The 128804-nt window shown below is 46.3% G+C and overlaps 3 protein-coding genes across 5 annotated transcripts; 2 read left to right on the forward strand and 1 right to left on the reverse strand.

Moving 5' to 3' along the window:
* Nucleotides 1–6169: 6169 nt before the first annotated feature.
* LOC119393192 (chromatin target of PRMT1 protein) lies at nt 6170–37527 on the forward strand. 2 transcript variants are annotated; one of them, XM_037660038.2, is made up of 7 exons: nt 6170–6369; nt 13605–13671; nt 19013–19181; nt 22757–23009; nt 26149–26218; nt 27581–27778; nt 35610–37527. In XM_037660038.2, exons 2-6 carry the CDS (start codon nt 13619–13621, stop codon nt 27771–27773), a joined length of 738 nt encoding a protein of 245 aa, XP_037515966.1. In that variant the 5' UTR covers nt 6170–6369; nt 13605–13618; the 3' UTR covers nt 27774–27778; nt 35610–37527. The 2 variants fall into 2 exon arrangements, with proteins under 2 accessions (XP_037515966.1, XP_037515967.1); XM_037660039.2 differs by having other exon boundaries at nt 35615–37527.
* Nucleotides 35580–52686, reverse strand: LOC119393191 (probable methyltransferase-like protein 25). Its single transcript, XM_037660036.2, has 10 exons — nt 52514–52686; nt 50069–50134; nt 49296–49529; nt 48706–48808; nt 46590–46742; nt 43803–43940; nt 42082–42255; nt 39507–39614; nt 38639–38724; nt 35580–35777 (listed from the first exon to the last, which is right to left on the reverse strand). Exons 1-10 carry the CDS (start codon nt 52631–52633, stop codon nt 35604–35606), a joined length of 1356 nt encoding a protein of 451 aa, XP_037515964.1. The 5' UTR covers nt 52634–52686; the 3' UTR covers nt 35580–35603.
* Nucleotides 52687–52892: 206 nt separating this feature from the next.
* Nucleotides 52893–98375, forward strand: LOC119393190 (protein ERGIC-53). 2 transcript variants are annotated; one of them, XM_037660034.2, is made up of 12 exons: nt 52893–53146; nt 57737–57793; nt 58084–58181; nt 62498–62605; nt 63328–63389; nt 64914–65013; nt 69365–69488; nt 72025–72402; nt 83537–83666; nt 91072–91243; nt 91981–92084; nt 97124–98375. In XM_037660034.2, exons 1-12 carry the CDS (start codon nt 52981–52983, stop codon nt 97158–97160), a joined length of 1536 nt encoding a protein of 511 aa, XP_037515962.1. In that variant the 5' UTR covers nt 52893–52980; the 3' UTR covers nt 97161–98375. The 2 variants fall into 2 exon arrangements, with proteins under 2 accessions (XP_037515962.1, XP_037515963.1); XM_037660035.2 differs by having other exon boundaries at nt 83540–83666.
* Nucleotides 98376–128804: the final 30429 nt, after the last annotated feature.

Consider the following 128804-nt stretch of genomic DNA (forward strand, 5'->3'; position numbering starts at 1 on the left):
GCGTTTTCTGACCATGCTGAAAAAGTGTTGCAGGGCCCCTTTAAGTTTCTGCACACTTCACGTGCGATATTAGAACACAAAAACGGTAACAGGGTAAAATAACTACAAGAATGGTTTGTGAATACCGGCATACTTTGTTTATCTAACGCACTAAAGGCACAAAACCGATAAGTAAAACGCGAGATAAGGATAAGTTTGGTTTATGAATAAGGGCCTTAGAAACCTTCACTTAAAGGGGCCTTTAACTTTTTCAGCATGGTCAGAAAGCGCTGCCGATCGGTAGTCGAGTCTCCCGAGAACACGCGGGCCAAACATTATAGCGCAGCACGCGGCCTGGGATTTACAATAAATTCGCAAAGTCAGCTAAAAAGCGCTTCCTCTTCTCTCGACAAAAAATGATGCTTACGGCGTCAATGGCAGGTTCCACGCCTGTGGCTGATTTGAACATGGCGCGCTCGGTAGTTACTGCGGCCGCTGCGAGAGGCCGCCACTTGCCCGTGCGCGCTAAAGCCCCTATATCCGAAGGTATGGGAGACCAGCGCTGGATAGGTGGCGCGCCGAAAAAGGGCGCCTGGCGGGGAGTCGCGACATAACTCAGCCGCTCGCATGGCCTCCGCCTCGACGGCTAATCTCGGAGGCCATGTCGCTCGCGCTCAGACGAGCGGCCGCGCTGTACCGCGGTGAGCGCACGCGCGTGCGCTGTTCCCATGCTTCATTTTGGCGCGAACAGCTCGAGCAGCCATTGCGCCAGTAATACTGCTCTATGGTTTAGAAAAAAATAACTTTGTCTGAAGGCTACTTTCTCAGGAAAGCACTGGAAAACGGAGAGAAGCTCTGCAAAGCAGACTACGTCTGCGCCGTGCTGTGCCGTTTTCTGTTTGCGTCCTGAGATTTGTGTCAAGTTAGTGCAGGCTCACAAGCCTCGATTGATAAGTACGTGCTGCGTCGATACCAGCAGCACACTACTGCAGTAAAAAAAAAAAAGTAAGAGGCAAGGGGTAGCTTCGTCAACGTTTTTCTGCCATAGTATGTATGCCCAGCCCGCGGTATGTATGCACGCGGACGTTGATCAAGCAAACCACCGTGCTAGCATAGCATGTATGGTGTCGCGCTGTTATGCTCGAGGGCGCGGGATAGATTCCCGGCCACGGTGGCCGCATTTCGATGGGGTTGAAATACAAAGAACACCCGCGTACTGAGAATTATATGTGCACATTAAAGAACCCCAAGCGGTCAAAATTAATCCGGATTCCCACAATACGGCGTGCCTCATAATCATACCTTGTTTGGCACGTAAAAAGCCAGCAATTGTCGATGTCGATCAAACCCGTTTATTCTAAGCAGACACAGGCATGCGAAAAAACTAACACAGTACGTTAGGCGAATTAAACGGCGAGTAAAAATCCAAGACATTTGACCCTTTTCTAGCGAGGCATAAATTGCGATGTCTCTTCGCCGCGGCCGCCAATGCACAAAGACGCTTTACCGCATCGGCTGACTCCAGAAAGCTAAGCTTCGAGTAGTCCGCTGCTTTGTTCGTGACAACAACTCTGTCTGTAGCACAAGTGAAGTTCAACGGAGGCATCCATCGGTATACGTATTTCTCATAACAGTCCAGCGGCTTCGGCGAACCTGCCCCCGTAAGTATCTCGTAGACAGACAGCTTTCCTTCTGCGTAACTGTTTGCAAATAATGTAGACTACTTGCCTATCGTATCATATTCACTGCACGTGGTGGCATCAGAAGGAGCTTGGTGGTGGTCAGATGAAAAGATTGTTACATATGCCGCATGCTGCATAATATGTATGTTTTATTTACGACAAAACACCAAATGAATTCTGCTCGTTGGCCCTGGTTTCCACTGGTGGCCCTCACTATCGAATAAATCTAGGAGACACGCGCAATTCGGTTTAGAAACCAGCCCGACGCCACAAGGCAAGAGAGCAAGAGCAGAACATACTGTGCTCGCCTGACTGCCGGGATGCAACGCCGCATCCGTTCCTATTCATGTTTTAGAAGGAAAAACATAGAAGGATACGTCGTCCCTCATTTCTACGTATTGTGGTACTTGAACGCGCAACAGCACCGCCAGCAGTTTTGTTTTGTTTCGGCGATACGCGCCCGCATCGCCTCAACCACTCGCCACTCTCGTCCGCGGGAGCGGCTGGAGTATGCGCGCTTTGACCGCCAGGGCGGCACTGCCCACACCGCGGAAACTCCAGCGCTGCGCGCGCGATCGCTCTGAAAGTTTGCCACGCGTTCGAAGAAAAAAAAAAATGTGCTCAAGGTCGAGAGGCGCGCTTGACGTACCTTCTTCCCCCATGCCATCACCCCTCCCCCCCCCCTCCGCTTAGCTTCCAGCACTTTCGTCGGGGCGAGAGAAGAGAGAAAGCAGTTACAGCGTGCCAGAAATCTGTGTAACTCCGTTCGTGCTGGACGGATTCTAAAAATTTTTGTGGCGTTCGATTCGTGAGGCAATAAGTATCCTTTGGTGAAGCCATTCCATGACTACTTGGAAAAGTGCTGCAGGACCCCTTTGGTACCACAAGCATATGCTACGATAAAGTTTTGCCATGTGCGTGAGCAATTATTGTAGAGTATTGTAAAATAAGTATACATCCACTTTATAACGAGTAATAATAAAATACAATAAAGAAACGTAAAGGAACCATGTTATATACATTAGCCGTAAAAAATTTATGCATATCCTCCGCGATGTGGGAATCTATGCTGCTAATGCGAAGAATGTACGGCACAACGCGAACGATAATTGTTTTAGCATTTCAGTTTGCGTTTACTGTTGAGATTCCTTCAGGGGTCATCAAAAGCAGACTGGTGCATACACGTTCTAATTATAACATTTTAAGGCGAAGTTTTCATTACACGAGATCGTTGGGCCCTGGCTCGATCGGTCGCTAGTGGCGTTCTCGCGGAGAGAACTTCAGCACGGTCGATCCTCTGCCCACTACGCCACAGCCGGAGGCACTGAATACATTCAATGCACGTGGTGTTATCTTCGTAAGTTGATCAAATACTTTAACTTTACGCGCACGGAATCAAGGATGACGTCAGTGACAGATTTCGAAGTCTTATGCATCCCTGCTTAACGTTTGGAGAAAATAAGCACTATAGTCTATAGACATTAGTTTTCGGTGAGCAGCGGGTGCAGAATCTCCTTTTGGAGTTGTCTAAGGGATGCGTAAGCAGGCCTGTAGCCAGAATTTTCCTGATGTGGGCAATTATCCACGTCGGCTTTACACGTTGTGTTGCAGAAGGTTTTTGTTCCACCGCCAGCACACCGCCGTATAATAGCGGGCAGCAGCCGCGACAGGCGCGCCGCCACAGCTGCCAGTAATGAGACGGCAACCGCTGTTGTTGTTGTTTTTTTTTTCACAGCGGGGTTGTTATGAGGGGTCTCAAACTCACCTCAGCCAGCGGGCCGCAGTCACAAAATTTAGTGCCCGCAAGGACCGGGGCAGTGAAGAAGGTTGGGGGGAGGGGTTGAACAAAATGTCCCCTAACGCTGCTATTTGAAAGAACGCATTTCTCTATCGAAACATATCGATACTGATGTTCAGAACGACACAAACCTGGACGCCGATTGTGAAATACAGAGGTTTTGTTCCGCAGTTATGTTTCAACACACTTTAAAAAAAAAAGAAAGTGCTTGAGACCAGTTCCGTGTATAGCGTTACATAGCTCGTTTCGCACAAATTCCGGCGATGGCGTCGTTGGTTGTGAGTGAAAGATCAGCGTCGTTCGTGATCGAAAATTTGAAATAGATGCAAATAAATAGCAAAAATCTTCGGTTGGAGTGGGACCTAGGAATTATGCGTGGCAGGCGGGTGTTTTGGCGCAGCTAGAGCCACGCCAGTGCTTGAAACCGTTTCGGGAAAAAGCCCTACGAATGTCATATAGTGCTTGAGGAGGCTCCTTAACGCATGCGTGGCAGAAGTTGGGCAGAAGCGTAGAATCGCACCAGGCGTCAAAACATGTGAATGGCGCAACGAGTAGTTGCTTTAAAGGCCCACCAATTACAAAGCGCACTGCAAGAATAATCAATCATCATGATCAGCAACCGCATCAACAAAGTGCGCGTGTTGCCTTACGGACGCGCAGTGCGTGCTTCGCCAGTTCGCAAAAGGAAGAATTATGGCGGGCCCTTCGCAGCTGTACTTGCAGTAGGCATTCTAGGATAGTTTGGAACGGCCAATTAACACGCGCACAGACGTTCCTTTCTTTGCGGCACGGTGTCCACCGAGAAGCGAAAACTGAAAAGGCGATGCGAACGGGGCCCAATTACGCTATCGCATTCTACTCTTGAAGGCGAAACTCAAGGGTCCTCAAGTTTTTAATTGCAATAAGCGAGTAAATAAAGCGAGCACCCTTTAGCAAAGCCACGAACATTTTAAGGCCTGCAACACACGTACGCGTTGCAGCGTGTCAGCGCGTGTAGAAGCGGCGCCGCGCCCTTTAATGAAGAGAGAGGGCGCGCCGCTACACGCCACGCGCCGACGCGCTGCAACGCGTACGTGTGGTCAGGCCTTCCTCCTTGTGAAGCCGCGGGCCGCTGCGTGCACAGACCGAGCGCGTGGACCAACAACAATTGCGGTTGCCATCGCACCATTGGCCGCCATGGGGGAGCGGCGCGCCTGTCGCAGCTGCTGCCCGTTGTTATACGGTGGTGTACTGGTGGTGGAAAAAAACCCTCTGCAGGACAACATGTAAAGCCGACATGGAGTACTGGACACAAAAGGTAAATTATGGCTTTTCGAAAATTTGACGCCAAACATGTGTTTCGTCATGCGCTCTTTAAGGGCCGCTTACGATGCTGACGAACACTGGAAAGGCGTAATGCCGATGCCGCCCGAAAACCGAATTCTAGGGAAGGCCACAATTTATAATAACACGCTTACGCTTCCCTTAAACTCCAACTGTTTGAGGGGAGTATGGCACGAGGCGTAAGACAGCGAAATTAATCGGGGCGTTCTGTGTTCTTCAGGTTTTCACGATCCTCCAGGGCGTCCTCATGGCAGCCCTGTGCTTTACGTGAAAAATATGCTCCATCCTCGCTGCAACGACGTGCTTCACGTGCGCAAGGTAGTCCACATCTCTCGCCAAGGCGTTGTCTTCATGTGAACTGAGCGCTTATAAGCAGTTAGTGAATAAACAATAAAATGGCTGCGAAAACCTTGGGGAGATCTCTGTTTCTACGTGCTTCAAAGTTTGTTGACGCAGAAGCTGCCGCATGTCAGATGTCCAGTCGAGCTTGATCATAGAAATCCCGTGGGAGCAATTACGAGCCATCCACCCCACCCCCTCCTACGCCAGTGATAATAATTCAGAGGTGGGAAACGCAGCCGAGGACGGGAGCGAGTTATACCGGTGCCACATGGTGCTCTGCTGATCGAAATTAAGCCCTATGAGCTATCGGACTCAAATTTCTCAACGGTAATCGACTCCCTTATGCAGCTTGCGTAAAGGAGCCAATCACGATGAAGAAATTCGATGTCTGACTTTGCTCAAGCGCGATCGTGATCAAAAGTGCCCGTGTGGCACCGGTTTTAGGTGGTGTGACGAAATAAAGAAGTTTGCGGGAACAAACTGAATTGGCTAGGTATTCGTGATGATCCGGGTTTTTTGCGGTCTTTTCAGATAAAGGTGCGCTGCCACAATGATTGCACTGCAAAGGAAGAAAAGCGCGCTTTCAAAGCAAAGTCCAAAAATTTGGTTAACAGCTCTCGGCACAATAATCGGCAGGGCGCATGGCGTTCCCATTTCCTGTGGGTGAATGTACGTGGGGCACACAGATATATATCTGAATTATACTACCTCGAATATACTGACCAGTACATTCTAGGCACTATTTCTGAATCATGAGAGCGATCGCGATTGCTGAATTGCGAAAAAAGGTGAGCGGCACGAATTTCAAATGCAGCGCGCAAAGCCACGCACCACGTAGCGGCCGTGCCATGTTATTCACTAAAATATTAAAAAATCGAAAGACAGCACCTTAAAATAAAATTTTCTAAATGTCAGCTGAAAGTTATAAAACTATAGAGCCCTATTGTTGTTGGAAGATTTTTGGGGACCAAAATTAAAAGACATTCAAATTAAGGAAGACGTACAATAATCCAAGCCCGAGGGCCAAGCAAGAAAGCAAGACAATCCAGAATTAGCGGATTGTTTGCGAGTGTTGTATATAGTTGTGTGGTTGCATGAAGGGGCTTTGCTGTCAGTTATAATTTTAGACTGTTTCGTAGTAAACGGTAGTACCTAGAAAGCATAAAGGCCCTTAGTTATTGGCCCTGTTCACAGTGTCTGAACTGAAAAACTGCGAGTCTCCAACGATACGCTTCGCCAGCGCTGGTGAGTTCCTACAATTCAATCCTCCCGGCGTGTCGGGTTGCGCGTAAGTGAAGGTAATGGTAACGGAGACATTTATAACGCCTTTACCTATGCCTGTGGCCGACTTCACTAGTGTACTTACGCTTTTGCTTTTGACACAGAGGTTATTCGCAGACTTTCACAACGTCGCTACGCAACGCAATGGGTCGAGTGAGCCGTATTTCGTTGCTCCTCGCATGTAGTCTGACAGTGCTACGCAAATGATGCAGGCATGCGGGTTCCGCTAGCCGCTCTGCAAGTGCTAAATGCGCGCCTATGTGCGGTGAGATCTACAGAGAGTCGTGCGTCATGATGCTTCTTGCGTACCGGCTTACAGTCAACTGCGTGAGAACGGTCGGTCTGTAGACAAGTTCGGTTGGCTTATATACGTGTAAAACGCACGCTTTCTGTATCTACATTGCAGAGGGTGTTGTTTTGTCGTGGAATACAGTGTGAAAATGGTTTTGACCTTGTTAACCACATTTCATTAGGCAGATCGGTGGAAAAGCAAGAAGATGAGTTGTATGAATGTTGTACAATTTGCGCTGCAAGATAAACCGTTTATGGCCTTCAGCAATTTGCTCTCTATATTGAAGGCCTCAAATTTAATATATATTATGAATGTAGCAACTCGGTTTGTTTGGTTTTTAACGTCTTCTATAGTTACCGAATCTCGGCCCATGCAGTGTCGTATTATTTTAAAGTGACCATATTCCGCAGAATCCAAAGAGGGACGGGAAGGGAGGAGGGGGGGGGGGGATTGCGGAATGACAGAAGGAAGGACAGCGAAGCTGTTTTACGCTGGGAGTAAGTCCGCTATACGCAAAAACTCAGCCGTGTATGCACCACAGGAATTGGGCAAGCCCCACTACCGAGTACAGCAGGTGCGAGGGAAAGAGAAGACATTAGAGAAGAGAGTGGAGCGAACAGTGATGGAGAGCGGTGGGGAAGGAGGTTGAAGCCAGGGGTGGGAGAGAGTAAAGCCTAGTAAAACTAGTAGTTTTGAGACATGACCGCGGGAAGGAGGGAGGCGAGCATTAAGTGAAAACTCTGTTCGGCGAAGTGGGGAGGAGGAGGAAAATTAAATAGAACGCAATAAAATTTCGAGGCGGGATTCGAACCCGGGTACCCACGGTCCGAAGGCGAGTGTCGCAACCACTTGACTATCCAGGCGCGTTAGCTAAAAAGCTTTTATGTGAACCGTATGATAGTGTTGCTATGGGCGAGAGAACTCGAAAAAGATTGAAAGAGGAAGAAAGAAATAATGAAAGACAGAAAGAAAGAGAAAGAATGCAGATCACAGCCACGTACAGTATAGTATAGCAAAGGGGTGCGGTGGTCTGGTCAGGCTAGCTGACCACGACAGCAAGCCGGCTTTCGGCTGAAAGCAGGACAAAACACTGTCCCGCAAGCAGGTTGGCGGGACAGCGGGACACCAGCTGCAAAACGGGCATGTCCTGCCTGAATTGAGACGTCTGGTCACTTTATACTAGTTACACTACTTGAAAATGCACAAATTGTATTCACAAGACCATAAATTAGTTGTAAATAAACAAAAAAACTGACTTTGTACCTAAAGGACAAATTTGTAGTGCCAATGCATGCAAAAAATTAACTTACATTAATTTACAAGAACTACACATTATGCACTCTATTATCTTTTTTAGTTCTGTCGAAAAGTTCTTAGTGCAGCATTATTCCACCAAGCAAGCTGGTGAGGCGATTCATTCCATCTTTTCGTACATCCAAAAAAATGAACGAGTATGCATTTGCACCAATTCTTGGATGTGGTGTGCATGGCTTTCTGAGGAGCATCTCTAACCCGACAGAACCAGGTACAAATTACTCCGAATAGACATTCTAGGAATTTTATCTTGTTTAAGAGAAAGTTTTGGTTTGGGAGCTTTCTTATAAATATATGGGAAGAGAAATTGTTTCGTTCTGCAACCACTGATTTTAAATGCGAAGCATTTCTTTGGGAACCAAGGTTACTTTGACAGTTTCTATCCATCTATCTAGCCATCTACATCTGAGCGTTCTGGTGGTCATCTCCTTAAATTGGTATTGACCAAAATTGGCAAAGAAGGGCATGAGTATATGATGAACACCATTCAGAGGTCATGACATGAATGATGGGACATGCACATTGTGTACGTCGTGAAACCTTTTCCCCCAGCCACGTGTGGCTCATACCCACATACCACGACCCATGGTATGCGGGTATGCACCACAGGTAATCCACAGTCTACATCAACCCAGGAACAGCGAAAACAGGCATTGGAAACCTTACAAGACACATTGCATGGGTTAAATAAGAGAAAGACATACCGTTTGCTATAGTCGTCTATTTCAATGTAGCAGACAAACGGTGCAAAATGTGCTGCAACGACCCATAGTACAGATTGTGAATAAGTGGTTGGGTACACCAATGGTTGCCTATCAGTTGCGGTAGTGGTGCTTGTCTAACGTGAACTGTGCAAAACTGCTAGCCGGCCTAGTTGGAATGAATTCATTGTGGTACTTGCGCGTAAACAAACGGGGGACGAAGAAAGGAGTGCACACAGACAAGCGCAATCTAACAACTGATTTGTTTTTTAAAAAGTGTTTGCTTAAAGGCTCAACGGGATCTGCGCTTTTCCGCTAGAACTGTGAACTGTGGTTCCATGAACTGTGGTTGCAGTGTTGGCTCTCCGCCTTATAGTAATGTAATGAACTTTACATATGTACTCTTATGACTCAGCAAACTATAATTGAGTGTTGCTCATCACCAGAGGAATATGCCAATGATCGCTGCTAACACTTCGTTCGGATGGAAGTTACGTTTCTGCTGTGATGTGACTGCTGACGTTAGGTCGGACAGCAAGCTACCCTTTATATGCCAGTGCAGTCGACATGCCTGGTAATCTCACAATATGCTCGCAACTACTCAATATTAGACAAAGACGTCGATCCACCTCATAAGACTTTGCTCAAAGCTAAAAAATGTGGCATAAGCAGCTACTCACCGAATACTTCGCATGAAATTGATTTCCACATTGAGTGGGATTTGCCATAAATTTTTGTTGTGTTTGTTGCATAAAAAAAAAAGGATCTGTTGAGTGTAAATAGCCAATTTTTAAAATTTAAGCTGTCAGTTGTTTCTGTGTGTGTTTGTTTGAAAATCCCCTGTTTTTACTAAGCTTACCTATCTAGTTTGAAACTATAAAACATACTATGCATTATTACGGAAATCATCATTCATGCTTATTTTAGAAGAAGCAGAAAATTTAAGGCATACTGGGTTCATTTTTTAATTTCTGATCGGAAGTCTTAGTTTTCTTTTGCTGGCCTCACAGACAGGATTAATTTGTGTTCTTCTGTTAGGTGTTTTGAAATTGTTGCCCCCAACTATCGTAACTGTGTGAGGTAAGGGCAGTGTTGTAGAGTTCAGTATGAAATTGCAGTCCACAATATTATTAACTTTTCTGATAGCCTGTGTGGCTACACTGTCTTTGGCTGATGCCACATTTTTGTCACTTCTGTGCCACTGAGACCAAGCTCTTCTTTTGTTAGTGATCATGTAGCATTGTTCACGCTTCATTTTCAAATCCTACAAATAAAATTCTAAAACTATCTTTAAAACATTGTGTCATTAAGAATTAATTTTTCCCACCATGTAGCCCCATACTTATTCCTCTCTGTGGTTGTATCCTGTCATCATGTTGGCCTATCTTTTGAAACATGAAGCAAAAGAAGCTTAAATTCAGCATCATAAAGGGACATGCAACAAGATGCTTACCGATCAAAGTATGCAGTCAGAGTATGTAGCAGTGGCAATGTGGAGAACATTGCAGAACATTTTTTTATCACAATTTTTCTGGGTGAATCCACGGTCGTGTTTACACATTTCTGTGCTGGAAGCAGTGTGAGACAACCATAATAGAGATTTGTATGCCAGCACTAGTGGAAAGCAGACAAGCGCAGCCGTGGTTGTAGGAATGGACCTCTAATTGATTGAGCTGCTTATGGCACTTCGTGAGCTGTCCGTTTATGTCTGCAATAATAGCTGTGTGCTTTGATGGTTGCCTTGAAATGCGGAAAGGAACTTACAGCTGGGCATGCTCATCAGCATTGTCAATATCATCATCATTAGCCTCTTTTATGTCCACTTCAGGATGAAGGCCTCTCCTAGCGTTCTCCAATTTGTCCTGTCCTGTGTATGCAGCTTCCATTCTATGAATTAATAATAGGGGTGTGCGAATTGTGAATTTTAGAACAGAATCGAATACGAATCAAATATTGATGACATCGAATTGAATACAAATACAAGTTGAATACTGTTCGAATAGTTTTCGAATAGTAAGTCAACCATTTTCAAAACAGCCGTACTCTGGTAAGGTAACAATTTTCAAAAAAGCCCAAGAATTCCACAGCATTTTATTTGAAACATCTAGTCACAGCTTTAACAAAGGAACATTATGATGACTTTCCACGATTATTAAACTGAAGCAAGCTCGTATAAAGCAGCAACTAGAGCCTTCGAAATATTTTGTGACTGCAGGATGAAATATAGCAGTGACTACAGTGTTCAAGGTGGTCAAAAGTTTTTAAATAAAACTGATCCATGAATACTAAGCAATTTTCAAGAGCTAACATCATCATGAATGTCATGGTGAAGATAGCGAATTTATGACACTGTCGCTTCTGCGACACTAGAGTTTTCGGCAAAAGTGCCTTCATCCTGTGATCAATATACCGTTGATAGTCCCGTAAGTACATGGGCTGCATGCATCTGGGTAACTCGATGATGAAAACAAGAAAAGTTACCCCTTGCTGTTCCAACGAAGAGCATTTCTCTTCATTGCCGATTATTAGAAAAATATTCAGTATTACAAATATGCACTATTTGATTTGAGTACTGAATCGAATATAGCTCTTTTCGATTTGCTATTTGAAAGTTTCGAATATTCGCACAGCCCTAGTTAATAACAATTCATATTTGATGTGCATAAGACCACGAACATCACTGATGCTGTCTGTTTCCTTCCTTTTGCACATGCAGTACGAAATGTACAAGCTTCTCACTTTTCCTGCTGTACTGTGTTTAACAGGTATCTTCTGTGAGACAGTTGTACTATACTTTGTGACTGTAATGTATGAAGTCAACCATGTGCCAATTATGTATCACACTTCAACTTAATGAGCACTAACAGACAATAATGCCAAGGAAAGTATAGGGGATGTTATTAGTAGTAAATGTAAGGTAAATGTGAAGAAAGAAAAGTGGACGAAAAGATAACTTGCCGCGGGCAGGGACCGAACCTGCGACCTTCGAATAACGCGTCTGATGCTCTACCAACTGAGCTACCGCGGCGGCCATCCTCCCGTCCACTTTGTAGGATATATATGTACATTTAAACGTGGGAGCGTCAGTCAGCGCCGCCAGTAGTCATGACGGCGAGTGTGGAACATTCTTTTTCTGCCTGTTGGCGTCACATAGCACGTGAACTTATTACGAGCTGGCAGCTGACCAATAATCCCTCGCATACTACCTGACAGCATCAAGTCTGCCAGAACGAGATCCTCGCTATGAATGAAGGAAAGAAGTGTTAATTTTAAGGGCTCGTTTTTCTTTCTTATACACAGTAGTAAATGTAAGGCCCTGAAAACGAGCCCTTAAAATTAACACTTCTTTCCTTCATTCATAGCGAGGGTCTCGTTCTGGCAGACTTGATGCTTTCAGGTAGTATGCGAGGGATTATTGGTCAGCTGCCAGCTCTTAATAAGTTCAGGTGCTACGTGACACCAACAGGCAGAAAAAGTGTTTTACACTCGCCGTCATGGTTACTGGCAGCTCTGACTGACGCTCCCACGCTTAAATGTACGTGCAGTACATTTAAGCGTAACCAGCACCTCCACCACTTGTACCTCCACCACTGCCAGTAACCCAGCACCTCCACCACTTGTGAGGCAACGTTTAGGACTGTCAAGACTCTTCTTTATTGTCCCGAGTATGAGCCCCACAACACAAACACAGTTGGTGATGATGAGTATGTACATATGAGAACATGAAGGGCATAAACAATGCTCACAGTACATATATATCCTATAAAGTGGACGGGGGGATGGATGGCCGCCGCGGTAGCTCAGTTGGTAGAGCATCGGACGCGTTATTCGAAGGTCACAGGTTCGGTCCCTGCCCGCAGCAAGTTATCTTTTCGTCCACTTATCTTTCTTCACATTTACCTTACATTTACTACTAATAACATCCCCTATACTTTCCTTGGCATTATTGTCTGTTAGTGCTCATTAATATTGTGTACAACAAAAAAAAACAAGCCCTTAAAATTAACACTTCTTTCCTACACTTCAACTTAGTGTTATATCCTGTGTATGAAACAAAGTATTGTAGAAATGATTGTACAAATGTGAGAAAAAACAGAACTGATGAAGAAATTGGGTGCATAGAGCATTGCTGTATCAAATAACTGAAAGCTGCTACAATGTTTGCTCTCAACAGGGCTTGCTGCTGAGCTAGTCTGTTCGTTACTCGAGAAATATAGGTATGGCGCAAGAAGGACGGGGACAAAGTGGCGACACAAACTGACAAACACGGGTGCTAGCTTCCAACTGTTTATTGTTTTTGTTAGTTCATCTATGTTACTATATCTGTAATGAGATTACCTTGTTCAGCAGCACGTATATATCAGCGTGGTTTCTGGCATTAAACAGTTGGAAGTTGGCGCCCGTGTTTGTCAGTTTGTGTCTCCACTTCGTCATCGTCCTTTCTGTGCCATGCCTATTTTTCTCCAAAATGTCTGCTCTGCTGCTTGCATACACTGAAAACAGCTTTGTTTTCATTTCTTGTGACTAAGCCTTTGCTGACAGTGAGATCATTTTAAGTGAACGCAATTGTATTACAAGCTGCCATGATGTGTACTGCTTGTGAAGGGAGCTGTACATAGCATCTTGAGATATTAAAAAATCACAAGGGCACCAGTTCTCAATGAATCAGTGATCCGTTCTGGTGTGACCCAGAGTGTGAAGTAAATGCAGATATAGGAAAAAACTAGTGCTTTCTACACATAAAAATTTCATTTTCTGTTTGCATCTTGTTCATGCTATGCTTCGCAAGAGTTAGGATGAGTAAAAAAAAAAAAGAACTAAAAGCCTTAATTAAAGCTGATGCATTCATACATGGGAAAGATGTTCGTACACTTAGCTGCTTTTCTGTGCAGCTGGACAAGGCGCCATGGCCAGCAAAGTAATCCTCAAGAACACAACCAAGCTCAGCCTCAATGAACGGTGAGCCTTTACACAACATGTTTTGTCCAACACGTAGCATGGTAGACCATTTACAGTGGTTAGTTTGCTGATAGCAAAGGAGATGGTGCTACTAGTTCTGATGCGATATGACGCTTTCTTGATGCAACCATATGCCTTCTATTCTGAATCATCGGAAAAAGAAAATTGGCTTGTGCTGAGTTATTGACCTTATATGATGACATACCACACAAATAAAGAAAATTGTGGCATTCTACATAAAAACAAGTATCCTCCAATGCTGTATGATAGCTGGATATTGTTCAGTACCAATAGGAAGAAGCACATGTTCATGTGCTCTGTGGAATGCCTTTCAGCAAATGAATAATGATGAATGGTTGTTTATCATAATTGAATGAGTATATTTTGAACAGTGGCCATTCAGTTTTCATAAAGCGTCTTAACTCAAACATGAATACATTAAAAGCAGCTACAACATGAGTATGCTAGGGACCTTCGAGTTTCCTATTGTTCACTTTTGACGTTGCTGAACATATATGTTTTGTAAAATTATAGCATTTAATAATGTGTATTTTATTAACAAAAGAGGACAACGAGTCAGGGCTCATATGCACATTGCTCATAGATTGAAATGCAATGTCAAAACTTTCAGTATAACGACTGGTGTGTGCAATTGCTCGAGATAACCATGTCACGTCACTACGAATCTGGCCACTAAAGGTAATGTTGACTCTGATGTAAGCTTCAAATCGAAATTACACCAATACGACATGAACTGAAGACGGTAGAAACAAAAGTAGGTGCATTGCTTTGCCCTAAATTGACGGGGTTCAATCTGTGAGTACTGTGCATGTAATAACAGTGGACTGTGCATTATAATAAACCATAAACATCTCTTTGGTCATTTGTACATAAGCTCGGGTCAATCTGCAGGAGCCCCAATGATCCGCTGCTATTACCAAATGGGCATGTTCCTGTTTGAATAAATGTTGTTTTTTAAGCCAAGTTTCCGGGTGAGAATATTATGCAAACAGTTAGGTGGGTTTCCAGTGAACCCACTGCAATAAAGTGTAATTAGTGGTAAATGTGGGCAACACTGCTGAGTGCACCATAAAATCACTGCAGCTGTATTTTAATGCTTAGCATCATTTGGTGAGTTGATCAAAAATTTCGGTGTGTCCATCTGCGGCTAAAAAAAATGTGGGCCAGTCCTGGAGATTGTAGTGACCCCGGCTTGGTAGTGACCCCTTTTCCAATACAGGAGTAGAATGCACTGTTCAAGCCCATTGTATGCATGCTTGACAGTGGCCAGAAGGCATGGTGCGACAACAGCGCATAATTATTTTTCATACTTTAACACCCACAGACCCGTACTCAATGCACTAAACTCGCACAAGAGCAAACACGAAGTGCTAGGCGCACAGAAAAGGGTAAAAGAACACTACGTGTATGGGGAGAATGTGTGGTGTCAAATACAAGACTATGTGTGTGTAGATATGGTGTCTCGTAATACTGTATGCATACGTAAACATCACTCTGCCCACTGCATATGTACAAAATACTAGTAGCTGCAACAGCAGCAGAGGCATGCCGAATTCCTATTCAATGAGGTTCATAAAATTTTTATATTTTGTACAAGAAACATTTTTCTCTTGGCATTTAAAGGCCGCAAGTATGAAAAGTATCGGGACCTGTATTTTTACAGTTAGAAGCTAGAAAAAATAATAAACTTTTAATTGAAAACGTAATGTGAACTTTGGTTACTCGAAGGGAGATGAAAATCTACGCTCACAAAGAAGGAATATTGGTTTTTTGGGCCTAGGTGACTAAACATGTATGTGCCATAGTGGCATACGTGTTTTACATGTTTTACATGTTCACCCACGATCATCGTCAATCATATTCATCATCATAGTGGGCACCCGTATCTGAGAGGTAGAGATAGACTATGTGAACAAGATTGGTCTCTAGACACCTCAGAATAACAGAGAGCTGAGCTAGTTGGTAAGTACTGATGTTAAAGAGACAGGGCGTGCAAACACTGACGCAAGCGAGAGGTCAGCGTTTATGGTGTCTTGACTTCTTTCTTGTGTCCGTGTTTGCACACCCTGTCCCTGGACACCGTTTCAGTGAAGGTACCGTTTACTTCTGGACTTCTCTCGCCTTCCCTTTCACGATAGTATTGTCTAGAATTTTTTTTCTTATTTTCATAAAATGCCATCGCTGGTGGTTTTTGTACAGTGGTGACATGTATGCAGTAAACCATGAGTGCATGTCTTTCCATGTGTCTGTTCAGGGCACATCATGCCACTGACTGGGCCCCTGCCTGCGACATGCCTACATTGCATCAAACCTACTCAGATGCTGGCCATAGTGACCCAGCCATGCTGTGCCTCGAATAGGCTGATGTTTTTGATGGTGCATTTGAGGACAGTGTGATCAGTGGGTTTCAGTAAAGTGCAGGTTTTCTGTGCCTAGAGGGGGCAGGAAAGGAATTCTGGATGAAGTTTCTGCTAGAATTTGTGGCTCCTCAGAGCTTTCTTCATAGAAAAATGTTGTTTTATGCCCTGGAATGGTTAAAGTAACAGTGAACAAAAATATGAAATAAGGAGGAAAGTGTGAGCATTGCACTCAGATGACACAATTATTCCAATATGCAGTGTTTATTTCACATAGTTTTGAACGGATAAGTGTAACTTATGAAGTGTATGAGCATGCACTGGCTGCATGCCAGCCCGCACGGGGCTGTACGTCAGCGAGCATGATGGTCACGCCTACCTGATTCAGTAAAGGTGCGGAGGCAGGGCTCGTCTAAGTGTTTTGAACGAATAAGTCACGAATTCAAGGCACACTTTTGGTCGCAATGGTTGTGCGACGCAATTGCCTCTCTCAGGAATTTATGATGCAGGGTGTCTGTCCCGGCTGTGCCCACACCCTTATTTCACATAGCAATCCCTGGGTTCATTACTGTGCCAAGTGCTTCACAAGTTACATTCCAAAGCCACAGAGCTTGTGTGGGCACAATACAGCTTGTGAATTTACGCGTGGGCAGATGATGACACCTGTATCGGACAGCATACATGTGCAATAATTTCCCAATAAGAGTTGTTGGAAGCTCAGCACTCGTCCACTTCTCCTTGTTCCATCTGTGTGTCTTTTGTAGCGTTAGCTACACTTGCCTAGCTGGAGCCGATTTCGCGTGGATCCTCATGAGCCATGCTGCACATGCGCAAGGATCAGTGATGTCACACAGCTGGCTCACCGCTCTCTTCGCCACTGCCGCGCGCGTTCGGGAGGAGTGGCGTCGTAGCTGTGGCAGACACATTGGCGCCAGCGCGCGCAGACTCTGCCACTGCCGCACGCGACTCGCCACTGTTGGTCTGCGCATTTGAGAGGAGTGACGTCGTAGCCATGGTACACACACTGGCGCCGGCGCGCGCGCAGCTATTCGCCTTCGCTGTGCAGTCGCCGTCTGACACTGCGCTAGAGCCGTGTGATAGCGCCTCTGACTGGCGTTTGCAGGTGGGTAACGCCATGGAGAAGGAGAGCGCAAATGCTGCTCAGCGGTGCAGAAGAGGCTAGAAGCTTATCTCATCGGATCCCGAAGTAGTTGCCTGTCAATTAGCGGTTCAGCGTACAAAGAATGAACAGAAGAGGACTAATAATTCTAGACAATCTGGAGAGCTAAGAATAATCAGCTGAACCTTTGCTAACGCTACGTATATCCTGGCATAGCCGAGCTAAGCCACTGCAAATTTTTTGCACTGTAGATTTTTGCAGTTATCTACCAACACACCCAACTCACCACTTTAAACATACCGGTGAAAAGGAGATTACAGCTCAAAGCAACTGTGCAGTAAGCATTTGTGTGACGCATTGTGCTCGGCTAATTACACGAATGCCAACTGCACAGTTGCTTTGAGCTGTAATCCTCTTTTCACCGATATCTATATTTAAAAGTGATTTATTAAGTGCAAGTACTGTTCAGCACCACCGTTTCATCCACCTTTTCTTCTTCATATACTACAAGGGGTGTTCAAATGAAAGGTTACGAAATATCGTAACAACATGACCGTTTACATGGATGCCTATGCCGCTATGGGAGAATGTAGCGAGACATCTAGGGATGCGATTGGAGTCTCTGCTGTGGATCGGAGCATGTGGGGGCGCCCACATGCGCACTGGCGAGCATACCCTCTTATAAAGAGTGCCGTCCAATTGACGTGGCAGTGCGTGTGAGGACAGGATGGCGTTCAAATTGCAAAATTCGGCGATTGAATAGTAGCGGGGCGTTATCTGATTTCTGACAGCGGAAGGTGTTAAACCGGCCACCATTCATCGCCTGGGATTCCCGCGTGTTTGGTCGCCTGAAAAAACAACTGAAAGGGAAGCGCTTAAACTAGGTCAATAGACTCAAGGACGCTATGAAGGACTGGGCCTTGTCAAGGCCACAGGAATTCTGGGAACAAGGAATCCTTCGGCTCGTTCATCAATGGGATTGTTGCGATCAGGCACATAGTGTATACTTTGAATAATATCCTCATTTATACCCACAGTGTCATTTCGTACCTTTTCATTTGAACATCCCTTGTATATTTGCGCCAAAGAAATGTAGTATCCGGTGTGATCAATGTCACATCCTTCGTTAAGCATGTTATACGGTTGCACTCATATCCTTGGCAAGCTTGAAGTGCTTCTCTGCATTGCATTTCCATTGTAAAGACTTGTTTAAAATGTACTGGTGAGCTAGTAGATGATCGTTATATCGTATGGCAGCTTACACCAGATGAAAGGACGAACACGAAACAAAAGGACATGCACAAGCGCTTGTGTTTGTCCTTTTATTTCGTGTTTGTCCTTTCACCCGGTGTGTGCTGGCATGAGATATAATGACTTCTTGTCATTGTCTTGCAACTTACTGACCTACTTTCAGGGTGCATACAAGTATTTGAAACCTTTGAAAACCATTAAAATTTAAAATTGTGTTTTTGAGGTCCTTGAAGGTCCTGAAATTATTATTCCACTTTGGAAACCCTGGAATTTCATGAAAGGTATTTCAAGATTATCTCACAAACTTGAAGAATTGTTAATCGGCCAGGGCAACAAAATTAAGGAAAGATGAAATTAAAATCTGGTACCAGCATAATAGTAGCACTGGAGTTTTCATACAAATTTTTAAATGGTGCTTTGACGTTGTAGTGTGCAATCCCCACAACGTTTACTTTGTGTTCTAATAATGAAGCTCGTGCTATGAAGCTAATCAAGATAGTGATGTCATTAGAGAATACCTCTTCAGTCTAAACTGTCCCTGAAAGGCATTGCTATGCTTCTCTGGTTCAAAACCCTGTGGTTTCTGTTGCAGCTTCACAGCATACCGTCAGCAGGCCGAGGCAGAGGCGCTACGGGCTGCGGCAGCAGCGGCTGCAGTGCCCCAGATTCCTCCAGTGCCACAAGCATCGATGCGCAATGTGCGCCTGGCACAGCAGATGGCTAATCGGCCCAGCGTGCTTGCTGCCCTGCGCCTTCGGAAAGTATGTTAGCTCAGTCAGCTCCCTCTCAGCCTCGTGAGTGCTGTGGCTTCATGTGGAAACATAATTTTGAGACAAAATTGAATACGAATTGAAGAGTATCAGAAACTAATTGAACATTGAAAGCTATTCGAATAATTTTTGACTATTTCACAGCCATTTTTAGAATTGATATAAAATCATTTTAATGTGTTAGTAGCATAATTCAAGCATAAAGAGCACAAATGGAACTGCAGGAACCAAGTTCTATTCAATTTGAAAACTGGATCGAGCAGGACACTATATTTGATTCAATATTTAAAATTATCAAATATACGCACACCCTTGGGAAATATACACTGACGTACAAGCGCATCAGCCCTGCATCTGTTCTGGCTCAGCATACATAACGTGGCCAGTGCAGCAGTTCTGCAGTAGCCTTTTCTGATGTGATGGTCCTCACGTGGAGAATCTTCATGATGGCCACATAGTCAGATACTGCACAGGTTGTCTAGCAAAAAACTTCAGGCGTGCTATGCAAATGGTACGTCTTCATTACAATGTATCACATTTGTCTAGTGTGGTCAAGCGTGTGACTGTAGACACTGGCGCTGTCCACAGCTGCTACCTTGGATTAGCTACAGGCCGTTCACGCTTGAATTAGAGCACAAGGGCATGCGTTGTGGCTATCAATATGGCATCGGTCCCTGCATACTTTTGCAAAAAACGGTGGCTGAAGCGGCTGCCTGGCCGCTTTAGACAAGCGTGATTCAAACTGTACACACAGTCAAGCATTTTAGGACAAACTATGGTTGGGTACAACTCAAAAAGGCAGGAGAGGCCCCGCCTAGATTACCGAAGCATGGCAGCCGATTGCCGCCACAACTAAAGAAATAATCCAGCTCGTGTAGTCGGCAATGTCAATCTAGAGAATGCGCTCATTGGTACAGGCTTGTGTGCGTCTGTCTGAGGTGGAAATGCCACCGACTTCTATAATTGTGCCCAACTATAATGAATATAACAAAATACAATTGCAATTTCTCTGGAAATTTCTTTAAAATTGTGTAAGATCTTGTTCTCACGAGGCAAAACTTTTCTAAGTGGATATCGTCTTTCTTTTTTAGTTCAAAATTAAGATGGTCACCCTATCATTCTCAATCTATCATTTATCAGTTTCTCAGCCTGTTCTTTGTCCACTACAAAGCAAAAGCCTCTTCCAGTGATCTCCATTTCACCCTATCTTGAGCAAGGTGATTCCATTTCATGCCTGCGAACTTAATTTCATCACTTCGCCTAACTCTCTGCTGTCCTTGGCAGCGTTTACTATCTCTTGGTATCTTTTCATCACATTAAGGGGGGACCCTGCTTCGGAGATATATTTCTTTGTTTTTGAGTACATTTTTACGAAACTTTCGCAGCTTATGTATTTTTATGTCCTGATTTCAAATATGCAATTATTTTTCTAGTACACTATGCTGTTTTCAAAATATCAAATATTTCGTGTATACTGTTGGGAGCAAGATTTATTTATAAATTGTAAGAGTTATAAAGCAAATCAGCGTATCACAATAAGCTGGAATGAATACTGTTTGCAATAAAACAAGAATAGATGTTCTAGGCCCAATTGAACAAAAGTTATAGTACGTTGAACACTCGGCAAGTCAGTGATTTTGAGCTTGGTCAAACTGGGATCAAGCTGGGAATGTTCAACATACCATAACTTTTGTTCAAATGGGCCTAGAACATCCATTCTTGTCTTATTGCATACAGCATTGATTCCAGGTTATTGTGATAGGCTGATTTGCTTGATAACTCTCACAGTTTAGAAATAAAGCCTGCTCCTAACAATACAAAAACTATTCAATAGTTTCAAAACTACATATTGTATTAGAACAATAATTGCATGTTTGAAATCAGCACATAAAAATACATAAGCTGTGAAAGTTTCATAATGATACGCTCAAAAACAAGAAACATGTTTCAGAAGCAGGGTCTCCCCTTAACTGACTACCAGTTGTCCGTCCTATGCATTACATGGCCAACTCAGGTCAATTATTTTGCTTAATGTCGACTACAATATCAGCTACCCCTGTTTGTTATTTCACCCATTTCGCTGTCTTACATGTTAATGTTGTGCCTATCTTTTTACATTCCATGGCATGCTGCATGGTTCTTAACTTCTTCTCGAGGTTCTTATTCTCAGTTTCTGCCCCATATGTTAGTACTGGCAGTACGCAATTATTGTACAATTTTCACTTTAGGGACAGTGGTGGATTGCCTGTCATTTGGGAACATTTGCCGTATGCACTCTAGCCCATCTTTATTCTTCTACAAATTCCCTTTCCTGAGTAGGCTCCCCTGTTAGCAGTTGACCTAGACATATATACCTTTACACATATTCTAGGGGCTAGTTGCTAATTGCAAACTCTTATTCTTTTGCCAGGCTATTTTAGCATTACCTTTGTCTTCAACATAGTATTCATTTGTATCTCTACCTGAATACTTTCTCAGTTTAGGTTTTCAATCATTTCTTGCTGTTCGTCACCATCATTGCTGAACAGCCCAGCACCATCTGCAAACCGTAGGTCGCCCAGACATATTTCCTTTAATATGTAGTCTTATTTCTACCCAATCTAGTCATTTGAATATCTTCTAAGCATGCAGTGAACATTGAAAATATCGAATCTCCTTGCCTGACCCTTTTCTTGATCATAGTTTTTTTGCTTTCCTTCAGGTAGCTATTGTGTCCTTGTAGATGATGCCCAAGGTATTTGCATTTGTTTGAAGCACTTCTTAGTAACATAATGCTTCCAAGGCTGCTGGTATCTCTACAGAGTCGAATGGGTTTTCTTAGTCCATGAAAGCTATATAAAGTTGTTTTTTATACTCAGCAGATTTCGCAGCTGCCTGGTTCATCACATGGCTGTGATCCATTGCAGAATACCCCTCCCAGAAGCCAGTGTAGCACGAGAGACATGATGGCGGCCGACTTGGCCATGCCGTTCTCGCCACTTTATTTGGAAAGACAGAAACTGAAGCGGAGTGGCAGCGGCTGCCATGATCGTGAGCACGTTCTCGTTCTAGCTCGCGCCTTGAGCTCTCGTCAGGAGCTTTTCTGTCAGGTCCCTTTTCTGTCACGGTCCCTTTTCTGTCAGGAGACAGAAAAGGGACCGTGGGCAGTCCAGTTCGTCAACATGAAAGGACCATTGGGGAGCACTATATCTCTGGAAGGCAGCTCTGGGAGCTGCCTAGCAGGCGAGGGTTCTGACAAATGGATGCTGTTGAGAGGAGGGATTGCAGCCTAGGAAATTTCGTAAACGTTCAGATGCGTGGCATTAATAGTTTTTGACACTGGTTCGAGCAGCATAACTGAAAACGGGGTACGAAAGGAGGACATACAAGGACATCGCTGTGATGTCTTTGTCCGTCCTCAGTTGTCCCTCGTTTTCAGTTCCACTGCTCGAAGCAGTGTTGGCTATGAACCAACTAGCTTCATTGAATACCGTATTATAATAGTTTTTGATTGTGCATCCTGTTCTCCTGTGTTGTGCTTGGTGCCACCACAATGAGTCTGAGCTCCTGGGTTTGGTGATGCACAGGCACCCCCTGTGCTGAGTGGTGGCTACATGGTACCCTCTCCCTCCATCGGGGCCATGGAACGCGGGGTGTCCCCCCTCGGGGGTGGCTGGGTCCTGCAGCGTAGCCTGCGCCAACGTCTTGGCCCGCTGTCTGGTGGAGTGAAGGCACGCCTTGGACTGCGGCCGTTCCACCCAGCTGGGATGCTGCTTCGGTCTAGGCTGGGGTTGAGGCCACTTCAAGCCAATGGAACCCGTGCTGCACAGTCGCGCAGGAGTGAGTCTGCAATTGTTAATCCATCCAGCTGACAGATAGCCCATCAGTGGCCTTGAGCCATTGACAGAAAGAAGTCTAAACAGGAAATTGCAGTCCTGCAGCTACTATTGAAATGCTGAAATTGTATAATGTAAGGATTCCTTTTACTCAATTCGATTCCTATATTATTCACTTCTCACAATTGGGTGATCTCGGTGATAATGTAGGTGGACTGACAATCGGGCCAGTAACGATGCACAAAGACAAGGATAATTCGTATACTATACTCTAATGAGTTTATTAGCCAAAGCGAAATTTCATTGTAGATGACTTAAAAGTACAGTAATCCCTCCTGATAACGAAATCGCTTTACTCGAAATATCGCTTTATTCGAAATTTCTTCTGGTCCTGACCCAAACACATGCATATTAAGCCGCATTACTCCAAACGTACAAAGAGCTTGAACTGCTTAGAACGAAGAGGCAAGTGAAGGTATCGCCAAACGGAGGCGACCCTTTTGCGCATGCAATGTGAAATTGATGCCGCCGACGTCTCATGCAGGCACAGAACAGGTCACAAAAGTACCAAACCCACGACCGATGACCACCTAGTACAGTTGTCGACCGTTTATTCGGACGTGCTCGTTTATTTGGACACCATTGCGGCACTGCCACTCCCATTGAAGTAATGTAAACTCACGACCGAAAATTGGGACGCACCACAATGCACCATTCAATTTTTTTGGACTACGGCTGGCTGATTGGGTGCAACGTTGAACGCCATGCATGACAAGCTGTCAACAATGTTTACAATATTTTTGCTAGGTTGCCAGCACTGAAAGGTTGCACTGGCTATGGCTGGAGGTCGTGTCAGCATCCCAAAATTACAATTGCCAATCTCGAAGGCAGTGTTGGCTACACATAATGGTTGCCTTTTGACTTAGCCAGTCAAGCATCCATTGAATGTCTACCACAGCCAAACTGCAGGCCAAGCCAAGCGACGCTCAATCAGCTCGGTGTGAGCAATTGCGTTTGAGCGTTTGCATTGTCAGTTGTTTGTGTGGCTAGGCCTAATCTGTTGAAATAGCTCCAATGCCACCCTTTCCATCTGCGCCGTTGGGACTAATGAAGAAACATGGCAAGTACAAGACACTGGTGATGGCGAAGAAAGCAGTGATTATTTGGCCAAGTGGAAGGCAGCCAACCTCAATCCGAAGTTGCTCAGGAGTTTTTGCCAAGTTGGGCAATCATGAGATCGTTAATCAGGTCATCAAAGCAGCGCAGGTGGACGGTGACTCCGATGATAATGCACCGCCCACACCGCAGCCATCGAATGCGGATTTAGCGCAGGCCATGCAAACACTGGCTGGAATGCAGGCCGACTTGGTTGCGCGTAAGCATGGATGTGTGCTAACGCACATTGACCAGTTTTTCCGGCCATTGGGCCAATAAAGGTGCTTTTTTTTTTCAGGTGAGTCTTTTTTCGGCACTCTTGGTTATTCAGACTTTTGGGCATCCTAATGAACACTTGGCGACTAACGGATACCAAGTGAATGCCGAGTGCTCCCAGCTGTTTCCTGCGGAGCAAACAGGAGCTGTCAAATTCCATGGTGCAGCACGCCTGAGCCGTTAATCTTGGTTGTAATTGCATCGCTGGTGCCCCCATGATTAAATCTACACGAAAATAAAGTTTTCCTGGTGGTTTGCAATGCCAGAAACGCGCAGTCTCTTGGATGCCGAAAAGTGGCCAAAGGACCGCAGGCTGGCTTGCGCCATAGCATTCCACGGGTGGCACTCGAGCGAAGCCTTAGCACTCTAAAGAGCACCTCTGGCGCTGAAACACGCCATTCGACTTTAGACAGACTGTCCATATGCATGTCAGGCTCATTGAATTTTGTTCTTAGACATTTGTCAATGGTGTGGACGCGACGGTGTACGGACACTGACACTGGAGCCGTAGCATTAGCAGTTTCGGCGACAACGGGGCGCCGAAAAACTTGTTTTTGCAAACTTCATGGCTGCATGTTTTTGCATGTTTCGCAAAGTTCATGGCTGCACGCCCCGAGAAAAAAATCTCCCAGTGATCATGAAAAGCCCCTACAGCAAAATCTGTCAGTTTTCACGATTGTGTGAGGCTGTTCGAGCCTGTTCATAAAATTGCTGGCCAAGTGGTAGCAGGCGACTTCGAGAAGTTTGCATCGGCTGACGCTGCGGCTCCCATGGTCGCCCCAGCAACGGATGCAGAGGTAATTGACACTGTTGGTGGCCCCAACGAGGACAAATAGGTGGCGGATGAAGAGCCACGTGAAGTACAATCTATGGTGCAGATGTGGGAGTACCTACACCTGCTGCGAAATAAAGTTGAATGCATGGGCGGCGACCATGGCCTCGTGCTATGCTTGGTCAAATTTGAGCAGAGGTTGCTCGCAGAGGTTACCCGGCAAGAACTTGAAACAGCCTAAGCTCTCTGCCTTTTTTGCATCTGAATAAAGTTTTACTTCACTGAATACATTGTATTTTGACTTCCTCGCAGTTATGGCACAATTAAAGCTCAACTGCTTTAGCTTTTCTCGAGGGGTCGCTTATATCTAAATACCGATTATAAAAAATTTTGTCGCCATTCCGCTGACTTCGTTATAACGAGGGAATACTGTATATTTCTCCTTTCAATAAATGCTTTTTGTAGCTTCGTTGTCTGTTTTCTTCATATTGCTGTAGCTATCCACTCAAAGCAGAAATGTAGCTTTTATTAGGATAAAATGTCACCAACAAAACACTTAACACTTGGCGACAGAATTCTTTCATTTTTTTCCTGCTACTGCAGTAGCTTTGGTTATGGTTAACATATGAAACAAACCAACACCCTGTGGAACAAGTTCTAGTCTGTACTACCTATTGATTAAACAGAGCTGATGCACGTTTTCTGAAGATATGATAAATGGCTATGAACAAAGGACAGTAAATGTGCTAGATTCAGTGGCAGCTATGTCAAATATTCTCAGCGTCTTTGTACAAAGCATTGTGATGCCTTAAGCAAGTGTTTGCTCACTTTGCAGTCAGTAGTGATGCTAGCTCAACTACATGTGGCAGGGCTATGTACTGTAGGCGCCGAAGATTATCAGCAGTGTTCTTGTTCCGAGTCAGATATGTCTGCCTTGTAGATCGCGGAGCAGCCAGGGCCTACTACAGGCAGCCACGCGCCAATGGGGCTCTCCGTGGACAGTTTGGTCGGTGAGTGCAAATCTTCTTTCGTAATAAACTCTCCTTGGAAACCTAGAGAGCTATATTTAGACAAGCTGGAGTTTTATGTCCTTGAGTTTTTAGTACAACAAAGAGTGTATCCAATTTGTGTACAGGAACTGCAAAAACAGAGGCATGTGAATAAATGGAAGATTATTACATCTGGAAAAAGTGACTTCCCATGGGCTAGCACATCGTTTATACGTTGTTGTGTATATTGTGCCTTTTCTCGCTCTTTGCTTATGCACGCTTTGTTACATTATGTACAGCCATACTTCTTTCATACACCCCTTCCCAAGTAGAAGATAGCCAACTGGAGAATGCCTCTGGTTAACCTTCCTCTCTTTCCTCTATCTTTCTTTCTATGCTAAATTGCAATAAATCTGGTCGTGTTCTACGCTCATCTTGTGTATGTATCTGTGGTTTGTTTTAATTTGCACAGTTAATACCTTTGGAAATGTGCCAGTTAGCCTAACAATGCATTGCGCCTGACAGCAAGTACATATCAACAAGAACCACTCAATACACACGGGTCGTGCCACTCAGATACGCAATTTCCTTGTCGGATAGAGAGATAGAAGCCTGGCTTACGCATTTTGCTTTTAAACCCGAGATTTTGTGAGCCTCAATAACGAGGCGTGTCATTTCGTTGGCGCTTTTTGAGATTATGATGCGCTTGTGAAACTCGGGTCAGCCCCGAGTCAGTTCCTATTGGCTTGGCTATTTCGATAAAAACCTTTCTCAAAAAAGCCGCCGCACCAAGCGTTTGGTGGCTCCGACATGCCTCTGCGTTAGTGCAATGTGCGAGTACGGGAGTAACCTCGCAGAAGGCGGCAAAGCGAAAGAACAAGGGCACCCAGCCGCGCTGTTCGATTACATCCCCCAAAGGGCAGAATGCAGCCCCGTGGTCACAAGGTGCCCACCTTAAGCAGTATGAGCATTAGACTGCAGGGACCACTGGTGGTGCACCAATCTGAGATGGCAGAAGGACCGTTAGATTTGGTGCACCGCCTGTGGTCCCTGCAGTCCAGTGCTTATACAGCTTAAGGTGGGCATCTTGTGACCATGGGGCTGTATTCTGAGGCGTCAGTCCGCTAATAAAAATGTTGATAGTGTGCGCTCCGTGTGTGTCTCTGTGCTCTGTCTACATCTTTAACGCACAACAGTGTACGAGTAATGGCAAACCAACAAGCCCAAGTAGATACCCTTCTAAAATTGACTTCAACGATGTCTCTCATTCTACCACTATTAATTATACTACAGTCACAGGTACCACATGGCGTCAACTGCAATGCCAGTATCGAACAATTTTCTTCATGCACGCATGAATACATGACGATGCATTTTGTGCAGGCCACGAAATCGCAGGCGACGCGCTCAGCAGCAGCAACAGCAGCAGCAGGCAGCAGCCGGTGCGAATTCTGGTGGCCAAAATGACCGTCGCCAATTGGATCAGCAGCTGGAGGCATACATGGCACGTACGAGAAGTCACTTGGATGCTGAGCTGGATGCCTACATGGCCCAGGCCAGTGGGAGTAGCAGTTAGACGAGGTATGCTGCTGCAGACCATGAAATCACGGGTCTTCTTCCTCTGCTTGGAATTAGGGGTGAACAGTGCAAGGTCTAAACTTTTTTTTCACCTGCATATAAAGTTAAACCTCGATAGAACATCAGTATAATGATATTCTCAATGCAGGGGTGGTACAGCTGCGCCAATTGTGCCGAAGCGCTACATTTTCGGCTTCCTGCGACAAGTTGCGCCAAAACCGTGTTGTTTCCTGAAGTTGCACCACGCTGCTCCAAAACGCAAAAACCAACAACCACAAATTCATTTTCTGTCCAGTTTTAGCAGAACCTGACAGTGGTTTAAACAGCTATGATTCTGCTTCATCCGCAATAACGAATGTAACGTTCTCTATGCAACTGGAACCAGGAAAAGTATATCTAACAGCGGACTAAGACGCGCTGGCTCCTGTGGGGCTATATAGTCTCGTGTTCTCAGCTTGCCAGGTAGCTGCCTACTCCATGCAGGTATGCCGCGCCGGCGACGCCAGGAATGTTGAGAATTGGCCTGGACGAGTTGTCATGCCTATGTACAGCGCGCTGCCTCCCTGAAGACGGCGTCTGCTTGATCGTGCAACATGACTGTTGTACCAGTGAGAAAAGCTGCATATTTGAACACCTGTTTATGTGGCCACGACGTGCAAGCGAAGCGGAATTTATCACGTTTTGTTGTCACGTAGCAACCGCCTGACAGTTACTGAATCATACCCTAGTTACACGGGCACGCTAACCTCAGTTACGACGAACCTCAGTTCCCTTAAACCGCAGTTACCCCACTAACCGTGGTTGCTCCGAACTGAGGTTGACCACCTCAGTTAAGGAAGCTAACTAACAAAATGGCGGCACCCAAGTCGGTGGTTGAAGGCAGCGTGGCTCCAATGGAGGCCAAAACGTCTTCCCAAAAGCAAGTAAAACGGCCTTTCTCAAGAACAGAGGCACTGACACGCGAAACAGTCCGTCAAAACAAACCATGCCCCAAGCACGATGATACCAAACGTACCCAGCAACGGATTGTCTTGGCTTTCGCACCGACCGTAAGTTGACTTCGCCCATAGTTGCGAGACTAGCCCTTGCTTAAGCCAAACATTGTAAAAACACTTGATGGAATACGCTCGGGGACTGCAGATGCAAGGATATTTTAAATGAAATACATTGTATTTGTCAGTATTTTTATAGACACCAGCTGAACGTTTATATTTTAAATCGCGAAACTTAGTGTCACGTGACCTGCTTCACGGACCCAAACTAAGGACAACTTTTCGCGTGTAACACGTACCAACTGCAGTTGGCACTAACAGTAGTTTACTTCGGTTAACTGAGGTTCGTCGTAAGTGAGGTTAGCGTGCCCGTGTAACTAGGGTATCAGATTCCGAGTTGCCAGTTGAGCGGCGACTCACCTTTGCGGAGAAACCGGCGTGCACTTCCATAGCGCAAGCAAACTGTGAGGGTGAGCGCACTGAAGAAAATTGTCTAGTTGTGAGCGTGTCCGGAAGGCAAAAACAAGTCCGAAACCTATGATAATCATTCGTCTTATCGCCAACGAAAGGGAAGCGGTTTTTCCGAGTCGCCACTACAGGAAACGCAACCACAACAGCATCGTTTGTGTCAGTCAGCGCCTGCATGGAAACAGGCATAATCGTGCACCGGGGAGCAATAAGCAAGATGGTAACAAATCCATCACCTTTTGAAAGATTCTAAACCAGAAAGCCATCAGTTTTGCGGGCGCAATAAGCGGGAACCGGCCGAAGGACGATACCAAAACTAGCTGGTGCACTGCTGTAGTAGAGCATAAAAAAGAAACGGAGAGGCATTGGCGCTGGAAAAAAATTTTGTGTATTCCCGCAATGTGGCAGCACACGCCAAGCAATAAAAATGATCAAAAAAGGCGTGCATTTCAAACATACAGGCAATGACGTATACAGTAGACTCTCAGTAAACGAAAATCTGTTAAATGGAACTGCTGCTTAACTGAAACAACTACCTCTGATATGATTGATTTCATACCTGAATTCTGCACCCCTGTTCTTTTCTCGGTAAACGGAACTTTCCTGGTCCCTTCAGGTTCCATTTAATGAGAGTTTAGTGTATGTACGTCTTTGACCCTCAAAGGGTTAAGTACAGTAAAGCCTCGGTAATTTTTGTACTCGGTTAATTGGGAATCCCAGATAATTTGTATTATTTGCGTGGTCCCAAATTTTTATGTGTATAAATTTAACCAGATAATTGGTGCGGCCAGTCCGCCACTTCCCAATTAATTGGCACACTTGGCCGCGACATCCGAGATATGCAAAGTGTGTTGCGAATCTCGGAGGCTGTAACTAAAACATACACAACTTTTTTTGTTTTAAAATGCAGATCTCGAAGGCCATGCTTTTTTTACCGGAAATGCGTCGTAGATGCCATGTTTGAGCAATCGCTAGACGGCGATGTGTGCAGTTGCGATCATGATCATCATCATCTTCTCAACAGCAATGTTAGCCACCCTAGTGAAGTGAATGTTTTGTAGACTCTTTGTGCCATTTCAATGTCAGCTGGCGAGCATTGTGCAATTCGGTGCGACTGCTCTGTTTGTCTCCACTTGCGCACTCTTCCCTGTGAATTGGTTGATTGAGGTGTGCTTGGAAGGAAGATGCCGAAGTTCAAGAGCTTGTCCCTGCACGAAAAGGTGTGCTTAATTGAAGAGGCCAGCAGGTCAGCGGCGTCGAAAACGGCTCTCGCTGAAAAGCACCACGTGCCGCTGTCAACACTGTGCAACAACATCAAGATAGCTGCGAGATCAACCGACTTGGCCACTAATGTTGACAGCGATGATGAGCCCTCCCGAGCACCCCTTTTGGCGGATGTCATTGATGCCTTGAGTGTCGTGCGCAGCTTTGTCGAGTGCGACAGCAGCGAGGCTGAAATGTTGCACCTCATTGACAGGCTGGAAAGCATGACTTTCGGTGCTGGGAACTACCGAACGCGTCAGTCAAGCATGGAGGGAATTTTTAGATGCGAAGGCATCTCTTGCTTGGGGGTATGTCCCGCAGCGTGCTAGTTCGCACTCACACTACGCATGCACAACTCTCCTCCTTCCCTCTCTCCAACAGCTACATGTTACTCTCTCCACTTCTCTACCAGCACCTGCTTGCGCTTCTCCTGTGTTCTCGCTTCTGCTCTCGCGGCGCATGCGCTACTCTCCTCCTCTAGTCTCCTCTCCTTCAAGTGGTGGAGCGCTGCGCACGTTCAGTCCAGAGCTTGCTTCGGTTGACTCCTTTGAAATGCGGGCTCGATATGCCGAAATTCTCTTCTGCGCAGCGCCAGCGCATGTGCATCCCCTCCCCCTCTCCTCTCCTACGCTGCTCCCCTCCCGCACGCCTGTAGACCGCGTTCCCCGCTCGCCCTGTGAGAATTACCGGCCAGGCTAGAGGGAAGACACGACGCGCACATTGTTCCTCTTCGCGTTCCACGACGCGAGGTCGGTAGCATGCCCAACGAACGCCAACGGAACGCGATCATGCAAGTGCTCCGGCTTCGCATCGCCTCATGGTCCCCCTTAGCGGGAGATGGTGTAATGTTTTTCCAAGTAGGCGGACTTGCCACAATAAAGGTGTGACTTCCATGCATAGATTGGCAAAAAATTGGAGCTCACTCAGACTCACCTAAGAAATATACAATCAAACCTCATTACAACGAACACCACATTAACGAACATTTCAAATTAACGAACTTTTAAGAAATCCCGTGCCGACTGCTTATAGTTAAAGTTATAGTAGAGGTAAAAATATTTCACTACTACGGACTTCAGAATAACGAACATTTCAGAATAACGATCATTATTTAATTCCCGTGTAATCTTAACACCTCAGTACTACGAACTTATATCCCGAAATGCGAGGATTCTTAGATTACAGTGTATCGGTCATGGCAGTCGGAGCTGTAAGGCAGCAGACGACGTAGCGTGAAGAGCGGACGCCCTCCCGCATAAACCTGAGAAGGCGCGGGCGGAGAACTTTTTTTTTTTTTCCCTCCGTTGCGGAGGCGACAACGCATCAGGTATTGTAAAGGCCCAACCGCGTGTATTGCACGCGACTTTTGAGCGAAGGTGACTGCGACAAACGGGCTCCGTCGCGACGGGAGCACCCACATGTTCGCGACAAAGTGTCACAGTTGCTCGATTGAAAACTATTGCGTGCACGCAGGCAAATTATGAAAAAGAATTACAAAGTAGATGAATGACAACATGCGAAATTTATTATTGTCTTGTTTCAGATAAGAATGCCATAAAAGCGTTTCGTGACTTTCTTTTTTCGCAATCTTATGTTTAACCGCAACAGTAGTATCTGCTGTGATCCCATGGGGCGCCCGGAAGCGTACGCTGCCTACGCTACGTCACACTTTGCAAACTGCTTTATGTTGGGGTTAGTCCACGAGGCGCATCTCGACAACGTTTCCTCTTGCTGTCATAGAACGTTTAAGAAAAGCCGCAGCGCCTCGCATCGTTGCTTCGCAGGGAGAAGGGCTACCTCACACGACGACGATGTTGACATTGCAGCAAGCTACCACCGAAACATCAAAACGAATCGTCGATCAAAATTAATGACAAAATACGGCAGCTGCCTCGCTCTCCGCATGAGATGGAGCTGTAAAGAAGGTAGTCTATAACTTGCATTTCTTGAAGTACGCGCCAATTGGAAGCATCACGAGCAAATTGCAACCGAAGCGAGGGTCAGAGATGCTGCCATGTTGCCGGATATCGTCATGCTCACTTCCGGGCAACAAGCGATGTTTTCTGGCTGTCCAGAAACCTGTGACGCGACAAGGGATGGCGATGGATGGCCCTCCGCGACAGCAAATCCTGTCGGCCGTCGCTCAAAACTCGCGTGCATGCGGTTGGTTGGGCCTTAAAGGATTGCAGCGATGACATGGACGACGTTGTCACGGTAGCACCCGAAAATCGCGACGAGTCCATGTCGGCCACAGATGCGTTGGACTACTTGAGGAAACTCCGCATATTCATAGAAAAAAGCGGAACAGCGACCAAAGCGGCGCATAAAAATGCGGACGGTCTAGAATCGTTCATGACGCAGAGTTTGTGCTGCACCCATCAAAAAACGATCACGGACTATTTCAAATAAACGTGCCTTGTCTGACGTTCACGTGTGCATTGTTGTGAGAAACGAGTTCAAGGACGTACCGTTGCAAAAGTAGGACGTTTGCGTTACTGAAATTCTGTTGTTATGGTAAATTTTTGGGTTTTCACTATAACGACCTTTCGGAATAATGAACATTTTTCCGCTGTCCCCTGAAGTTCGTTATACCGAGATTTCACTGTATTTTGTAGGGGGTGTGCGAATATTCGAAATTTCAAATATTTTTGTAATAGTGTTTGCTATTCGATTCGATTCGCACTGGAATTTTACTATTCGAACTTCCCAAAAACACAGTCAACGTCCGATTGAAAGCGACCTCTTCAGATTTTCAATATGCTTCACCTCATTGCACCCTCGTATTGCGGAAAAGCTGCCTTTCAAGCTTCGCTACGTTCGCAAATGTATTAACTCAAGAAAGTGCTGGTTCCAACATGGAGATGAAAGATGTGGTTTTGGACCTGAAATTTGGGCAGGCAGTCCGGAAAATTGGAAGCCGATACTTTTTAGCATCCAAAATTTCAGATGTTCTATATATCGACGTCTACGAGGCAGATTGGGAACTCCTGACTTGAAGGGAGCACACCCTTGTCCGCGACATCAGTTGGGCTTCAACAGAAGTTGAAAGAGGAGGAGAGGCTGAGGAAACGGCATCTTTGCCTATCACGTGTAAAGTGTTGTCGGCAACACTTTGGTTGCACCAAATCATCTACATAAATACAATTCGGCCTCTACATTGCCTCATTCTTAATAAGACAACTATGAAACACCACCCCGCCAGTGCTTCATCAACCTAGCGAAAAGAAACACTTTCATGTTGCTATCTCATAAGAATATGCTTAGGAATCCTCTCCAACTTTTTTCCTGCAATTTCACTTCGAATCATTCGAGAAACATTCTAGAAATATTCAAGAAATATTAGAAAAATATCCTATTCGATTCTCACTCACACTTCAAATTCGAATGCGCTTCGCACCCAAAATTTTGCTATTCGCACAGCTCTAATATTTTGCTCTGAGGGCTCACTCGGGCTCGGGCTCACCAAAATTTTCCCCAACCGGAATCACTCACTCACTAAACTTTTTCTCAACCAGACTCACTCGGACTCAAACTCGCTAACATATTACTCAGCCGGACTCACTCGGACTCAGACTCGCGGCTTGACCTGAGTCTGAGTGAGTCAGCCCATGAGTCCTTTAGCGTCAAATTAGCTTTTTCGATCATGGTGTCAATGCTCTTTAACACCAATATCTCACATAATCGGTGCTCTACGATACTCCTTTTGATTTTTTACCTTCAAATACGAGTTATCAGTGGTTTCAATCCAGTAAGGACATTTTCATGAAATTCGCGACCCACACGAGATAATTTTATCAAGTACTTCCCTTGAAAGAGGAAAGAGTTTGCGGGGATGGCCATGGCACCCCCCTCCCTTTCTAACTCGCACCTCTGATCAATAAATATTGAAGTGGCGCATGAACGCTAGTGTGTTGAGATATGTGTGAATAGACTTGAGTATAAACGTATGCCTGTAGAAGGCTTACGTTTAAAGGACCATAGGTCGGCAAGAAAAGGTGGAGCTCACTCAGTCTCACTCAACAAATATATTTTGTGCTTAGGGCTCACTCGGACTCGCACTCACTAAAATTTTCCTCATCCGGACTCGCGCGGACTCAAACTCACCGAAATATTACACTCAAACCTCATTATAACAAAGTCACATCTGCCACAAAAATAGCTTCGTTATAACCGATAATTCGTTATATCCGAGTTCGTTATATCAAGGTTTCAGTGTATTCACCCGGACTCACTCAGACTCGTGGCTCAATCTGAGTCTGAGTGAGTCAACTCATGAGTGAGTTTGCCGACCTATGCTTCGGTGTATCATGTTTTCTGGCTGATCTCTTTGATTTTGCGTTGCTTCGGGTAATTGGGAATTTAGCTTAATTGGGATATTTTTCTCGGTCTCGAGGCCTTCAAATTAATGAGGTTTTACTGTACTTTGGTTCTGTGATATTCTGTAAATAAAAAAATTGACTTGCTTCCTTTTTTTTTCTGACCAGCTGCTCTAAAATGCTATTTTTACTGCTCCAAGAGCTGTCTGAGCTGTCCCACCCCTGTCAATATAATGAGTGTTTATCCGTGATATTAATGTAACAAAATTTCAGTGCTGCCCAAGAGGAAGACCGAGGCGATAAACTGAGTTCTGCTAGAGCCAGTGTTTAAATGGTTAATTTGTGCACAGTTTTTGCTAACACTTATCCTCTATTACCACAGTGTGTTGGACCTGCATTTGTTTCGGGTCCACGCGTGGCGTTTGGCCACTGTGAAGAGGACCGTTGCTAGTGCAGCATTAAGCCGCGGTTAACGAAATTAAATTTTTGTGCTGCCGTATTATTCAAACATTCTTCCGGCCCCTACAATAAAATAAGTCTCTGGCAACTATACTTTGCTTAAAAGGTCGACTTTCAATTTAGTGAAATTTCAATATAACACGGTAAATTGACAATTTTACGGACTTGGCTGTATCGAGGTTTAATTACCCTTAGTTGGGTTGTATATGGCCATATAGAACAGTTATTTCATAATAGCTTTCTTGTTCTGCAATTCTAGCATGACATAAACCAAGCTCAAAACAAATAGAAAAAGAAACTCAACAAAAAATAATTTTTTATTTGTACCTTTTAAAGCCTAGGTGGAGCCTGCTGTGGCGGAGGCTGGCGAGCCAGTAGTAGGGCAATGTTGCGTGGCGAGGAGCGAGCAGACGGGAAGGCAGCCACCAGCCGAGCCCCGCTCCAGCACGCCCAGTCACCAAGCACCATACCCTCCCAACAAGGCTGCAGCAGCTGGCGGAGGAGCTGTGCATGAAAAGAAAAACTCACCTGTTCCCCACTGTTTGGGCCACCCAGTCGCAAAAGCATAGCGATTCGGTGTACCTGTTGGTCCTGATGTCTTACTCGTACTTGATGTTCATGCTTTTCGGTTGCCCCTAGGCTGCTCTTTGTTTCCTGGCTGCCTTGATGGTCCCTTGAAGTGACATTATAATTATGGACAGTATAATGTGAAGTAACGTCTTTTCATTTACTTTCATGGGACACATTGCCTGGCCAATTGTGGGATTGGTTGATGTTCTTTTAGCCTGCTGGCGGACCAATAGAAATACAGTAGATGTATAGTCGTGTGAAATGATGATAAAAGACGAGTGCTTCTGTTTGTGTGCCCATCTTCCTGGAGGCTGTAGATTCTAATCATAAGTAAGCTGGCCCATCATGCAGCTGTGTTGAAAAGGTAAACAGCTGTGAAGGCTTTGCTTGGGCAAGTGTTCTTTAAGGTGTGTCGGTGGAGGCTCGAATTTAGAGGCATTTTATTAGGAAGATATTTTAGCAGAACAGTCTCCAATGATCTTGTAAATCCGAGTTGCTGAGAGCGGTGAGAAATTGAATGTGCTATGTATGCGCGGGTTTGGCCAACATTTTTTTACTAATTATGCTCCCACAGTTTGCTTACTCCATATGCAGCTACCTTTCCTCGCTTTTCACTTGATCCCAACTGTTTATGACCCAACGTAGTTCAGTCAAACCCACTCATAACAATGCTCAAGTGCCACAATAATTTCGTTGCTATAACCGATAACTGCTATAAATGGGTTGCATGAAAAAAAGCAAAATAGGGGGACGGCAGGCTCTTGTTAAAAAACTATATCGGTAGGGATATGCCAATAGACATCAGTCATAATGATGACAAAGCTGCCGATTTTTTGGAGATGCTTGAAAATTCGTACGCTTTCACGGGACCGCCACAAGCCCCCGTAGAGCCAATGTATGACAACGCCTGAAGTTTTGGATGCTGAAGCTCTTCTAAGGCTCAAATTTTTAATCAAACTGCATGTCCAAAAGTGCATTAACAGAAGCCTTCGCCACTCCCGCGCCGTAGCAGATTTCAAAAGTCAGCTTTGCTGCAATGCCACAACGCTATGCGGTGAAGCATATTGCGAATACGAAGGGGCCCTCGGGGACGTTGGGGTTTTGGGCAAGGGTTTAGCAGCTTGAATTTCTCGGTTTCTTCCTTCTTTTCAAGGATTTCGCGTCTCATTACCTTTCAGCATGGACACCCAGCAGCCAGAACTCATTGTTACAACTGATACTGTGGCACGTGGGCATTGATGTAAGCGGGTTATTTCACCATAGAAAACATACAAAATTTGACAGTGCAGCAGCTTCTAATTGTTATAACCGATATATTGTTAAAACCGGTGTCATTATAAGTGGGTTCAACTGTATTTCAGCTCATTATGAATGTACCAAATACCGATGATAAAATTTTACATTTGGTGATTGGCTGATTTTATGAGCTGTTCTTGATAATGTGGTGTGGGCATTGGCTGTATGCCTGGTGACTTCACCTGGTGCATATCGGCTATTTCTAGGCATTCATCCAATGTCACCTCGGAGTGTAAGTGCAAAGACTGTGGTCTGCCCTTGTCTCCTTCGCCAAAACCCTTCCATGTTTTAGGTCATAGTATTTATGTTCTGGCATACGTGTGTACATGCTGTTGTAAGTCGGTGCTGTACAGTCAAGATGACTTTTAATGAAAGTTTTTCAATGTGATGGTGTGCTTCGGTGTCATTCTTTCTTTTTTTTTTTTTTCACTCGCATTGCAGCATACAATGTTATCCCAAATTCTTACGTGGCTGCACTTTTCTGCAGTGCCCACACACATGCGTGAATATTGTTCCAATATATAGCTGTAGTTGTAAGCACCAAATGTTTATCCTTTTGTTGCCATCATGCATGCATTTTGCATTTATCACTACATATACTATGTACCATGTCAGAGCCTACCTTATTTTTAAAATTTCCAAATCCTCTTCATTTCATCATCTTTTCCTCTAAACTTTGTAAAACGATTGTGAACATTGCAACTGGAAATGCTCCATTGTCAGAACATGTGTGTCATTGAACACAGGAAAGCTTGTTACTTACCGGCAGGGTACTGCTTAGCCTTGTTATAATAAAGCTGCATACAATATCTAAATACCTTCATTATGTCCAATATTCAATATAAGTACATTTATTATTATGTGTTAATATTCTCAACAACATAGTTGGAGAGAGAGGGGTTTGAAAGTTGAATTAGTAACAGCAAGTGGTGCTTCTTCAGGTCATGTTAAGCGCTTTCAAAGGAAAGGCAGTGACTGCCCTCTATGGATTTGAACACGTAGCACTGCAGCCATGTGCAGCTGGGAGCCAGTCATGCACTTTACAGTGTTGTGCAAGGTTTGTAGCATGCACAATGCTGGTTGTGATGGTGTCTGCATGTGTTTCAGAGGCAACAGCAGCAAATGCTTTCATGTTATACATCAGTCACTCCTTTCTCAAACAAATCTCTTTGTTGTCGTCAATGTGTCTGGACTGCTCACCAGTAAGATTCTGTCGTGCATGTTCTTGGGACTGCACCACATCTACTCGATCCTAACATTCAATATTTTTTTACTAGGGCAATTTGCTAGAATATTACAGGTATGGGATTTAAGTACAAAATATAATTTGTAAAAATGGCAAGCTATTATAACTAGAATTAAAAATTTTGGGCGCAACTTACAACCGAGAGTGTGCTAAATCAGTGAGGCACCTTTAGCTACACCTAGAATAGCAATGTGCTAAAATGTGACAGTTTGCACAAATATTTGGCTCTGGTGATACACAACGTAGGACTTACCGTGAGTGTGCGAACTGCTGGAAGCTGGTGCTGGTGTCTGGTGTGCAAACGGTTGAGGATGCTGCACCAGGTGTCACGCTCATCACCTGTAGAACGTGCAGGCCACACTTATTTTACTCAACTCCAAGAGAACTTCTACAAAGTACTGCTTTGTCTTCACTGTCTATGTATCCGACGGGACATCTTAAACGTGAAGTTTGCAGATCCTTTAGCACACTTTTTAAGTTTTAAGCACTGTTCAAAGCCACAAAACTTATTCTAGGGAAATTTTTGTTCTTTGGATTCTTTGCACTGGATAATAGTCTCAGCTATTGAAGGGACAAATAGAAAAAACTATTTTTGTCATATTAGTACATTACTTTTTCACAATACCAAAAATCGCCACGCTTGGCGCAAGAAGATAGCTTGATAAGTGAGAAAACGCTCAAAAAGAAAATGCAAGTGGCGATACCACCTTGACTTTCCCGCACCAAACACTGTGACGTAACAGACTTTGACGGGGTCTACAAGATCCTACATAATTCCTAATTGGTAAAAATGAAGTACACTGTCCTCGGAGGGGGCCATAGGCTTAACATTCCAAGTTTCACAAAATTTCATTGAGCCAATGTCTCCAAAGTACAAAAAATACACTTTGAAATCCATGGCGTCACACGCGGAGATTCTGGTGCAAAATTTAAAAATAAAACGGTGACCTGGATTTTTTTTCCTCTATGAATAAACGTATGATGGTGAAATTAATGCCTTTAGAATTCTCAAAGTACAATTTATCAATCTAATCCGATTCATTGTTTCGCTTTAGTGTCCCTTTAATGTTGCACTATCCTAACTAATGCCTCTGCAGAGACATGATTTCAATGAAGCTCACTTGTGTGACAGTGGACATCTTTCATGACATGCTCTCGGTAAGCATCCCAGGAGGACAGCTGCGAATGCCTGGCCATGTGGCGTCGTGACTTCTTCCATGGAAGGCCATCTGTAAAGTTTAATTTGTATTAGGTGTTTAGCCACGCAGTAAGAGCTAGCACAGTCGGTACAGGGTGTGGCTTATTAGTACTAACTGAAAACTGCAAAATGTCTTCCCAATGTTGAAGGTGCAGTGATATAGATTAATGAGGTACACTTTTTAATGGTGATGCCAGCATGGTGTAACAGGTTGTATTGCAACCTAACAGTCTTTTAAAAACTGTTAGAGAAACCATAAAACAGAACTGCAAAAGTAAGCAAATAGCTTATACACAGTGCAGAAATCATACTAACAATACTTACAAAGTATACTATTTACATCAACAGCAGTCACAGATCGACAAAATATGTAGAGCTCACTTGGACTTGCTCATGAAATATATTTTGCCCTTGGGGCTCATACGGACTCACACTCGCCAAATATTTCCTCAACCGGACTCGGACTCACTAAAATTTTTCTCTATCGGATTCACTTGGACTTACTCGCCAAAATATTACTCACTCGGACTCGCGGCTTCATCTGAGTCGGAGTGAGTCGACTCGTTAGTCTTTAGCGTATAATTAGCTTTTTCGACCAAGGTGTCAATGCTATTTAACACCAATATCTCGCATAAATAGTGCTCTACTTGGTGCCTTTTGATCTTGTATTTTCAAGTACGAGTTAACAGTGATTGCAATCCTGCAGGACATTTTTATTGAAAGAGATGACTCACACGAGATATTTTTATCAAAAACTTTCCATGAAAGAGTCTGCAAGGGGAGGTCAAGGCACCTCCACCTCGCCCCCCCGCTCGTTACTCGTGCCTCTTGATCAATAAATATTGAGCTGGCATATGAACACTAGTGCATTGAAGTATGTATGAGTAGACATGAGTATAAGTGTGATCCGTCATAAGGCTGATAGTAATGATGAAGTTGAGTAGTTACATCACCATAGGCCGGCAAAAACATGTGGAACTCAGACATCAAAGTTTTCCTCACTAGGACTCAAACTTACCAAAATATCACCCACCCACACTTAGATTCACAGCTTGATCTGAGTCTGAGTGAGTCGACTCGTGAGTTTGTCGACCCATGGCAGCAGTGTTTATTCATGACAGCATTCATCACCATTGGCATGTTTTTGTGAGTTGTGACAATGGTGCAATGACAGCAAGATGGCATGACAATGGTTTAACTCCATTAAAGCTAGGTTCTCTACCAACCAGTGGTCATACTGATCCTACGCACTGAGGGTCTAAGCAAAGCTGTGGTGAGGAAGTAAGACAAAAGGGTACATCTAAATGAGGTGTGCACAGCAAATTTTGGCGGCAATGAATGTGCCCTACAGCCCAGGCAATGGAGCAGCATCTCAGATGCGACAGCTTTCATGTGATGGCATGTGCGTCTAAAACAACTACTATAGTTGACGTTTAGCGATCCATGAATCCTGTTGCAAAATTTTGAAAACTGCAATAGTGCTCTTTTGTAACCGTAGTCGGTTACACATTGTGCAACTTGCATCTACATTGAAAATTAAGATAGCATAATGGTAATCAGTACATAGTCTTACGTCTCTGCTGTCAGCAACGTCTCCTATTTTCACTGAAATTGGAACAATAAATCAAATGTTTACTTTATTATACCATGTCACCACTTGGGCAGGTCCCAGTAATCTAGGATGTGCAGCAACATTAGGAAAGAAGGCCAATAGTTCAGAAGCTGAGGTGCAGCAGAAGCTTGTGATTTGCAAGGTTGGTATATCTGTGGATGCCTACACGGTGGACAAAGGTTCATGAAAAAAAAAGTTCATCCACCCATTTGTAGCACAACGCTACATTGAAATCCATGCACATTATGTTGTAGCTCGTCAGTTTATTTTTAAAAAATTTTTGGCCCCTTTCAATGTGGAAGGTTAAACGGCCTTTAAACGACTTTTGATATTTTTTTATTATTTCAAGCAAATGTGCGCATCGAGTTCACAGTGCTGTCACAATTATCAGTGCAAGACACGGCAGCACTACGCACCATGGGCGTGCCACAATATAAAAAAAAAAACAATCCCGTACTCCTCCAGGCCTTTTGGTATACCCAGAGTTGGTCTTGACGTCACCAGTGCAATCTGGTCATGTCAGCAGCAGAAAGAACCCGTTTGTCTCCAGGTACGCACACTCCCTAGTTATCCACCTCGCACGGCGAGGAGGAACACTCAGCCAGGAGGAGAGACAAGCCAACGAGCAGAGTGTAGTGAAGGAAAAAGCGAAATGAGCAAGGGCCACATTTCGATCATCAGATGCGTGTAACTCCGCTATTATGGCACCGTTTCGAAAAGGTCTCACGGCTATGCGTTCGTTGTGGACTTGTGCACAACTGCACCACCACAACTAAATTTCAACCTTTGGGTGGTTTGGGGTCCTTTAAATCACTAGGGTTGAGGATTGCTTGGGTTGGGCGAAGCAGCTTGTAGCTACTACCTAATACAAATCCCTAGCACGTACACTTCTGGCACGCAACCTCCAGTAGGGCCCGAAAAAGTAGGTGTCTTGGTTCCCGGTCGGGTGCCCAAGTGTCTCGCAGTTCTTGACAGGCTAGGCGTAGCCCCTGGTATTGAGTGTCAGGGCTAAGCCACTGGTCACCCAAGCTGGCCAGCTCGTGGCTTAGAGGGAAGTAGTCTGAAAAAAAGCAAAGTATAAGTCATCACAATGACACTAGACTTAGCTAAATAGTTTGTAGAATGAAATCTGTCTTGCATTTTGGGCTTTGAAGCCTCAAGCCGAGATGTACGAAAGAAGGGGAATTTTAAGGGCTCGTCTTTTTTTCTTTTTTTTGCTAGAGACAACATTAATTAGAACTAACAGACAAGAAAGTCTTTCTTGTCTGTTGGTTCTAATTAACGTTCTGTCAAGCCGAGATGTAGTATAATAGTGGTTGCTTGCCAAGGTGCGGCTTTTCGACATACGAATTTTGGGTGCGAGGAAATTCCATTTTTTTCTTCTGCATTTCCCTACATTTCATGAACTTTTATGGTGACTGATAAGCACTATTGCCATAGATAAGGTGTGCATGCAGAATAAGTTCACGGCATTACACTGAAAAACCACCAGAAACAACCACAGCACCAGCTGCCCTTGCAAAAATGCCTTGCAGTGCAAGTGTGATCTTAAGAACGATACATATATACATGTGTGTGTGTATATGTGTGTATGTACATATATATATATTTTTTTTCTTCTTTTTCTTTCTGAAGAGTGATTGTTAGCATATGTGCTGCACATGATGTCTTGGATGACTAGTTGGTGAATTTCCGTAAGCATGGCTGACTGCTTGTTCAGCACGATGCCAAGATTGTGTGCATGTTGTGCAGTTGTGTTCTCGTTTGCTGTCAATCGCACTAACAGAAGCACTTTGCAAGATCTCAACTTTAGAAACAGCAACGCACCCTCTTAAATATGTAGTTCACTATTGTAACATAGTGTGAAGCATCCTGCTTGCACATATGCACATACACCTATAGTCTTAACTTCCAAAAGGAACAAAGCATGCCACACATAAGTGCAGCTGCCACAGGAACAGGATGTGTGTTGGTTCATGATCATGGCTTGAGCGGGAGGCAATTGTAATGTCTTTGCATTCACTCTGCTCACTCATGGGTGCGTTCTGTTCAACTACAATTATGCCTACAAGTAGAACACTTTTTATGCAGCCAACAGCTGTTAATGCTGCACTCCATGCCAGAGCTGTTCATCAAAGCCTCATCCACAGCAAGAAATGCTAATTATTATGCTGCTATGATGATATAAATAAAACATGCTCCAGCCAACCGTGCCAACACAACACAAACCAACCACGAGCGCTAAAGCAGCAATGCCTACAGGACAGCTACAGCAGTCCCTACCACAGTGGACAAGATAGTGACAGAGCAGCAAAGTGCTAGAAGGGAAGCAAATAACCTGAGAAACTTTGCTTGCAATATCTTGTGACATTATTGCAGACTGGCAATCATCTGCTCAAGATGTTCTAATGGTGATATCATCATCACTACAGTCCATGACATCACAGCTGTTCGGGGCCTATGACGTGAAATTCCCATGTACATTTTCCAAATTTTGTTTTTCTTTTCATTGTAAAACTATACAACGTATTTACTAATTTAGCAGCAGATAGAAAATAAGTATGTTTTTAATCGGGAGAAATAAAGAACAATGGAGTGACCACTTACTATCTAGCTGAGTAGCCTTGTGATAGCAACACCCAATACACACCAAGGCTTCAAGCTCTGTCAGTGCATGGAACAGCCGCACCAAGCCAGGACTCAATTGGCCACAGCCATGCAGCGAGACCAGCACGTATCGATTCTCTGAAAAATGGGCAGTTCTTCACGGGCCATTCAAGCAGGAGGTTGTGACGTGGCCATTTACTGGCCCCATGAATATTTATTGATTGATGAATGAATTATTTGACTATCGATTCACTAGTTTTAACATCCTGAAGCAATGCAGGATTGGTACCGTGCGTGGTTCATTAGCGTGCAGTGAACTCGCATTCAGCTTTGGCGTGCCGCAACCACCGAACCTCTACAACGGGTTATCACTACAAAAGCAAATTAACTACATTTTTCTTCAAAAAAATTGCACAATGGCTGAAGCAAGTGAGACAAATGAGTCATTTGTGCATCATTATAGCAGCTACGTACTTTTTGTTTCCTTGTTTATATAATTAGTTGTTTAAGAAAAATTTAATTCAGTTAGATAATCAGAACTATTCTAACAAATATCCTAGTTGCCGAGTTGTCAATGAAAAGATCATTAGCAGCAATAAATAACAAATGAAAGTTTTTAGATATTCCATCATGTCTTTCTATTAGCCAAAGGAAAAGCTTAATTTGTTAAAATTTTTTGCACTGAATTACGAAAAACATTTGACAGTGACACACGTATGCTTTCAGATGCTCTTTAGCACTTTAAAAATGGGGAAATAGCCTTGCTTATTGGCTAGACGATTGGCACTCGTGAACAAAAGCTCAAAAGACTGTCTGCCCTTTCTTGAGGTAATCAAAACCATTCTTATTACAATAGCAATTACTACATAGATGCGCAAGGTTCCATTCCTGCTGGTACCACCGTCGTGCTGCCACAGCATCAACACACTTGTGCAGTTTGTGCATCAACAATTACAAGGTTTTCAGAGATGCACAGTATGCTTGGCTGCAAAAACAAGGAAGCCAAGAATAACAGAGAGCTGAGCTGGTTGGTAAGTATTCATTCTAAAGAGACAGGGCATGCAAACACGGACACAAGAAAGAAGTCAGGACACCACGAACGCGGGACTTCTTTCTTGTGTCCATGTTTGCACACCCTCGTCTTTTTAGAAGGAAGCCAAGTGGACAAACCCTCACGTTTTACAATTGATTCTGCATTGGAGCCAAGACAGCATACTTTATCTTTCACTATTGGCATGAACATTGTGCAAAAACACTAGCATTCTTGCCAGCTGAGCAGTTACATACACGTATGTGTACCACACTGTGGTGCACAGTGGTCCAAGTAAAATGGGTGCCTTCAGTCTCTTCTCGGGCAGCACTGAGGTGTAGTGCTTGCAATCGCAGCAGTGACCTCCAGCCAGAGTTTCTATACACCTTATAATAGCTGCCAGGGTGTTGTCTCTGCTATGCAGCAATGGTTTTGTCATGCCAAAATATTCCCTCAAGTATTCTTAGAATATTGTCCGTCTCAGTGCTTTACTCTTTTGGCAAAACAGCTTAAATTTCTTCCTTGGTATCACTCGAAAGCGAACGAGGTGGACAATGCATGGAGTTCTTCAAATCTCATGACTAAGCAGTGCCTCTAGCAAGAGCAGTATGGAGATTAACTTTACTAGGCCGCATATCTGATCATCTCGTATTGCATTAAACAAGAGACGTAAATACAAAACTGTTCATATATCATTTAATGTAGCAACACCAGCACTGGTGTTGCCTCAGAATATTACATCCTCTGTTTTTTACACTGCTGTTGTATGATCGGAAGTCGAGAAAACTCGTCATTACAAGGGCAGAGGTGCTACCTAGTGGCAGAGAATGATGCCACCGTTTTGATGCTGTAATTAAGTGAAACGGTGCCCCACTGCACCTACTTTTTAGGAGTCGGGCTTGGCAATGGTTAAAAACAGGCACCAACTGTTTTGGCTCCCGTGCGAAGCCAAAACATCTTAGATTTTATTGACTTTCACGGTCAGTGCCCATTTTTGTTGTCATGTACCGTATTTTCTCCCATATATATTATAACCCGCCCCTGCATATAACCCGCACCCCCACTTTTTGATCACACATTCCATTTTTCCATGCAGGTTATATGTGAGAAAATATAGTATGTTCCCGATTAGGTGGGTTTCTGACCAAATCTTGACTTTAGAGATTGGGCTTAAGCAAAACATCAGTGTAATCATGACTAGAACTCAATGAGCATCTTTCCAGAAAAATACTTTGCTGTAAAAACATTGAGAAGGAAGGGAAGTCCGTGATGGCATGGAAGTGGCACCATTTTATTGCCAATGACAACATTAATACAAAGCATATTCAATAGCACTTTTCTGGAAAATTTTCACAAAGAAGTTCCCATCAAAGCCTGACACATTCCGCGCCTTTTGTAAAAAGTATTGTAGGGCCATATTAAGTGCAACATCATGATTACCTTAAGGTGCGAGACAACACAATCACGAGAAAGGACACAGGACAGAGCTTTCTCGTGATTGTGTTCTCCTTAAAGATTGTGTGCGCCTTAAAGAAAATTTGAACCTACACAAACTAGCCCAACAAAAAGTTCTCTTAAGCCATAAATGCAACATCTCGCACAGTGAGGAGTTAGGATATTTCTTCTGCGTAAAGAAAGCAAAATCAGATTTGGACATGTTGTATGACTTTGTGTGTAACACTACCTAACCGAACATCATGCATAGCGGCTTTATGAAGCGTAACCATTACAGAGAGATGTGCGCTTGACTGGCTTACTTGTGGTGAGCTCCTTGTCAGACTTGTACTCTTCCCCACATGTACAGGGGACATGGTCTGGGCAATTGATGAGCATGTGGCGCACCTTTTCCAGAGTGGCTGCACTATCATCCACTTTGAGCGTGAAGTAGTGGATGTTCTCTGTGCATCCAGCTACAGTGCAGTCAGATATACAATAAAGAGCTACACCAGGTTTGCTTGCTCATACCATTCATAAGAAAGCAAAAAAGGATCATTTTGAGGCACTGTGATGCAATGAGGGCAAGGACTTTTATAGTTAAGAGGGAGCTTTTTTTTTTAGGACTGCCCCATTTAACTGCTGGTGAATCCAAAATGCCCTTGAACAGCTATTCAACTGCTTTCAATAAAGCTATTTGCACATTAAAAAAAAGTGCTTGTAAACATACATACACACAAAATTTCAGTGCCTGTTAAAAGCAGATTTTCATATGGGACATCACATTCTATAGAATAAGATTACATTCTATATAGATTTCATATTTTAAAATCTTGCAGTAAGTAACGCATAAAGTTGTGTTGTTTTGTCGAAATTTGCAAGAAAATTTATTTTGTAATTCTGAATACTGAAGCTCAGAAAGTATTTCGAGTAGAAAAAATCAGCATGAGCACGTTAACATGCATCCTGTGCCATTCTGATATCCACCACATGATTTTTTCATAATTCTTATTCACAAGATATAACTATCTTCCACATTTATGTATGTATATCGTTTCTAAATTTTGTCCTTTGTAGAATGTACACAGCAGCTTTGTCCACTTGGGCGTTTTAAAGGGGTACTGACACAATATTTCGCGGCCGAGATAGCCTGCGGGATCGATTCCAGTGAACATGCATATATCATCTGCAAAATAACAACATTGAATATAGCTTGGAAGGTATTTTAAATGAATTTTGAAGTTTGTGTGAGCAATTGAAATCCTCACGCTACTGACACCCTCAAAGAGGACCCTTGGGGACCCACTACTTCCCTCACGTGACCACGCTGCAACAAGTTATGATGACGTCATAGCCGCCATATTTTTTTGCCGTGTTTTTTCCTACTTCTCGGCAGCTGCTCGCGAACCGTGCGGAAGTGCGTCACAGTTCTGTGTGCTGAAGTGATCGAGCGCTGCATCCGCTAGGTGGTGATAGTTGCACCCGGAGGCTTATTGTTTTTGAAACCGAAATTGATACTGGTTGGTAATGAGGAGCCTGTAATTACCTGTCGCGCACTGCAGCAAACGATGTGCCGTGTTATGTCTAACAGGCCCCCAGCAACACATTGCAGCAAAAAAAACGCGAGGCCAAAATTTTTGTGTCAGTACCCCTTTGAGAGTATCCCCCCTTAAAGGGGTACTGACACCTTTTTTCGAAGGCGAGTTTACTCTGCCATACAAATCTCCTCTATACACAGATGGCTCTGAGCAAGTGAGAAGCTCAGCAAATGCTGATAAGATATTTTAATTTGATATTAAAGTCAATTTTTACATGGCGCACCTACTGACATCGATACTAGCTTGACGTCAGGCTACAGTACAAATTCTGGTGACATCACGCAGCAGTCTCGCTAGTTGTGATCGTTAGGTACCAAAACTTTCAAGATGGCCGCTTGTGCGTCACCAAAACTTCCAAAATGGCCGCTTGTGCGTCACCAACGGAGCCACGGTGCGGAGTGGCCGTGGAAACGTCACTATATATTGTGCGAGCACGCGACGAGAAGCTCATACCCGTGTTGTGACGTCAGGGTACAGTACGAACCGAAACTAGCTTTTAAAAACATACTGTAATTACTTTTTCAGGGCGCACTTGCGCTTAGCACTACCTTTTCTAGGCTCTTAAGGGCTTGACCCTTCATTTGACGCAAAAAAACGACAACTGAAAATATTCGTGTCAGTACCCCTTTAACATAAACCTAAGCAGCAAATTGACAAACATCCACATTTGAGTATGCACCTTTGATCATGCAGTACTAAAAGTAACAGTCAGCCTACTCAACTTAATAAACTAATGCTTGTACGATGGTGTGCTATCTAACTGCTATACATTGCCATACTGATTCTTATAAACCAAGTTTAACTATCACAACTCAATAGTTTGAATAAGGTTGCCACATACAATGTTGCAGGCGCTCTTGGGCTTTAGGTAAATGGGAAGCGTCACAGTCGATGCCAAGTACGGTGAAGCCATACCTGCGGTGCAACAGCCTCGCCAAGTGGCCCTGTGTGCACACAAGTGAAGAACCGTTCAAAGAACTGCATACCATCTCCATTGTGAGATGCATCTGACAATATACATATATATGCAACTTTACAGCCAACTTGGAAAACAAAAGTATGCTGTTAAAGTACAAACAATATAAGCGGTTGTATCAAATGTGAGCCACATCATAAATTTGTAAGGGTAAAAAAGGATGTCTGCACTCATTGTACAATGACTTTAGTCGAACATTTCATTGTTTTTTTTTTCATCTGTTATGCATGAGAAACTGTACATGCAAGATATATATTACTAAAGAACTGAGACTTATGAAAACTTTCAAAAATGGATCATTGTCAAGGCCATCAGCACTCCGAGCAGTAAAAAGAAAGCCAAAAATTACACATTTTGGTATTTTTTAGGTGTCTCGTTGCCATTTAAAGAAACTCCTACAAGCAGCGGCATAGTCTCCTAGGTAGTGTGTAGGGAACTCCATAAGGATGGCTTACCACACCAGCACCAACATCTATGACCCTTTTGCATTGTGCTGTATTGCAAACGTCTGCCACCAGCGCAGCAACCCACTCCAGTTCCAACTGCTTCTTGGGTGTCAGGCCTTGGCACCAAGCAATGGGCAGTGCCATCTTCTTCGAAACCAGCTCAGCCGATGGCTCCAGAAAACGAGCTTCTCCCAGTTCTACAGCACGAGACACAAAAGACTGAAGGCTGGGAGGCCAGTCATTCTGTAAAGAGGACCACAATGCAGACACAGTTAAACCAGAAAATTTCTGTAAAAGATTTTTCTCATGCTAGATAGTCAGCTACAGGGGCGTAGCCAATGGGGGGGGTTTGAAACCCCTCCGAAAATTTTCAATTTTGCTTGCATATATATACACGTACACATACAAACGCACGCAGGTACATAAAGTATGGTTGAACCCCCCCCCCCCCCCCAAAAAAAAAAAAATTTCACAAGGCGCTTAAATTGCTGGTTGACAATAAAGTTTATTCCTCCTCCTCCTGGCTATGCCTCTGGCAAGCTACATAAAAAGTGCTATGCATATGAATGACATTTACAGTGCATGATACTGTACAGGTAAGTTATTGTTGCTTTTTTATTTTATGGGCATCCAATTAGTTAATAAGAGTGACTATGCAACTTCATTCTCTTTATTGTACCTCTAGAATAACACTTATGTGGCTGTAACCTTTACTTGCGTTCAAAGTATTGCCTATCTCACCGAAACTCATATTATTGACACAGTTGGTAAAGCGAGCTCACCTTGATCAGTCCAAAAGGCACCTTCCCAAGTTCTTCATCAGATAGCTTGTCTATGTGATTCACCCACTGCGCAGTCAGATGTGCATTTACTAACATGACTAGCAACTGGAGCCAATAATCTTATCTTATGCAACCACCAACACTGCGCTGCAGTGTGTCTCAGTCACACTACGCAAATAGTTCTTGAGCAGTGAGCAGGCAGCTTACTAAAACCAAATAACCTTTTGTGCTAAAGCTCTACAGTTTTACTTATTTTTCATGCTATGCACACACAGTGCACCAGTGATGCCTCTCAAGTGTTGCTATTAAATTGTACTCAGCATAACGAATTACATTATGTGTCCCTCGCTGATATCAGCACGTAAGCAATATATGGTTATAAAACTACCGGTTATAACTATTTCATGTTGGTGGAGGATGCGTTGGCTGCGGGCAGATCTAGCCTTGCAGGAATTGCTAGCATTAGTTCCACTCACGTGCAGCTTATCAGCAGAGCTTAAGAAACATGATATTGAGAGGCATATTGTTCACTACACCTTCGTTCAAAGTGCAGTACACAGCTGCGTGCTCGGCAGCATGAAACAAATCCTGCATGTGATGTACCGCACAACCCACCTCAACCCCACAACACAACGTCCCGAAACTTTCAACCCTAATCCACACCACCTGACAGCTTCAGCGGGGGCTGCAATACCTTCCGTCTGAATGTCTAATATCCTCACAACAACAAGATGTCTTCAACATTAGCACACAGGGCACCTCAAGGCTTTTTACCTCAATTGTAATTCTGTGCAGAAGCAGATGCCCTTTTTGTCCAGTTTGGCAAAGCTCAGAACCTTTGCAAGCTATAAGGGAAAAATGAACATGTGTGCCTCTGGAGATACACTTACAAGCAAACAAGCATGCATTATTTATTTGTGACTTATATATAATGCAGTGAAATATTCGGGTCAGTTTAGCCTTTCCTGTTGGTCCTGTCTGGCTGAGGAAAAAAAATATTTGGCACAGATTGTCTCCCTAGGTGGGGGGGTATGAATGGGAGCAACTTTACGCATTCTAACCACACTTACATTCAACGCAAACACGCCAAGATGCACTTGAAAAGAGGTTTACCTTGGCCTCCATGACACATTTTCTTCCTAACAAAAAGGTTTGATTTTGATTCTGTCTCTATTTCCACTTCATCATATGGTTTATCAGTGTTTATTTTCCATAATCTACTTAGTCGTTTCACGTAGGACTTCTTTTTTACTCTTTACGTTTGACAATAGGTTTCAAATAACTTCGTTCGTGCTTGCATGAAAATTTAGCCTATTGCCCTCTCAGTTACACATTTATCGTTTTGAAGGAAACCAACCATTCCACTTTTATTTTTTTGCATACGAATATGGCAAACTGCATGTAATCGTACTTCTAAGCAGAATCTCAGCGCATTTATTTCTGCTATTCATATCATGGCACTATGAAGTCAAGAAAGTGTCCAAGGTTTTTCTTTTTTGTCCTATTGTGCTCTTTTAATGTAGAAAGTGCATGTATTTCGTGAATGTTGGCAAAGTTCCTGATTAATTTCCACATTTGTAAAAGGTAAAAGCAGCACGAAGGAACACAAGATGCATTGCCGTCAGGGGCGTAGCCAGAACATTTTTTCGGGGGGGTCAGTTACACTTTATGTATGTTCGTGCGTGCGTGTATATATACGCAAGCAAAATCGAAAATTTTCGGGGGGGGGGGTTTGACCCCCCCCCCCCCTTCCTTGGCTACGCCCCTGACTGCCTTCGCTTGCGTTGCGTCTCCTTCGCGCTGTTTTTACCTTTTACAAATGTGTGACCAAGTGCCCAACGAACCACAGTTCTGGAATTAATTTCCACAGCTGAATGCACGGCTTCTTGTGCTACAAGACGTTTTGTTTGGCACGTTGTTCATGGTTCAAGCGTGCACTTCACATGCAAAGGTTTAAAAGGGAGCGAGGAACACATATCTCAACTGTCAGACGTGGTATTCTTGCTTTATTTGCTTATGAGAAATGTAATTATAATAACCCTTCAATTTAGTTTCAAGTTGCTAATCATCGAGTGATGCTTGCACTTGAGCAAATCAAATACCATTACCTGCCTTCCTTTCTTTCTTTTTTTCCCATCTTCGTGTGAGAATGTGGGTAAGGTCTACACTACATTGAATCCAGACTACCACTTGGTTCAAACAAGTTTGCGCTCTGTAAATATTTTGGTAAGCAGCACGATAACATTTTTGCAATGACATATTACTAGACACGAGTACACGCTTCGTAACGAAAATTTCGCACGGTAACGGGCTCTGTTTCATAAGTGTCTCCAAGCAACCCTCTCGATAGGCCACATGAGACCGGAACGCTTAGTTTATTCAACATCCGTCCTGCAACCGCACGCTGCCACCAAAGTACCGCTGCGCATGAGACGTGCGTGCTACCTCAGCAGGTATCGCGTCCAGTGTGCCCGCGATCAGCAAGTCTGTCATGCGAGTGTTGTAGATCCAAGAGAACTCTGAAAGAAACCGGGCGCAGCTTGAGAGTTGCTCCGTCTTTTCCATGTTTCATATCTTCACGCACTGCAAGCTCATACGTAAGGCACCACGACCATTCCGCCTTAACACGCCGATACCATTTTGAAAACAAAACAAAACAGAAACAGGGAAGTTACAATCGCAGCCCCGCATATATCTGCGCGAGAGTACAAAAAGTAATAAGCATAGCATTAACAAAAATTTAATACGAAAAATATAAAATATTTCTTACGTCTATTAAAAATGCATAATGCTGCCGCGCAATGCATACAAGTGGTGTAAATTTTGGTGCGGAGCTACCGCGTACGTGGGAACGTGTGAATCGGCCCTGCTGGCGGCGGCAGCGAGACGGACGGGTCGGCCGATAGCGCAGGATGGCAGCTTCTTCGAGCTGCCTATGGTTCGTTGTCTTAGCGCTACTAGCGCTGTGCTCGTGCACTGCCAACATTGGTCACCGCAAGTTTGAGTACAAGTACAGCTTCAAGGGACCCTACCTAGCGCAGAAAGATGGCAGCGTGCCTTTTTGGGACTACAGCGGCAGTGAGTATCGCCGGCTTCCCATCGGTGGTCATGCATACCAATCGGCTAGCGTACACGTGGCTTTTAGCAGTGCACGCAACTGGAGCACGACACCATTGCAGAGTGTCATGTGAAAGGAAGATGACTTGAACGGGAAGGTGCTCTCCGGTTTTTGGACGTGGTGTTTTAAGGCTCCGGCTACCAGCTGGATCCAGCCTGTTTTACTGCCAGGTCCACGGGATGTGGCATATTGAACCGGTGCAAGCAGGAAAGTTGTGGTAATCGCGGCCTGCTTTCGGTCTCATGCGAGGGTGGGCGAGTCACTTGACCGTGGCGTTACGCGTTGCCTGCTTTCCTGCGTGTGTCAGTCACGCTGTGGTCACAGTCACGGATGCGGCCGTCTGGCCCGTATGTCGGCACGTGCATATTGTGACATTTGAAAGCTTCCTAGCAGTCCGTGTGTGAATATATGTGAAGTTTCGCCCCGCTGCCCGATACTCCGGTGGCATGCGTAGTTATCGAGCTTGTCTGTAGCGGGACGCTTTACATATGCGTTTGCACTTGCAAAGGTTCGAACTTCTTCGATAGGTCGAAACCCGGATGATTGGGAGCGGCGCTAATGTGTAAATCGCGAAACGTTTCTTTTGCATCGTTTCCCCGGCTGAGCGCTGCGCTGTACAAATAAACGCCACGTTTCATTGCGATAAGCGCATCTCCCAACCACAGGGCAAGATAACGAGCGCTGCTTTAAAATACGACAGGTAATTGGATGGTCTATAAAGCTGCGAATGTGGTGCATGCATCGCGACCTCGTAAATACGTTTGCAGCTGCCCCAAAACCCCTGGACTATTCCTCGTCATGCGTTTCTTAGCCAGTCTTGTGGTAGATTACTCAAGCGTTCAACTAGGCTATGAACTGTACTGGCAGCCCGAAGGTTAAGTGTAAAAGCGAAGCATGCAGACATGAATTCTAGCAGAAGCTTTTGCTTGTAAGGTTTTTATTTATTATTAAAGCAAGGGGAGTGAAGCATTTGCCTTCAGGCAAGATACAGATTCAGTGGTGTATAACAATCCGTTTAGGAATCCCTGTACAACAGATCGTGAACTGTGGTCATATTTCGAACACTGTCAAGACACGTCAGTGCATTGTCCACGTGGTTTCTAAGCTCGTCAACAGATGCTCAAGTATAAGCCTGCAAGATTCGCCACAAGAAAGCACTACAAAATTGTCAGGTTTCTCAATGTGTAAGCGATGTCAGCAGCAATTGATGATGATGATGATCATCATCATTAGCATCCCTTTTGAAAGAAATGGTGCGGCAACCAGTAGCCACCTAGCCGGTTAGTTACAATGAGATATTGTGCCATCTGTTACATTCTGTCATCCTGGCTATCCCTCTTTTTTTTCGTACAAGCTTCTGGTTTTATAATACACTGTCACCTATGCCTGTAACGTGTATTCTGTCAATCTTATCCCTTCATTTTCCACACCAATTTTCTAAATGTCTCTTGCTTATCAACTGCTTACCAATTTTGTAGTACTTTTTTGGGGTTAATCTTGCAGGCTTACACTTGAGCATCTGTTCATGAGCTTAGAAACAACGTGGACAATGCACTGCCACCCACTTTGGACACCCAGGACCACTAAAAGATTCACACATTCTATCAGTCCTGTAGGGTGAATATTCTGGCATTCCATTTCAATGTGTTGTATAGTTTCCGGACATTTCTTTTGACGTCTTGAATGTAGCCTTTTGAACTGCCATCCATTCCTACTTTGGATTCTGCTGTCTTTTGCCGAGCACATTAAAGGTTTTCAGGGCTGTACTTTACAATCTGGTTGAGGATTCGGACCCAAGAGGTGGCGAGTTGTTATTTCATCCATTCTAATTCATTTCTCCCTTATTGCATAATTACTACGTTTTGAGTAAAAACTACGAATAATGCCCCTTATACTTTTGTTGGTTTCATTATATGTTGGCCTCATACGGTTGTGTCTAACAAAACACAGGCCCATAGGTCCATTCCCCTTATTTTGTTCACGCTCTGGTTGGTGTTATGCAATTCTGACATAACCTTCCACCTCTACCTATCATAGCCTACCTATCATCAGGGGGGGGATGTTTATTGCATACCCTCCCCCCCTTCCCCTGTTGGTCGAGTCCAGAAGACTTGTTTCAACATGGATAAAAAGATTTAAATGAAGTGATGCCATGCTTCTCACATATGGCCTGCCTTTGGTCCCTGGCTTAGTAAAGATGGGAAGTAAACACTTCTTGGAATGCAACATCAGGGTCCTTCAGCCGCCATTATCATCAAAAAACCTGTGTGGCCATAACCCTTCTCTTTATACAATGGTGGGACAGGTCGGACAGTAGAAGTATGGGACAGACATTGTGCCCCCCCCCCCCTCTTCTAAGGTCAGTAGGGGGGTTGTCCCCCCTCCCCTCTGCCCCTCATTGCTCACGCCTATGCTAACTATCCACGGAATGTGCAGTATTTTGCACTTGGGCCCTTGCATCCAGAAAAGAAACGTGGGACAGAACAGATGTGCGGTCCCATTTCAGCTGCGGCCTGCCAGCTCACAGCTGTTGTCTGAGCCTTAATGACATCAGGCTAGCCACACTGACTGGCAGATGTCACTACTCTAGCAGTTAGACACAGCCAAGTGAACTGGACAGACAATTTAAAACCAAGGAAAGCATAGGGGACATTATTTGTTGTTTTTAACTTTAGTTTAATAATTACGACTTAAAAGGAATTAAACTGGGCGAAAAAGCACCCTTTCCATCAATGGGATCCAAAACCACAAGCTTAGAATTACGCGCCTTCCATCATATCGGTAGAGCATCAGCCGCGTAATTCAAAGGTTGTGGGTTCGGATGCCATCAAAGAAAAGGGTGCTTATTCATTTACCTCAATTTCTTTCAATTTACATTGTAATTATTACGCCCTAGTCGTGACCCAAGTTTTATTCTGACAAGGCTGAATGCTGCACTTATGCACACAACAACGGACTTGAGTCGGTAGCGCTTTTACTTACCAAATGGCGCTAGGGGCGGTGGGGGTTTGTTGTCCCTGTAAATACTCCCACAGCAACACAGTGGTTGCTATCGTTATTTTATGTTTATGCAACAGATGGCACTGATCGTCTCCATGCAACTTTCTTGGTAGGCCTGCTCGCAATATCACTGCATTCGTTCTCCCTCTCTTTGCATATTGGCAGCCTGTCATAGCACTTGGCTGTCTACGTGGCTGCATCGCCTAGGCTGCGTCCGGGCTGCCCTCACAAACCTTTCACATGCGCATGCACTTGTCAGTGGCAAATAAAATGCGATGGTAGCTTTCGGGTGTCACTGCATTACAATTCTAAATTTTGAACGACCAAAAATCTTTCTCAATTTTACGAACTTCCTGATTTAACGAAATAATTTGAATACGGTCATCATTTCTTTGAAATTGAGTTCCAACTGTATTGCCATCCTAAAATGCACAAGGCCTACATTAGCAGAAAAGGGCACAAATTCAATTCCTGGCTACAGTGGCCATATTGGCCATATTTTGATGGGAGTGAAATGCGATGACACCTGTGTACTTTATTTAGGTGCATCTCAGGCCCGTAGCCAGAAATTTTTTCGGGGAGGGGCCACTTGCTGAAGGCAGTGACTATTTGAGAAAAAACACCTATTTTCATTATTTATTTTTGGTAAAAGACCCCACCAAAATTGCAGGGTGGTCAGAATCTCAGGGGCTGATACTGTCCTTCAATTCGGTGTAATAGTGCCGCTCCCACACCGTAGGGTGACGCGTCGCACTCCAGAAATAGCTCTCGTGCGGGATCGAAGTGAGTTAGCACAGGCGCGGAACACGAAACGGCTTTTGCTTTCCGAAAGGCATCGTTTTCGCGCTCATCCCAAGACCATTTAGATTTCTTTTCCAGAAGAAAGTATAGGGGACTCAGGAGCGTGGACAGATTAGGCAAGAATTTATTGTAGAAAGTTAGCATGCCCAAAAAAGACCGCAACTCTGTGACATTCCGAGGAGTCTGTGCCAGCTTAATTGCTTCGATGTTCTTCTCTGACGGGTGCAACCCTGCCGTGTCAATTCTGTGTCCTAGATACGTAACTGACTCCTCACCTATTCGGCACATGTCCGAGCGGAGCTTGACGCCATATTCCCTGAACCGCTGCAAGACTGCTTGAAGGTTCGCAGTTGGCTTATCGTTCGCATCTGCTATCAGGACATCGTCTAAGTACGCTTGAACCCCTGGGAGGCCTTGCAGCACCTGCTCAATTGTTCTTTGAAAAATCGCAGGTGCCGAGGCTATCCCAAACGGTAGCCTATTATAACAAAAGAGGCCCTTGTGAGTGTTGATAACCGCTGGCCTGCGCGAATCTTCATCTAGAAGATGAAGGTGCAAACAGTTAAGCAGCAGTGTCAAGAGTGTAAAGTCCCTGTTCAGAAACTTTTTCTTTCCCACTTGTTACGTAAGCAGCATTGTTTCCCGTATTGCAGCACTTACTGGCCAAAAGTGGAGTGGAAGTATTTAGGCACTAGGAGTCATGCTGCTGCTTCAAAACTACAGGCTCTGTGCTTTTTCTCTTTCCTCAGGTTGCATTGCCAGTGAAGAAATGGTGCGAATTACGCCGTCCCTGAAAAGCAAGAAAGGTAATGTCATTTTCTTAGCAATTTACTTATGGATGCGCCGTGAAAGTGCCTCCTTTGGATTACCTAGCTTGTTGCAAGACACGCTATTAAGGAAAAGCACAAGTGTGCGTAAATACATGTGACTGCTTACATTATTTCTCAGTTTTATTGCTTCACTACGTTGCAGTGCACAACCAGTCCAATCATTCTTTCCTGTTTTTGTTTTAGCGGAATTGAGAGCATGCAGTTTGCTGTCAACTGAATACATCTACTTATTTCCTTTGATCCTGAATGAATGTATCGCCTTGTAGGAGCCATCTGGAACAAGAACCCAGTGAACTTCCCTTGGTGGGAGGTGGAGCTAGTGTTCAGGGTCACTGGACAAGGTCGCTTGGGTGCTGATGGGCTGGTGAGTGCCGTAGTGAAACTTCCTTCTTATTCATAAATCCTCTGACTGTCGCAGCACATTTCTTCTGCTGATCACTAACACAGTAGTGGTAAGTAGCCCGTGTTGCAGAAATACGGTGTCGGTGTCGTCAATGGGTGGTGGTGTAGCAAAAAAATCGGCATTGTCCTTGAGTGAAAAACCTCGATGGATGCAAAGAACAAAAATCTGAGTTCAAGTCAGAATTGAACCTAGGTATTATGCATGACAGTCAAGTATTCTATCACAGAGCCTGTGCTTCGAACCACTTTGGAAAAGGCCCTATACAGTTTTTCATGCCAGGCAAGGAGACGCGTTAGATTTAATATTGTGTGGCAGAAGCATAGAATCATGCCAGGCCATCCAAACTACGTAACGAGTGGTAGGTTGAAAGCTGCCTACCCATTACAAAGGGCTGAGCTATAATCATCGGCAGCAGCTACACAGGTGCGCGTATTGCCTTACAGACACATAGTGGGTACTTCACTGCGTCACACCTTTGCAAAATGGTGTACCTGCAGTAGGTGCCCTAGAAGAGTTTACAACAGTCATGCACACAGACGTTTCTTTCCTCACGGCGTGGTTGAGGTATCCACCAAGAAGCGAAGCATGGCAAGTGAATGAGAAGGCGATGCGAACGGGACCCGAAATGCTATCACATTCCATTCTGAAATGCGAAGCTTAAGCAACCTCTAATTTTGCTCATCTTCTACACATTCCAGCAGCTTGTGATGATGACTGTGTGACATTGTGCACCTGTGAGTTAAGAAATGTATCTGCACAAAAAGAAATAGGGTAGTTTCAATTATTGGTCAAAGCCCAGGGTTAAGAAATGGTGCACATATATGAAGCCAATGTTGTCATGGAAGATTAGTTACCAATTTTACTAGCTTTACGAGGAATTTACTGTTTGAATGAACTTCTAGTTCAGTTACTTAGGTCACAGAGCACAGTGCGAGAAGAGTTGGAATAAAATTAAAATTTTTAATATACCTTACAAGGCAAAGGCACATCTTGACTTTAAATGGTCAAGTGCGTGTGGTTTATAAATAAAATGAAATACTAAGCACACACAGCTGCATAATAACCCTCTTTGGACAGACAGTATGACTAGGGTGATACAAACAGCGTGATCAGACCAAGTAGTAACATTCAATGCACAACTAGTCTACTGAAGGGTGCAGTTGAATATATACGCTCATAAATGTTTAGATAGTTATGTAATTGATTTTGTTACGAATTGTCAAGATGCATTTATGCAGTACAAAAAATGATAAGCCTGATAGAATGCCAAATACAAAAGAGAGAAATTGTTGTTTGCATCACTTGTACAGCACTTAATAGACAGGAGTGGCGAAATGAGCTTTTATTTCTCTGATACGACCTTGACAAGGTTAGAGGCAGGCTTAAAAAAGCTCTGTGCGCAAAATTGTACGGCTTGTTTTTATTCCACTTTTGCTTATTACGTATAGGACTCTGTGGTGCCAGCAGCAGTGAAATTGTCATGGTGAAAGTACTATATAGTGTATTAATTTCCTCGAAATCAGTTTCTGTGCTGACCACTGAAAATTTTCGGCAGCTGATGTGAGGCAGAAGACATTATTTAATTTATTTATTTAGTATTTAAAAGTATTTTACAGACCACAGAAAGCATTGGGTAAGGGGTAGTGGCTATGTGTACACAAATATATTATCAGTAGGGGTGTGCGAATATTTGAAATTTCGAATATTTTTTTAATAGTGTTTGCTATTCAATTCGATTCGCACTGGAATTTTACAATTCGAACTATTCGAACTTCTCAAAAACAAATACAGTCAACTTCCGATTGAAAGTGACCCCTTCAGATTTTCGATGTGCTTCACCTCATTACATTCTCTTATTGCGGCAAAGCTGCCTTTCAAGCTCCGTTACGGTCGAACTTTGCCAAGAGACTGTCAACGTCCGATTGGAAGTGGTCTCGATTTTCAATATGCTTCACCTCATCACATCCCGGTATTGCGGCAAAGCTGCCCTTCAACCTCTGCTACGGTCGCAAATGTATTAACTCAAGAAAACGCTGGTTCCAACATGGAGATGAAAGATGTGGCAGAGGTGGGGGCTCAATTAATGCTGTTTTGGACCTGAAATTTGGGCAGGAAGACCGAAAAATCGGAAGCCGAAGCTTTTTAGCATCCAAAATTTCAGATGTTCTTATATATCGATGTTTACGAGGCAGATTTGGAACTCCAGACTTGAAGGGAGCACACCCTTGTCCACCACATTAGTTGGGCTTCCACAGAAGTTGAAAGAGGAGGAGAGGCTGAGGAAATTGCATTTTTGCCTATCACGTGTAAAGTGTTGTTGGCAACACTTTGGTTGCACCAAATCATGTACATAAATAGAACTTGGCCTCTACATTGCCTCATTCTCGATAAGACAACTATGAAACACCACCCCACCAGTGCTGCATCAACCTAGCGAAAAGAAACACTTTCATGTTGCTATCTCATAAGAATATGCTTAGGAAGCCTCTTTTTTTTTTCTGCAATTTCGCTTCGAAGTATTAAAAAAAAGTTCTAGAAATATTCGAGAAATATTAGAAAAATATTCGATTCGATTCGCACTCACACTTCAATATTCGAATTCACTTCGCACCCAAAATTTTGCTATTCGCACAGCTCTAATCATCAGTACTAATAACATTAAAAACAAAAAAGAGTAATGCCCACTGTGAACTGTAGCAGAATTTTAAACAGGCAGACTGAACAAAATACAGGGGATGGTAGAGTAATGTTTCTGCTTTACAAAATAGACTGTCAGCAATTTAAAAGAAATCCACCTAAGGGTTGCACATGGTATATGAGACTGAACAGTTAAAAATAGTGGATTATTGTATAAGCAAGTGCAACAGAACACAATCAAAACAAGGCACAAACACAAAAACGCTAGGGAAAAACAAGGATACTCGATACTTTGACTTAGTCATAAAAAAAGTCACAGTTTCGCCGCAACGGCGAAGCAATGAATGCGATAGCAATAAATTGTAATGTAACGCGAAGAACGGAAAGCGGCTCGAAATTGCCAGCGCATCGCTCGAGCCCAAAGGACGCACAAAAAGAACGCACACAGGACGAGCGCGAATTATTCGTGTCACAGCTCGACACTTGAAGCGCACTGCTCAAACATAAAGCAGGACGCACGAAACGAACGAACAGGTACACACAAGACGACCGCGAACTAATTGTCACAGTTGTTACTTATTTCTGTTTGAACAGCGCGCTCCTTTCGCAAACGCGGCCGCTGCAGCGAGGGAAGCGAAGCACCCCACTGGCCGCCCCTTCTTTCCTCGAGATAAGCGCACGAAAGCAACCACGCCCTGTAGAGCGAAGAGCAACGGCGTTCGCAGGAGCGGGGCGACGATCTTTAAAGCGCGCACGTCGCGCCCTCTATGTGGCCACTAAGAGAGCATGCTGAATTACATGGTGTATATAAATAGCTCGCCGTTAGCAGGCTGAAAGACTGTGCTGTTCGTGGCCTAACGTCTAACGCGGCGGGCTGCAAAGCGAGAGGTCGCCCGTTCGATTCCGCGTGTCGGAAAGTATTTCTGGATTATTTTTCTTTGTGGCTTTTCTATATATATACATACTTATACATATACGGTGAATGACGGCGGCGGCGGGGACGGACATTTTCCAGCCGAGACTGTCCATATAATTGCTATCGCAATAAAATGTATGTGCAGAGGCCTTCGTAACTTTTAGTGGTGTAAAAAGTTATGTGCAATACACAGCCCTGTAATATAGCACTAATTGTGAATAGGACTCATGTGAAACTCATGTTTCACATGAGGTATAAAGTATAAATCAATTTATCAAATTTATCTGCTTTAGATTCTCTATCACATGCAGTTTCTAGAACTGCACTATCTGCTTTTGTGCAGTTAGGTTCATAAACTTGATGCTTAAATTTTATTATTGCCAGTTTTAGAAAAATTTTGTCAGAATTTTTGGGCTTTAAATTGAAAGTCTGCTTCCTCAGTCACTAGAATTTAAATTTCTTTCTCAAACGTGACACATTTCATATTGGTCCAGTGGTTGCTTCACAAAAGCAGTTTTGAGTCTTACCTGTATGCAAGTGGAGAAATTGACATTGGCCCCAAGATACAGCTCCCTCTTAACAGTGCATTTGCATGCTTATGCACTTCTCATGATACTGTTCTAGTGTATCATGCTTTTTTTTTCTGACCTATAACAAATGTACTAAAGGGATTCTGCAGTGTCAGTAAAGACAACTTGAGGCCTCACTTTTTTTCTTTGTACAGGCTTTCTGGTACACGAATCAGAGGCAAGCCGAGGGTCCAGTCTTCGGCAGCAGTGACAAGTGGATTGGTCTGGCCCTTTTCTTTGACTCCTTTGACAATGATGGAAAGGTTAGTGCAGATTACTACTAATATGCAGCCCGCATCTTCATGAAATCTGAGCAATGTGATCATCTACCGAGTTCATTACATTGCTATGTGGCTGTAGCATTGTGCTTTTATGCTAGGGGTCATGGGTTTGATAATCAGTTTCTATCCATGGTGAATATGTTAACAGCAAAGATAGAGGGGAAAGCTGCATTTGTACTTAAATTTCAGGCCTTTCCCGGGTAGTAAAGATTATCCGAATTCCTGTGTTCTGGCATCTTGGCTTTCTCTTTCTGTTTTGATGATAAGCAGTATCACCAACTTGCCAAGTGTACCGCAAACTATAAATCTGAGTGGTATTATTAAAAAGTGAAAAGTGCAAATAAGTTGAGATAAGTGTGGCAGTGAAGAAAATGAAATGGGTCACAATGTGCACGCATCAGCATGAAATCTAAAAAGGCTGGCTGAGAAGCCCAGCTTGGAAACCTCTGAGCATCTTTGTCATTTTTTGTCAAAATAGCAGAAAGGCAAACTGCTGTACGAGCAACCACTTATTTTCACTCATCGTCATTGCCTACCATGGGGAGGGCTAGGAACTTTATTTATTGGTCTCCTGCTTTTTCTTAACATTGCCGCGTGTCTCATTGAAGTTATGTATTATTTGGCTTCATTTTTATCTATGCTTATATGGCTGAAATTTCCATGCTTGGTCTGAAGAACAAATGTCTTTTTGTTTCCTCTGGCAGCACAACAACCCTTACATTATGGGCATGGTCAACGATGGCACTAAGACTTACGAACATGAAAGGTGAGCGATAATTTTGTCCTTTGAGTCAATGTGGATGGACCACTGTTTTAGCCCAGTTAATAATTACCTTGTCTACTTTCTGGCTTTCTGGAACCTAGAAATATAATGTAGCAGTTGTTCTGCGTCCATTTTTTTTTTTTCGTCACCGTCCACCACTGTGCACAGGGTTTACCATTCCCCTACGTGAGAAAGCGAGCTCAATCAATGTGTATAGGCCCAATCCCTCAGCTCCCCCTTGCTTGTCTATCTGCAGTAGTACACATGCATTGCATGCGGCGGTTTCTTTCTTTTTTTTTTTTTCTTAGCATGTGTATGTTTATATTCACGTCAGCAGCCTGCAAGGTCGTGCTGCACATGAAACGTTTCTGTTTGTAATGGCACCTCTGCGGAAGACTGGTAATGAATTACTGTTGTGTTGTTTACTGCCATAACAGCACTGCAAACACGAAGGGGTTGATCTCACCAGTGAAATCCTGCCGTTTCCCAAAAAGATGGCATCATAAAAGCAGATGGCAGGCATGGATTACTGCAGTGCACCGAACAAACTAAGTGAACGACTTTTGTTGCATGCATTAGCAGTGCACGGTCAGAGTTGACGTGTGCAGATGAGTATGATGCACCGAACATAACCGGAGTTGATATTCGCGTCACCACTGCACTGATCAGTCAAATTACTGGGCGATACACACCCGCACGTCTTGGTTTTGCTGGCATTGAAGCAGAAATTACTGTAGTGCTTTGAACTTCTGTCTTTTGACCACTAATAAAATACCACGCAGCTATATACAGGGTAGCGCACAGCCAACTTACACATTTCGAATGTGGAAGTCATCAGCTTAAATTAACGAAACTAACTTGGCACCATACTCAATTTAACTAAGTTTTTCCTGAAATGAATGATTAAAGAAGTGGCGATTTCTTTCTACTTCTGACACAGATGGGTCTTCTTCGGATGTGCGCACTAACACTATCATGTAAAAACATCTAGCCACCCTAGTCGCAACCCTAGTTTTATTTTACGTTAAATCCCAGATATTATTATTATACTAGTTTTATTTTGGTGAGGTTGCACGCCGCGCACATGCATGAAACAACAGACTCAACAGTCAGTAGCGCTTTTACATACCAGGCGGTGCTAGGAGCAGCAGTGGTTTATTGTCCTTGTAAATTCTCTCACGGGAACCCTGCAGTGGTTGCTTTTATTTCATGGTTTATGCAACAGATAGCACTGATCGTCTCCTCGCAACTTTCTTGTTCAGCCTGCTTGCACAATCATTGCATTTTACTTTCCACTAATTCACGCAGGTGTGGGTTAGTGGCAAATAAAATGCAGCAGTGGCTTTTGGGTGTTTCTATGTTAGAATTTTAGATTTCACAGGGCCAAAAAATCTTTCTTGATATTGCAAACTTCCCGATTTAATGAAATAATTTGAGTGCAATGATTACTTTGTCAAATTGAGTTTCAACTTTATAATGAAATCATTTTTATCTCTGCCATTCATGAATAAATGTGTATGCCTGCAGCGACGGTATGAACCAGCAGCTGGGTGGATGCCAGCGTGACTTCCGCAACAAGCCTTTCCCTGTGCGCGCCAAGATTGAGTACTACCAGAATGTCCTCACGGTAGGCTCTTGTCTATAGCTTCTTACTTGAGCGGTCTGTGGGCTGTTTCATGCAAGTTACTGAAATGGGTGTGCTTAAGGCATGCATTAAGGCCCATCAGAACAGCACCAGTATTTAGTAGGGGTGTGCGAATATTCGAAATTTCGAATATTTTTCTAATAGTGTTTGCTATTCGATTCGATTCGCACTGGAATTTTACTATTCAAACTATTCGAACTTCCCAAAAAGAAATACAGACAACGTCCGATTGAAAGTGACCCTTTCAGATTTTCTATATGCTTCACCTTTCTATATGCGGCAAAGCTGCCTTTCAAGCTCCGTTACGTTCGAACTTTGCCAAGGCACAGTCAACGTCCTATTGGAAGTGATCCCTAGATTTTCAATATGCTTCACCGCATCACATCCCGGTATTGCGGCAAAGCTGCCTTTCAAGCTCCGTTACGGTCGAACTTTGCCAAGACACAGTCAACGTCCAATTGGAAGTGGTCCCTAGAGTTTCAATATGCTTCACCTCATCACACCCCCGTATTGCGGAAAAGCTGCCTTTTAAGCTCTGTTACGGTCGAACTTTGCCAAGACGCAGTCAACGTCCGATTGGAAGTGGTCTCTATTTTCAGTATGCTTCACCTCATCACACCCCGGTATTGCGGCAAAGCTGCCCTTCAACCTCTGCTATGGTCGCAAATGTATTAACTCAAGAAAACACTAGTTCCAACATGGAGATGAAAGATGTGGCAGAGGTGGGGGCTCAATTAATGCTGTTTTGGACCTGAAATTTGGGCAGGAAGACCGAAAAATCGGAAGCCGAAGCTTTTTAGCATCCAAAATTTCAGATGTTCTTATATATCGATGTTTACGAGGCAGATTTGGAACTCCAGACTTGAAGGGAGCACACCCTTGTCCACCACATTAGTTGGGCTTCCACAGAAGTTGAAAGAGGAGGAGAGGCTGAGGAAATGGCATCTTTGCCTGTCACGTGTAAACTGTTGTCGGCAACACTTTGGTTGAACCAAATCATGTACATAAATAGAATTCGGCCTCTACATTGCCTCATTCTTTATAAGACAACTATGAAACACCACCCCGCCAGTGCTTCATCAATCTAACGAAAAGATACTTTCTTGTTGCTGTCTCATAAGAATATGCTTAGGAATCCTCTCTAACTTTTTTTTTCTGCAGTTTCACTTCGAATTATTCGAGAAATATTCGAAAAATTTTGATGCAATTTGCACTCACACTTCAATATTCGAATTCGCTTCGCACCCAAAATTTTGCTATTCGCACAGCTCTAGTATTTAGATACGCATCCCATTTTAAATTTTCTTTATATGCATGACTGACGTTTGCATGCCAGCCAAGGGAATTGCTGAATTACAGTGTAGTTCTCTGAGGCTTTAAATTTCAGTGGCTTTCGTGTCCTAACAGTTTAAGTGGCCCCTGGTTCAAACTGCACCACCACCAAGCTGCACGATTTTTATGATTCATCTTGCACTGTCAAGGTTCTTGCACTCAGGCATACTTCATGCTACAGGTTTTTACAGCAACGCTGTTCATCTCCAGCCCTCAGATGCATGTCTCACATGAGTTCCCAGGGGGGTTACCTTGGGCGGCTTACATTTGTATTGGTTCCACAGCATGTAGACAGGAATGGAGAAGGGGAAAGGCTGACGTTTGCATGCCAGCCAAGGGAATTGCTGAATTAGAGTATAGTTCTCTGAGGCTTTAAATTTCAGTGGCTTTCGTGTCCTAACAGTTTAAGTGGCCCCTGGTTCAAACTGCACCACCACCAAGCTGCACATTTTTTATGATTCATCTTGCACTGTCAAGGTTCTTGCACTCAGGCATGCCAGTGTGGCTGCAACAGTGGTTACAGCAGATGCCCGGAAGGCACGTTGACCGCAGCGGTGTTTGTGTGGTGGCACTGCGGTAGTTATGTTGTCCTACATGGCATGATATAAAACTTGGACGTGCACGTTAGAGCACTGTGAGAAATCGGAAATGACAAAATTAAATAAATGTATAAATGTATACATGCTTATGAGTGTTATGTATACAAAGTAATGTATGATGTCATAATACAGTTGCCTCTCAGTAAAGGGAATTGCTGCTTAAAGGGGCCCTGCAACACTTTTTCAGCATGGTCAGAAAACGCTGCCGATCAATAGTCGAGGCTCCCGAGAACACGCGAGCCAAACATTATAGCGCAGCACTCGGCCTGCAAAGTCAGCTAAGAAACGCTTCCTCTTCTCTCGACAAAAAATGATGCTTACAGCGTCACAGGCAGGTTCCGCGCTATTGGCTGATGTGAACATGCCGCGCTCGGTAGTTACTGTGGCCGCCGCAAGAGGCCACCACTCGCCCATGCACGCACAATCGCACTGAAAGTACGCCACGCGTTCGAAGAAAAAAAAAAAAAGAAAGTGTGCTCAAGGTCTGGAGGTGCGCGTGACGTACCTTCTTCCCCCATGCCATCCCCCTGCTTAGCTTCCAGCACTTTCGTCGGGGCGAGAGAAGAGAGAAAGCAGTTACAGCGTGCGACAAATCATCGTAACTCCACTCGTACTGGACGTATTCTGAAACTTTTTGCAGCGTCCGATTCGTGAGGCAATAAGTTCCTTTAGGGAAGCCATTCCATGACTACTTGGGAAAATGTTGCTTGGGAAAAGAGGCACTGAATAAAATTTCAAGCTTGAGGTGTGTCCTTCATTCGATTGATCAGTATGCATAAGTATTTTTGACCAAGTTTGAATGGCATCTGTCACCTGGGAGTTATTTTATTTCGAGGGCAAAGAGCGTACTAAAGCTTAAAGGGGCTTTCAGCGCCCTGCAACATGGACACTACTGTGTTGGTTCGGTGTGGTGCATACCATCCTGAGTGACAATGCACTAGCAGTGATGACGTCGACGATTCAAGTGTTTTTATCGTGGCGCCGACGCCTGGAAATGCTCTCACTCTTCATGCCTGATCTTTGTCGCGCCGCTTTGAATGATTTCATGAAATTACAAGACGCAATCCACCAAGAAAAGACAGGCGAAAGGAAAGAGCATGATTCGACGTGTGTTCGTCAGCCAGCATGTCGGGGAATTGCGTTGTTGGAAGCGCGGAAAAAGCTGAATGAGTGTGTCGTTTCATTACGCGTGAGGTACACGACGACAAGCTATCAAAGTGGAGTAGCGTATAGATAAATATCATCGCTAACAAGTAACACGCAGGTAGCGTTAATAGTGAATTTTAGTTCGTCCGTAGACTTCGTTGCGCTAGCGTAATACCGGGTTACTGCAGCCGTAACCATGAGAGGCCGGATAGGTGGGGCCATCTGGCGGCTCAGAGAACTTTGCAAGCACAGAATTGCTATTGTAGGAACCTAATGTATTCTATTTCTCCGCTGGTGTGCATTTGCTATACCGATATTTCATAGACCCCTTTGAGTATACCGGAATGCCGTGCACGCTAAAATTCTCTAATAGTATAGCTAATTGAGACACACCAGCGAGCATGGCCCAAGCATGTGTCCCTGGGCACCTCCTCGTTGCTGCTTGGAATGGCGTCCATTTTTGAATCGCTGTTTTGCAAAGCGTGGAAGCGAAAATGATTCCCGACGTCGCGAACCGCAGCGATTCCAAGTTCCAGAATGTCGTCTTCAACACTAATCGACACTTTTGATGGTGGCGACGGCGATGCTAGTGACAAGGCATGACTAAACGTGTGCGCCTAGCAGACGGAATGTTAGCTGAGCAGTTGAACCTCACGTCACTCCTTTCTGTAGCCAAGTGGTCAGCTGGGGCGCGGTCTGGAGGTGGCGCTGCCGGCGCTAGAAAATGGCGGGCTTGCTGGCCGTTTTGAATCGTACTAGATACCGGTGATCTAAATCAGTAAAACAGATAGTTATTCGTCCGTCAGTGGCATTTTGGGTCGTGAATCGCTACTAGGGAGTCGATAACTACTCGTGGATGCAAAAATCTTGACATGCGTAAATTTGATGTCAGTGCTCCTTTAATGGAACACCTGCTCTAAAAAGATTGATTTCATACTTCAATTCCGCACCCCTGTTCATCTCTCAGTAAACTGAACTCCTGTTAGACGCAACACATTTTCCTGGTCCCTTCAGGTTTCATTTAACAAGATTCTTCTGTATATGCAGCCCATAACAGCTTTACTGGTAATCCATCACTGTATGAATGTTGTGGCCCCATGAATTTTTCAGAGACAGAGAAATGGCTTTTAATGTAGGTGACTATATATGTTCAGAGGTTTCTGTATTTATTGTTCTAGTGCTCACTTGTTTTTGCTGCCATACAATTGAAATGGGTGTCACTGACTTGAGTCTGGCTCGCATGTGCTTTCCTTCAGGTATTGTTCCACAACGGCAACACCAATAATGATGGTGACTACGAGATGTGCTTCCGGGCCGAGAATGTGTTCCTGCCTCAGAACGGTTACTTCGGTGTGTCTGCAGCTACGGGTGGGCTGGCAGGTAAGTGGCAACAGCAACCTGCTTACGGCACCGACTTGGTGGTTGTGGGGTTTGTGTGAGGTCGCACATTTGACTCAGTCACTTCAGCCACATTTCAGTGAAAGAATGCCTTCAGGTAGTACGCGAGGGCTTATTAGTCAGCTGCCAGCTCGTTAAAGGATTATGTGCTACATGGCACCAGCAGGCAAAAGAAGAGTGTTCCACACTCGCCGTCATGGCTACAAGTGGCACTGACTAACACTCCCAAGTTTACATGCACAGAAATACCTGATGAAGTGGACGGGAGGACGATTGCCGCTGCTGCTCAATCGGTAGAGCATTGGACGTGTTATCCATAAGTTGCAAGTTTGGTCCCTGCCGGCAGCAAGTTGTCTTTTCAACCACTTTAATTTCTTCACATTTAGGTATATCATAATTACTAAGATACAAGTAAAAGACTACAAATAACATCCCCTATACTTTCTTTGGCTTCATTGTCTGTTGGTTTTCATTATGGTCAACAGAGGTAATAGATGTGAGGATGCCTTCTCGGCATGTTGGCTCAAGTATCCTCGGTCTCCTTTCATTTCCCTACCCCCTTGCTGGGAGCTGTGCTCCCTTATGGGCTGCACTCTCTCTCGCTTGCCTGCCCCTCCACCCTCCTTGTCTCAACCTTCCCTAACCTCTCCTTCCACACCTAATAAGTAGTGCCCTGCACTCTTACCTTCCCCTTCCGGCTGGTGCAGACTAAGACTGAGCAAGCATGAGCTGTGCAGGAACATGGCTCAGGTCATTAAGTTGACTGTGTTTAGTTGAAACCTTGTTTCACAGAAATTTTTGCCCCCCCCCTCCCCCCCGTTGTGCAACATGAACTACAGTCAAATCCCACTACAACGAAATTGACGGGACGCGCAAAAAAGTTCGTTGCAGCGAAATTTCATCTATATAATACTACAAAAGTTAGGAAGATCTGATGATTATGACTCATTTTTTGGTCCCGGCAAGCGCGTGCATTGTCTTTTGCATTGAATTCTCGCTAACTCGGACGTACTTGGCCACACACCGTGTGAATGTATTTTCTCGTGTCTAACACGCACGAAATATACAGAAAATTTAGCGCTAAACTCTGGTTGCGGGTTATAAGTGAATTTCGGTGCGCAAGTTGGCTTCACGGCAGTGCATGGAAGGCTGCTTTGTGTCAATACGCGAGATATACACATGGGTTATACACCAGGGCTGGGCAGTATCGCGATACAAGAGTATCACGATAGTATTTTAGAGATACTTTTGAGTTTCTGTATTTCTGTATCGAGATGCATTTGAAAAATGTATTTGTATCTCAGTAGTAAAATACTTTTACGATGTATCATCTGTATCGCGATACTATGCAGGACACGGATATCTCGTTACATTTTTTTCGTCGGAAATGAGTTGAGGCGTGTTTCCAAGGGGGGAATGGCGGTTTTTTGATTGTTTTTGTGCCAAGACAAGCAAAGGCGCGCCGCCGGTCACCGACAGACAGGGCGGCGATGGTTTCTCCGCATGTACAGAATGGCTCATGTGGTAAAGCGCACGATGCCACAGGCGGCAGAATCGCGGAGACACTGCTGTGTGTCTGCCAAAAACAGGTTGACAGTCACATGTGTTACAATGAATCACAAGCCATCCGTCACGTGCATTTTTTACATGGTTGGTAGTGTGTGTCATCGTCTCTCCCTTTAGTCGTTGTCCTGTTTGCGCAATTCAACACTTTTGCCAGATGCAACTTGAATTCATGGCGCTCGTTTCAGATGTACAGTAGGTTCTCGATAATTCATACTCCTGGGGACCCGGGATTTTGTTTATCAAAAGTTCTCATTAATATGACATAGGTCAAAATACCAACCTGTAACTTGCATGCATTTTTATTTATTGTTTCTCAGGGCCGTAGTAACATTATAATACAGCTCTAAATGATTGTCAGTACAGTTCTTTACTGTGGCGCGATCTTGTACGCGTTCCTAAAACGGACGGAGGCGGTCCGTCCGTTTGAGTCGCACGCGATTGGTCAAGTAAGCCGCGACGTTAATTGTCACGTGAGCCGTGGCGTCACATGTCTGCTTTCGGGCGGAGGCGAAAGAACGGTCGGAGAGACCATCTGAAACTAACGAAACGGATGGATTAAAATGGCTGCCAGACAGCTTGGATTGAAACGCAGGCTTCCATTTTGCTCATTGGCTGTTTGCTTCCCCTCGTTCTTGCGAACCAGTTTGTGACGTACAGCACGAACAGTCTCCGTTCGTTTTAGGAACGTGTACAAGATCACGCCACCGATGTGCTTCATGCACCGATAGTACCAACATAGGTCTCAGCTCTTCCACAATAGTAAAGGACAAGATTGCATTGCATTGTTGCTACGCAAGCCTTTTTATGATTGTGAGTTTGGCAGGACCTGCTTTACATATGACTATAGTGAGGCATTTAACAGAAAATCTCGATTTGTTGTTCAGGCAAAGATTAGGACTAAAAAATGGTCGCCTTCTCACTGACTCCTTGCGGCCTTATCTTTTGCTCACAGATGACCACGATGCCCTGAAGTTCCTGACGACAAGCCTGCTCCCAGAGGGCCAGCAGCCCGTGGCTACGCAGACCATTGCCGACTCTGAAAAGGAGAAGTTCTCGCGCGAGTACGAGCAGTACAAGGACAAGCTGGAGCGCCAGAAGGAGGAGTACCGCAAGCAGCATCCTGAGGAGGCTGCCAAACACGACATGGAGCATGGCGCCGGTGCCGAACAGCCTTATGACTCGCCACAGCAGCGCGAACTGCGCCAAATCTTCGAAGGCCAGGCGCACATGTTCGAGGGCCTCAAGGCCATGCACCGCAAGTTGGACGAAATGCTTGGCCGCCAGGAGCGCACCCTGTCTTTGGTGTCTGGCATTCAGCAGAGTGGGGCAGGCAAGTCACCTTCCTTTAAGGCGTATAGCACTTTAAGGCCCACCTTGTCATCCGTAGATCTCGTGTGGTGTGATCACGTGCACAATCTAGTGCTCAATACAGCCCTAAAACAAGGCTAGAAATGCTCAAAACAGGGTTAAAATGAACAAACAAGGTCTAAAATAATATAATTAACCAAAATAACCAAGAAGTAAAAGCAATAATTAACTTAAAATTATTAATAACGCTTCAGAAACATGCGGCTGACACCCGCGCCATGCAAGAGAGGGTGCCACCGCCTCGCCAAGCACGCTATTGCTCCTCCTACCGGCACTTCTCCAGCGCTCCGTCGTTACATCTGAAGGGGGAAGCAACCTGATGGAGATCTCTGCAGACGACGCGTATCTCAACCGCCGTAACAAGCAGGAAGTCGATAAATTGCAGCAAAAAGTAGTGCGCATGTCGCACACAGAGTTTGCGAATCTCCCTAACAAGATTCAACTCAAGCTGGGGAAATGCTAACCTTAACCATTGGCGTCCTCGTCGGTTCGGTAAACAGAGCAGTGGGAACTGTACGAATGGGAATTGCTGGGTGCCTGTGCTATGCACTTCCTCAGGTTCCACAGCATTGGAGCTGCATTTAGCACAGTATTGAGACCTAGTACACCAATCGTGGCAAAAGTGTTTTTTTTTTTTTTTTTCTTTCTCATTTGCTGCCCTTGGCTCAGAAGCTGTGGTGGCCAACGACTAAGTGGCCACTGTGGAGTCATTTGGATGGGGGCGAAATGCAAAAATGCTCATTTTGATCTGATTTCTCACTCGTTCACGTAGCTGCAGTGCATAATTGTGTTCAGTTACATGTGGTTTGGTGAAATGACTCAGATGATGGTGTATGAGGGAACAGATGAGACAATGTGTTGCTTTGAGAAAACATCACATTCGTTCGCCTGTTTACCTGTCCCATAATCAGCACTGCTTGACCATGTAGAACATACTGAACTGATGACACGTGCTAGCGCAGTTAGTGCTTCTTTGAGCTGCTTTTTTTTCCAAGTCAGTGTTGGCTCGTGCTGTACTGTGCACAAAAGTAATGAATCCTTAGTGTCCAAAGTGATGTGTCCTCACAGTCGGCCCAGCTGGGTTGGGCTGGCTGTAATGGTTGTTAAGACCTCGCGTCTGTTCATTCTGTAAAACGTGAGGGACTGATAAAGGAAGGTGGACGACCATGCACCGATGTTCTTCAATCACACCAGTTGCGAAACTCCATTCTGAAACTTGGAGATACCCATGGATGAACTTGTGGAGGATAGTGAACAGACGTGCCACCTGAGAGTGATGTCGGAAAACGTGTAATGCATCGCTGCAGTCTTCGCTGTCATTGCTCAAGTTACCACAGCAAGAATTAGGCAAAGTTCTTTCAAGAAAGGTTGAAGAGTTCGGTGACCGCAATATCATTTGCACAAAGTAAACTGCAAAAATAAACCAACCGCTTACTTCTTCAGGCATGCATTCTTCTTCATCACAAAATGCCATTTACAGTTAAACCTGGATATAATGAATTGACAAATTCCCGAAAAAATTCGTTACTAACAGGTTTTTGTTATGTGCAGTTTCAGCACGAAAATTCAGAAAAGAAACGCACAAATGCAACAAAAAGGGAACTGAAGGCAGAGCTAACCTAAAACATTTATTTAGCGGCGAAAAACTGCTTTATTTTGCTCTATTGCTTGTTTGTGAGGGATGACAACATTGAACGTTCGTAGGACATCAACGCTGCTCCGTCATCGTCTAGCCGTGGCCTCCGAGATTGATTCCGGCAACGCGCCGTCACGTTGCCGGAGCCAATCTTGGAGGCCACGGCCTCGCGAAGCCGTGGCACAAGACGGCAAAGCGTGCAACGAGTCAACCTCCGAAGATCCGTCGTCACCGTGGTCGCGAACAGTTTTCACCGGCGCCTAATCTGACACTTCCTCCGTAGTAGCAACACAGTTGTCTGCATTAACAAAAAACATCAGCATAGCTGAGCATCGTCAGGTGCTGCTTCGGGCGCGCAGTGAGACCATGCATGCGTACACAGCGTCGAAAACGAAGAGCGAACTCCATGTGCGGCGCGAACACAAAGCGTAACGACATGGAGCAAGCAATAGGCTTTCGCGCTGCCAACGCAAGTCTTTTTCTTAAGAAAGCCGATGTGGTTAGCGTGGGGGCACGCCTGCCATGCGCGCCGCCGCCGCCGCTTTGCTCTCCCTCATCGGTGGGGCAACCGCAGAGGATGCATGCTGCTCCTGCTCATGCCAAAATGACAAAATTCTGGGCAAAATCCCTAGGATGTCGGCAGCAAAAATTCGTTATATCAAGGGTGTCTCCCGCTGCAACTTTGTTACATAGAGGTCACAAATACCGTAATTACTCGAATCTAGGCCGACCCCGATTCTAAGCCGATCCCCTAAAGTCCGAAGCCCCCCCAAAAAAAAACTTACCTTGAATGTAGGCCGGGTAAAATTCACAAAGAGAAAAACATTTACAGTCGATGACCGATAATTCGGACTCCACGGGGAACGTAAATAAGTCCAAATTATCGAATGTCCGAAAAAACGAATGCGTCAGCAAAAAAACTTTTACTGACACGAGTACCTCCCGTCTCGACCAACTAGGTATGCACAACGACATCGATGAAGTGATCGAGGCCCAGACCACAGCCCAAGTGGTCCGCCTCTCCTCCTCCAAGGCAGGCCGTCGATTACTAAACGAAGCCGGCATGTCCTCACACCCCTACCTTGAACGTGCAGTAACCCTCCCGAGAGATGTCCGAGAAACCTACATGGTAACCCCATTCCCGCGAAACGTCCACCCACACCACAATAAAGGCAGACGCCTGGCCCGCGCTCGCGCTATCCTCGACCGTACCGCCGCGAATTGCGGCTCTACCGTATTCGTCGATGCGGCGCATACGGCAACTCCTCCACCTTTGCACTCGCAGTAGTAGATGGCGATGGAGCCCTACGCTCAGCCGCCTCGGTTAGGCTAGCAACGAGCGCCATAGCCGAGCGGGTCGCCATAGCTTTAGCGATGACCGACCCCTCGCACACTAGCGTCTTCACTGACTCGCGCCGCCATTCGGGCTTACGAAACCGGCAACATCGCGCGTGAAGCAGCCCACATCTTACAAACACGAAAGCACACGGGTTCGCACTGCCTCTCTTGGTTCCCTGCCCACATGGGCAAAGATGTCCATTCCCAACAACCCAACCTCAACGAAACGGCTCATGACCGAGCGCGAGAACTCACCCGCCGCGACGATCAATCAGCCACCGAAGAGCTGGGCCCAGACATGCAGTTTAACGAACCCTTACTAACCTTCCACGAAATCACCTCTCACTACCGCAACAACAGATGCCAATACCCATTACCACACACAAAGCTCGAACGTGCGCAAGCGGTAGCCTTTCGCATGCTACAAACAAGATCGTACCTATCACGGGGCCGACTGAGCCATTACAACACAGAAATCACTCCCCAATGCCCAGATTGCAGAGAACTCTATTGTTCACTCTCGCACATGCTATGGCAATGTCCCGCGTTACCTCAGGGACCTCTCACCAGTGAGTCCGACTGGGAAGAGGCACTCAGGAGCTCCGAGCTCCACCAACAACTTAAGGCAGTCCAGAGGGCCCAAGAACTGGCGGAACGCCATCACGTTCCCGCCCCGACTCGGGCGTCGCCTACGGTAGCGGCTGCTAGGGTGTCCCCCCTGGATCCTCCTGTAAAATAAAATATGTGGCACAAAAACCAGCCAACGCGGACTTACAAGCTCAAACAGACGTTTATTAGCGTCCGCATGAGCCCAGAACGTCAAGATGGCTCCTTCGTTCCTGGTAGAACGCGCTCACGCACCCGCTAGCCCAAAACTCGTCTTCGTCTTCTTGAAGGCTGAACGCGGGAAATTCAACACATTCCCGGCCGCGCAATGGTGTCGCGTCTTTATGGTCAGGCGCTTTCGGTGTTGTATTCTCCAAAAGTCCTCTGTACGCGTTCATGCTTCCGTTTCTTCGATATGGCCTTGAGGTGTATTCGTCAGCCTTCTACCTTTCGAGCTAATCCTTCACATGCCGAAGCTTCTCTCGCCATTTGGCGTGGAGACTGAGGACGTCCTCTCCTGCCAGCTCGCGGATGTAGGCGAGCAGGTCCATAGGGCTCTCAGCACATGCTGCTTCGACGGTTTCAGCAGCAGACTCCTGTTGCCAAAACGGTCCAGCGATGTCCTCACGTTCAGGTTTTATTTGCTGGGAAGGCAGTTCTGTATTCTTGGGTCCGATTCTTGCAGCACTTGATGAGGTTGCGTCTTCTCGTGTGAGCAGTGAGGGACGCTCTTGAACTTGCTGGATGGCAGCACAGTCTTGCATGCGCAACCAATCATGTGTTCTTCCTGCCTGAGACAACTCCTTTAGACGATTCTCCAGGCTACCCATTTCTGTCTCTCTTCTCATCGTCTGCTGGTGCTCCATGACATGTCCTGGCTGTCTTTTTTGTTTCTCCAACTCAATCTCGCATTGTTCCATGCCCAACTGCTGCATCTTGAGCAGCACAGGGAAAACCAGCGTGAGCTTCTCCTCCGACACACGCAGCCGCTTGCGCACCTCGTCCAACTCCTGGGTCAACTTCCGATTTTGGACTCGTACTCCTTGGTCATGTGTGCCTGAGCAGCTTCTCTCACGACTTTCTCCAGATTATCTTCACAGTTCTCATGAAAAGTTCGCCCCTCAAAAAGCAGGCGTTGAAACTCCTTCAGCATGATTGCATGGTCCGTGTGCTCCCGCTCACGAGCAGTCTGTTCCTCGCGCAACTTCAATCGCCGCTTGGCCATATTGGTATCCATCGATGTGGTCTCCTCGATCAAGCGTCTCTGAACTTGAACTTGTGCATCATTGTTCTCCTGGATGCTTCGCTTGTGGATAGCATAGAATGCAGGCTCCAGCCTCTGACTTTTGCGTGCTCGAACACGCTCTTCGATTCGGGTCTCATATCGCTGGTGTCTTCCTTTTTCCCTGCCATTGATTTTGCGGCATTCTTCTGCAGTGTCGAGTTGGGTGGTCATGTCCATTAGTCGGGTGTGAAAAGTCTTTGATGATTTGGGATCCGTGCTGCCTTGTGAGGTCCACCCACGCTTTTTCACGGTAGTCAGCGTTTTTTCGTTTCCTGGTCTGGAAACTTCTCCGGTCATTTTGACGTCTTTCCGCTGCATTCGCCTTAGCTTATCTGGGTCGCACATAGTGGTTGCATGACGACCTTTGCAGCCCGAGCATGTGACTCTACGCCTGCAATCTCTTGCTCGGTGACCTTTGCATGTGCATCGAAAGCACCGCATGTCGGCAGAAAGAAGTTTCTTCTTCTCTGGCAGCGATAAGTCCATGCTACATGACTCTGTCAAATGCTGCGTCGATTTACAGAAATTGCAGCTCGAGTTCATTGCAGTTATAGAAACTTGACAGTGAAGTACTGATGACGTTGGGACTGCACTGTGAAAGTGAGGACTCTCGTTGCCTTTAGGATGAGTCGCCTCATCGTATCCTTTCTCTTCTGCAAAGTCACTCCTTTCGAGGCTCTCCACTTCAATAGAGACAAATTGAAAAAGACGCTCTAGTTCCGTGTCATGCTGAACGTTGTTGGAGCTTTCATGTTGTGTCGCGCAGGATCGATGATATGCCACGACGATGTCACGTGGCAATGCCCTCAGCAGAATGTCACACAGCATCGATGAAAAGGACGACTTGCTGATGCCATGCGCCTCCAGTACCCGCGTGTTAATCAGCACATGGTCATATAACTTGCGGAGTTTGGCCACTTCGTTGGAAGAATGCACAGGAGTAAGCCTTCGAAGTCTTGAGAAATACCGTAAAAACCCGCATATAGCTCGGACCCGCATATAGTCCGGGGTGTAATTCGGGGATAGCAAACGTGAGAAAAAAAGTTTTCACCCGAATATAGTCCGAGGAAAATGGAAAAAATGCATTTATTGACATTTCATTCATCGTCGTCGTCGGACGCACTCTCTTCCGAAGCTCCCTTGTCGGAAATGTTCTCCCACAGCACATCATCCTCAGTGCCATCAAGCGCGTTGGAGATGGAGCACTTTTTGAAGGCGCGGCAAACGAGCGCCTCTGGAATGCAGGCCCAAGCCTCGACTATCCACGAGCAGAGCATCGCTGGCGAGGCCCATTTCAGCCGTCCGGCAGGGGTCACTTCTGGTTCTCCGGACCTCATCCACTCCACGTACAGGCGCTTGACATGGTCCTTAAATGGCTTATTAAGGCACACATCAAGCGGCTGCAGCTGTGATGTCATCCCTCCCGGGATGACGACGAACTCGGTGCGGGAGTCGCGCAGCAGTCGCTTTACGGAGTCGGCCAGGTGACACCGAAACGCGTCGAGCACAAGCATCGAAGGGAGCCCCAGCAGTGCTCCGGGCCGTCGACACCACACGGACTTTATCCAGTCAAGGACTAACGATTCGTCCATCCACCCCTTGTCCTGGCAGCGGACGACGACATTTTTTCGGGAACTTCTCCCCCTTCGGCAGCGTCTTTCGTTTGAACACCACGTAGGGTGGCAGCTTGCGACCGTCAGCCGTGCAGGATAACATTACAGTCACCCGCGTTTTTTCGTTTCCAGTCGACCGCACGATAACTTGTCTGGAGCCTTTTTGATGCACCGTCAGCGCCGAGGGCATATCCAGGTAGACCGGCGTCTGATCCGCGTTGCCGATCTGGCCCAGCTGAAAGGGGACTGCCTTTCGCAACGCAATTATGTACCTTTGAAAGCCACGAGGTGCTCTTCGTAGCTCTCTGGTAGCTTCTGGGAGATCGACGTACGCCGACGTAGGGAGAACCCAGCGCGGCGCATGAAGCGAGACACCCAATGCTTGCTCGCTTTGAAATCCTCCGGCTGAATGCCTTTGTCTCGAGCGATCTCCCTTGCCTTCGCTTGTAGCAGCTCGATGTTGACAGCGAGATGTGCAGCTCGCTGCTCCCGCACAAAGTCTGTGAGTTCTCGTTCCACGTCAGGAAATGCCTCCATTTTTTGGTCCGCGGAAACTTTTTCGCTGGCCGCTGCATGCAAAGAGGGCTTCCTTCTGCTTCCGCCAACCGCGAATGCTCCGCTCGTTGACTCCGAACTGCCGCTCCGCGGCACAGTTGCCGATGGTTTCGGCAGCAGCGATAACTTTTCTTTTAAAAGCAGCAGAGTACTGCCTGCGCGGTCCTGACATGGCGTAAAATCACAGGAGCAAAATCGAGGCCGTCGTTATGGGCACCAAGTTGAAGCAAAGGCCACTGACCAACTGACCAGTTAAGACTAACGCCGCTAACACTACCTAGCGCAGAAGCGCGCAGACAGCTGATGATGATGATAGCACCGCGCTATACCGAAACTGAATTTGGGCCGAAAATTCTTGGGACCCGCATATAGTACGGGGCCGAAATTTCGCACCCTAAAATCTAGAAAAAAACCCCGGGCTATACGCGGGTTTTTACGTACTCCTGCTCCAAGCGCTTTTTGTCGCCGAAACGTCTTTTCAGGATGTCTAACGCGTCTTCGTAGCATGCTTCGGTGGTAGGAAGCCCCGCTATAGCTGCCGCTGCGTCTCCTTTCAAGAACAGCCTCAGGTAGTTAAATTTGTCGCTAGTTGAAAGATTGCCGTTCTGGTTGATGACCTGATCGAATTGCTCCCAGAACTCGTTCCACTTGCACAAGTCACCAGCGAACGGATTAATTGTCAGCTTCGGTAACTTGGCTCCTGGCCTATCAGCAGGTCCAATAGCCGCCGGCACGTCGCGAACTTCGATGGGCGCCGACACTGCAGATGTCTCGCTATGCTGGCAGCGTTTGCTCTGGAGCTCGGCTAAGATGCGGGTCGCGTTGTCCTCATATTCAATTACAGTAGCGTACTCCGCCTCGAGTGTCTCGTCACTTATGTGGCTCTCCATCTCATCATTAATCTTCTTCAGCTCCTCGTTATTGCTCTTCAGCCTCTCATAAATCGAGTCGATTTGTTGTAATGTCGCGTCATCACGCTCAAGTAAGGCACTTGCCTCTTGTATCAGCTTGGTGTTCTGGGCCCTTCGCGTGGTCCTCTTCGTCTTGAGCCTGTCCATAGCGATCAGCTGATCTGTTGGCCTCCGTAGTTCGCGGCTGTTGTTCCAGTCGGTAGCCACCAGCGATGTCCCTTGACGGTAGCTCCCGGCTGTGGCCTCCCGGGTTTAACGGCACCAAATGTAAAATATGTGGCACAAAAACCAGCCGACGCGGACTTACAAGCTCAAACAGACGTTTATTAGTGTCCGCATGAGCCCAGAACGTCAAGATGGCTCCTTCGTTCCTGGTAGAACGCGCTCACGCGCCCGCTAGCCCAAAACTCGTCGTCGTCTTCTTGAAGGCTGAACGCGGGAAATTCAACACCCCGGCGGCCTAAACTCCTCAGGACCGATGAATAAAGTTCTTGACTGACTGACTGACACTTCAGGGTCCTGGTGGCCGAAAAAAGTTGTCAGTGCGTTGCTGCCCGCACTTCCGCTTACGTGCAGCCAAGTCCGCCTGTATCTCTGCCAGTGTCATGTGATCGCTATACGATGACGAGCTGGTTTTGTTCGTGAAGGCAACGCGTCTGTGCGGCGCACTTGGCGGTCGCACAAAGAGGCAGCATGAAGGGCGGCGCGGCGCGTTTGGGTTCTCGCCTATCAAATGCGTGCGCTACGCATGCAACTGCCCCAGGCCACATGCACTATCGAGCAGTTGACTGAAGATGCTTATCGTAAGGCTTGTCAGCGATTGAGCCGCACTGGCGCGTTTGCCACCTGCCGCCATCATGCCTCCGTGCATTTCCACTGCTTATCCGCAAAGACATCGCCGCACGGCACCGTGATAGCGGCCCCTTTGAATTTCCGGTCCGCTTCACCCCATAACACTTCAGCATCGCAACAAAACTGACTTTCGGACTCTGCTACTTTCGTAAACAGGTCGACTCGCGAAAGCACTGGTTCGAACCTACGAGATGATCACGCGACAGAGGTGGGGGCTTCAATTATTGCCTTTCGGACCTGCAATTTGGACAGAAAGTCCGAAAAATCGGGACGCCGAAAAGTTCTAGCGTCCAAAATTTCCGACGTTCTTGACCATTGACGTCTATGGGGCTGGTGACGGTGCCGCGAAAGCGTCCGAATTTTCGAGCATGTCCGGAAAATCGGGCGTCTGAAAAATCGGCATTGACTGTATCTGCCATGTTTCGTTGTCGTCGGCGCGGCCTTCGGCGCTGGCTGTGAGGGCACCGTTGGCGCCATTTAACTCAGATCGTTTGAGACAGCAGAGCGTAAAATAACGCAAGTCCCAAGATAAAAATGAATGCGCGCGCAGAACGCTCTACCGCAGACGCATTCGACAGAATGGCGGCGATAGCAGCGCAGCGCGTGGATACAGGAACCGGAATATATAGGATGTTCGCAATGTCGATACGATTTCCCATAGTTGACCAGTGCCTCCAAGATCGGCATTTCCAATTAGAAATCTCTGAGGCATAACGTAGCGATCAAATAAAGCCTCATAGATCACCAATTATCTTTCGTTTTGATCTGTGAGGCCATACTTTGTATGGTATGGGTGCCGGAGGAGATAATGGCTTGCGACTCGGCGTGCGCGACTGTCTCGGACAGGGTCCGGATTATCGAATGTAGATCTCGCAGCTGTCCGAAATATCGGTCTTCTTTACACATTACTTCTATGGGATCAACGGCGGTGCCGCACGACTGTCCGAATCACCGAGCATGTCCGAATTATCGGTGTCCGATTTATCGGTCGGCGACTGTATTGTGTAGCACAGCATCACAGTCACACACTGCTTTTCATAGCCCGCAGAGCGCACCTTCACTTCCTTGGCCCCTTTTTCTGAGACTGTGTACGCCACCGGCATATCAAAATACACCGACGTTTGGTCCGCGTTGCCGATTTGGCCTAGCAGATACGCTCTCGCTTCTCTCTTCCGAAACACGAAACGCTGGAACTCCAGCAACTTCTCTTCATAGTCAGCCGGTAACTTTTGGGTGATTGAGGTGCGACGACGGAGGCTGAAGCCAAAGTGCTTCATGAATTTCTGCAGCCAGCCTCGGCTGGCTTTGAAGTCTGCCGCCGAAACACCTTGCTCCCTTGAAAGTGCCCTCGCCGTCACCTGGAGCACTTCCGTTGTCACTGGAAGGGCAGCTGCTCGCTGCGTCCGAACGAAGTCGGCCAATGCCGTCTCCATTTCAGGGTGACGGCCTTTCCGGGGACCGGTAAAAGCCATCCTCGTTGCGGCGCACGCGAAGAGCTTCTCCCGTTGGCCCCTCCAGCGACGAACATTCATTTCGTCCACTCCAAAGTCCCACCCGGCTTGAACGTTGGAGGACGACTCCGCGGCTAGCACAACTTTCCTGTTATACACCGCACTATAATGACTATGCTCGTTTGGCGCCATTGAGCTACGCCACACACAGCCCACTCGAAGCAAGACTCGAACTGACGAACGGCTCGCCTCAACACTCGCCACAAAGATAAAAATGGCGGCCTCGCGTGCGTACTTAAGCCAGGTGTTGTCTCGGCTACTAACGGCTACAGTACTGTCTAGGTGGCGCTAGTTTTGCAACACTTTTCTCTATGAAAAATGGCGCGTTTTTCAAAATCCTCGAATCTAAGCCGACCCTGGAGTTTGATACAAAGAAATTCCGAAAAAACTATCCTCCTAGATTCGAATAAATACGGTACATGTGCTTCTATGAAGTAACGGCGGAGAATAGAAAAACATTGAATATCGAGGACTTCATTGTGTGGCGTTATAGGCAGGTTTAACTGTTTTGGTGCCTGGTCGTGGCACACTCGGCAGACCTTTGCGATCGATTTTGGCCATAGGTGTGTCCGGATTTTTATACATGAAGCCTATGGGCAGTTTCACAACTCGTATGGTTGAAAAACTCTGAGCATGCCCTTGATTTGCCTTTTGTCATGTGATGTAGCTTCTCGTTTTGCAGTAACAAGTAGTCTGGAGTAGAGCACTGCACGGGCTCGGGCCTACCCGGAAACCCGGGCCGGGTAAAGTAGTTTTTAGTACACTCAAACGTTTCTGTTGTGTACCCAGCAGGTGCAGTGCAGCCTCAGCAGCCTGGTGGTGCTCCCCCTGTGCAAGTCCAAAGTGTGATGCAGAGGCACGAGGTGGATTCTCTGCTCAACAGCCAGCGGGAGCTGCTTCTCTCTGTGCAACAGATCAAGTAGGTGACATCATCTTGTGGCATAGTGTACTGCATTACGTCCTCACTGGATGGCTTGTCAAAATGCTAGGTCACTGTCAGGTTCAAGCACACGCATGTTCTCGCATTTAATATACAGTCGAACACGGATATATCGAACCCACATATATCGAATTTTCGGCTATATCGAACTCGTAAATTATCCCCTTGAAAATCCTTTGTAAAAGTATAGAAATTCGCACGTTTATATCGAACGGTATTTTTACCCACCATCGGATATATCGAACGGCGCGCAAGCTGGAAGTTGCGCTGCGGCACTCGCTGCTACCCGCAACCTTCGCAGCACCGCGCCACCACTGACACCCGAAACGCTCGCAAAACGTGAGGGCGAGAGGGCTAAGACTGTACTCCTGTTGGGCACCTTCTCCAACTTGCAGAACGGCTTTTCTTCTTCTTCTTTTTTTCTCTCTTATGCTTTCTCTGCGTTACCGTCGGCTTGGAGAGCAGGAACGAAGGAGCCGGTGGCCTCCTCCTTTCGCCTTTTCTTTCTTTCTTTTTTGTTGCTGTTTTGTGAGTTTTGATCAGCCAACCACAGCCCGCGCCTTTCGTAATTGTTCAACCAACCACAGCTCGCGCCTTTCGTACATCGCTGCTGCCCTCGCAGGTAGCCGGGTTGGCGGGTAGCCTGGATAGCCATCGCCGCCATTGCGACTGATCGCGAGCGCTTTGTTGGCGGAGTCCACTTCCTTGAGTTTTCGCATACCACCGCATTCCTCTTTTGCGTGCGCGCTGTGCGTGCTGTGCAGAGGCGCTGCAGACTGCTTGAATTTTCGACTTCTCGTATAGCAATGGCTAGCGTCAAGAAGCACAAGAACCTTGACTTTGCGACGCAGTTGAAAGCCATACAGCGTGTTGAGGCGGGCGAAAAAAGTTCGACGGTGGCGGACGACATCGGGATACCACGGAGAACTATGAACACCTTGTTGAAGAACAAGGCGGATATCAAGGTAAAGGCGGCGGAGCATCGAACGTCGGGAGCCTGTCGTGTGTGCGCTCCTGCCCACGGGAAAGTAGAAAAGGCACTCTATGCCTGGTTCCCTCTTCCCAGCTGCCGTTCCACCCGAAGTGTCTGCGGACCATTTCATGGAAGCGGACTGCAATGTTCAGGCTGTTGCGAGCCTCGCTGACGAGGACATTGTAGCTGCGGTCGCAGGGACCCAGGATGCCCACGCCGACAGCTCAAGTGACGAGGAAGATCGTCCGGACGAGGCGGCGGCTACACGCACATACTCCGCCGCTGAAGTGGCGGCAGCGTTCGGCTTGATTCGCCGTTGTTGCGGCGACATGGAGGGAACCGGGCTGTCACATCTGGACAGCCTCGATAAGGTCGAGGCCAGCATCTTCAACTCCATTTCGAAGACGAAGATGCAGGCCAAGATAAGCTATTTTTTTTTATGCAAATAAAACGTTCTGTTGCATCGTGTGTGCGCAATTAGTTGTCAATTCTTGAATGCACCGATTGTAGGTGATCGTCTGCCACTGGTGAAGCCTCGGGGCCTGTATTTTTTTATATCGAATTTTTCATATATCGAACTAATTCACGATCCCCTTCGAGTTCGATATATCTGTGTTCGACTGTAGAAATGCGTCATTATCTTTAGAGCTTACATTTTTTAAAGAGCACACAGGCAGCATACCTTTCCAGCAATTTCAGTTTACACTACGAGTCTGTTTCCATGAAGGTGCTGTGCAACAGCATGCAATCTTCATGCAGTTTTGTACAGCCGTAGTTGATTCCCAAGTTTCCTCCATATTTTTGTCATACTGTTACTAAATATGGGAGACAGGATCGTGAAGCATGTGCCTCAGCAAGCAAGCGGGCCAGGCAGTCTGTTGAAGCCTGGTGCCTAGCTGTCTCTTGCACTTCCTTCATTCATGCGCACCGAAATGGCTCAGTATGCTCAACCGGGAGAGGGGGGGGGGGGGGACAATTGGAGATTGCGCAGCCTCATGACATAGCCAGTTGCTTGACAACTATGGTTCCTGTCCAAGTAGCTCTGCACTGGTCGCTTTGCCAGCTCGGCCACTGCTCCTGCTCGTGCATTTGTATGATCCGTAGCTGCACGGAAGTGTGTTCGGAACAGGCGATGTTAGCAATTCGTATCGCACCGAAATTCGTACCAGCCATGGTGGTATCACAGGGATTTTGCTGTAAATAATTGCGATGTGGGAAGTGCAAATATTGTGCTGCCAACCTGCATTCTACCATCATTTCAGACAGTGTTCTGCAAATATAAAAGCTTTTGGGCTTTATAATCCAAGGTTTTGTTGTTAGTACTACCAGTAGGCACACTTCTAAGCTTGATAGGCATTTTCAGGATAGTTGCCACTGCTAATCTCCCAGCCACAAACAAAAACTTCATTTTGTGCGTGCTGACCTTGGCTCAGCCCGTGAGAGTGATTTCTTCTATGTGTGATGATCACATTGCGAAGGGCAAGCTTCCTGCGACAGCACGCCTACCGAAACCCTATAGGCTAGGCCTAATGAGTGCTGCATACCTCGTCTGTAGTGGCCATCGGCAATAAAAATTGCAGTTTGGTGAGGATTCGATGAAACGCTTTGCAGTTGCTGCATCTGGAAAGCAGTGGAATCGCATTGGCAACAAAAGCTAGGGTGTAGATGGCATGTGCAGCACTTCAATAGCGGCAACGTTATCCGCGTGTGCCGTGCTTTCGACGTCGATCACATGATTGAGAAATTGAATGAGCAATCTTGGTGTCTGTCTACATAGCTACTGTGTAGTTTGTGCCGGGGCCACGGGGCCATCGGGAATATTCGAGGAAGTGTGAAAAATTGGTCAGCGACTTTTCTCTACTCATCTTTTTATCCGTGTGCTCATTTTTTCGGCACCACAGACCCTTGGATGTTAACCTATGACCATTCGCAAATTTGAACAGATGTGAACATTATGGTCACATAATTGTTGGATGCATGCAGCTGCTTTGTCTACATTTGCATGTGTGCAGCTTTTTGAAAAATGTTGTTTTTGTTCTAATGTGACACCACATATAGTGCGGATGTTCACGAGGCCGGTGACTTGCGTTATAAGTAGGGGTGTGCGAATGCAGTCGAACTCGCATGTATTGAACTCGCATATTTCAATATGTAAATTATTTCACATATCAAATTACCTATACATAGAACTCTTTTGTGATCCCGTTCAGATTCGATATAGTGTCCAGGTTTGACTGTATTTGGAACTTCAAATAGTTTGGTATTCCATTAGACTCGCAAGGCACTTTTATAATTTGAAATATTCAAACAATACAAAACTTCAAGATATTGAAATCAGCACTAAGAATGTCATACCTGTGCTGAATTTTGCAAAATTTGATGCAGAGATATAGACAAGTTAGTTTCAGTTGCCACACACCCTCTCCTCAAGTGCCCTTTTGCAAATGTTGTGCCAGTATTCAAGTGTAGTGGCCAGAGCATGACATTGTGTATGAGGCCGAGCACATTATTGCAGTAGAGTGCTGAAAGATGCTGAACAAAACCACCGAAACAAATAGAAAACCATCGCAAAATTACTAAGAAATGTCTAAAAATAAGGAAACCCAGCATTATTCTGGGTTATCCTAAGATAAGCACCTGCAATGAGCATTGTGCCGATCAGTTGCCAATGCTCCTCCCATTTGAGGAAGCTTGCTTAGAGGATTAAACTATGATAAGATTAACACATCAGCACTTTAGTGTGTCTAGTGAGCAGCTTTTTTCATTATCGGGAGGAATGGTGACGTCCACAACAGTGTCATACTGCTCCCCAAACATACCAAGTAGCTATGTATCCTTCATGGCATCATTGAATAAATGCATATGTTGTGCTGTAAACCAGTAGTGTTGCACAGTTAATAAATTTCCTGTATATTATTTGCTGTAAAACAAACTTAACTTTTTCATAATTGTACTACATATTCGCATTCAAAAATATTTGAATTTGCTTCGAAGTTGAAAGTTTCATATTCAAACACCCCTACTTATAAGCACTCTGCGCTGTATTATAAGAAAACTATAAGCTGGGCTTTCTTTGTGTGTGTGTGTGTTTGTGTGTGTGTGTTTGAAACGGGATGATGGAATTACAGATTTACTAAGACGAATTGGTGCTCACTATTGGTGGCGTCAAAGAAGCTCACATGGGTGTGTACCAGCCATCACTTTGCAGAAACAATTTTCGCACAGCTCTTGAAACATTGTTCCAGAACTGACTCTGGTCATTGTCTCATTAATCTGGGAAGTTAATCACTATGCCACATCACGTCATGTCCATTGCTGGAACGCCTAAGGATGTAGAGTGGTACTATTCACTGTGGCATTTCTCAGTGGTCACGTGACTATAACCACAAGTTGTGGATGAGGAGCATCTTGTGAGTTAAAGGGGCCCTGGAACACTTTTCCAAGTAGCCATTGAATGGCTTCACTAAAGGAACTTATTACCTCATGAATCAAACGCTGCAAAAATTTTTAGAATCCATCCAGTACGAGTGGCGTTCCAAAAATTTGTCGCACGCTGTAATTGCTTTCTCTCTTCTCTCGCTCCGATGAAAGCGCTGGAAGCTAGGCAAGGAGGGATAGCACGGGAGAAGAAGGTACATCACACGCGCCTCCTGACCTTGACCACATTTTCTTTCTTTTTTCTTTGGACGCGTGGCGTACTTTCAGTGCGATTGCACTCGGGAGAGTGGCGTCCTCTCGCGGCGGCCGCAGTAACTACCGAGCACGCCATGTTCAATTCAGTCTATGGCGTGGAACCTGCCTGTGATGCCGAAAGCATAATTTTTACAGCGAAAGCTGTTATGAGATCACAAAGGCCGTTTTTGGTGCTGTAGTTGTCCGCCGCCGCCACTGCCGGTGTCCGTAACCACTATCGCTCGAAATAAGAAAAAAAATTCAGAGCATATTCACGGGTGAATAATGAAGAGCTTGGGCGAAGCTCCTGAAGGAATCATGGTTACACCGTGAAATCTTCAGTGGTTTCGCCCAGCAGTAATCAAAGCGACTGCCCAGTACCCAGTACATCATCAAAGACGTGACAAACAATGTATATATTTATACAAGAAATTTTATTAATCGTAAGTGGTAGCTTCCGTTCCCCCTTCATTATAACGGCTTTATGGTAGGTCAAGTAATGGATCGGTGATGGATCGTAGTGGGATGTTTGCAAAGACGAAGTAGCGGCCGGTTTGCAAAGGATCGGTGATGGGTCGTTGTGGGATGTTTTGCAAAGACGAAGGAATGGGCAGTTTGCAAAGGTGGTTACGCCGGACAACGGAGACGTGACAAGGTTAGACTAAGAGGAGCTTCGCCCCTAAAAAACGAAATAAGAAAAAATTTTCAGGATGGAACGAGGTTCGAACCTGGGCCCTCTGCGTGGGAGCCCAGTATCGTACCTCAGACCCATGCTGGTGCTTTAACCTGCTTTGCAAAAAGACCCTATAAAGGCTTCATGTCGGGAAAGAACCACATTAACATATGTAATGTAGCGTGGTAGAAGAGTAAAATAACAACCAAGTGTCACACAACGCGAATTCTGTAACCAGGCGTCACACAATTCGAATTGCGCAACGAGTGAGTTGTTGAATGCTTCCAACCCATTACAAAGGGCTCCGCCATAATTCATCGTCATTAGCCACAGCATCAACAAAGTGCACATAATACCTTACAGGTGTTTAGCAGGTACCACGGTTCTGCGCAGAATGACGAAAAATTGCGTAGTGGCTGCTTCCTTACTTCACAAAAATTATGATTTATAGCATAGTGGTTTCCTCGCAAGCGCACTTCTATTGGTTGCCAAGGAAGCCCATAAGGCTCCCATGATTCATTTCCTCAGGGTCTCAACAAAGTTAATACCCTCTCTCTATCTCTTTCTCACATTAGCGTATGTTATAAAGCGTGGTGAGAGAGTGAAATAACGACCGGGCATCACACAACGCGAATTACGTAACTAGTGGGTCATTTAAAGCTTTCAACCCATTGCAAAAGGCTCAGTCATAATTCTTCATCGTCATCAGCCGTTGCATCAAGAAACTGCACATAATGGCTTACAGATGGTACCTCGCTTCTCCTCAGAATGACGAGTAATGTCGTGGTGAGTGCTTCCCAACTTCACAAAAATTATGATTTGTGGTGTTGTGGGTACGTTGCTAGTGTAATGGTATTAGTAACCCCAAGAGAGTTTATAACGGGCTTTAGAAATGCCACTCTTCCAGCTTTCGCTGTCACTGTGCTGCGCTTTCCGCGCAGGCCTGGCGCTTTTTTGTCGTGAGAAGGGGAAGCGCTTTTTAACTGACTTTGAGAATTTATTGCAAATCCCAGGTCGCGTGCTGCGCTATAATGTTTGGCTCGCGTGTTCTCAAGAAGCTCGACTACCGATCGGCAGCGTTTTCTAACCATGCTGAAAAAGTGTTGCTGGGCCCCTTTAAGACATACTGGTAGCTGCATTCTGCCCATAGCCCGTCCCCTTGCCTGCATGTTATCGAGCGAGATCCAGCAAAATGCCTGTTACATTCTGCTAGATTTCAGTTTCACTCATAGCTCAAAAGCAAGATTGCCTCCGAAAGCAGATCTCTATGGGGCAGCGCTCTCAATGAACAAGGCCTATGCGTTCTTTGACTAGCTGAATGTAAACTGCACCGCAGAAGTAAGTGCATGACATTGACAGTGACCAGTTCATCATGCATATCATAAAATATCTGTTTGGGACCTTGTGTGGTCTTTGAAAAAAGTCAGTTTCACTGCAATGGCGAAGCAGTGAATGCGATAGCAACAAATTGTAGTGTTATCCGAAGTGGGGCTGGCAGCTAACTCTTCTGTATCCAATCTTGCTTGCGTAACTACAAAACGCTCGTGTAAGAAAATACGGCCACTCCAGGGAGAGATGCTCTTTCCGCACAGTCACTTCGCGTTGAGAGCGCAGCACGTAGAAGAGGTATATGAGCCGCCATCTGATGGCTCCTGAGATAGCGCGCGCTCCGGCACCCTTAGAATCAATGTTCAAAGTTGCTGCTCGAGCGACACCCCCCCCCTCCTCCCACTTCTTTTTGTGCTCATTCAAGACGGGCAGGGCGTTTCCCATCTGCTTCGACGGCAGGCCTCCCAAGCGGGGTAATGTTATCACATGCGCCCTCCGAGTGACTGAAATGGGCCGTCTATTTTGATCTCTGCTTCAGCCATGTTCGTTGCCTCCGCTCGCGCGCTTTTACCCGCGGTAGAACATATGGTGCACGGGGGATCTTATCAATTTAAACTTTATACGGGACATGATGGCAACGGCGACAGCAAAAACCCGTCGAGACTGTTCATATAATTGCTATTGCAATAATAGTACGCGCAGACCGAGGAATACATGGTGTGACCGGCAATTTGCAGGACCCTAGCGGCAGAAGTGCAACAGAAGACCGGCACACTGCTCAGTGTGCAACAGCAGGGTGGAGCAGGAGGTGGGGCAGCACAGGCTGCCCTGTCGACAGAGCACGTGCAGCTCTTGCACCAGGTGCAGGAGAAGCTGGCTGCCTTCAAGGCCGACTCATTTGCCCAACAGGTGAGAAAGATACTACAATGCAACCTCTTCATGAAAATATCCACAGACGTTGAGCTCCCTTTCTTACTAGGGCTTCAGAAAATAACATCGCATTTCCATACCTCATCCATATCTCTTTCCTTGCATTCTCATGTATCCACCTCTCACTAAGTTGGGCCCAAATTTCTTAGGTGTAAACGGTGCATGAAGAAAGCTTTAATGTATATCTTATTTGAACAACTTACCTGCTTGCTGCCACGTTCATAGTATGTTCTAGCACCAACAGAACAGAGTGATACAACAAAGGAGACAGAACAAGGTCCTGTCTCTTTTTTTGTGTGTGTGTCATGCTCTGTGCACAAAAGTTTATGACTAGTATGTATGCACTTGCCCAACAGTGCATTTCGCTATCTCCGCGATCAGCCCAGCCAACGGCACTTCTCAGGAGCCAATCACGGAGGCCACAATCTTACATTGACAGTTGCACTTTTACCACTTGATGAACAGTGGGCCCCAATCCTAAGTGTACAAGTGCAGCAAAAAGATCACTGCATTCTCCACGAGATGCTCAATAGGCATGAATTCAGATTCAAATGAGGAGCATGGCAACAAATGGGTAGAAATTTTATTTGATGAACAGCTGATTTTTGCTTTAGCGTGTTGTAATAAGCTGCAACATAGTTGTTTCAGTTCAGTGAACTTTCACTTTAACAAACTTTTTCCTGAGATCCTTTGAACAAATTCACTGTTTTCTGCAGAAGCTGCCCGTGACTGGCTGTGCTACGACTTGCTTGAGCCCGACCTACTTCCTGATTTTCTCAACACTGCAACTGTGCGTCACCTTGGGATACCTTATGTACAAGTAAGTCATCTCCGCTGTGTGTACCTTTGATTCATGAGATGTAAATTCTTAACCCTCTGTGTTCCACTGTCGTGAGGCACCCGCCGTCATGAAGTGACTTGTTTAGTCCACCTTTTGGATAGCAGCACAAGCTTTTATTGTGGTTATCTTACCACATTCTCTGTAGGGGGCGACACCAATAAAAAAAAGGAACAGAAAAGATATCATTGGTCGGTTTTGTTTTTTTTTTCTCTCTGTTGGAGCATGGCAGCGTTTTCTCGCCGCACACTTTCTATGGGTGGCTGTCAATGCCTGAGTCACTTCGGGATGTTAAACCACACAAACCAACCAACCATTCTATGGGATGGCGATGTCAAAAGTGATGACTGCTTTCGTGAAGAAGAAAATAAAAAATTTTGTTCCTCCATCCGATGAAGTAACCTCACCAAGATGAGTGCTGTGACGACAGTGGTCACGAAGACAGCAAAGCAAAAGGCAGAAAAGTCTGAAAAACCCAGGGCTTCATCCTGGAAAATGCTTTGAAAGGTGCTGCACCATTTTGAATTACCACTGAAGAACTGGGATAGACAAGAAAGGAGGTAAAATATATATCTTCCGATCCATCTGCACATGTGAGCATTTTCATAGCGGCACCTGAAACTAGCTCAAGAGTCTCGGACCAGACTGGTAGTATAATGGGGGGAAGTTTATCACTGCAAAGGGTTATAACAGGATAAAAGAATTGGTGGCCAACCCAATCGGTCCATTTTAGGCGGGTATGGGGGACCTATAAGTGTAACGAATTGTTTATAAGCCAAGGTGTTCCTTGCTACTTTGCAGCCAAATTGCAGGGCAAGGGATTGTTCCCGATTTCTCTTTCTTAAAATCCATTTGGAATGTTTGTAATACAAGGTGTTCTTGAAAGGCAGTTCTACTTGTGACTTCCAAAGCTGAAGTAGAGCACCAAGTCGGGCTAGTTGGTTAAGATCATTATGACGACTAAAAGCTGCGCTAAAAACACAAAGACAAAGACGAGGAAAAACAGGACTCGCGCAGGAAAAACAGGACTCCCAAGCTCATATGAATGAACACAATCTCTCAAGCTAACAGGTAACCTCTGAGGCATTTCAGTGCAATGGTTGGTGTCGGTGGCATTTTTCTTTCGCTGTATTTGTGACAATGCTTGGATGTCCTGTGAGATGAATTTAGTACAAGTGCATACAATTTTTTTTACAAGCAAGGGCTGAGTATTGGCTCACCGAACTGTTTACACAGGTGACTTCCGTTAGTTCAACCCTTAAAGTGGTCATAAAGCACCCCTTTGGCTTGTTGAAAAAACACATCCTGCGGACAGCTGACACTGCTATGAACTGCTCAGTCAAATATTGCAGTCGTGCGTGCCGCGTAAAGGCTGCAAGCGGAACGCAAAGTTGCTGTTTTCTCAGGCGCCCTCTTTTCAAACATAGGCCGGTCTCACTCTCTTCAGTGGGCGGGGCATCTGCCGGTTGACGTCGCGTATCTGCTTCTCCGCGTCGCAAAAGACATAGCATCCTCATTGGCCGATAGCCGACATAAATCGAGAGCAGCGTTCAGATCAGGTGCACTTCTTGCCACCGGGTGCCGCCATTTGCCCGCGCCGCACTCCTCAGTCTGTTAACTTTACACGGTAGCCACACTCATGCATGCGAATCACAGCGGGAGAGCGATCGCGTTTCACAATGTGCGCTGACGTAACTTCTTCCCCCCGTGCCATCCCTCCCTGTGTAGCTTCCAGTGCGCTCGTTGGGACGAGAAAAGAGAGAAAGCGCTGAGAGCGTGCGCCAAACCCCCGTAACTCCGCTCGTTCTTGACGGATTCGAGAAATTTTTGCAACAATTGATTCACGAGGCAGTAAACTCCAATACTGAGGTCATTAGATCATTACTTGGAAAAGTGGTTCATGACCCCTTTAAATTAAAGAGATTGACAAAATTGGCTCAGTTTAGTTGTCCAGTTAGTCAAATTATGCAAGGGGCAGAAAAAACAATAAATTGTGCCACCGACTCGTTATGCATATTTGACCAGATAGCATTCTCTCACTTATAACTTGCGCAAAAGCTTAAAAAATTTTGGAGCTAAAGTCAAAACGAAAACCCAGAATTCTGGTCTGCAAAAGTGGTTTCACAGCAGAGCTTCACAGCTATGCAAGGAAGCTAGCATCGTGGCAGTACGCGAGGAACATTTCTATAAAACTTTCCGCAAATCGTTGTTGAGGGTGCCGGTTATATGCAAGCAAATACTAAAACATGACCTTGAATCAAACACCTACACATTTTATATGCTCGAAGTACAAAATTGAGTTGAAAATGACATTGGAGTACCTTAACTATGTATAAATTGCACAAATTCTATTTTATAGCAATGCAAACTTTGTATTTTCGATTGTGACAGTAAGTTAAAGACAAAATCCGCTAATTTTATCTTCACAGTTTGAACTTTTGTTCATTTAATGACTGCCATCACCATTCTTTAGCAGCACTTTATTGCTATGAAGGACATGATATAGCGTGTTGTTCTGTTTATGCTGAATAAGGCATTTGATGTCCTGCAGTTGATCAAAATGCTCTACAAACACGGACAGGATGGTAACCTATGTCACCTACTCCGTCCTGCGATGTGTACAATTCTTGCAAACTCCAAGAACATGGGGTGTGAGTCATTGGCACTTTCTTAAAAGGGCACCGACACCGATTTCTAAGCTGATTCTACTCTGCCATACATATCTCCTGTATACAGAGAAAGCTCTGACCAAGCGTGAAGCTTAGTAAATGCTGATATTTCATTTTGAATATGAAGTCAATTATTGCATGGCACACCTACTGACATTGACACTACCATGACGTCGGGCTACAGTATCAATTCACGGAACTTCACGCACCAGTATGGCTAGTTGTGTTGACTTCAGGTACCAAAACAGGCAAAATGGCCACTTGTGCATCACCAACAGAGACGCAGAGCAGTGCGGTCGTGGAAACGTCATATTTTGCACGAGCACATGAAGAGAAGCTTGTGTCTTGTCATGATGTCAGGGTACGGTAGAAACCGAAACTAACTTTTAATAACACGTAATTAAATTTGCAGGCCGTGCTCACACTTACCAGTACATTTTCTGGGCTCTTGAGGACATGGCTTTTCATTTGACAAACAAAAACAACTGAAAATTTTTGTGTCAGTACTCGTTTAAACAAGTAAATTAACTTATTGTTTGGCGGTGCACTCGTCAGTACCGTTGTTATACTGTGCAAGCTTGCCATCCATGGGAATCGCCACATTATGATGGCGATGATGCTGGCCATGCCTGCTCTGACTGCACTACGAGTGTAGTTTTGATTTTTGTTTCATATTGGATTGCGTCACGCAAGAAACTTTTTCGCAAGCTTTTTCAACAATAGAAGCATTAAAAGGGTATGGGCTTGAGCTTGTTGGTAAGGCTTCATGGGTTCGAAACAGCGCGTAAAGTACGAGGACACGGAAAGAAACAGACAGGACCAGGCGCTGGTCCTGTCTGTTTCTTTCCGTGTCCTCTTACTTTACGCGCTGTTTTGAACCCATGAATAGAAGCATGTGTTAGAGTTTGACAGATGTTGTAATAGTTCATTGTGACCTACTGTTTTACAGTGCAGCTCTTAAGCGCCCATTCCTGTGTTGATTGGCGTCGCCATCAGTGGAGCGTAACCGGTAGACATGAAAAAATAAAATGAGAAGAAGATACCCAGGATCGAATGGGATTTGAACCCGGGCCCTCTGCGTAGTCGTCGAGTATTCTACCACATAGCTACCACATATAATTGTTCACTGAAAATGATGAATGCTGATGAATGAAAACTGATTGCTGAGAACCAGCATGGCTTGCTTGTGTAGCTAGTGCCCTGAAGGTTCTTGAGGCCATGGTCCAAGATTTGTCATATCCTTTAATTAGGGATGGGCAAATATTTGAGCACTTTGAATATTCGAACGAATATTACAGCATTCGAATTTGTATATACATGTAAATTATTTGAAATTTCGAAGTATTTGAAATGAACGCATATACGTATATTTGATTGCATGTTATCCCCCTGTAAATGGGCTTTCATTGCAACGCGGGATTGCTATGCCGTGGAATTACCAATCCAGGGGAAATTCACACAACCGTGAAGCCACACTTCAAGGTTAAATACTTACCTTCACCTCAGTTATTTTTCAAGTTGAAAAGCCTGCCATACAGGCTTATATATGCTATTTATAGTAAGTTTTAAAACGTTACTTGGTGTAACTCTATAACTTGCACCCTACTGCTATTCAAATCTTGCTACTGCTCAAGGTGGCTTCCACTTCCACTTAAACCAAAAAAGTGATATTCACACAGGCCTAGATCCAATTCTTAAAGATATTGTGCAACTTCGTTGAGTCATGACAAAAATGCTGATTTTTCTTTATAATATGTGATACATACTATTCGAGCTATTAGATTCGAAATTATTCGACCAAATCACTGTTCCTTTCGAACCTCGAATTTACTATTTGCCCATCCCTACCACCAATTACCAGGTGTACATGTCGGCTGTGATGCTGTTTTAAGACTTTTATTTAGAAAGGTAGACAACTCTAAGCCCTGTAGCTTCCCAAAGTTTGCTTCATAAGAATATAGGCCCATAAACTGTGCGTTTATAACCAGTTTTACTAACGCAACATCTGTTTACAGTAATAACAAAGTAACATCACTTGTTTCACCCTGTATACGTTAGAACTCCTCTGATACATTCGAGCGACTACGGGGGGGGAAGAAAAAACAATGTAGCCTGGAAACGTACAGGGCAAACATGCACTAAAAATCTGGAAAAAGTGCCACTGTATAAGTGAGAAATGTATAAGCAGGGTTCTGCCGTAGTATTAATGGAAACAGAGTTTAAAAGCTTTCGAGCTGCAACCATTTTGTTTTAGTGGTAAAATGTAGGAGCCACTCCATTAAAGCTCAAAAGATGTCTGCATATTGTCCGTGCAGAAGGCGTAACGCGAGTTCTGTACTTTCAATTTTGCAGGAGCAGCAAGGAGGCTGCGGCCAAGAAGTTCTACTAAGGCGGGCCGCCTGACATCGTTGCTCTGTGCATGTGCGGCAACCAAGCCGTGGGGACCCTGTGGGTGTGGTGTGTGTGCCAACATGCGCTCAGTGCAACCTAGCCAATCCTCCGGCACGACTCTCACCACCCATGCATCTCATCAACACGTCTCACAGTGGCGGCGGCAGCAACAGCATCATGGCTTCTTTCTCATCGGACATTCCAGCCTCACTATCTCAGACATACCTGGGGGCTATCATGCTTTGCTCACAGTGGTGTTGCAGTCATCGGGCAGGGTCTTTAGAGCATTAAAACTAGTAATCACGGGACATTTTCTATGTTGGAGGCAGCACTGAAGCTGCTTCTGTTATACATTTCATGTTTTTCCTGTTGAGAAACTTTTTACCCATTCTTATTGTGATTATATGTACTTGCCACCTCAGCTGTAGGAGGTGAGACTTGTGAGTGTAAAGAGAGGCCTGCTATACAGGCATGCATGCCATTTTCTATATTGCGATAAAATGTTTTTTGTAAGTCTTTCCCACAAATGATAGAGGGCTGCTTTGTTAAGATGCTAAGGCCATGCTTTGGTCAAGGCCATTCATCGCAGCAGTGAAAGAATGTAGTCTAAAAGCAGTGTTATTAATTAAATGGACGGGTTAGTACTAGGCACTAGCAGCACTTAGCTACTTCTGGGAAAAAGAAAATGTGCTAAAATTTTTTCCTCCACACTTGCTTGATTTGTTTGGCTAACTTGTTTACACTGAATGCTGCTATGTGTGATTGCATCATCAGTTATAAGTGCCATTGAGCTCATCTAAGTGTGGATATCATCATACTACATGGTTTCTCGCATGTTTGCTGCGCTGGTTTGAATGTCTGGCATGAAGAAATTATGTGAGACAGAAAGTGTGCAAGTGAGTTTCAGCTTGGCTCGGCATTACATGTCCAGACATTCCCAATACGTTCCGTGCATGGATTGTGGATTGTGATGCTCTAAAAACTAGGTTTGGTGTCTGGCATTCGTCTTTGTCTGGGACCGTATAGTATGTAACAGTTAGTGTGGGAGGGTAAATGTGCAATTTTTTGCCTGGCATTATGTGACACAAATGAAGATTGTGTACATACAGAGGTTGTCCCGTGGCTGCATTTTTTCCCTACTTGTTTATAAAAATTGTAAAATAATGTTTGTTGAGGTGCCGTGCAGAAATAAATTTTGTTTCATCTGGTAAAACTTTAGAGTGACTTTATTTACCTGTTCCCTCCACGCAGTGGGCACTGACTGGTGTCCTGCATGATAAGTTCGAAGCATGCTGAAACTGGTGTATACATTGGCTATGTGTTGGTGAAAGATGGCTGAAGTACTCTATTCAACATGGTGTTCAGCTGCAACATTAAGGTTATACCTGCTTTTTGTTACATACCAAAAGTTCATTGCGATCTATATTGGCACATGGAGCTGAAATGTAATGCTTACCTTTTTAAATGCGAAGCATTTCTTAGCGAACCTCAGGCACTTTGGGCCTTTCTATCTACGTATCTATCTATCTATCTAGCCGCCTACGTCTGGGCGCTCTCCTGGCCGTCTCCGTAACCTGTAATATACCAAAATTGGCGCAGCAGGGGATAAGTGTATGACGAACACCATTCACTGGTCATGACATGAATAACACAAAATACCTGTCGCGTAAGTCACGAAACCCTTTCTCTCAGTCATGTGCGGCACGTACCCGCATACCAGAGTTCATGTTATGCGGGTATGTGCCACAGGTGATACAAAGTCTCAACCAACACAGTAACCGCGAACACACATTGATACGCAAGGAAAGTGATAATATTAATAATTGCTGGGGTTTTGTGTCCCAAAACCACGATATGATTATGAGAGACGCTGTAGCAAAGGGCTCCGAAAATTTTGACCATCTGGTATTCTTTAACGTGCACCGGGATCGCACAGTACACGGGCATCTAGCATTTTGCCTTCATCGAAATGGGACCGCCGCGGCCGGGATCGAACCCACGACCTTCGGGTCAGCAGCCGAGCACCGTAACCGCTACACCACCGCGCCGGACGCAAGCAAAGTGAGGAAGCTGAAGACATAATACTCCTGGAAGATGCTCAACTACCATGCACTCGTTTACGTGGTCCGCAACGTGGGCCACGTCGATTACGCAAAAACCGGGGTCAATGCTTCTTACAATAAACCTGCCGAGAGAACCAGGCCTCTCATCGTTACCAGTGACTTCAACATTAATTTATCAAGACCCAACAACGCCTGGTCTTTATACTGCATGAAAGACGGCTTAAATGTGGACAGGGCATCAAGAAACCTCGCTGCCACATCCAGGAGAGGAGGCATCATAGATCATTTCATCGTAAGCGGCACCCAGGATTTCCACCAGCTGTGCTATACCTCGCACTTCACTACACTTAGACCCATCGTAGCCGCGATCACAAACGGATCCGATTAACAAGTCCGGTCCAGCTGCTGGTGCTCACTGATTACGGTGATGATGACCTTGTTCAAGAACTGTCAAGAACCCCTTCTACACATACACATGGGTTCGTGGAACGTGCGTGCGTGTCCATCATAAAGGACAAGTATAAGCATAACAACTGTAACTGTGACTGTAAAGTACGTGCAGTGCGCCTGCGCGTGCCACTCGGCTGTGTGTATATCTAGGGAAACTTTCCTGAATGAAGCTTAGTTGCGAGTAACGCCTGTCCTGTGCATCTCTGTTCCTTCTTTGTCCTGTTGGGATTCGCGCTATCCAGTATTGAAGATTATAAGCACTACATATCAGCTTACCGCGTCTGGTGTTGGTAACACTCATGTTAGCATCATTGCGCAACAGTAAACAACTGGTTATGTAATACATATACTCTTCAACATATGAGTGTGCGCATACTAATTCCACATTTGTCTAGCGTCATTCCGTAACGTTTCGGTCAATGTGAAAAATTACGCCAGTCACCATCACGCGCATGCTTCGCGTAACATCGATTCCCATAGTACGTGGGATCTGCCGAATTTTTTTCCCCAAAAGTAACAAAAATTTTCTCATTGCTTTCAATTCTTAGAACTGATTGACTACTTCATTGAACTGAAGTTTTGCACAGTATGCAACCCTCTCAGCTTTATTTTATTAAATGTGCAATGTTTGGCTGATGTGGTGTATTGTTAGGTACTTATACGTTTTCTTCTCATTCTATGCAATTTGCGGTAAATGAAGTCAGGCTTGCTTCAGCTACATAAACTTGGGATAACGTCTAGCTCAAATGAGCAGAAACAAAATTATTTTTTTTTTTTATTTATTCAAGTACCCTGAGGGCCCACTAGGGGCATTGCATAGGGGGGGAAACATAAACAGCACACAGTTTTTACAGAGAATGAATAATTGCAGGTTAATACAATGCTGTAGTACAGAAATTCGTAGAACATAGTAACAAGGCAAGCAATACAACAAGAGTAAACATCAGATAAAGCATAATTATTAATGAAAGTCACAGGGTTGCAAATAGGTTAGCAATGCTGAACTAAACAAAGAAGACTGAGTTATTGTGGCAATCCTGGAAGGTAATTCATTCCATTCCTTTATCGATAAAGTTGAATTTTTTAATTTTTCCGTACGGGCGAAGATGGGTTGAAAGCATGATCGGTGCGACTAGAAGTATGAGGTGGTGGTAAAATATACGTTCGGGCAAATGATGCGTTAGAGTGATACAGGGTATGGAAAAAGGATAATCTGGAAAATTGCCTGCGCACAGCAAGCGGCGGCATATTCAGCTCTCCTTTTAAAGATGAAATGCTTTGGAATCGTGAGTATGATAAGATGAATCAAGCTGCTTTATTCTGGACGGCTTCCAGTAAATTAGTAAGGGTGATCTGGTGGGGATGCCAAATAATTGACGCATGTTCCAGTGAAGGGCTCACAAGAAAACTGTATGCTTGAAGCCTGGTGTCCCTGTCGGCTTGATATAAACGTCGCTTCAGAAAGCCAAGTTTCTTCTGCGCTTTACAAGTAATGTGTTCTTTGTGGTCAGTCCATGTTAACCTTGAATTGATAAGGATGCCGAGGTATTTAACCGTTGTAACTGAGTCTATAATTTTATCGTTTAGTACATAAGGATTGCATTGTGACTTCAAGACAGAATTGAACGTCAAATGTTAAGTCTTTTCTAGATTAATTTGCATCTGCCATCTGCTGCACCATTGTGTTAGCTTATGAAGGTCAGATTGTAGAGCTATGACGTCGTTACGACCAGCTATTTCTCTGTATATAACGCAATTGTCTGCGAAAAGGTGAATTGTTGAATTAATATCTGATGCTATGCCATTAATATATATTAAAAATAAAAGCAGACCTATTACTGTACCTTGAGGAACACCAGGCATGACAAGTGTTGGTCTGGATATATAATCATTTAATTTAACCACCTGAGAACGATTTTTTAGAAATTCCTCAAGCCATCGTGTTGTTTCACAGTCAAGTTGGAGATTACGTATTTTTAGTGTTAGTTGTTTATGAGATACGCGGTCGAAGGCCTTTGAAAAGTCAATAAAAATTCCGTCAACAAAATGGGACAAGTGCAGTGAGGTGTGAATGTCAGTTACCAACTCATAAAGCTGTGTGTCATGAGAGTTTCGGACAGAAACCATGCTGATTGTTTATGAGCAAATTATTTCGATTGAGATGCGCCATTATGTGCGTGTAGATTATGTGTTCTAGCAGTTTGCAACTAATTGAGGTCAGTGATATAGAACGGTAGTTATTGAAGACAGTGTTATCACAACTCTTAGGTATGGGTAGAACATGCACTATTTTCCAGTCTTCTGGTACGCATCCAGAGTCAAGTGACTGTTGAAATAATAAAGAAAGTACAATTGCTGAGATGTGACTGGTTAATTTTAAAAGTTTAGCGCTGATGCCATCCGGGCCTGGGCTGGTTTTGAACGGCAAGCGGTCAATAGCGCGTTTTACACCATTAGAGGTTATAATGATTGATGGAAAGCTAAACGGAATGGCTGGTTGTGGAAGCATCAAGGAACTATATATTATTAGGATCTTCATCTGTGTAGACTCCGGCAAAGTGCTTATTAAATTGCTCGGCACACTCATCTACTGTTAGCACGTTGCCGTCAGCACCTAACATAGATGGCACCAACCGACCTTGTTTGGGATTAACTACATTTTCGTGAATACATTCCAAAACCTTTTTGGATCTGTTCTAACAGATTTGGTAGAGTGCAGTTGAAATATTTATTTTTTGCTTCAATAATTGTTTTTTCTGTTTGTTTCAATATTTCTTTATATTTTTGCCAGTCATCTGGCCTATCTGATTGACTTGCTTTTCGATACGCCGTTTTCTTCCTGTTAATGCATGTCTTTACATCACGAGTGAACCACGGATCACTTACACGTGAGTTCATTGCGAGTCTGGGCACACATGAATTTTCTATTTGTTTAAGGTGATCGCGAAATATGCACCAGTTCTCATTGGTAGTACGGTTTGTGAAGCTTAGCAGAAATTCAACTAAAAATTGTTGTAACATGCGATTCATTTTTTCTGTGTCTGTCTGCGCATATATATATAGTTAAGTATTTCTTTTGTTATTTTTCTTTTGTCAAAGCCTGGTGCAGTGATCGAACAATGTATGGCTCTGTGATCACTTATCTCTTCCAAGATATGAGCACGTGCCAAGTCCGGATTGTTAGTCAAGGTGAGGTCTAATGTATGATTACCGCGAGTGGGTTCATGCACTACTTGAGTGAGGTGGTGATGATAGTGAAGGCACTGAAGGAAACGTAGGTGCTCCGCGCGATTACTCTGAGCAGTAATTGATAACGTCTTCCAGTCTATGCCTGGGTAGTTAAAGTCACCGCATATGATTAAAAAACATCGAGGAAACTTCTGCATGACCTGTTCAGTAGCATCACTGAAAACATCAATGAAGTCATATCGACTATCTGGCGGCCGGTAACAGACACCAATATGATGCAATGAACATATGGCAAAAACGAACAGATATCCAGATTAATTCCAGGGGTGATTCATTTTCTACGAGTGACGGCTGAAATTGCTGTTTTACTGCTATGAGAACTCCTCCTCGATCCTCTAGATCCGACCCTGTCTCGCCGAAAAAGCACGAGATTTGGAGGGAACATCAACTCGCTATCGGCGATGTCGACCGAAAGCCAAGTTTCAGTTCCAATGAGAATATCGGTTGAACACGTGTGCATGATTGTTTTTAAGATATCAAGTTTATGAAATATACGGCGAAAATTCGCCAGGAGCAAGCAAATTGGACCTGGTGTGGCAGCTTTCTTCCCTCGTTTTCCGTGGTGTCTCTTCGAGGTCCGCTTTGGTCGTGCATCGACACGAATGACACTCTCTGAGGCTGAATCGTAGCGATAAATACCGCTTTTCATGTGTAGTTCGTTGTACCGCACAGTAAACCGCTCATTTTCTCTGCGGTGCTCCTTGGCGAAATCGCACAGCTTTTAGGGGCGAAGCTCCTTAAGGCGGCACCCGTTCGTCCCTCGTAGTCGTAGTAGTAGTCGTAGTGCGTAACATGTCTAACGCTTTGACCTCCAAGGTGGTGCCGGTGGGAGATTTTTCCTGTGCGTTGTTGAACAATAAAAAATTCGCAGCGTGCGCGTTAACTAAAAGCCGAATTCTTCTGTCTCTCATTCCCCATTAGCAGCCATTGGCATGTTCCAGTAGGAAACGTTAGTAGAAGTAGAAGTGTAAGTGTTAGCTAAAAGCCGACTTCTTCTGTCTCTCATTCCCATTAGCAGCCATTGTTTACCTCCAAGGTAGTGCCTGGTGAGATTTCTCCTGTGCGTGATTAAACAATAAAAATTTTGTTCAAAACGCCGTTGATTGATGAAATAAACCAACGAAAGACGCCAGATGTTTTGTAAAAGCAGAACGAAAGAACGCCAGATGATTCTAAAGCAAAACGAAAAGACGCCAGCTGCTTAACGAAAGACGCCAGATTTTTCTAAAGCAATGCTTTTCTAAACAATGAAAATTCACAGCGTACATGTAAAATTAAAGTGAGCTGCAAGTCGTCATAACTCATCGAACCTTTAGTATAAACGCGCCCGATCTCACGTCGGTGATGATGTACTGAGCAGAATTCACGGAAGATTCACGGTTTACCGATGAACCTCCGCAGCTTCGCCCACTATCATTCACTCCGTGGATATGCTGTGATTTTTCCTTTCATGCAGTACTTTAAGGGAGAAATCCTCGTCTAACCAGACTTTTGGTGATTTGAGGTATTTTAACTTGGATGCATTGTTTAGAATTTCTGTTTTGGATTTGAAGTTTAAAAATTTAACAATAATCGGCGGTCGATGTTTACCAAGATGACGCTGGCCGAGGCGGTGAGCTCTTTTCTACGTCATGCGCCTGAATGCCAAGATGAGTGTCTAAAAATTCCTTAGCAATTCTTTCAGATTCCGCATATCCCTCGTGCTCAGTTTCAGGGAGGCATTTGATAATCAAATTGTTCCTTCGCATACGGTTATTCATGTCTTCTACTGCGTCTATCAGTTCATTGTTTGTTTTACGTATGTTTACCTTACATTCCTGAACATTTTCCGTTATACGGCGTCAAAGCCGTTCTTCAGTCCCGACTACAGTGTACTAGAAGGGGAAGTGTGTCGTGCGGCGCCGGAAAGAGGGTCCTTCTTGCGATGACCGCTCCGCGCGCCACCAGAGGGGGCTACTGGCCACAGGAGCGCTACGCTCGCCGCGGTGATACCTCTGCGAGTGGTTTGCGTGGCTGATTTTTGTATCGTTCCGAGTTGTCGCCGCGCAAGTGCGGCTGTTTATGCGATTAATAACCACTGCAACGCCACCTCATCAGGAAATCTAGCCCTTCCACACAGGCAGCAGCAGTTTTATCGCTAAAACGAGCGTGTACAAAAAGCACCCGATCACAATTCAGTGCTGTCGTTCTCGTCAGTCGAGCCTGTCTTTTTCTTTTTTTTCAGGAATACTATCAAGTAGTGACAAACCTTCAAGTGTTGGATGAATTTTAATGCATTAACTCATAGAGCTTAAACATCTCTATTTAATGCATATGACTGTGTTCGGTCATGCATGTTTTATATCTTTTACATTGCTTTGCATGCTAAACAGCTGGGAAGCTTCAAGCGAATGCATCTGCGTGTTGCTTCTATTTTTGCGACTGGTCGCGCGCAAGGAAAGACACCGACAGACAAACATAATTCTGAACTTTATTTCTGATTCAAAAATTTTTTCAGCCCAGCTGCTCCTTTCGATTAAACAAAAATATCTTCACGAGACACAAACTTATCGAAAGAATAATATCGTGGTTTCCCACGTAGAAACCCAGAAATTATCAATTACTACTAACCCCACCTGTCAAGAAAGCTGCTCAATTACATCGCCTCAGCTTCAGGTGTTTCGCCTGTTGTCTCTTAGAGCTGCGCTCCTTGTTCAATGACTTAGCATAGAATCGAAAACGAAGAAGTACATAAAATTTCGCTATACTTAGTGTCAGCTCTTTGTGATGTGTGTCACACCCTGGCTTTGGCAGGTCAACACTTGGGAGGAACATGGCAAAGTCTTGCATGCTTTCTGCGTTCATTTTCTTTGAACTGAAGAAAACGGTAAATGACTCTTCAATTGCACTGTCTCGGCCAACATCGTTCGACCGTCTTTGACATTCCTGTTCAGGAATATTATCGACTGAACAGTCTCGGTCAACGTCGTTAGACGCAACTTCTGACAACGTGTTACTCTCTCGTCTTCGCTTCGGTTTGGGGAGAACCTGATCGCTGAGGTTGCGATCCTTCCGTTTTTTCGGCAGCGACATTGAAAAATACTTGGGAGCATCCGGGAAAATAGTTGGAATGGCATCCTTTATAAGAGTGGTCTATCTCGGGGGATCTCAATGATCTTACCGTTGATTGTCGTCTGAAACGTTCGCTGTATGAACCTTGTCTCGAAGTGTCCCTCACAAACAACGCTGCTCTCGTCGAGGACTCGATCACCTCTCTTGATCTTCCGTGACCATTCTTCCCGGCGATCAGCTTCAAGCGGCACCCGAAACAAGGAGCGCGCCTCCTTACACGAGCGATAGCCGCTGTTACAATTTGGCACAAAACAGAAGCTGTCTCGCTTGTCCCGCCGTCTCCCTGTCATTTTTTTTTTTTTTTCATTCCCGTAGACAAGCGCAAACACCACCGCCACTTCTTCACTCAACTACAGCACAATGTGGCAAGAAGTACGGGCGACGGGGTACTGGACACGCGTAAACAGCACAAACTGGCAATGCAACACGTGCTAACACACACGCTCCTCTGGCTCGCAGCGCCCCTAGCGTCCCCAAGCTGTACCAAAACTGCTTCATCGCTGCGAGGGCCCCCTCACCTCCATTGTAACGCGCCGCGCACGGCACACTTCCCCTTCTAGTACACTGTAGTCCCGACATTGGTCAAACTTTGTTCAATAGATGACACGCGTGCATTGATGTCGGTAATTTGCTTACTGATATCTGTCAATGACGCTGTGGTTTCAGCATGACACTCTTTAAGCAGTGCGAGTGTCGTCGATCTTAGGGCCTAACTGGGTTCGTTTCTACATCGCCCGCACAAATCAGGAGCATCGCGAGGCACACAGACATCAAAAGTGAGGAAGACTTATGGCAAAGCTCACGTAGAAAGCCAGCTTCTGCACTAAAACGGTCATTACGAGAGCACTGACATGTTCGAACACCACAGCGAGCACCACAGCTCCTTAAAATGTGCTCCGTCGTCAAATTTGGCCTTACATTGCCGTCAGTGTGGTTGCGATCCGCAGTTTGAACTAACCTCGGACCGTTCTATTCCGTCACAAGGTACAATTAACTCGTGAGATAACTGAGGTTTGCATCATCCAGAGGCAAGGCACCTCGTGCGTAAGCCAGCCGTCTGTACACCGGGAACTATCATTCCTTAGTATAGCGTCCTAATATCGCGTCAGTACCTGATGTCGCGCGTGGAATGGAAAAGAGTGTATGAAAAATTTTTGTTTTTCTAAATGAGTGGATCATTTGTTGTTGTTTTTTTTTTTTTGGGGGGGGGGTGTTCGCTGTCCGACGCATGTGGTATTCTGCGCAGTAGTACGAATGGTTTTTTCTTGTTAGTCTAAAGAGTTGTCGTATCATGAGCCGATAGTTGAGATCGTTGTGATTAGTGATGTATATATTGTTGCGTGTTCCAAAATAAACGTGGTTTGAAGTTAGCGCTTGTGCTGTCTACGTCTCTGATGAACCTTCGCCCCCCTTATGGGGAACCCTGCGCACGCCTATATATATATATATATATATATATATATATATATATATATATATATATATATATATATATATGGGAATAAGAATAGGATGCGTACTGTGTAAGCGTCGTCGTCTGCAGCACATGGCCACCGACGCAGCATCTACAAAGAGAGCCCGCCCTTGTCCGCAGCGATGCAACGCGTCCAAAGTTTTCCTTTCTCACGTATAGCTCCGAGCGTCCCCTTCGCCTTGGACCCGGCACGACCTACGCCGACAAGTCGGCATACCGCTCGACCCCGACTTTCGCAACAACGTGCACGAGGACGACGGGTATCGACTGGAGGCAGGTCCAAAGAAGACTTCGAAAGTCAATAGAGAGTTTTGGTGGCAGGGCCCCCAAGCTCTCGAGCGCGTTCTTTTGAGCTCTCCTTGGGGGCTGCCGGCGTACAGAAGAGAGCGGGAAGAGCACAAAATGACGCAAGAGCTTGGGGACCCAACTGGTCTGTGGGTCCCCGGCAAGTCGCTTGAGAGGGGACCCCAAGCTCTTGCGTTCCATTGTACTCTTCTTGGGGGCGGCCGGCGGACAGATCGATGAAAGCGAGGATAGTACAAAATCCAGCGGCTACGGGCCCCCGCCATGCTATCTAATGACGGACATTTTTTTAGGTTGTGGGCCTTCGACTGTACTGAAATTTTAATAGTTACACCCCTTTTGCCGAGCGATATATATGTGCGTGCTGGCAGAAAAAGGACGACGAACTTTTTGGAATAACGTATTAACGCTTTCAGCTGCTGGACCAGCCTTCGTCAGAAAGGAGCAAAGTCAGGTTTTGAAGTTGTGGTGGTACGCACTTCAAGGGCCGCCGTTTAGGCGGGGACCTGGTCCCCATACCACTGGACTCAATAAAGTTAATTATCTCTCACCGTTCTGCACTCAGAATAGGCGCCGCTTGGCCTTGCGCTGCTTGGAGCCTCGATAGGACAAGATGGTTCGCCCAGAGAAATTTAGTTTCTTTAACTAAGACAGCAGTTCTAAGAGCTAGAGTCTCGGCCCGAGTTTTCCTGTGATCGGGTTCTATCTGCTTTTGGAAGGCTGTTTACACGTTCACTCATTGCTTTTCCTCAATATTTTATTCGCATGTGCATTATATTTTTCTTTCATGCTGCCGCTGCAATCTCGGCATACTCTCTATTTGTGCATATATTTTCATAGACGACAAAGAGAAACGAAGGGAACGCACAGCGAACGAAGCACAGGCCTGGTTTCGTTCCTTCCCCTAACTGTAATTATTGTAATCAAGCAGAAACAATAGAGCACTACTTCACAGAATGTCGCAGATACCAAAACATAAGGGAAAGATTTCTTAAAGGCCACCTTTTCAAAAACTTGGCCTTGAGCCACATCGGCGATATTCTCCCTGGGGTCGTCGGCACTAGGGCAATGCAACAGGGGCATATATGATGCCATATTCATTTACATTAAAGAAACAAAGAGACTGCCATGTTAATATTATAAGTAGAAATATATAATTTCATTCTCTTACTTAAATTTCTGTAATTGCTTATTTATTTATTTTATTATTTAACACTCGTTTAATTAACGTTCTATTAAAAAGAAAAGAAAAAAATTAAAATTACCTTAACATTTTTGCTTCACTATGAATTTTTCGCATATTCCTTTTATTTTATTTTTTCACAAATTCTACTGCCGCACGCTTCGTGGCCGTAGTGGGTTGAGCTATTCCCCTAAGGAACCAATCAACCAACCAACGAAGAAGGAGAAGAAGACAGGTTCGCTCAAAGCGCGTTCTTTCATTTCATGCAAACCACTAAACGTGTACCATTTTAATCTTCCTTCAAAAACGCTCTTTAATAAAATGCGGTTCAATATATCTAATCTCACCAAATTGCTCTGATCAGGTTAATACGGCTGTCTGAAATACGAGCGCAATAGCATAATTTTTGAAGTATTAATTTGATGTCTTATTTATTATTACCATTTCTACTCTTAATTTTTTTTTAACCATTTTACATTCTTCGAATAAGATTTTAAGCTTCAACTACATATTCTTGGCCCATCCCCCAGAGTGGGTACGTGCCATAGAACAGAAGGCAAAACAAACAAACAAACAATCAAAGCGCGTACTCATGATGATCTGCCTGCGCGCTCACGTACACCTGCAGGCCTTCTTGCTCGTCTTGTTCCAGCTGCTGCGCGGGTCCCCCCAGGCAGCGACTACGGCTTCCACGGCGCCTCGCTGCATCTGCTTCGTCAAGCTTTCCAAGTACGTGATTTCCGTTCCATTAAAGGGGGCATAGGCGTGCGCAGGGTTCCCCTACGGGGGGGGGGGGGGGGGGGCGAAGGGATCGTCGCGGCGCCCCCTCCCAATTATGTCAATGTATGGCGCTGACATTGCGCCCCTCCCCCCCCCCCCCCCGCCCCGAGTCGCAGCGCCCACCCTCCCTATTAGGTCAATGAGTGGGGCTGACATTGCGCCCCCCTCATAGGTGAATAGGGGCCCCCCCCCCCATGTGCGCACGCCCATGAAAGGGTGTCATGAACCACTTTTTCAAGTAATGATCTAATGACCTCAGTATCGGAGTTTACTGCCTCCCGAATCGATTGCCGCAAAAATTTCTCGAATCCATCAAGAACGAGCGGAGTTACGGGGTTTTGGCGCACGCTCTCAGCACTTTCTCTCTTTTCTCGTTTCGACGAAGCTACACAGGGAGGGATGGCACGGGGGAAAGAAGTTACGTCCGCACGCGTCATGAAACGCGATCGCTCTCCCGCTGTGATTCGCATGCGCGAGAGTGCGGTGCCGGCAAGTGGCGGCAGCCCGTGGCGAGAAGCGCATCTGATCTGAATGCCGCTCTCGATTTATGTCGGCTATTGGCCAATGAGGATGATATGTCTTTTGCGAAGCGGAGAAGCAGATACGCGACGTCAACAGACAGGTACCCAGCCCAGTGGCATAGCAAGGGGGTGGCACACCGGGCCCGTGCCCCCCCCCCCCCCGTAATTTTTTAGGGGCGAAGCTCCTTAAGGCGGCACCCGTTCGTCCCTCGTAGTCGTCGTCGTCGTCGTAGTAGTAGTAGTAGTAGTCGTAGTCCGTAACAAGTCTTACGCTTTGACCTCCAAGGTGGTGCCGGTGGGAGATTTTTCCTGTGCGTTGTTGAACAATAAAAAATTCGCAGCGTGCGCGTTAACTAAAAGCCGAATTCTTCTGTCTCTCATTCCCCATTAGCAGCCATTGGCATGTTCCAGTAGGAAACGTTAGTAGAAGTAGAAGTGTAAGTGTTAGCTAAAAGCCGACTTCTTCTGTCTCTCATTCCCATTAGCAGCCATTGTTTACCTCCAAGGTAGTGCCTGGTGAGATTTCTCCTGTGCGTGATTAAACAATAAAAATTTTGTTCAAAACGCCGTTGATTGATGAAATAAACCAACGAAAGACGCCAGATGTTTTGTAAAAGCAGAACGAAAGAACGCCAGATGATTCTAAAGCAAAACGAAAAGACGCCAGCTGCTTAACGAAAGACGCCAGATTTTTCTAAAGCAATGCTTTTCTAAACAATGAAAATTCACAGCGTACATGTAAAATTAAAGTGAGCTGCAAGTCGTCATAACTCATCGAACCTTTAGTATAAACGCGCCCGATCTCACGTCGGTGATGATGTACTGAGCAGAATTCACGGAAGATTCACGGTTTACCGATGAACCTCCGCAGCTTCGCCCACTCATCATCATTCACTCTGTGGATATGCTGTGATTTTTTTTCTTCTTTCTTCTTTTTATAAAAAAGCCAAATACAGAAACAGATACTGGGCTAAATTTCGCGGGAACGTAAAGCACGCCTAAGTGTCTTTCGCATTTAAAACGTGTCCAATCACAATGGGGCAATTACTGGTTGTAGCGGGGACTCAAAAAACCAGTTTTGAATCGAAAATGAGTTAAATCATGCACCTGTTCGAATCAAACTGAGTCAGATCCATTAAAACCTGCGCTGCGTCAATAATCGTGACCAAAACAACCAACGTGGTCACATCCAATCTGTTTCATATTTGTGACCTAGTTGTTTTGCTATCGTGCTTTCGCTCCAAAATTGCTTTCTGTTGGGAGAGTTGGTACTTACTGAAGGACACGTTATTGTAGAGCAAAACTCGTATGCATAGGCGTGCGCACAGGGGGGCAGGGGGTGCGGCCGCCCCCCTAATCACGTAAGAGGGGGGGGGCGCAAAATATCCCCCTTACATTGACCCTTCTAGTCACGTAAGAGGGGGGGGGGCGAAATCTGCCCCATACATTGACTTAGTAGGGTGGGGGGCGCTGCGATGAACATTTGCCCCCCCCCCCCTGATGGGGAACCCTGCGCACGCCTATGCTCGTATGGAAACAGTAAGATGCCAACTTCCCTACTCCTGCCTGTCTGTTAGCGTTTCTTTTCGAGTTTTGCGCTACAGTGTGATAGGCTCCTTTCAATCCAAGGTGGTATATATGAAATGGAAGACAACGCAAATAAAATTATTGGGCACCTTGAAGAAGAAGTACTCATTCTAAACGGCTCGGCACAAAACCAGCTAAGAAGCCAAAAAGAAGCAGAAAAGTTGAAGCATTTTTTGGAGGCCTTCAATAGACGGGGCCAGGAACAAGAAAACGCAGCCGACAGTCCAGGACAGTGCGCCTGTTTCCAGGAAGTACCGCGCGCTCTGCAAGTCTAGTCATCGCTATTACACCCACGAAACAAAGGACCGCACCGACGAAACAAGCACAAGATGGCGTTAATCTTGTCACAAAATATTCCTATATTGTTCATTCGCTGCTATTTAGACTACGTTTGCGTAGTCAATTCAAGCCCAAATGAAATGTTCCCATCTATGATAGCCAAGTCCAAATTTTACTTCTGCATAATATAGTGAGCTATGTATAGATTTTAGCCGCAACACACACACACACACAAACACACACACACACACACACGCACACACACACACACACACACACACACACACACACACACACACACACACACACACACACACACACACAAACACACACACACACACACACACATATATATAACAAAGAAAACGAGCCCTTGAAATTAACACTTCTTTCCTTCATATATATATATATATATATATATATATATATATATAATATATATATATATATATATATATATATATATATATATATATATATATATATATGATATATATATATATATATATATATATATATATATATATATATATATATACATATATATATGCCAGCAATATTGTCAGCAGCAAACAGCTGTTTTTCTCTGACTTAGTAAACGTAGCTCTTTAGAAAAAAAAAGTCACATTTTCGAGAAAGCATGTTACGTCGTATAGTTACGTTTTATCTTCTACGAGACGTGAGTACGGGACAATTGCTCCTTTTCCTGCATTCTCATACGATTTCGTTACGTCCTTGTAACTCATGGCGCACTTTTTTTTCTAGAATAGATCAGTACTAATTTATCCAGCTGTAAGTGCTCTTTCTTGACCATCGTTATTGTTGCTTAAATGCTTATTCACTTTCTTTTGTGTTTAGATGGTTACAGTGAACAGGTTCGAGAAAGAAAGACGAAAACAACAGTGCAGTGAACTACAATAATCGCCGTTGTAGAAGTCGACGCTTACAGCCGCACGTCCTGGGTGCGGAAGCTCGGTATCAGAGCCAGGCATCCAAGTCTCATATGTTTGTTGACTTCACTCCATTTGTCTCTTAAAGGGGCGCGGCAACACTTTTACTCATGGAATGGCTTCACTCAGGCTTCACTAAAGGAACTTATTGCCTCACGAATCGAACACCGCAAAAATGTTTAGAATTCGTCCAGTACGAGCGGAGTTAGATTTGTCGCACGCTGTAATTGCTTTCTCTCTTCTCTCGCTCCGACGAAAGCGCTGGAAGCTAAGCAGGGAGAGATGGCACGGGGGAAGAAGGTACGTCATGCGTGCCTCGTGAACTAGAGCACTTTTTATTTTTTTCTTCGAACGCGTGGCGTACTTTCAGTGCGATCGCGCGCGCGCGCGCGGGCGAGGGGCGGCAATTCTTGCGGCGGCCGCAGTAACTACCGAGCGCGCCATGTTTGATTTAGCCAATGGCGTGGAACCTGCCTGTGACGCCGTAAGCATCATTTTTTGTCGAGTGAAGAGGAAGCGCTTTTTAGCTGACTTTGCGAATTTATTGTAAATCCCAGGCCACGTGCTGCGCTATAATGTTTGACTTGTGTGTGTGGGGATCGAGAGCGTCCCCCGGCCTGGCGCCTCGTTCCCCAGCTGCCGCGCGCGTGCCGGCCGCGTAGCCCGGGCGCACATAGGCACCGGCAATCGCCAAGATGGCGGCCAGGGCGCCTCTTTGTCTGGGCGAGCCAAGCGTCGGCTCCGTCCCGCGCTGGCATGTCCGGGCCACTGACCAGTGGTCCGGGCAGTCCGGGCACGCTACGCTGGCGCGCTGCGCGGGCCTACGTCACAACGCAGCGCCATTTCCCATTGGGCCGCTGGTGACATCCTCCTCTCCTACGAGCTAAGATGGGGGAGGTTACTCCGTATACCTCCCATAGGATGCCTTAATTCATGACGTCAGCGCTGGCAGCGCCAAACGTCCCTTCAGTTAATATCCTGGCGGCTGGGATTCAGAGACTCGAACGGCAGAATGGCGGCGCACACGGTATGCGTCGTCATGGCAACACTAACACCAGCCGCGCCTCCTCTCCTAGCACCCTCGCGCGCGCCGGGTTTTTCTCTTTTTGTTTTGTTTGCGTGCGCGGGCTCCCGCTCTCTTTCTTTTATGACCCCCTCGCCGCTCCTCCGCGTGCTGCGCCGTGCAGCGCGCCGGGCGCTTTTTTTTTTTTTTTTTGCATCTGCTGCGCGTACTGCGCCGCGCGTTCGTTGCGCGTTTGAATGTGCGCAATTTGCAATCAGGCATTCTGCAAACACTGCAGTCGTGCAGCATGTGCCAGAACGCAAAAGAATGAATTGCACTCACAACACAAAATATCTTTGGTCTCTTTTTATTCTCCTCGTTTCCGAAAATCAACATTCTATCAAATGTGGTGCGATACAGGCTCAGGATATTAACATACACGTGTTCATGATCACTAAACAACACGAAAGTTCTCGGCAATGTTAAGAATTTAAAGAACATTGGAAAAAAAAAAACAGAACATAACACTAGGGCACATATTCAAAAACACAATATTTATACTGACAAAAGTGCAGAACAGCTTCTGATATATGCGCACGATATCGCGCATATATCACAAAATTATCATAACTAACAAAATTGAACATTCCTGAAATGCAAAAACAATGAAAGCAGTCGAAATACCTAAAAGTAGAATAATAATGTAACGACCATTTCAAAGATGTCAAAATGAACTCCACATATAACACAACTAATATTGGCCGCATTTTATTGACTACATTTCCAAAAACGTTCATTTTCATATAACTAGTGATGATAAACGCGGAGAAAATGAACGGCTGATATCGGATGATTCATGGCATCTCTTCTTGAAGTGCGCCGATTCTGCAATTCTTCAGCTTTTCCCTGGGCGCACCGATCAGCTGTGTTGCGTTCCGAAATACACCCTAAAGAAAAGGGCAAGTTTCAATCAGATAAAGAGCGCCGTCGATTCATGCAAAAGTGAACTCCTTTGTTCGTCTCAGAGGAGCATAAGTTTTCATACATCTACCTAATGTCTCACAAACGTGGTTATAGGCGATGGGGAGTAATTAACCGGAGACAAATGCAAAGCACACACTCAAGCACGCGGTTCTGTGAGAGTTGTAAACCTGTAACTATAGTTACATTGCATGGGCTTCATGTCCGCTGCTTGTTCGTATAACGATTTAAACGCAGCATCCTGCCCTTTTCAAATCAGTCATTTTTGAAAACAGTAACTGTAGCCCCACTGCAGAGAACAGCTACTCGGTATGGACGTGAATTCAAATTGACACAATGAAAACCGCGACTCAAAGTTTGTTGTCTGTCTGTCAAAGGGCACGCTCACCTGTCGTTCTTTTGGGGGCCGGCACATATATTCCGGGACTTGTTCTGGAAGTATTCAAGCAACAAAGCACTATGCACGAACAGCGCGAGTCGTAAAACATCGCGTCGCACAAGCATACAGCGAGCGAGCACCATGAAACGGACGAGCGACGACGGCTAACGCACGCCTTACCAACGCCAGACACGAAACTTTCTAACGGATTTCAAAGTCGGCGGCGCCAGCAAGGCGGCGGAAAGCGCGCCTCCTGCAGGAAAGGGAGTTGATCCCGCCAGAGAGGGGGTTGAAGAGAGTTGGGAGGAAAGAGACGGAACGCAGATTTTAACTCTGATCCCAGTCAACAGATGGCGCCTCAATTTGCCATACCGGTCACGTGGGTTTCTTTCACTAGCCTGCTAAGATGCGCCCGACGATTCGCTCGTGGCGGCAGATGCTCCACGAGAGGTTGACGCGCTGCTCTAGCAGGCGGCTTCTCGTTCGTGTGCTCGACCGCTGCCCTTTGTGTGGTAGTCTTAGCGCCGCTGGCAAGCGTACTCGATCGGTCTTGCGGAGTTCCCCTTACGGCCTGCAAGCCTGTGACTGTCGTACTGTGCTGCATCTTGGGTTAATAAACCCGTGTTGTTTGTTGACCTCCTGCCTCGAGTGCCTTTTCTGCGCCGTGCCGGAGAATCGACGAACCCGGCCGTAGCGTCTTTATTCGCTGCGGCAGTGGAGAACGTCGCGTCCCTTGGCGGTCGCCTCGTAGGGTAAGCGTCTCGCAAACCTATCTCCACATAACTGGCGCCCAACTTGGTTTGCGCATGGCATCAGAGCAGTCCGCAGTCCCCCTCGAGGCGCTCGTTCCTGCTCGATCCCCTGGCGACGGACTTGATCTCGTTCGATGCGGACGACGCCGGCAGCACGAGGTAAGCTCGCCTTAGCGGCCCTCGGCTTTCGGCCATCGGGAGAGATCCCGTCTTGGGGCCTCCTTTGGTGATGACCGCTCGAATGTGGACTACAGTCCTAGCCTAGCCAGTTTCGGGTTTTCTCAGCCGTTCGAGACACACGCGGAGTACGTGCTTTCGGGCCCCTCCAATGCGTCGTCTCCGCTCGCTGGCCTTCCTTTGTTAGCAGCGCAGCTGAGTGACCAAACCGCCGCACCGGAGCGTCCCTTCCTAGGCCACATGGTGCTGGCATTCACACGCTCGCTGGCCCATCGTTGTCACGAGCGTAAAGGGTTGACAATGTCGTCCGCCAGCCAGCTCGCATAGGCGACACCGTCGCCGCGTTTTCCGACGATCATTTTCCTCATGTGCGCCTTGGCGACGCTTTCGGCAAATGTGAGCCGCCGTGCTCCGTTGTCGATTCGTTTGCCTGTCGCATGAGGCATCATGCATCTGTCGGTGCGGAAACCCTACTCTTCTCCGTGCCGTTTATTGGCCCCTTTAGGTCTAGCGTGCATGGCGGAGAACAGGCGCGCGACCCTCGAACGGCGGCGCCTGCCTCGGAGCCGCTGCACACAATTGCGGCACAGCTCCAGGCAAAACATTGCCTTCATCTCGTGAGCAGCACCGCTGTTTCGTGCGGTGCTTCGCGGTTGGTTGTGCGCTGGGAGAATCGCGCGCGCCGACAGCGCTTTGTGCATCTCCCTGGTCTTTCGCTGCCCGTGATTCTCGGTCGCGTCTTTCTCGCGCGCACGGGTATCGTGAATGACTTCCCAAGCGGTGGCTACGGGGTCGTCCCTTTCGGCGCCCTACAACCGCTTGCAACCCTCGTAGTGGCTACAGCTGCCTTTTAAGTTCGGGACGCCACTCGAGATTTCGCTCGCCGGAAGCTTGTCTGCTATGTCGATGGAGTGTCATTGGTGGAGGAAACGAACCCCATGGCGCTAGTCTGGCTTAAGCGCTTGCGCGAGCCCTCGGGCCGCCTCGCGCGCTGGGCGTTGACTTTGCAGCGGTACAACTTCGTTGTGCGCTACCGGAAAGGGAGTTTAAACGTCGTGGCTCACGCCTTGTCGCGTGCCCCCGTTTCGGTGTGACACTTGTGTCCGCCTCTCCCGAGAGCAATCGCATCGAGTAGACTCCGGGGCCTCTGGCTCCAATGGGTCGAAAGGCGCGAATCCCGACGGCGAAGTGACTGTTCGAGTCGATCGCCTCGGGTGAGCACGTCACGTCAGCCGGTATCCTGTTAAGCAGAGAAGAGATACCAAAGGCACAGCAATGCGATCCGTTTTGGGCTCCAAGAGCCGTGCTCCCTAGGAGCGGGCGCGTATTGACAGTCTGGTATTGCTGTCGGCGCCGTGTGCCGTTTACGCAGTCTGGTATTGCTGCGGGCACGTTGGATTCGCATCTGTTTGTCGCCGGCGGAGTTCTCCTGCGCTCCACATCCCACCAGAGGAAGCTCCCCAGGAGTCTTTTAAGGTGGGGGTACCCCGCAGTCTAAGGAAAGTCACCCTCGGCTATTTCCACGACTCGCGGTTGGCCGGACATGCGAGGGGCCGTCAGACTTTCTAAAAGTTGTGCCGCTCTGCTACCCGGCCAGGCATTAAACGTGACGCTCTTCACTCCCCGTGTGGCAAGGCGTGAAGTCTCGTGCGGGCAAGTCCTCCGGGCTCATGCAGCCGCCCCCAAACCCTTTCGCTGCCCGCAGCAGCGATTTGGGAGGGGGAAGCGGTCACACAACCGCAGGAAAACCGTGAGAAGGCTGGCTCCAAGCCACGCCATCGGTACAATCTGCGGAAACGCACTTAAGCAACCTTTCTCCCACTGACAGGTAGCTGGACTTTATTCCATACCATGACAGTGAATGGAGAATAACCGCTAAGGTGCGGCGGCACACGTCGGGAAGTGGTAGAAGGCCCTCTTGGCCGAAAATACCCTCTGACGTGTTGTCCAAGCCATAACCTGGCAAGCGCCCCCTTTGTTGGGCAGCACCGTCAGGCAGGCACCCTTTTTGGCAAGCCGGCTATGCCGGGGACATTGCTGTCCACTCCTGCGTCGCCCTGTCGTCTCCCTGCGCCTGGCTCTACTGGGCCGCCCAGCCTGTCGCTGAGCCTGTGGCCTGCTGTTCTCTGGTCCCTCCAGCTGTGACCTGGTACCCACCTTCTGCCCTGCAGTCACCTCCACCCTGCCTAACCCACCTGGCAGCTTCGGCAGCCGCCCTCGGCGGCTAGTCCGCCCACCGAAGCTTCGGCCCAGTCCCGAGCGTGGTCGCTCCGGCTCCCGTTTCCTGGCTGCCTGCTGTTCCTGTGTGGCCCCCCGCCCCAGCGACTTTCGGCGGTTGGCTGCCGCACGCAACTGGCAGCCACGCCTCGTACGTTCCCGGCTGCCAACCTCTCCAGTCCGGCGAACTTCAAGCGGGCTGGCTGCCCGCCCTTGTGCAGTCTTGCCCCCGTTCCTCCTGGGCTGTGGACCTTCTTCCCGGCGGTGGGCTCTCCCCTGGTGGTGAAACTTTCGGTGGAACTTTTGTGTGGCCATGGCCGACTTTTGGACTTGTACCTTCAGGAAGACGACACCCCCCCTGTTGGACTTTGCCCCGTTGGCCAGCCCCCTTGCGGCTGAGCTGACCTTGCCACTTGGCCTCGGACAGCCTCTTTCACAGGCTGGCCTCGGTCTTTAGGAGGGGGGAATGTGGGGATCGAGAGCGTCCCCCGGCCTGGCGCCTCGTTCCCCAGCTGCCGCGCGCGTGCCGGCCGCGTAGCCCGGGCGCACATAGGCACCGGCAATCGCCAAGATGGCGGCCAGGGCGCCTCTTTGTCTGGGCGAGCCAAGCGTCGGCTCCGTCCCGCGCTGGCATGTCCGGGCACGCTACGCTGGCGCGCTGCGCGGGCCTACGTCACAACGCAGCGCCATTTCCCATTGGGCCGCTGGTGACATCCTCCTCTCCTACGAGCTAAGATGCGCCCGACACGTCAGCTGGGGTTGCCGTACCACGGATGCGCGCGGTAGGGACCTATGCGACGCGATCAGTTCGGTGGGACTCCTCGTACTAAACTCCGGGGAACCCACCTTCATCCGTCGCAGTGCGGCCTCGACAGTGATTGACCTGGCGCTGGTGTCAGAACGCTGCTCCTACGAGTGGAAACGCCACTCTGACACTGCCGGTTCTGATCACTACCCGATCACACTCCTCCCGTGCCACCCCAGCCGTGGTGCTGTTCGTGAATACAGTGTTGTACGGTGGCCACTTTTCCGTGACCTGTGCGCGAGCGTGCAGAGCAGTGATGATTTCTTTTCGCGCATCGCGGACTGTGCTGAGCGTGCCACAACGCGCTGTGTTGTTCCCGCCGGCACGCCCTGCCCTGACATCAAGCTGCTCAACCTCCGCGCAGTGCGCCAACGAGCACAGCGGCGGGCGCTGCGCTCCTCGGTCCCCGGCGCATGGACAGAGTACAACCGACTCGACGCTGTGTGCCGGCGGCACGCCCAGCGGCTACGCGACCGCAGCTGGACGGGCGTCTGTTCCTCTCTGAGTAATCCACGAGGACGTCGCCGCGGCTGGCACATCATGCGCGTCCTGATAAACCCGAAAGTGTCGCGCTACCCAGTGCTCGCCATAGCCGTTGCGCAGGGCATCACTGAAAGGGAGCTTGCTGAACTGCTTGCCGCCTCTTTCTCGCCTCCTTCCCCTCCTAGAGCGGGGAGCGCTGGCGGTGTCACGACAAACGCCGCACACCCGCTCCCTCCCGTGGATCCCATCACCTCAGCTGACATTCGCTCTCTCTGCAAAGAGGACTTCTCCCTCTACGAACTGGAACGGGTTCTCCTCAGAAAGCGCAAGCGCAGCGCCCCTGGAGCGGACAAAATCACTCATCAGCTGTTGAGAAACCTGGATGCCTCCCAGCGCCCACTCTTGTTGGATGCATTCAACAGAGTTTTCTCCAGTGCTGTCCTCCCGGAAGAATGGCGTTCCGCGACTGTGATCCCTGTCCTCAAACAAGGCAAACCGGCGCGATCGGTGACGTCATACAGGCCCATCTCTCTCACTTCTGTGGCGGGCAAAACTATGGAGGAGATGGCTCTTTACCGGCTACAGTGGATCGCGGAGGTGCGCAACGCTTTCCCACCAGAGCAGTGTGGATTCCGGCCACATCGCGCGACCATCGACTGCATTGCTGCAGTCGTGAGCACCCTCGAGCAGGCCCTTCACGATGGAGAAATGGCCATCCTACTCCTCCTTGACATAAAGTCGGCGTTCGACTCGCTCCCCCACTCGTCTATCCTCAGTGCTGTGCGCGCGCTAGGTGTTGAGGGCAAACTCTTGAACTACGTTCAGGCCTTCCTCACTGACCGAACGTTTACTGTGCGCGTGGGCGGGGCGACAAGTGCGCCGCGATCTGTCAGCTGTGGCGTCCCACAGGGCAGCGTCCTCAGCCCGTTTTTGTTTAATCTGGTACTCGCGCCGCTCGTCAAGTGCCTACCAGAAACGGCTGTGTTCCCTGTTCGCGCAGTGGTGTACGCTGATGACGTCGCATTGTATGTGCGTGGACCGACCCGAAAGTGCTCGGTGGTGCGCGCTTGCATGCAAGAGGCCCTCCAATGTGTGGCCGCCTTCGTGAGAAACATCGGCCTCACGATCTCGGCGCCGAAAACCGAGGCCCTCGTCGTCCACCCTCGTGCTGAAGCCCGACGACGTCTTCCGTGCCTTCAGCTGGATGGTGCACCAATAGTTTGGAGTAGCAACGTCCGCTACCTCGGCCTGACGATAGACAATCGCCTCCGATGGTTCCCGGCGGTGCGACGTGTACGACAGACGACGCGTCGCGTGGAATCGGCCGTGCGCCAACTACTCGCAGGCGGCAACGGCTGCCCCGCTGCCTTCGCCTGCACCATCTACGAGGCGATGGCTCTGTCTGCCATCCACTACGCACTGCCGATCTGCAAACTCCAGGCGCCACAGTGGCGACTGATCGACCAGGACCACCGCCGAGTCATCCGCATGTGTCACGGAATGCCTCGTGGCTCTCGTGTGGCCGAGACCCTCGCGGAGGCTCGTGCGTGGCCTGCGTCGCTCACGGCGGACCTGCGCGCATTGTGCCACTTGCAGCGTCTCCACCGAGCGCCTGATGCAGGTCCCCTCCTCTCGCGGTTACGTGCTGTGCCAAACTCACGTGTCGGCCAACTTATCGACGTGTACGACGGTGTTGTGGCTGACGACCCCGCACGCCTTTCGCGCTGGCCACCCCCTCACCGTCGAGTGCCCCTTCGAGTGATCTTGCACCTGCCGGGAATTCGATCCAAACGCCACACCCCCATCAGTGCCATTGCTCAAGAGGCCGCGGCGCGGATGTATGAGGACCTGGCCGGGAGGACGCGGGTGTTCACCGATGGGTCCGTCCTGCAGGATCGCTCAGCCGCGGCCGCCTGCATAGCCCCTCAGCTCAGCTCGGAACGACAGTGCCGCTTGCGATACTGTGCATCCTCAACAACAGCTGAGCTAGTCGGGCTCCAGCTGGCTGCAGACCTCCTGCGCAATTCGCCGGCCGTCACGAGCGCAGCAATCTTCTGCGACTCGAAACCTGCCCTCCGCCAGCTCGCGAGGGAGGAACGAGGCCCCCTTCTTGCTCAGCGTGCCGCTCTCAGCCTGCTGGCCCTCCAGGAACGAGGCTGTGATGTGGTCCTTCAGTGGCTCCCTTCACACGTCGGCATCGCGGGCAACGAGGCTGCAGACGAACTCGCAAAACGAGCACACTCCGCCGAGACTTCGCTGACGGATTACGCCAGCTCGTTCGACTCGGCACGCAACAACCTTCGCCGGGAGCTAGTGCGCGAGCATCCTGACGCACGGGTCGCCTCCGGACACCCCCCTCCTCCCATCCCAGCCACTGGTTTCACTCGCCGCGAGCGCGCGCTTCTTCTTGCCCTGAGGACCGGTTCTGTGTGGCCCGCGGAACGCAGGCATCGTCTTCGCGGCGCCGCTGCACCGAACTGCACCGATTGCGGCGCGATCGAAACCCTGTGCCACCTATTGTTTGACTGTCCTTCTCTCAACACTGCGCGGAAGCGGCTCGTCATGAAGTACCGCCTCGTCGGACTGCCGTGTGCGACCCTACAGGACTTGCTCCATCCCACCGGCCACGTGCACCGTCGCCGATCAGCTCTTGCGGCCCTACTCGCTTTTCTCGAGGATGCCGGCCTAGTCGAACGAATTTTCTAGCCGCTCACCACGGTGACTCGGACGCCCGTTCTCCTGCCCCCCCCCCCCACCCCCTCACTGTTTTTTTTTCTTCTTTTTCCACTCATACCTTTCTTTTTCTTCTTTTACCATACTCTTTTCACTCTCACTGTCCCTTTAATCCCTAATCCCCCGTGAGTGTATCGGTTGAGGTGTCCTCACTTGAGAGACAGTTTTTCTTCAGTGGTTATTCAGGAAAGGAAAAAGGCACCTAATTTCTGTCTGCCTATAGGCGACACGGCGCAGTGCCTTGTAGGGGTGGGGGTAAGGAGGGAATAAAAGAATAGTGGGAAAATAGAGAGAAAAGTGATAGGAGCACATCCATCCAACGAAGAGAAAAGAGGACAGGAAAGATTGGGAAACGGTCACGGGAGTTCAGACAGTTATCGTGCACTCCACACCCAATTTCCATTTTCATTTCCTTCTTCCTTTTAAGAATCACCTCCCCCCCCGCTCGTGGCGGCAGATGCTCTCAGGCTAGCACGAGAGGTTGACGCGCTGCTCTAGCAGGCGGCTTCTCGTTCGTGTGCTCGACCGCTGCCCTTTGTGTGGTAGTCTTAGCGCCGCTGGCAAGCGTACTCGATCGGTCTTGCGGAGTTCCCCTTACGGCCTGCAAGCCTGTGACTGTCGTACTGTGCTGCATCTTGGGTTAATAAACCCGTGTTGTTTGTTGACCTCCTGCCTCGAGTGCCTTTTCTGCGCCGTGCCGGAGAATCGACGAACCCGGCCTTGTTCGCTGCGGCAGTGGAGAACGTCGCGTCCCTTGCCGGTCGCCTCGTAGGGTAAGCGTCTCGCAAACCTATCTCCACATGTGTTCTCGGGAGTCTCGACTACCGATCGGCAGCGTTTTCTGGCCATGCTGAAAAAGTGTTGCAGGGCCCCTTTAATGCAAAATGAAAATATTTATAGCTTGCATTGACGTCACCGTGGCCGCCATCCTTGCGAACCAACTGTTTGAGAGGCTTGCTCGAACGCGCGGAGCAAGAAACGGTGACATCAGATTAGTTCCGGTGCCCCCTCCAAACCTTTGTGTTCCCCCTTGGCACAGCTGGCAAACAGAAGAAAGCGGGGAGAGCACAAAAGAACGCGCAGGGAGGGAACGACTGGGTGTCCTCTGCTGAAATGACACTCTAATGAGATAAAAAATCACGGTGACCGCCATGTTTGTGAACCAGCGCAGAGAACATGTCTGTGACTTCAGGTGCAAGCTATGTATATAGATGTTGCTCTCGCGTGCTGCAAGCGAGTTTGCAGTCTGCTTTGTGCGCAAACTTCGGCTGTACCAAAAATCTGGCAAATGTTGAAGGAAAGGACTCCGCTGAAAGTGACGCCTATTTGTGTGCCTGGATCATGCCAGCCAATAGCAATCAAGACGAGAAAAACCGACTGCAACACGCAAACAACGGCACTGTACTAGAGTGACCTAGAATATTCCAGGTCAGTCTAATTGCACTGGTAAAAATGAGAGCAAGACAAGGTTGAGTTACCGGTACTGCGTGCCCAGGCCACGTGCTGCGCTATAATGTTTGACTCGTGTGTTCTCGGGAGTCTCGACTACCGATCGGCAGCGTTTTCTGGCCATGCTGAAAAAGTGTTGCAGGGCCCCTTTAATGCAAAATGAAAATATTTATAGCGTCTATTTCGTTTAAAGGGACCGACAACTGCCCAGAATATGAAATGAGGTGACTCCACTAATGTAAAGGTTGTCCGTCGCATTGACTCAAACCAACCCTGTTTTTTTTTCGTGAGAAATGGAGAGAGAGAGGCAACTTTTATTGCGTGCTCATGCAACCGCGCACGCAGTTTCCAGGTCGCTGAGATTTTGGAGCGACATAGTTTTGCTATACTCGCGGACAGCTTTTCTTGGCAATGAAGGGAAGGCTAGAAAGCCGAACTACGCGTGTGCTACCGCTGAAGATTATAGTCCCACAATTGCGTCCGTGTTTTCTGTGTAAGAATAGAAAAAAAAAAAACATTACTTTATTTTCTACAGGACGCTGATTGAAAAGAGAGCCAGCGCGCACCAAGGAGATATTTATATTTGCCTTTGCTTTATGCAGTGTCATTTCGCGTTTTTGCACCTGTAAAAACGTCGCACCTTTTACGTGCACCTCACAGTCAAAATGGCGTCTGCGTCTTCAGGTGAGCGCTCGTCACCCTCCAGCTTCTCCGAGGATTCGCCGAGGGAGCTTGTGACGAATTTCACTAACAAATGGCTGTCTAAGCCTGTGACGGCCGCTCGAATAATCAAATGGCCGTCACATGAGATACGGAAGGTTAAAAACCAAAACTAAATTCGAAACCGCGCGCCGAACCGGACTACTTCGCGGAGCAGCACATGTGCAGTAGCTCCGCCCCCGTAGCCTTTCCTTCATTGCCAAGAAAAGTACACTACGCCTCAGAAATGGCACGCGCTGCTACTCTGCGCGGCCGCGCATATGCGTAGTGACGTTTTCGATGACTTGGCTTGGCTCGTGCATCGAGAAAGCCACCCATGACACAGGCAACCTTGGACCCATGCGCACAGAACGCGGTACAAATACAGGGAAGGTGTATAATGCCACATCATCTCATTGTAACAGCTTGTTATTTCCAAAAATAGCTGAAAAGCTCTAAATAAAGGTGGTTAAGCATAGTTACAGGAACTCCTGCGAAAGCAGAACAACGATAGCTTTCACAAATCGCGAAAAGGGCTGGCGGCATCACTATCAATTCTCAGCGTTGCTGAAGGAAAGCTACGTCCGTGTTTAGAGTCTTTCAGATCGAAAAATACTGCTTGTAAAATAACTACGTGCTTTTGGGATTAACTACTGCAGCTGCAAACACTGCGAAGGGTGAGCTTTCTGTCAACGTTACTATAGTCGGGTACAACTTTAGAAAAAAGCGGCATTTGCATCTCAAAGGCGGATGCACACGCGCTTCCACCAATGGGCGCGCGCTCTAGACTGACGTCACGAGCCGGACGGCCGGTGCCTCCGCTCAAGGAGAAGAAGCGGGACTATTTCTTTGCCGCGGAGGCAATCGGCTGCCGCGCTTCGGTCATATGGGCGGGGCCTCTCCTTTTTTCTAAAGTTGTACCCGACTATAGAACAAACTCAGTTTCAAAGCTCCGTATCTCCGCCAGCGGAGGAGGGTGGTCCGAACGGCGGTCGCGAGAACTAGCGGCGCTGCAGTTCCGTCTTGCTCCACTTTCGGCGCGTCGTCTGCTGCCACGGCATAACGCTGCGTTCCGCCGCGCAGTTGCTCGCGGCAACTGCGCGGCAACTTTCTTATTGTACTAGTTAGGTGGATACTTAGGTGGATATGCATAAGGTCGTCTGTATGCACTGGCCCGCGTGCGTTGTTCATTGATTGGCTAAGAATCGATGTTCGGTCTATATTGCCACGCCCACTTGTTTTATTTTGACGTATTCGGGTTTGATCAGCAAGGACGGTTATCAACGCCCGACGCTGTCCGCGAAGCAGTGTTCGAGAAGCTTCGCGATTGTAGATCATTTTGGTAAGATTGCGCGCTGCAAGCGAATGTTCTAGCTTTGTCGAGAGATAACGCCGCCACCAGCGATATCGCTGGAAAGTTCGATAGCGCCTGTATAAAATCCGACGCGCTTGACCGCTTGTCACTTGATCGACGGTCGACGCTCTGTTCGCCGCTATCAGTGTATTGCTGTAGTTTGACTTTCAGTTTCTCGGCCACAAGTTCGGCCAAATAAAGAGTTTCACCTCGGACCTACTGACTGCTGCCTTCGTCGACGTCACGACCCTGTGACAATATTTGAGCTGTCTACATTGCGCTTAACTTCCAAGCATAAGAGTTTCTAAGCCAATGAAGGTTTTCAGCGTAATTTTTATAACTACCACCAGAATTTTAGCCGCTGCCGTCTTATCTAGAGCAAGAACAACCCAACACGTTTGTAAAAGCCTTTATAGTGTACAAAAAAGCGTACTTACTCGAGATACAAAAACGTTCTAGAAAAACAGTACTCGTGTTTCTACAATTTATTGAAAAATTTTTTTTCGAAAAACGTCGCCAATGCTCTGCAATGTTTACAAGACACATTTTCGCGACGGTTAAAGGGATACTGACCCAAAATCGGAAAATTTTACGAGAACTCGGTAAATGAAATCTCAGTGTGCGATTACATCGAATAGATGTCGTCTCTGAGCAATTTTTTCAGCGGATAGTTGTATTTTCGGTGTCTCATCTTTCTACGTCGCATCCTTCTACGGTGCCTTACACAATTCGAACAGCTCGACCGTGATGTGAGCACCGAGCAGTTATTCGCGCGTACTCTGTCGCTAGAACAGTCGTCAGTATTCAACTTCAGTTTTTCAACTTCACCGAGCAGATGTTCCATGCCCGCAGCACTTACACTGTACGACAGCCGTTTGCGTTTCGTGCTGTAGCCGTTCACTACGCAGTTAAACTGCTCGTCAACTACAATTATCTTTTGCACAAGTAAGTCTCCGTTCCCAAAGACACGGTACACATAAAAAAGACGAGGACCAGCGCTGGTCCTCGTCTTTTCTATGTGTACCGTGTCAAAATCCACTGCTTTGAAGGCATGGCGACAGCTGACAACTGATCGAATGTCAGTGTGATGCAACTCTCAGTCTCGGTAGCGTATATAGGTAATCGCCTGCCTTTCGTTTTGTTGTTCTATTTCTGGCGGCTCCTCCAAACTGGGCACTGGGCTTTCGCGGGACGCCGCGCGTTTTGGGGAGGATTTGCGCCAAAACCCCGAACATTTTGGCTTTGAAATGTGGAGTGGAAGTGCTGGGAACAAGCGCGGCACGGCACCGTGCGCGAGTTCCCACTTTCCACGTGGGATCAAAACTTCTTGTCCCGCAACGACACGACGATAGTGCTTTACAATGTCGTCACTCTCAAAATGAACGTCACAGACCTTGCATTTCGCAGTAAGCTATCTTTGCGATGCGAAGCTTGAATGGCGTAGGGTCTTTTGCAGGTCCGAAGAAGTGTCATGAAGCGGAGTCGTCGTTGCGGTAGCCGCTCTTGCAGCCCGGCGCAAAGCAAGTCGGCATACCGCATTGTGAACCTGTTCGCCCTCGTTACGCTTCGTGCATCATGCACGTGTCTTCGTACAAGACGCTAAGCCTGGTCAAGAACAGTCGCAAAAATGTCGAGCTAACAAAGCGCAGACGACGCTATAACCCACGTGCGCTCGTACATCGGCGGCGCCGATCACAACTAAAGCCCCTCCACGCGTTTTCCCGTTTTCCGCCGGCTAGTAGACGCGATGGAGGGGCTTTAATCACAACAAGCGCCAGCCGCGGGAGCTAGATGTGACTGCAGCGCCACTAGTTCTCACGACCGCCACGCGGACCGCCTCTCCGGCGGAGCTTTTAAACTGAGTTTGTTCTAGTAACGTTGCTTTCTGTCGCGTCGGAAAAAATGGGTCGAGAAAAATCAGTTGCCGGTCCCTTTAAAGGGACTGTCTACCGTCCTTCATCGCTTTTCTGTTTTGTACCGCAATAGAAAGCGTACCGTCTGAAGTGTCCAAACTCGCAGCGGTTTTTCTGGAAAGTGAGTAGAAATTTTTAAAACAGAATTTTTTGATCTGCGTGCCCACAACACTGGTTGGTGGACGCGATGACGATTGTAGTGCCGGTAAAAATTAAAACCGAAAGCACATGTGATATTAGTAAGATTACTTTATTTTCGTTGAACACTATTGTAATCAATGTAACAGTTGTTTTCAGCGGGCTAGCGGTTAAATGAAGCCTTATTATACGATTACAGAACACTTGTTTTGCTGCAATTGCAGTCTATGCGTTTATTTTAGCACTGCTGCCGCAATCCAACCCAAGTCGTTTAATCAAAAAGAGACAATAAATGCGCGCCTTCACAGCGCAGTACATGTGAGACATACGACCAGCGCGGAGAGCCGCATGGCATATAGCGCACGAGTTGAAGCAGACGAAATCGAAGACGGTGCCGCAAGTAGCGCCACCGTGAGAAAAAAAAAAGCAAGAATTTACTCTCTGACGCAACCGAAAGGTGCCTCAAGTGCGTAAAATACAATTTCGAGTTATACATGTTTGTTTTTAAGCAAAATTAGTCTACCTGCGAGGATTTCTTGTCCTACCAGTAGATTGAACCACATCGCCGTTGGGTGACGCTAGCGGTCATTCTTTTCACGATTTTCGACA

This window comes from Rhipicephalus sanguineus, chromosome 5, assembly GCF_013339695.2.
Source record: "Rhipicephalus sanguineus isolate Rsan-2018 chromosome 5, BIME_Rsan_1.4, whole genome shotgun sequence".
Lineage (NCBI taxonomy): Eukaryota > Metazoa > Arthropoda > Arachnida > Ixodida > Ixodidae > Rhipicephalus > Rhipicephalus sanguineus.

Excerpts from the sequence above, each read along its gene's own strand:
- LOC119393192 (XM_037660038.2), top strand. The coding sequence starts at position 13,619 with ATGGCCAGCAAAGTAATCCTCAAGAACACAACCAAGCTCAGCCTCAAT. Across the intron at positions 13,672-19,012 it reads AAGCTCAGCCTCAATGAACG|CTTCACAGCATACCGTCAGC; the intron begins GTGAGCCTTTAC and ends TTTCTGTTGCAG. Across the intron at positions 23,010-26,148 it reads TGCTGCACAGTCGCGCAGGA|ATCGCGGAGCAGCCAGGGCC; the intron begins GTGAGTCTGCAA and ends TCTGCCTTGTAG.
- LOC119393191 (XM_037660036.2), bottom strand. The coding sequence starts at position 52,633 with ATGGAAAAGACGGAGCAACTCTCAAGCTGCGCCCGGTTTCTTTCAGAG. Across the intron at positions 49,530-50,068 it reads TGCCTTTTGGACTGATCAAG|AATGACTGGCCTCCCAGCCT; the intron begins GTGAGCTCGCTT and ends TCCTCTTTACAG. Across the intron at positions 38,725-39,506 it reads AGATGTCCACTGTCACACAA|GTGATGAGCGTGACACCTGG; the intron begins GTGAGCTTCATT and ends CACGTTCTACAG.
- LOC119393190 (XM_037660034.2), top strand. The coding sequence starts at position 52,981 with ATGGCAGCTTCTTCGAGCTGCCTATGGTTCGTTGTCTTAGCGCTACTA. Across the intron at positions 83,667-91,071 it reads CTCTCTGTGCAACAGATCAA|GACCCTAGCGGCAGAAGTGC; the intron begins GTAGGTGACATC and ends GGCAATTTGCAG. Across the intron at positions 92,085-97,123 it reads TTGGGATACCTTATGTACAA|GAGCAGCAAGGAGGCTGCGG; the intron begins GTAAGTCATCTC and ends TCAATTTTGCAG.